Source organism: Pipistrellus kuhlii, unplaced genomic scaffold (genome assembly GCF_014108245.1).
Source record: "Pipistrellus kuhlii isolate mPipKuh1 unplaced genomic scaffold, mPipKuh1.p scaffold_m20_p_35, whole genome shotgun sequence".
Taxonomy (NCBI): Eukaryota; Metazoa; Chordata; class Mammalia; order Chiroptera; family Vespertilionidae; genus Pipistrellus; species Pipistrellus kuhlii.
Window position 1 is genome coordinate 1,219,543 of NW_023425535.1, and position 144,179 is coordinate 1,363,721.

General features: G+C 41.4%; 2 protein-coding genes across 20 annotated transcripts; both read right to left on the reverse strand.

The window, feature by feature from the left end:
* Positions 1 to 2,507: 2,507 nt before the first annotated feature.
* ZFAND4 (zinc finger AN1-type containing 4) lies at positions 2,508 to 86,047 on the reverse strand. Of its 7 annotated transcripts, XM_036461148.2 has the most exons (10): positions 85,947 to 86,047; positions 74,373 to 74,670; positions 52,101 to 52,176; positions 48,965 to 49,032; positions 41,703 to 41,889; positions 33,364 to 33,511; positions 18,949 to 20,103; positions 17,892 to 17,946; positions 4,562 to 4,679; positions 2,513 to 3,581 (listed from the first exon to the last, which is right to left on the reverse strand). In XM_036461148.2, the coding sequence occupies exons 2-10, from the start codon at positions 74,551 to 74,553 to the stop codon at positions 3,446 to 3,448; spliced, it is 2,124 nt and encodes a 707-aa protein (XP_036317041.1). In that variant the 5' UTR covers positions 74,554 to 74,670; positions 85,947 to 86,047; the 3' UTR covers positions 2,513 to 3,445. The 7 variants fall into 7 exon arrangements, with proteins under 7 accessions (XP_036317046.1, XP_045426632.1, XP_045426629.1 ...); XM_045570673.1 differs by lacking the exon at positions 85,947 to 86,047 and having other exon boundaries at positions 2,512 to 3,581; positions 74,373 to 74,615; XM_036461153.2 differs by lacking the exons at positions 52,101 to 52,176; positions 85,947 to 86,047 and having other exon boundaries at positions 2,508 to 3,581; positions 74,373 to 74,497.
* A 7,215-nt stretch (positions 86,048 to 93,262) lies between these two features.
* Positions 93,263 to 138,996, reverse strand: LOC118732100 (WASH complex subunit 2-like). Of its 13 annotated transcripts, none has more exons than XM_045570665.1 (32): positions 138,902 to 138,996; positions 138,635 to 138,757; positions 137,762 to 137,926; positions 131,614 to 131,676; positions 131,053 to 131,226; positions 128,622 to 128,715; positions 127,597 to 127,658; positions 126,417 to 126,464; positions 125,130 to 125,240; positions 124,270 to 124,351; positions 123,668 to 123,724; positions 119,746 to 119,864; positions 118,989 to 119,046; positions 117,594 to 117,653; positions 117,057 to 117,215; positions 114,539 to 114,666; positions 112,770 to 112,856; positions 110,943 to 111,044; positions 110,325 to 110,327; positions 110,081 to 110,209; positions 107,964 to 108,127; positions 106,151 to 106,253; positions 104,537 to 104,692; positions 102,730 to 102,909; positions 100,661 to 100,789; positions 100,453 to 100,533; positions 99,780 to 99,902; positions 98,773 to 98,835; positions 98,234 to 98,446; positions 95,565 to 96,155; positions 94,775 to 94,952; positions 93,263 to 93,595 (listed from the first exon to the last, which is right to left on the reverse strand). In XM_045570665.1, exons 2-32 carry the CDS (start codon positions 138,755 to 138,757, stop codon positions 93,459 to 93,461), a joined length of 3,942 nt encoding a protein of 1,313 aa, XP_045426621.1. In that variant the 5' UTR covers positions 138,902 to 138,996; the 3' UTR covers positions 93,263 to 93,458. The 13 variants fall into 13 exon arrangements, with proteins under 13 accessions (XP_045426621.1, XP_045426624.1, XP_036317031.1 ...); XM_045570668.1 differs by having other exon boundaries at positions 102,730 to 102,840; positions 123,668 to 123,736; XM_036461138.2 differs by having other exon boundaries at positions 123,668 to 123,736.
* Positions 138,997 to 144,179: the final 5,183 nt, after the last annotated feature.

Genomic DNA, 144,179 nt, shown 5'->3' on the forward strand with positions numbered 1-144,179 from the left:
CTTTTTGAAAAAATAATGACAGAAACTTCTCTACCTGGTGAAAGAAATAGACTTAAAAGTCTAGGAAGCACAGAGTCCCAATCAAGAGGAATCAAAAGAGGCCAACACCAAGACACATCATAATTAAAATGCCAAGGTTTAAAGATAAAATCTAAAAGCAGCAAGAGAAAAGAAGTTAGTAAGGAAGAGGAGGAGGAGGAAGAAGAAGAAGAAAAGGATAAAGAGGAGGAGGAGGATAAAAGAATATGAACAATAAAATGGCAATAATACGTATGTATCAATAATTGAATCTAGCCAAAACTGGTTTGGCTCAGTGGATAGAGTGTCGGCCTACGGACTGAAAGGTCCCAGGTTTGATTTCGGTCAGAGGCATGTGCCTTGGTTGTAGGCACATCCCCGGTGGGGGTGTGTGCAGAGGGCAGCTGATCTATGTTTCTAACTCTCTATCCCTCTTCCTTCATCTCTGTAAAAAATCAATAAAAAAATATTAAAAAAAAATAATTGAATCTAAAAATTAAAATAAATGAACAAGGAATCTAATGAACAAAATAAATGGATGAATAAAATAGAACCAGAGGCATGGAAACATTGGACATGGGACAGATTGATGAATCTCAGAAGAAGTGGGGGCAATGGGAAGAGATTAATTAACATATATGCATGTATGCATTACCTATGGACACAAACAATAGTGTAGTGATGGCCTGGGGTGAGGTGGGAACCAGGTGAAGTGGGACAATGGGGAGAAAACTGGGGACATCTGTAATATTCTCAACAATACAAATATTTTAAGTAAATAAAATCTCCAAACTATAATAAGCAATCTATAATGCAAAGTAATTCCGATCAAGTTACCAATGGCATATTTCACAGAACTAGAATATTCTAAAAATGTATATAAAACCATAAAAGATCCTGAATAGCCACAGATTCTTGAGAAAGAACAAAATCAGAGGAATCATATTCCTAATATCAAACTATACTACAAAGCTATGAAAATCAAAACAGCATTTTAACTGACATAAAAACAGACATAGAGATCTATGGAACAGAACAGAGAACCCAGAAGTATACCAATGCTTGTATGGTCAATTAAAATGTGACAAAAGGGCTGAAACCGGTTTGGCTCAGTGGATAGAGCGTTGGCCTGCGGACTGAAAGGTCCCGGGTTCGATTCCGGTCAAGGGCATGTACCTTGGTTGCGGGCACATCCCCGGTGGGGGGTGTGCAAGGGGCAGCTGGTCGATGATTCTCTCTCATCAATGTTTCTAACTCTCTATCTCTCTCTTACTCTCTGTGAAAAATCAATAAAATATATTAATAAATAAATAAATAAATAAATAAATAAAATGTGACAAAAGGGGGCAAGAACGTACAATGGGATAAAGACAGCCTAAATGGTGTTGGAAAACTGAACAGATAGTTGCAAATAAAGGAAACTAGACTACCTTCTTAATCCATTCAAAATGGATTAAAGGTTTAAATGTTAGACTCAAAACCACAAAAATTCTACAAGAAAATACAGGCATTAAAATCTCAGACATTTCTTATAGCAATGTTTTTTTCTAATATATCTTCTCTGACAAAGGTAATGATGGGAAAAATAAACAAATGGGACTACATCAAACTAAAAAGTTTTTGCACAGCAAAGGTAACCACCAACAGAATGAAAATGGAACCCACTTAATGGGAAAAATATTTTCCAATGATACATTTGATAAGAGGTTAATATCTAAAACTTATAAAGAACTTAACAAACAATACAATTTAAAAAATGGACATAAGACCTGGAAAGACACTTCTCCAAAGAGAAAGTACAGATGGCCAATACACATGAAAATATGCTCAAGGTCATTAATCACGAGAGAAATGCAAATTAGAACCACAATGAAATGTCTCCTCACATCTGTCAGAATGGCTACCTTCAGTAAATCAACAAGCAATAAAGGATGCAGTGAAAAGGGAATCCTAGTGCACTGTCAGTGGAAATGCAAATTGGTGCAGCCACTGTGGAAAACAGTATGCATTACCTCAAAATATAAAAGTGTAACTACCTATGACTCACTTAAAAAATATATGCACCCCTATGTTCACTGCAGCATTATTTACAGTTGCCAAGATTTGGAAGCAGTAGATGAGTGGCTAAAAAAGGTACAGCTGGAGTGGCTCAGTGGTTGAGCATCGACTTCTGAAGCGGAAGGTCACAATTCAATTCCCAGGGAGGTTACATGCCTGGGTTGTGTGATCAATCCCCTGTGGGGGGCATTCAGGAGGCGAGCTGATCAATGATTCTCTCTCATCATTGATGTTCCTATCTCTCTCTCCTTCTCCCTTCCTCTCTGAAATAAAAATATATATATTTAGTATATTTACATATTCAATCACAAAAAAGAAGAAAAATTTACCCTTTGAAGCTATGTTGATGGACCTGGAGAGTATTATGCTAAGTGAAATATGTCAGTCAGAGAAAGACAAGTACCATATGACCTCACTTATATGTGGAAACTAGTGAAAAAAACTGAAACAAAATAGAAACAGAGGCATGGATACATGGAACAGACTGACAGCTGTCAGAGAGGAAAGGTTTGGGGGACTGAGTGATAAAGGTGAAGAGATCAAGCAAAAAATAACTCAAAAATTATTTTAAATAATCAAACTCATAATAAAATTGAATATTTATTTTAATTTCTCCAACATATAAGAAAAACAAAGCAAGTTGTGAGATTTTGTTTTTCAAAAATTGAAAAGTTGGGATCTGTATTTAATGGCAACAAGTGGGACATCCATTTTAAAATTACCATTCAAAAAGTAGTACTTTAAGAAATATATATTATGATTAACATGATGTGTTTTATAGAATGGATACATATCTGAATGTCAATGTGAATATGGAAGAATTATATGTATTAAAAACACACTGGGAAACCAAATGTTCTTTTTTTTATAAAAAGTAGCTTGCAATAAAAAGGAACTTGCTAGTGAACTGAATAAACTTTCACACATGGGATTTTTCTTTTAAAAATCCCCACCCACCCCACCCCCACACACAAAAAGTGGTCTATTTTAATAGTGCCATTTCATGACAGGTCATTTCTGTACAATGTGGAAGACAGTTATGCAGTCAATGGTCACTTCATAAAGTGCGTCTTTTGAAGACTTGTCTAGTAAAATTGCAATATCAAATATATAAAGTACTTAACATAAGACATGCAACAACAAAGCTAACTCATTTAAAGTTTTTAAAACTACTTTTAAAACTTTTGATTCACCAAAAAATAGAGATGTCAAATACAGTAGCATTCTCATTCTCCAACAGTGTGCATTGTATGCTTTTGTTATTTGGTAAATCTTTTGGTATGGAACAAAATTAATGCAGTCTAACAATATTTCTTCTGGCTGTCACTGTAACACGATTCCTCAGGCAGACAGTTAGGCACAGAGCAAGTTAGATTTTTGGAAGTTTTGGTGCATTAACCACAGGATTTGCCTCCTGCAAGTATCTCCTCCCTGCACTCTTGTAATCATAGGTGCAGCCATGAGTTTCTGCATAGCGATGAGATGCACAGAAGTTGTTTCCACATCTAAAGCACAAGAAAGTTCACATGAATAGTCACATTTTCATCAGGGGCTCCTCTTTGGGAGATCAGAGCTTGACTTCAGGCAGCCAACAGGAGCCCTGTGGTTCTCTTGAGCAACTTCAGCAAGGGTGTTTCCCTTCCCCTCTGAACAAGCAAAAGCACCACCCCCAAAGGAACAAGTTAATTGTCTATAATTACGAGAGTTTATAATAAAGAATCCATGACGGAATGAAATAGGGTATAGACCTTTATGAAGTAGTAAAATCACAAAAATTGGTAAATAGTCCACTATTTATACCTGGGAGAACTATGAAGTTCTGAGAAATTTTTCTAATAAAAAAAATTAAATTATGTAAAAGCTAACTAATCCATGAATGGATTTAAAAATATATTTCTAGCAATAAGAATAAGCTGTTCCCATTTGAATAAAATATACTCTAAAAAGCAGCAGTTATTTTTAATATCTGGCCTCAACCTAAGGGCAGACACCATCCTTGAAGCATATTAATCTATGCTAATGAAAGAAATAATAATGGGCATGAAAAAATTTATTAATTTTTGTAAATATATTATTCAGCTGTAAATATATTCATGCTTTTGAAATAAAAGCATACCATATAATTGTTAAAATTTATACTACACTAATTTTAAATTTAGGCTTTTCTTACTAAGTTTAAAATAGAATATTAGAGGAGGGATTCTTCCAAGCTATATTAAAACAAAAAAAAATTAAATATATCTATTATAAAACAAAAAAAGTGTACTCTCCCATTGGTTTAAACCTCCTAATTTAAAGGGCAGGGCAGGATCTTGTGAGTTTGGAAATTCATGCTGCAGCCAATTAGGAGGAAAACTGAAGGCTGACATACGAACATCACCTTTATGATGTTCTGAATAACCAACTTCAAGAGCATTTTACATTGTATTCCCAAGTTGGGCTGTCACAAAGAAAGCAGCTCAACTTTTTCAGTTAGCCAACCTGCCTGCATTCGTAGCTAGTAGCCAGTCCAGTTTTCTTCCCACAAAGAAAACAATGTTTTGCTGTTTTCTTCTTTGTTTGAATAGGGGCTTGCACAGGTGGGAGAAGATGAGTACATTCTCCTGTGTAGAGAAAGCAAACCTTGATTAATATAGGCATAAAATTCTAAAAGTGAGATACTATTAAGCAAAACACAAGCAAACTTTTATTTCATAAAAATTAATTTGTGCTATTTTTATATCTAAAATTATTTACAGAATCTGCAAGTGAAGATGCAGTAGAACTGTTATATGTTTAAGATGTGGTAGGTTTTAACTAACTGTGACTCATATTTTTAGAATGTTTGTACACACCAACACATTAGTGATTATTTCTAAGGACAATAAACATATACAAAGTTCACTAAATTTTGACAGTGAATCAAGAAAAATCTCTGATTCAAAATCATTTTTATGAGGCCTCTGAAAAACAATGTAGTATGTAGTATAGTCAGCGTTTTTTTCACACCAAGAAGGAACAGCAGTCCCATGAAATTGATCTTTTACTCATAATTATGCCATAGAAATCAAGTTCATCAAGCAAGTTACTTATTCTTTCACAACTTCAATTTGTTCATTTTTAAGATACCAGAACATCTATTCTTCTCTCTAGACTTCTAAGTGTTTTAAGGTCAACTCAGTTCTAATATATAAAGAGCATTGTAGAAATTTTAAACATTATAATTACATAAAATATATTAGCATTAGTTACTAATATGGTTGATTTCACAGTACAACCTTCTCAAAAAATTTTACTGAATTCTGTACTATTGTAACAACTTGATTTTTCACCTTAAAAATAAGAACGTATCTGTTATAAGAAAGAATAAATCTATTTCTTTAATTACTAGTGGAATGCTTTTAGAACTGAGCAAATTTCCAACAAATCCCTCCTAAGTAGAGAGGCTCAAACTCACGTCCATAGTTGCTGCAACAATGCAAGTACATAGTGCTTGGTAGCACTCAAAGTTCAAGAAGCAGGAGGCAAAGAAAACCAAAATAAGGGGAAGGAATGAGAAGAAAAATTTCTGTCAATGGACGGGTACCTATTTTGTGTATGCTTCTGAGAAAGGTTTGGTAGGCCTGGGCTTAATGTTTATCTGGCAGCTAAACATCTCTAAAATTTTTTCAAGATTTCAAAAAAATTAGATTTACAAACACACCTTTTCTCACAACCTGGATTGGGTGCTGGGTGTACCAGCCCAACAAAATCACGTCTGCTCGATTACCAGTCTAAAATACATGCCCAGATCTTGCCCCAAACTGGAAACATTTGAAACAACTATCTGAATGATTGTAATAATGCTGGGCACCCACTCAGTTAGCATTCACTTTTTCAAGTGCACTTAAAGAACATTTCACATAGGTGATGGGACACTTTCTGCTTCTTAAATAAAAATAAGATACACATTTTCACGCACACAAAGGAAAGGCACATACCACTGGATATCCTGTATAAGCTCATCTAATGGCACTGATCCCTGAAATTCAGGTTTAAAATGGTCTTCCCTAAACGAAGTAAAAAAAATCTATTGATGATAGTTTAGTTCAGTGGAGTCATACTTTCATTTTTTTTTCTTTCATTAAGGGTGCTTAACTCAATGTTTCCCAAACTTTTTTCATTCAAGAACTCTTATGAATATACTAAGACAGAGAACATCATTGTGTCAGGAATGAAGCGGCACCAAAACATAAGTGCAATCTTCTATGAGAACAGTTTCCATATGCCTTTCCACCCACCGGAGAAAACCACTCTTTAGTCATTTAATCAAGGCTCATATATAAGTTTCATACAACAAATGGGGGGAGAGGGGGAGTCAAATTCCTTGGACTGGCACTCTAATATGTCCTAACTTTCCAAAGTCATTTATCACATCATCTCCTCTCTGGTGCACCAGACACCTTACAGGCACAGTCTCTTCTAAAGTGCTCTACTCTACTTTGCCAATCTAAGAAAACTGACTTATCCTGTAAGAAGAGATCAACCACCAACTCCTCCCGGAAGCTTTCTCTCAAGTGTGTGTTGTATAAATCTTTAAAAAGTCAATAAAGTAATGTCGATGTGAAGAATTGCTTTTGAGAAAACGATTAAATACATTTGGATTAACTCACTTGTCTGGCATTTCCAGGTCTAATATTTTACCTAGCACAATGATCCATAAAAAATTCACCCAACAGAAAATGCAGCCAACAAAATAATAGAGTAGTGCTCAAGATGCAAGTTTGGTAATCATCTGCCTAAAATGATAACTAAAGCAATAAAGAGGAATAAAATTTCCAAGGGAAACCCTATGGTGAAAAGCAAAAAGGACCAAAGAGGAACTTAGTAGGTCAATTAAATAAAACTTACACCAAAACTTTCATAGGTTCTTGTAGGTAATTCAGAATGACATTACTGAAAGGAAATGGCAGCAAATTACAGAGCTCTAGTTGTAGGAAGCAACAGAGTATATACCAGAGGGTTGGTAAAACAAGTACAACAGAAAAATGAGGTTAAAATAAAAATTTACAACAATGTGATAAATCAGAATGAGAGAGGAAAAAAGAGAGTTTGAGAAAGAGACAAAAAACAAAAACAAAAAACAACAACAACAAAATACCCATTTCAAGAAGGATGACCACAGCCTTGGCTGGAGTGAATGTTATTCTGTGCATAAATGTTGTGGGTTTAGTCCCTAGTCAGGGGGCCTACAGGAGGCAACCAATCGATGTATCTCTTTCACACATCTTTTTCTCTTTCTCCCTCTCCCTTCCTCTCTCTCTAAAAAATAAGTAAAAACCTATTTTTTAACAAAAAAAGGATGACCACAACAATCAGGATAAAAATACAAAGCATCCGCTGGATTTTGGTGATCTTTGGTAACCTCAGCAACAGCAGTTTCAGAGGAGCAGTGAGGAGAGCACTGAGGCCTGACTTAAGAGAGAAGAAATAAGTGAAACACAAAAGGCGAAGCTGTGGATTAGGACAGGACATGAATATGGATCAAGGAAAAATAAGTATAACGTTAAAAGTGAATATACTACAATAATCAAAACAGTGTGGTACTGGCATAGACAGTCATATAGATCAATGGAACACAATTAGAGAATCCAGAAATAAACCCTCACTTAAATAGTCAAATAGTTTTTGATAAGTGTGTCAATACCATTCAATAGGAAAAGAACAGTCTTTTTAATTTAACAAATGGTCTGGTAAAAGTGAATATATACATGGAAACAAGTAAAATTAGACCAATGCATTATAATATATGAAACATTTATTAAAAAATATAGCTAAGGAGATATATACTTGGAGAAACCAAGATGGCGGCATAGGGTAGATATCCGAATGCAGCCTACCACAACAAATTTGAATTTAGAACTGAAAAACAGGGGAAACATCACCCTGAAGCGCCGGACGGCTGGCTGAGAGGAGGCTCTACCATCTGGGAAGGAGAAAGAAGGCGCGCTGAACCTCAGGAACTGTGAAGGTGCGGAGAACTGTGCGTGCAAAAAGGCGGCCACAGAGTTCGCTGCCGGCTTGCTTGTGGAGTGTGGAGAGGGCGGGACGAGTTCGCTACCGGCTTACTCCCTGCGCACCGAGAGGGTGGACAGCTAATGTGTGGCTAGCTTTCTTGTTCGGAAGGAAAACAGAACCACCATATTGCTCTGATAGACGGCCACAGACAGGGAGAGGCCAGACTGTCAGGCAGTGGGCAGAGATCTTTCGGAGGTATGTGAAGCCAGAGGCCATTACTGCGGGACTCAGAAACCAGACCCTCGTAGGGAGGGGCTGAATAAAGATTGTCTGCACCACCCAAGACTCCGCCCCATCCAAGCGGAGCACAGAAGCCCTTTCAGTGGCTAGCTTCCTCGTTCGCTGCCAATAAGGACTCTCCTAGGGAGGGGCAGACAGGAATCTAAAGCTTGTCTGCAACCAATTGTACGGGATTCAACAAAGCTTGTCTGTGCCACCCCGAGACTCCGCCCCATTCAAGTGGAATACAGAAACCCTCCTAACTGAGACACTTCTGATCCTCATAGCCAATTGGCTTAGAGGTCAACGCTTCCCAGTGATACCAACAATAAGCAAGGCTTAACAACAAGACTGCACACACAGCCCACAAAGGGATACACCAAGACTGTCCACCTCAGGTAACTGGGAGGCTGACCCACTGAACCATATAGGACACCTTAGCACACAAAGCCACACTACCAACTCAGGAAAGCTGTGAAAATGCCGAGTCAAGGAAACAGTTCACAAACAAAAGAAATTGAGGAAAAGAAGTGACTGGACATAGAGCTCAAAACCACGCTTATAAGGTTTTTCAAGAACTTCCTAGAAAAGGTCAATAAGACCTATGAAGATATGAAAAGGGATCAACTAGAAATAATAAGGGATCAACAAGAAATAATAAAGGATCAACAAGAAATAAAGAATACATTGTCTGAAATAAAAAATATTATACAGAGTCCTAAAAACAGAATGGAGAGAGAGGATCCAAGATGGCTGCTCAGGTAGACACCTAACCACAGCAGCACACAACAATTTCAATGGAATACAACTAAAATGTAGAGTGGACATCGCCCAGTGCTACAGGTAATCGACTGACTGAAAATTCTACAACAAGAAGGAAAGAGAAAACCAGAAGGAAAATCAGAGGAGCTGAAAAAAAGCCTAAGGTACGGAGACATGCTGCGCGCCCGCACGCACGTGCGTGGAGATGAGGAGAGGGCTGGGTGCTGCCTGGCGTTCCCTAGCAGGAAGGAAATAAAACCCCCAGCCTGGGCTGAACCCCCGAACCGGCAATGCTGAGCCCCAGTTATGGGCCAGACCCTTGGGACCCAGGCTCCAGCAGGGGGAGAAGGGGCTGTGAGGCGGAATCCCAGGGGAGCAGCAAAAGGCAGGGCCCCCGGAGTCACGCGCACATTGCGCACAGAGGACTGAATGTTGACTCTGATGCTGGATTACCCTAGCGGGAAGAAACAAAGCCTCCGGCGGCGCTGAGCCTCAGTCCGGACTGCTCTGAACCCCAGTTCTAGGCCAATCCCTGGGGACCCAAGATCAAGCAGAGGGAGACGAGGCTGTGAGGTGGAGTCCTGGGAGAGCGGCAAAAGGCCGAGCTTCTGGAGTCTCGCACATTGCTTGCAAGGGAAGGAATGTTGACTCTGATGCGGGATTGCCCTGGAAGGAAGGAAACAGGAGCCCCGGCCTTGTTGGGCCCCAGTTTCGACTGCTCTGAACCCCAGTCCTAGGCCAAACCCTGGGGACCCAGGCTCAGGCAGGGGGAGATGGGGCTGTGAGGCGGAATCCCAGGGGAGCGGTGAAAAGCGGAGCTCCCAGAGTAGCGCACACTGCGTGCAGAGGACAGTCTGTTGACTCTGATCCTAGACTCCCCTAGCGGGAAGGAGAAAAAAAAGCTCCAGACTGGAGGAACGCGACAAGGAGCAGGAGCCCCTGCCGGACACCGGCCAGCCAGGCACCAGCAAGGAGCCGGGCGACAGGGCCCCCAGGGGGGGTGTGCCCCTGAGCCTTCGACCGCTGAGCACGGGCAATGGAGCCAAGGCCGGGGTCTGCTTCCTGGGCGGCGCCAACCCCAGCAACAGGCTGAAGCAGCGCAGGAGCCTGTGGAGAACAAAGGGGTGCCACAGGCCAACCTGCTGAGCTCCCAGGACAAGGAGGAAGAAACCAAAGAAGTTCTCAATGTGAAGAAATCAAGTGAGAGCAAAAGATAGTAAAATTACTTAAGAAAGAATACAAAGAAAATATTGAAAAATCAAAGACTAAGTCAGAACTCAACTCACCAGCCAACATTGCAACATAAATGCATTTAAAAAAAAAAAAAAAAAAAAGGACAGAATGTTGGAACAGCGGCGGCCAGGCTGGGAGCGGCCAGGCCCGGAGCAGCCGGGTCAGGTGCGGCCAGGCCCGGAGCAGTGGCTGCCAGGCTGGAAGCTGCCAGGCCCAGAGCGGCCGGGCCTGGAGCAGCCAGGCCCAGAGCAGCCGGGTTGGGTGCGGCCAGGCCCGGAGCAGCAGCAGCCAAGTCCAGAACAACTAGGTCAGGAGCGGCAGTGACCAGACCCAGAGCAGCTGGTTGTGGAATGAACCAGAGCAACAGAGCCCAGGCCCGGAGCAGCCAGGCCTGGAACAGCTCGCTCCTCGCCTGCCCCTTCCCCACGGCTGCCTCTCAGACATGGCTGGAATCTTTTATAGGAACTTGAGGGTCTGCTGAATCAAGTGATGAAGGCTTAGATCTGGATGTGTTGAGTTAGTATAGCGCTGGGGTGTTGATCTGTGAGTGCCTTGGGTGGGGTCTGGATGAGGCTGGTTGACCTATTTGGAAATGTCTTTTGTGTGAAGTGTATCATTGGGCATGTGGAGGTATTATTGATATGAGAAAATGCTAAGTAACTAATTTACTATCTGAAAAGGGATTTACTATCGGGGAAAGGGAGGGAGGAAGAGACTGAACATAAACTGTGCACCTATGGATGAGGACAATGGGGGAGGGGGAGGGGGCGGAGGGTGGGGTGGGAACCTGGTGGAGGAGGGAAGAAATGAGGAACCTTTGTAATAATATGAACAATAAAGATTGATTTAAAAAAAAAAAGGTCAAAAGTTAAAGACAAAGAAAGACTCTTAAAAGCAGCAAAAGAAAGACTGTTACCTACAAGGGAGATCACCTGATTTCCCAATATAAACTTTGCCAGAAGGGATTAACACAAAATATTCAATGTAAGAACCTACAACCAAGTTTACTCTCCCAAGCAAAGCTATCATTTAGAATTGGAGGATAGATAAAGAGCTTCCTAGACAAGGAAAAGTTAAGGAACTTCATTACCATCAAATTAGTATTATATGAAATGTTAAAGAAACTTCTAAAGAGAATCCAAATGATTTCATGTTAGGTGCAAAATACATTTACCTGCTCCAGGTAAAAACTGGATTTACATCTAATTATAAAACAATAAACCTGAATAATCAACTGAAGTCTTGCTGAACTGAAATATTATAACCAAGGATTTCCAAAAAAAAAAAGCCACATAGAGACTGGTAAGAAGCACGAAAACCCAAAGAGAGTTGGGTCCCAAAACTATGTATGACAGATGAGAAGCCAGAAGGTACATAGAGACATACAATGGAGAGACAAATGAAAGAGCAAGAGAAATCCCCAGAAAAGAAATTAAATTAAATGGAAACAACCAAGATATCAGATGCAGAGTCTAAAATAATGGTTATAAGGATGCTCAAGGATCTTAAGGGAAGAATGGATGATTTCAGTGAGAATTAAACAAAGAGAAGGTAAACATTAAAAAGAACATAGGAACCATAAAAACAGACAGAAATGAAAAATATAATATCTGAAATGAAAGATACATAAGATGGGATCAATAGCACTTAGGTGAAACAGAGAATCAAATCAGTGATTTAGAAGACAAGATAACAGTAAGCACCCAAGCAGAGCATCAAAAAAAAAATTACAAAAATGAGGAGAGTCTAAGGGACCTCTGGGACAACATTAAGGGTAACAACATCCGTGTTCTAGCTGTACCAGAAGGAGGAGAGGGTGAGCAAGTGATTGAAAACTTGTTTGAAGAAATAATGGCTGAAAATTTACCCAACCTAATGAAAGAAAAAGTCATACAAAGTTCAGGGAGCACAGTCTCCTAGACAAGATAAACAAAATCAGTCCTACACCAAGACACATCATTGGGATAGGGGCTTAATTAAAATGGCAAAGGTTAAAGACAAAGAGAGAATCTTAAAAGCAGCAAGGGAGAGACATTTAGTTACCTACAAGGGAGCTCCCATAAGGCTCTCAGCTGATTTCTCAACAGAAATACTTCAAACCTGAAAGGACAGGCATGAGATATTCAAAGTGATGAAAACCAATGATCTACAACCAAGACAACTCTATCCACCAAGGCAGTCTTTTAAAATTTAGACTCTGCATCTGATATCTTGGTTGTTTCCATTTAATTTAATTTCTTTTCTGGGGATTTCTCTTGCTCTTTCATTTGTCTCTCCATTGTATGTCTCTATGTACCTTCTGGCTTCTCATCTGTCATACATAGTTTTGGGACCCAACTCTCTTTGGGTTTTCGTGCTTCTTACCAGTCTCTATGTGGCTTTTTTTTTTGGAAATCCTTGGTTATAATATTTCAGTTCAGCAAGACTTCAGTTGATTATTCAGGTTTATTGTTTTATAATTAGATGTAAATCCAGTTTTTACCTGGAGCAGGTAAATGTATTTTGCACCTAACATGAAATCATTTGGATTCTCTTTAGAAGTTTCTTTAACATTTCATATAATACTAATTTGATGGTAATGAAGTTCCTTAACTTTTCCTTGTCTAGGAAGCTCTTTATCTATCCTCCAATTCTAAATGATAGCTTTGCTTGGGAGAAGAAATAAAAGAGCTTTTCAGACAAAAAAAAAGTAAATGAGTTCATTCTATTAAAACCATTATTGCTAACAATGTAAAAAAAAAGCCTGCTTTAAGAAGAAGAAAGAGATAGGGAAACATAGATATAAAGAATGAAATGACAATAAATAAGTACCTATCAATAATAATTTTAAAGGTAAATGAATTAAATGCTCCACTCAGAAGACATAGGGTAGCGAAATGGATAAGAAAATATGACTCATATATGTGCTGTGTACAAGAGACCCACCTCAAAGCAAGATACACAAAAACTGAAAGTGAAGTATTGGAAAACAATGTTCCGTGAAAATGGAAATAAAAAAAAAGCTAAGGTAGCAATACTTATGTCAGACAAAATAGGCTTCAAAACATGGCTATAACAAGAGGCAAAGATTGTCACTACCCATTACTAAAGGGTTTAAGCCCACAAGAAGCTATAACCCTTGTAAACATACATGCACCCAACATAGGAGCCCCTAAAGTATATAAAAATATTAGTTTTGAAACCATTAAAATCCTAGAAGAAAACATTGCAGTATAATCTTAGCAAAATTTTTTCTGGTATATTTTCCCAGGCAAGGGAAACAAAAGAAAAAAATAAACAAATGGGACTACATCAAACTAAAAGTTTTTGCATAGCAAATGGAACCATCAACAAATTAAACATACAACCCACTGAATGGTAGAACATATTCACCAATGATACATCTTATAGAAATTAATGTCCAAAAATTATTTTTTTCTTAATATTGAGGTTTTTTTTATTTTTTAATATATTTTTAGTGATTTCAGAGAGGAAGGGAGAGGGAGAGATAAAAACATCAATTATGAGAGAGTCATTTTTTCATCTGCCTCCTGCACACCCCCTACAGGGAATTTCTCCCTCAACCAGGCATGTGCCCTTGGCCAGAATCAAACCCAGAACCCTTCAGTCTGCAGTCTGATGCTCTGTCCACTGAGCCAAACTGGCTAGGGCTAATATCTAAAATTTATAAAGAATTCAGACAGTTCAGCACTCAAAAAACAAACAATCCAATTAAAAAGTGGGCAGAGGACCTGAATAGATGCTTCTCCAAAGAGGATATAGAAATGGCCAAGAGACATATAAAAAAATGTTCAACATCACTAATTACCAGAGAGATGCAAACTAAAATGACAATGAGATACCACCTCACACCTGTCAGAATGGCTACCATCAATAAGTTAACAAACAACAGTGTTGGTGAGGATGTGGAGAAAAGGGAACCCTAGTGCACTGCTGGTGGGAATGCAGACTGGTACAACCGCTGTGGAAAACATATGGAGGTGCCTCAAAAAAAAAAAAATTAAAAATGGAACTGCATTTGACCCAGTGATCCCACTTCTAGAAATATATCCTAAGAAACCTGAAACACCAGTCAGGAAGAATATATGCACCCCTATGTTCATAGCAGCATTATTTAAAACTAGAGGCCCAGTGCACAAAATTCATACATAGATAGGATCCCTTAGGCCTAGCTGGCGATCAAGGCCAATCAGGGCCTTCCTTCCCCTGGCTGCTGGTTGGGGCCTTCCTTTGTTCTATGCCACCCCCTGGTGGTCAGCACACGTCATAGCAAGTGGTTGAACTCCCAGTCAGTTGAACTCCCAAGGGGACAATTTGCATATTAGCCTTTTATTATATAAGATAACTATGATCTGGAAGCAGCCCAAGTGCCCATCAGTAGATGAACAGATAAAAAAGCTGTGGAATATTTACATAATGGAATACTACTTGACCATGGAAAAAAACCAATCTTACCTTTTGCAATGGCATAAATGACCTGGAGATTATTTTGCTAAGTAAAATAAGTCAGTCAGAGAAGGACAAATACCATATGATCTCACTCATATGTGGAATCTAATGAACAAAATAAGCTGACAAACAAAATAGAAACAGGCATGGATACACAGAACAGACTGACAGCTGTCAGAGGGGAGTGAGTTTGGATATGGATAAAAGAAGGTGAAGGGATTAAAAACTAAAATTTAAAAATCATACTATAGGACTTTACTTACAGTGGAATCTAAAGAACAAAATAAACAAACAAAATAGAAACAGACTCATAGATAAAGAGAACAGAGTATAGTTGCAAAGAGGATAGTGGGATTGGAATAGTTGATTAAGAAAATGAAGAGATTAAGAAGTACAAATTGGGCCCTGGCTAGTGTGGCTCAGTTGGTTGGAGCATAATCCCGTACACTGAAAGGCTGTGGATTTAATTCCAGTTGTGAGTTTGGTCCCGTTTGGGTCACATATGGGAGGCAACCAGTCCATGTTTCTTTCTTTCTCTCCCCCTTACCCTCTCTCTAAAATCAATATGATGTTCTCGGGTGAGGATTAAGAAAAAAAGTAGAAATTGGTAGTTATAGAATAGTCAGAGGGTTATAAATTACAGCAGAGTCAATAATATTGTAATAACTCTGTATGGGGCCAAATGGATACTTGAAATATCAGGACAACCACTTTGTAAAATATGTGGTTATCTAAGCACTTTGCTGGATACCTGAAACTAATATAGAATAATACTGAATGTAAACTGTTATTAAAATTATTTTAATTTTAAAAATTATTTAAAAGAAGTACAGCCCTAGCCAGTTTGGCTCAGTGGATAGAGTGTCAGCCTGCAGACTGAAGGGTCCCAGTTTCAATTCTGGTCAAGAACACATGCCCAGGTTGCAGGCTCAGTTCCCAGTAGAGGGCATGCAGGAGGCAGCCAATCAATGATTCTCTCTCATCATTGATGTTTCTATCTCTCTCTTCCCTCTTCCTTCCTCTCCAAAATCAATAAAAATATTTATTAAAACAAAATAAATAAAAGAGATACAAATTGGTAGTTACAAAATAGTCATATCATTGTAACTATAGAATAGGGAATATAATCAATAATATTGAATAATTATTTATGGTGTAAAATGGATACTAGATTTATCAGGTAGTCACTTTGTAAACTACATACATGTTTAATAACTATGTTGTACACCTGAATAACTTGTATGTTAACTATAATTTAAAAATAAGAAAAGTATTTACAAAAAAGAAAGAAAACAGTATGGTGGTTCCTCAAAAAAATTAAACACAGAATTACCATAAGATCCAGCAATTCTACATATATGCTCAAAAGAATTGAAAGCAGGGTCTCAAAAGGATATCTGTATACCCATGTTCATAACAGCATTTTCATAATAGCTAAAATGTGAACTCAACACAAGTGTCCACCCACAGATGCACAGATAAGCAAAATGTTTTATGTATTTACAGGGAATATTCTTTAGCCTTAAAAAGTATGGAGATTCTGACACATGCTATGACATGGATGAACCTTGACATTATGCTAAGTGAAGTAAGCCAGATACAAAATAACTACCATGTATAATTTCACTTAGATGCAGTAGGTAGGGGAGTTAAAATTATAGAAACAGAAAATAGAATGGTGGTTTCCAGGGGCTTGGGAAGGGGGTAAATGAAGTAGTATTTAATGAGTTCAGTGTTTCAACTTTTCAAGATAAAAAAAAATTCTTTTTTTATATATATATTTTATTGATTTTTCACAGAGAAGAAGAGAGAGGGATAGAGAGTTAGAAACATCAATGAGAGAGAATCATGAATCAACTGCCTCTTGCACACCCCATACTGGGGATGTGCCCGCAACCAAGGTACATGCCCTTGACCGGAATCAAACCTGGGACCTTTCAGTCCGCAGGCTGATGCTCTATCCACTGAGCCAAACCGGTTTCCGTAAGATAATAAGAATTCTTGAGGTAGACGGTGGCAAGGGTTGCCCAACAATGTGAATGTACTTACCGCCACTAAATTACACAGTTAACATGACTAAAACAGTAAATCTTGTCATGTGCGCTTTACCACAATAAAAAATTCTAAAAAAAGACTTTAAGACCTTGGGTTTTATATAGTGAAAGGGAACCCTAAGGATCTCTTTAAAAACATAAAACTCTCTTTGGCCAGTGTTGCACAGTGGCTGGAAAATTTGCCCTCACTTAGGCCTCAATCAAGGGTGAGTACTTGGGTTGCAGGTTTAATCCCTGGCCCCAATCAAAGCATCTTCAGGAGGCAACCAATCTCTTTCTTTCTTTCTTTCTTTCTCTCTCTCTTCCCCCCTTCCTTCCTCCCGCCCTTCCACTCTCTCTAAAAAAATTAATGTAAAAAATATCCTCAGGTGAGATTAGCAAAAAGAAAAAAAAAAGACATAAACCTTACTTATCAACCATAATATACAAACTATCCTTTGGAACCTTGGAGCTATAAGGGTGGTATGTCTTTGTAATGAGTTCCTATCCCTAGTCTGAGTATTAAAACACAAGCGACGAGGACAGTATCAGCTGCCTTGGAAAGAGGATGGTTGGGGAGCCTTTAAGGTGTTAGTGGTTCACTGGGGTGCTAATGCTATAGTCAGGCCTGCTACTGTTCCTTGGAAAGAGCTGGTCCTAGAAATGGTCCTTTTCTTTTATCTGGTTCATCAAAAGGAACTCTTATACCAACCTTGGTAACGGATCATGGTAACGTTAAGAAACGACTTCCTAGGGGACTTTGTCAGAACCCACCTGGCAGCCCAGAGTGGCTCCGAAGTGGCCAGTGCCTGGGAGCAGTGGAAACCACACGCTAACTCTTCACTCATCTTTTCACATGGACCATATATCTTCCCAGGCTCAGACATCTAAACTTTATTTTAGTTTTATTTGTCAAATACATCCCACAGTCAGTTCTCACAGTCATTTCCTTAAGTGGAACAAGTTTGGGAAGAGTTTACTCTGCATACTACAGATTAGGTTCTTAGCATTTTTTGAAATTCAACAATATGCATAATGACGATTATTAGTCTTACATTATTTTTAAAATTATCTACAGCTTACCTACTCTTTTACCTGCTGCTGCATTATTTCCATTCATTCCAATACCACGGGCAGACTACAATTAAAACAGAAAACATCTATGGTGTGAATTAATGGAGAACAGAATTAAAGATCACCAAGCATGGAATACTTGTACTTTATTACAAAAATGTTGTTGGATTTTCATTTAAAATTATCTGACTGAATTCTGATTCTCACATCCAGCAATATTGTACTAATTACTTATGTTTAAAAGAGTATAATGTAATGGCTCAAATAAAAGTTCTCATTTGGAGAAAAATTAATAAAAACAGCATTTAAAAATACAGTATCTCCCCCCTCCCCCACATCCATGGTTTTGCTTGCCAGTTTCAGTTACCTAAAGTTAACCAATATTTAGTCTGAAAATATTAAATGGAAAATTCCAGAAATAAACAATTCATAAATTTTAAATTGCATGAGTAGCAGAAATCTCACTCTATCCTACCCAGGATGTGAACCATCATTTTATCCAGAAAATCCAAACTCAGTTGATCTCATGTGGGCATTATATCATCTCACATTATCACAACAAGAAGAAGGGTGAGCCCGATACAGTAAAATACTTTAAGGGAGAGAAAAATCATGTTCACATGACTTTTATTATGGTATATTGCTATAATTGTTCTATTTTATTAGTCATTGTTGTTAATATTGTTATGCATAATTCATAAATTAAACTTTATCACAAATATGCATGTACAGGAAAAACATAGTCTATATGAGTTTGGTATTATCATAGTTTCAGATATCCACTGCAGGCATTGAAACAAATCCCCCACACCTTGGTGGGGGAGGGGGAGGAACTACTGTAATAAGTTGTCCACACAAAATTATTTTCAAGTTACAGTTTGCAATTTAGGACTAAAAAATTATTTAAAAATCACCTATCACAAAGATTTTCTACAAAGTAGATAAAGAAACTATTAAAAGAAGTCAACCATAGGCCTCCTTATTTATGTAAATAAAAAATAAACTTTAAATATGTTGAGTCATTACAAGGACAACTACTAGAATATATTAAAAAGCATATACTTACTAGATAAAAATCTGTAGATTCTAACTGGGGAGAACTTTTCCTAATGCATTCTTCCTGAAAATGCTGGAGGTTTGTAGACAGCCCAATTCCAGAGGTCCTAAGCCTACCCACCCCACGCGTGCTCTGTACTCCGTCTCTGCTTGCGCTCCGGGCCAGCGAAGCAAGAAAACCTATATTATTTACACAACCGACAGGCTCTTTGGAAGCCTTGTTAGCCATTTCTGTGATATCCCGAGCCTCAACTTTAGAAATAATATCAGATCTTTTCCCAGGTGAATCAACTTTTACCGCTCGAAAGCGAGTAGTCCTAGAGAAAGAAGAGTCCGTTATATTTCGAACATCCAATGACCGGAGCACATTCTGTGAAGCAGAGGACTGGAGATTCCGAGACTCGAAACATTTCGACTGTCTCTGTGGCTTCACCAGGGAATGATGGAGTGACATGGGTGTAGAACAGTGAAGAGGTGACAGGAGTCTGCTCTTGTGAGGACTTAATTCACGGTTGTTGAGAACTGTAGTCTCTACTGATTCACCGCTCAACATTTTTGCAACGTGTTTAAGATGCTGCTCTGTAGCTTTCAACCCTTTGTCAGGATTGACCTTCCGTGTGCTTTCTAAGCCACTGCTCTGTTCATCAATATTTCCTTCTGAAAGCAAAGGAAACGAACCCACTTCGGGTAGAAGTGATTTTTCAGTTACACACTCTTCAGAAGCTGGAAATAAAACAGTGTCATCCGCATTATTAGGTGATAAATTTCCTGAAAAGTGCTTTGTCCGCCTCGGTAGGGATGGTCCAAGAGGGAGCACAGAGTCAGCAAACTCTTTGTCATTTTCCAGCTCCACATGGGTTATCTGAGGTGACAGTTTTGTGCTACCATTGGAATGAGGCTGCGTGTTACTCTCCCAGTTAGCATCTTCCTTCAGGAAATCACCAGTTATGGATGATACGGGTCTATCAGCAGGGGGCAGGGCTGTCAAACTTGAAATTGCATTGCTGGATGTTTCAGGCAGACAGGCATTCCCAGGAGAAGGTAAACAAGACTGCCCAATGTGGGGGAGAACTCGTAACAATCTGTGCCGAGTAGCTGCCGTGGAACTACTAGAAGATCGAGGAGTTACAGGTGGGCGAGGTTTTACCTTGACAGCTTTCTTAGGCTAAAAGAAAAGAGTGAATATGTAATTCCTTTACATGAATTCATTGTACTAGCCATTTATATAATTCATTTCATGTGCCCATTAATAGAAATTAAAGAAGGAAGGAGATGCGATTTGCTGTAAAACATTGGCATTTTGATTACCTTAATTTAAAATATTAAAATATTAAGCTATGGTGGAAAAGAATTTTGCTATCTTCATTAAGTATAATTTTCTGAGAATAATTTCATTTTCTCACTTCTAATTATCATACTTTTGCTATAAAGAAACATCATTGATTATATTAGATACTAGAGGCCCAGTGCACAAAATTGTGCACTCAGGGGGCCTCAGCCCAGCCTGTGCCCTCTCACAGTCTGGGAGCCCTTGAGGGATGACTGACTGATGGCTTAGGCCTGCTCCCCCATTCATCCTTAGCACTGTCACGGAAGTGGGAGAGGCTCCCACCACCGCTGCTGCACTTGCCAGCTGTGAGCCTGGCTCAGGGCTTCTGGCTGAGTGGTGCTCCCCCTGTGGGAATGCACTGACCACCAGGGGGCAGCTCCTGCGTTGAGCATCTGCCCTCTGGTGGTCAGAGCATGTCATAGCGACCGGTCGTTCCACCATTTGGTTAATTTGTATATTAGCCTTTTATTATATTAAATGACACTGCTGACCTACTTTAGATCCCAAACAGCTCTTACTAGTAAGATGAGTAAGTGGTTGGTAAGGTAGGTATTGCAGAAAAGAGTTAACAGGACTAAACTGCTATCCTTGAAAAGCCCTGTTGCAATTTTGGTTCTTGGCTGGTTCTGGGAACGTGTATTGAAGATGGTTCCCACCACCCTGGATGATAAGAGTGGCTCATTGTGCTTAACCAGTTTGTGAAAACAATATGGTTTATGGCAAACACCAGCTTTTCTTCTGGGAGTGATTTGGGAGTATGCAAGGCAGAGGGTATCTACATAAACAGCCTCTAATAAAACACCTGAGCACAGAATCTCTAATGTGCCTCCCTAGTAGACAACATTCTACATGTGCTGCCAAAACCGACTGAAAGAGGAATTAAGTGCATCCTCTGAGACTCCACCAGTAAAGGATCTGGAAAGCTTGTGCCTGGTTTCCCTTTTCCCTTTGCCGCTTTTGCTTTGTACCCTTTCCCTGTAATAAATCTTAGCCATGAATACAACTATATGCTAGTCTTATGAGTCTTCCCAGCAAACCATTCAACCTGGGAGTGTCTATGAGTCCCTGATACAGTAGGTTTTAGATTTCAATAAAAGTATCACAACAATTCACAATGTTATGGAAAAAGTTGAAAATTAAAGATGATATTAGTATCCGGATGGAGTGGAATACCTGATGACATACCAATACTTCCATCCTAGAAATTCAAGAAAGGCTGGATACCATGAGGCAAGAAATAAGGAGCTAAAAATCCACCCCGCCCCCCCAAAAAAATGTTGGAAAGATATGCTGGCTCCTATAGCTACTTTTATCCTAGGGCCATTGTCTTGCAAATTTGCACTTCTATACTCAGCACAAATATTCTTCAAAAATGGTGTGGCTCAAATGGTTGGAATGTGATACCAAAAGGTTGTGGGTTCGATTCCTGGTCAGAAAGGCACATACTTAGGTTGCACATAGGAAGGCAACAGATTGATGTTTCTTATATCAATTTTCTCTCTCTCTCTCTCTCTCTCTCTCCCTCCCTCCCTCCCTCCCTCCCTCCCTCCCTCCCTCCTCCTCCTCCTCCTCCTCTCTGTAAAATCAATAAGCATGTACTTGGGTAAGTAATAGAAATAAATAAATAAATAAATAAATAAATAAATAAATAAATACAGGTGTTGACTTCAGGGCTGTAGAGATCAATGGTGCTTGCCTAAATCTGAATTTCTCCATGAATTCTTAAAAAAAAAAAACAAAAAAAAAAACTATACAGATCAACAACATAAGCAAATAAAATCACCCATAAACCATACCTTCATCAAAACTAAAAGATAGACAAAATTAATTTAAAATTACCTGTAAGTAGGAAAATACTCAAATCCAGGAAACTCATCTACAAAGCCTATGCCTATGGTGAGAGTGTGGAACAAGACAAAACAGAAGAAAGGAGGGAGGAGGGAAAAACAGGTGTAGATAAACTAGAGCCACTGGAACAAATACAAAATAAACCCAAAAAGAGAAAATTCCACTTCATTATGAAAAATGCTGAAAGCAGCAGGTCTAATATCTAGGGTACTAAAACGCAGGCTACCACGAGGAAATAAAAAGAAAGTGACTTAAAATGTTCAAGACCTGAGGAGACAGCTTTAAGAAGGCACTTCTGAAGGAATTAGGGGTGAGTGGAAAGGAAAAGGCACCCATTTAGCACTTGGCAGTGAAGGTAAAGAAGGCAGCAGGAAGTGACAGAAAGAATCCCATACACACAAAAGGGCATCACCAAATCGTCAACACAGCAACCCCACCTTTCAGTAAACAGTGCCATTGGTTTAAAACACGCATTTCACTTCGCAGAGAGAAGAGGGTGAACTGAAATCTGCCGTTTACTTTGCCACACGAAATCCTCACTTTGGGCCCTAGCTGGGCAGCTCAGTTGTTTGGCGCATCATTTGGTCCATCAAAAGGTTGCGGGTTCGATTCCCAGTCAGGGCATATACCTGAAATGCGGGTTTGATCCCCCATCCAGGCGTGTCGAGAGGAAACCAGGCCATGTTTCTCACGCTGATGTTTGTTTTTTTTTCTCTCTCTCTCTCTAAAAATCAGTAACTGGGAGAACCAAGATGGCAGCGTAGATAAAGGCGTGTACTCGCCGCCTCCCACAACCACATCAAAATTACAACTAAAATACAGAATAACCATCATTCAGAGCTGCCTGAAAGCTGGCTGAGTGGAAGTCCTACGACTTGAGAGACCGGTAGGAGGGCGGAGGCTGGAACGGGCTGGTCTGACGCACGCTTTCCTCATTGGAGGGGTATCTTCGCTGCGGAGGCTGCCATGACGAGCAAGGGGGCTCAGCCCCACACTGGAGCTCCACCGCAGGATTCCAGAGCTGGGAAGAGAAGTCCCCTAACTCTGAGCTGTAAAAACCAGTGGGATTGTGGCTGAGTGACATGGAGGCTTCTGGAGAACCAGGTGTTTCTCTTAAAGGGCCGGCGCACAAACTTACTTGATCTCCCTGAGCTACAGCACCAGGCAGTTTTGGGGTCCCAGACACATACGGGGAGGAAACAGAGTGTCAGGTATCAGGGCAGGAACTCAGGGACAGCTTTCTCCCAGAAGAGTGTGCTCACAGGGGTCATTGTTCCTGTGCTGGGACCTCCCTGTTGCAGGGCTGACCAGCAGCCATATATGAGCCTTCATCAGCCAAGCTCACACTTTTGCTCCATCCTGGTGATTCCCTGAGACCCCACCCCATCTAATTTGCATCCCCATCCAAGCAATTTGCAGCAGCTTTTCCATGTGAATGGCCCATCCTGGTTCAGGCTTCCCTTTGCTGAAACAAGCTACAGTTGGGTCAGCATGCCCCAAAACCAGCAATAAAAGGCCCAAAACTCAGCACTAGCACCTGCTTGCCTTGATTCACAGCTGGGTCCTGCCTGGCACTTCCAAACCCAATACAAATAGCAAGCATCTGCAAATCTCTCGGTAGCACCTGTCCGGTTTCCTCAGGCAGTGGCTGGCTTTGGACCTCCCTGCAGGCCCTAGAGCCAGTGCGTCCTGGCTTCAGACCATAACAGAGTACAACTTTGCACATCCATGAGTGACACTCAAGAGGTAGACTCAGTGAGCAACCACCTACAGAACTAAAGAAAGAAACTGACACAAACACAATGACAGTAGGGCACCCAAATATCCCATTGACAGTTATGAATATACCAGTAGCATCCAAACAACAATCAATAAGGAAATATTGGTCTTAAATGACACATTAGACCAAAAGAATATAATTGACATATACAGAGCCTTTCATCCCACACACCAGTTACACATTCTTTTCCAGTGCAAATGGACAGTCTTGAGGATGTACAGTATTCTGCAACACAAAAAGCAACCTCATCGCTGAAACTGGTTTGGCTCAGTGGATAGAGCATTGGTCTGCAGACTGAAAGGTCCCAGGTTCGATTCTGGTCAAGGGCATGTACCTTGGTTGCGGACACATCCCCAGTAGGGGGTGTACAAGAGGCAGCTAATCAATGATTCTCTCTCACTGATGTTTCTAACTCTCTATCCCTCTCTCTTCCTTGTATGCATGCATATAAGCCTAACCAATGGACACAGACAACAGGGGGTGAGGGCATGTGTGTGTGGGAGGGGGGTGTTGAGGGAGTAATGGGAGGATAAGGACACATGTAACACATTAATCAGTAAAGAAAAAAAAATATGAAAAAAAAGAGTCATGAGTTCAATTCCTGGTCAAGGTTACATACGTGGGTTGCAAGTTCAATCCCCACTCTAGTCAGGATACATGCGGGTGGCAGCCAATTGATGTTTCTCTCTCACATCAATGTTTCTCTCTCTCTCTCTCTCTCTCTCCACCTCACTCTCCCCCCTTCACCCCCTGCTCCCTCTCTTTCTCTCTAAAACTCAATAGAAAAATGTATCTTCCGGTGAGAATTAAGAAAACAAATAAGGTGAGATCAAATGATACACACACAACTGAGGATGACAACACGACTTTTGGGGTGCAGCAAAAGTGGTGTAAAAGGCAAATTTATATCATTGCAGGTTTATCTTAAAAAAAACAAGAAAAATTCCAAATAAACAACCTAACATTATATTAAAAAAAAAAAAAAAAGTAAAAGAGGAACAAAAAGCAACCCAAAGCCAGTAGAAGAAAGGAAATAATAAAATTAGAGCAGAATTAAATAGAGACCAAAAAGACAATATAAAATATTAATGTAACAAGTAACTGGTTCATTAAAAATATTAATAAAATTGACAAATTTCTGGCTAGACTCACTAAGGAAAAAAGAGAAAATACTCTAATAGGCAAAATCAGAAATACAAAATAAGTTATGGACTCCACAGATATACAAAAGATCATACAGAATACCATAAAAGATTATATGCCACCAAATTCAATAATCTAGAAGAAATGCACAGTTTCTTAAAAATATGTAACCAAGAACTGGAGTCAAGAACTAACATAAGAGTTGAAACAAAGTAAAAAATGATTTTTAAAGGTTATATTTTCCACAAAAGTAAAAATAAAGCCATTTTTAAAATGGGGGAAAAAAGTAAAATAAGTACATGATTTTAACTTAGTAAGTGGAGTCAAAAGATATCTTTCAGAGATTGAAAATAAAAAAAGATTAAATAAGGAAAGGCAGATCAAGGCCATGATAAGTGATATTAATATAAAGATGAACAATAGAAAAGGAAACAAAAGTCTTCTGAAGGACCAAAAAGTACACACACACATACATATCCATACATACTAAAAAACAAGACCATAAATAAACTATAAATATAACAAAATAATAAGACATTGAGACCAAATATAAAAGTCACACCAATAAATGTCAAAGTGATTAATTAAGTTATCTATCTTTTAAAATTTAAAATTGGTTCACAATTCCGAAACCAGTTTGGCTCAGAGGATAGAACATCGGCCTGCGGACTGAAAGGTCCCAGATTCGATTCCAATTGAGGGCATGTACCTTGGTTGCGGGCATATACCCAGTAGGGGGTGTGGTGTGCAAGAGGCAGCTGATCAATGATTCTCTCTCATTGATGTTTCTCTCTCATCGATGTTTCTAACTCTCTACCCCTCTCTCTTCCTCTCTGTAAAAAATCAATAAAATATATTTTTTTAAAAGTACGTTATAAAATAATAATAATAAAAATAATTAAAATAAAATTGGTTCACAAGCAAAAACCAATTCCATACTTTATGGAAAACACATACCTAAAACAAAGTATCTCAAAAGTTAATGGAGACCTAGCTGGTTTGGCTCAGTGGATAGAGTGTTGGCTTGTGGACTGAAGGGTTCTGGGTTCGACTCCAGTCAAAAGCACATTCCTGGGTTGTGGGTTCGATCCCAATAGGGATCTCTATTATCATTGATGTGTCTAGCTTTCTCCCTCTCCCTTCCTCTCTGAAATCAGTATGTGTGTGTGTGTGTGTGTGTGTGTGTGTGTGTGTGTATATATATATATATATATATATATATTTTTTTTTTTTTTTTTTTTTAAGAATACATGAAGCGCACAGAACCCCAAACAAGAGAAATCCAAAGAAGACCACACTAAGACACATCATAATTAAAATGCCAAGGGCAAAAGACAAAGAGAATCTTGAAAGCAGCAAAAGAAAAACAGTTACCTACAAGGGAGTACCCATACGACTGTCAGCTGATTTCTAAACAGAAACTATGCAGGCCAGATGGGAGTGGCAAGAAATATTCAAAGTGATGAATAGCAAGAACCTACAACCAAGATTACTCTACCCAGCAAAGCTATCATTCAGAATTGAAGGTCAGATAAAGAGCTTCATGACAAGAAAAAGCTAAAGGAGTTCATCACCACCAAACCAGGATTACATGAAATGATGAAGGGTATTCTTTAAGAAGAGGAAGAAGAAGGAAAAGGTAAAGGTAAAAACTATGAACAACAAAGAGACATCAAACACATTCCTACCAACAAGTGAATCTAAAAATCAAGTGAATAAAAAATCTGAGGAACAAAATGGACTGGTGAATACAATAGAATCAGGACATAGAAAGGGAATGGACTGACAATTCTCAGGGGGAAGGGGGTCTGAGGAGTGCAGGAAGAGATTGGACAAACATCTTACACCTATGGATGAAGTCAGTAGTCACGGGTAAGGGGGTGGGGTGGGGAATTGGGGCGGGGGGGGCGGGGGGAGAGGAACACCTGTAATAATCTGAACAATAAAGATGTATTATATAAAAAATAAAAGAGAAAATATCAAGTCAGATTGCAAATTTTCTTTTAAAAATATAATTCAAGTACTACAAATTGATATTTGTGCTCCCTGTTATGTTACACTGACCTCTGTAATATTCTGCCAAAAATGTTTAACCTGCATCTAATTACAATGAAACAATCAAATTCAAATTGAAGATATTCTATAAAACAACTGTTCTATACTCTTCAAAAATATTTGTTATGAATGTTCAAAAAACACTAAGAAACAATTCTGTAGAAACATTACAACTAAATGTAATCCCATATTGGAAACAGAACAAAAATCAAAAAACAAAACAAAATATTATCAAGTACATTACTGAGACATGGAAAAATATGAATACAGATAACATAATGTATAGCAACAAAAGTTACTTATATAACTAGAGTGGTTATGTAGGAGAAGGTCCTTGTTCTTGGAAGATATATTCTATATAATAAAGAGGTAATATACAAGTTGACCATCACTCCAATACAAAACATGGCCGTCCCCATGTGGTCAAAGATGGCCATCCCATGTGGACACAGATGGCCACCACAAGATGGCCAGCAGGGGAGGGCAGTTGTAGGTGATCAGGCCAACTAGCACATGAAAAGATGCTCAATATCACTAACCATTAGAAAAATTCAAATCAAAACTACAATGAAATATCAAATATTTCATACTGATTAGGATGGCTACTAAAATAACAAAAAAATAAGTATTGGTATATATCCAAAAGAATTGAAAGTGAGATATCAAGGACATCTACTAGTATATACCCATGTTCATAACATTTTTTACAACAGCCAAAAGGCAGAAACATACACACACACACACTAGAGGCCCCATGCATGGCTTGCCTTGGCTCTCGAAGCCTCGGCTTCATCTGGAAGGTCATTTGACCAGCTGGTCTAATTAGCACATTATGCTTTTATTATTATAAATACAATGGAATACACAACCTTAAAAATTATGGAAATTGTGACATCTCTCTCTATATATATAAAAGCCTAAGCAACTGAACGACCAGTTGAAGGTCACTAAGACGTGCACTGACTACCAGGGGGAAGACACTCAGTGCAGGAGCTGTCCCGTGGTGCTCCCACAGCGGGAGCACCACGCAGCTGGCTGACAGGCTCCAAATGCTGGGGTCACGGCTGTTGAACGCAGCTGTGGCGACACGAGCCACGAGCCTCTCCTGCCTGCGCGGTGGCGGCGGCGGCAGGCAGCAGCGGCAGGCGCAGTGGGGCTGGGATGAGCCAGAGTGGCACGGCACCTGGCCAGGGCTTGGGCTCCTGCCTGGCTGCCTGCGGCTTTGCGCACTACTACATGCCTCAGGGGATGTTGGACTGCCGGTTTCAGCCTAGGCCTGCGGGGATCGGGCCGAAGCCGGCAGTCCAACATCCCCTGAGAGATCCTGAAATGCGGGAGAGCACAGGCCAGGCTCTCACTGGTGCACGAATCCGTGCCTGCAGTATGCTATAACCTGGATGGATCTTGAGGATAAGGCTGAGTGAAATAAGTCAGTTACAAAAAAACAACACTATATAATTCCACTTACATGAGGCATCTACAGAGTCAAATTCATAGAAACAGTAGAATTGTGGTTGTCAGAGGCTGGGGATGTAGAGAAATAGGAAGTTGTTTAATGAACGTAGTTTCCGTTTGAACGATGAAAAAGTTCTAGAGATTGGTTGTGCAACAGTGTGAATGTACATAACACTACTCAACAGCATGTAGACTTAGAAATGATTAAGACGGCATATTTAACGTTATGTGTATTTTAGCACAAGGAAAATTTAAAAAAAATTTAAATGTTAATTATAGAATCTAGGTGGTAGATAAACGGGTTATCACTAAAATTCTTTCAACTTTGCTGTATACTGAGAAGAAAAAAAAAAGGAAAATTACAAACCAACTTCTCTGGTGAACGAAAATCCTATATAAAATAATAGCAAACTAAATCTAAAGACACAAAAAGGGAAAATCCTCAGCTCATTCTAAGACTATAAGAATGATTTCATACTTTTGGATTTCTTCTGACTTATTATTTATAAATCTGTTAATCTAAAATATTAGACTATCCAGATATCTTTTTGTTATTGACTCCTAATTTTATTTTGTTGTAGTACAAGAGGATTTTGCTAAATGAAATAAGCAAGACAGAGAAAGACAAATACCATATGATCTCACTTATATGTGGAATCTAGTGAACAAAATAAACTGATGAGCAAAACAGAAACAGGGGCATGGATACATGGAACAGACTGGCAGCTGTCACAGGGGAGGTGGGCGGGGAATAAATGAAAGAAGGTGAAGAAATTAGCTAAAGAACTCAGAGACCCAGATAATGGTGTGGTGATGGCCAGAGGGAAGGGGTGGAGGTGAAGGAAAAAATGAGGGAAACATGTAATAGTGTCAGCAATAAAAATAAAGTTAAAAAGGAAGCATTCTTTTCAAAATATTGGACCTTATTTGTTAGCATGTGTACAGTTTATCTTAGTAAATGCTCTGTGTGCCCTTTTTAAGAATGTGTATTCTGCTTTTGTTACCAGTAGGTGGAGTATTCTCTAAATGTCAGTTGGGACAAGGAGGTATTGTCAAGCCTTTTTGTGTCCTTTCTGATTGTTTATCTTTTCTATCCGTTTTCTGGGAGTGGAAATGTAGAAATCTTCTATAATAATAAAAGCATAATATGCTAATTAGACTGGACAGCCAAATGACCTTCCAGACATAGTTCTGGACAACTTTCCGGACGAAGCCCGGGCTCTGAGAGCCGAGGCAGCCGCCAGGTCTGCGAGGGCCAAGCTCCTTGCACGGATTTCGTGCATTGGGCCTCAGTATTCTAATATAACTATGAATTTGTCTGTTTATCTTTGTAGCTTTAGCTTAATATATTCTGAAGTTTAGTTGTTAGGTACATAAACATTTAGGATTATGGGAAATTTTTCTTCAACCTACTTCATATTATATTTTAAAAAAGGTTTTGTTTCAAATGGATTGTAAATCTGAGAAAGGAACAATCATAGAGCTTTTGAAGAAAAACACAAGGCATGTCTTCAAGACCTTGTGGAAGGTAAAGACTTTATTAAAAGGCTATGAAAATAGATAATCATAAAAGGAAAACTGGTAAGTTAGCATACATTAAAATAAAGAATACCTACTAAAAGAATGAGAAAGAGCAAACTGTGTATAAATAACACTTCTGACAAAAACCTTATATCCATAGTAACAAAATGCCTATAAAAAGCAATAAGTAAAGGTAGATGACCCAATCTAGAAAATGAGCAAAAGGCCGAAACCGGTTTGGCTCAGTGGTAGAGCATCGGTCTGCAGACTGAAAGGTCCCAGGTTCGATTCTGGTCAGGGGCATGTACGTTGGTTGTAGGCACATCCCCGGAAGGGAGTGTGCAAGAGGCAGCTGGTCGATGTTCTTCTCTCATCGATGTTTCTAGCTCTCTCTCTCTCTTCCTTCTTCTCTGTAAAAAATCAATAAAATAAAATAAAAATAAAAAAAATGAGCAAAAGACTTTAACAGTTATTGACAAGTCAAGAATTTTTTTAAAATATGATACATTTATATAACGGTTGGTATAAAAGTCAATATCTTAATGGCCAATAAGCATATGAAAAACTTAACATTGTTCCTCATCAGAGAAATGTAAATAAAAATCACTACACACGCACCATAGTGGTTAAAATGGAAAAGACTGACAATAGCAAGTGGTAAGGATATGGTACAAACTAGAACTCTAGTGCTGCTGATGGGCATGTCAATTGATTCAGACACTTGGCAAAATGGTTTGGCACAGAAACTAAAGTTACATATATACCTACCCCATGACTATAAGACAATTCCTAGGCACATGCCCCAAAGAAGAGTGAGTATGTCCACCAAAGACATGTATAAGAATGTTCAAAAGCAGCTTTATTGTTGAAAAGCCAAAAACTAGAAACAACCCAAACGCCTGTCAAAAGGAGAAGAAACAATCATAAGTATAGTCTTCCAGTGGAATAGTATACAGCAGTAAAAAAGATTGAACTCGTGCATACAACAACACGATGGGTTGTAAAACTATTATGGGTTGAGCATAAAAAACAAGGCCAAAAAAAGGAGAAGAGGGAACATATTATTTCACTTATACAAAGTTCAAAACTAGGCAGAACTAATTTATGGTGACAAATAGAAATGGTAGGTTATAAGGAAAATTAGAGAGGAAGGTCCATTTTAATTTTAGTTGTTCCTACATGAGTTTATATTAATGTAAAAATTCATCTAGCTGTACATTAAACATTTGTGAATTTTATTGTATGTACATATAATAGTTCAATAAAGATAATGGGACAAGCTATTGATAGAGTGAAAAGCCAAGTAACAGAAGGGTGATTATCCTATTTAATAAAGAGGGAATATACAAATTGACCATCACGCCATAACAAGATGGCTGCATCCATAGTAGAGGCGGGGATCCCATAACACAAGATGGCTGTGTCTACAGGGGCCGAGTCCCCCTAATGAGCCTTAATGAGCAATCAGCAGGGACCTAAGGCTGTGTGATGCTGGGCCGGGTCAGGGGATCTGAGGCTGTGCCCCTGCTTGGCAGGACTTAACAGGGGACCTTAGGCCACACCCCTGCCCCAGCACCAGACTGGGGGACCTCAGGCAGCACACCCCCCACCATGCAGGGCTTGACAGGGGACCTCAGGCTGCAACCCCTGACCCAGCACTGGGCCAAGGGGACATGGGGCCACACCTCCCGCCCGGTGGGATTTGACAGGGACTTCAGGCCACACCCTGCCCACACCCCTGCCACATGTCCCCTGGCCTGCCACCAGAAAAGGGGACCTGAGGTCACACCTCACGCTCCAGCGTCAGGCCATGGGACCTGGGGCCATGCCCCCTGCCTGGCAGGGCTTTACAGGGGACCGCAGGCCATACCTCTGCCCAGCAGGTCTTGACGTGAGACCTCTGGGCTACCCCCCACCCGGCGGGGCTTGACGGGGGTGGGGCCGGCCGGATTTGGATCTAGCCCAATGGGGAGGGGGGCGGGTGGGCCTGGGTCTCGCGAGATTTCGAGGTGCATGTGGGTGGGTGGGGACTTGACTCTGGTTCCCATGGCATGCCCCAGACAGGAGGAAGATTTTCATATACATTTTACTAATTTTCTTTCATCTCTGACACTTCTATTATAGAGAAAGGGCAAATAGCAATATTAAAATATCTCCTCTAATTAATTTCCTTTTAATGTGCATAAATTTCATGCACCGGATGACTAGTGTATACACACACACACACACACACACACACACATATGTGTATACATATATAAATATATACATATATATAATACGTATATATAAACATACACATATATTATATTTGAGACAAAGGACTTATATCTAGAATACATGGCCTGAGGTCTCCCCCCCAAAAAAATCAATAAGCAGCCTTAGCTAATTTGGCTAAGTGGAAAGAGCATCGGCCCTTGGATTGAGGAGTCCTGTGTTTGATTGCAGTCAAGGGCATGTACCTTGGTTGCAGGCTCAATGCCCTGCCCTAGTCAGGGCCTATGTGGGAAGCAACCAATCGATGTCTCTCTCATATCGATGTTTCTCTGCCTCTTGTCCCCCCCACCCCCCACTTCCATTCCACTTTCTTTCTTAAAAAAAAAAAAAATCAATGGGAAAATATCCTTGGGTGAGGATTAACAACAAAAAAAATCATTAAGCAAAAAACATACAACTTAATAGAAAATTGGTAATATGTGAAAAGGCAGCTTGCAAAAAAGGATATGGAAATACTCAATAAACATATGAAGGAAGCTCCACCTCATTAGTCCAAGTAGTGCGGATTAAAACTGTGATATGATGACTCTACACAAATAAAAGATGACCATACAAACACTAGTAAGAATGCATGAAAACTGCAAGTCTCACTCATTATGGGACAAAATGTTAATCGGTGCAATTACTTTGGAATCACACTGGAAAACTGACAATATCTAGTGAAGATGACCATAGGCATAGTCTTTGTCAATGCCCAAAGATGTCCATAATAAGTAAATATAAATGCAGCATTAAAAGTAATTGTAAGATTAAGATGAGGCTATCTATTATTATCCTCAGCTTCAGAACTATGGCAATTTAAAATCATTAATTTAAGTGCAATATAATCACATTAAATTTGTTGCTAGTCTATACAAAACAATTCATCACTTTTAACATCTCAATAAATTACTGAGGCCAAAAACTTGAGATGAATAATACTTTATAAATAATCTTTCACAATTCCCAGCAGACATCACTACGAGAGCCTGCAGGGATAACTAGAGAAAGGCCTGGCCAAGTGCCGGCAGCTTCACCTTTTTGCTGAGATTCATGTTCTCCATCTTAGCCTTCAGCAGCTTCATCTTGTTCATCGTTATTGAGTTTTCAATTATCTGTTGCCCAGAAGGAGAAGGCTCAATTTCTTCATCCTCATCAGTATACAAATTATACACGGAACCACCACTGCAAAGAAAACGATAATTACCGTTGTTATGTGCCGATACATGCCCAATGACTAAAAATACTCAATGTGCCATAGAAACTATAGACGCTGCTAATGACAAAGCAGCAAATCCATCTTGTCAATGTAAATTTAAGGCAAATGTATTTTTTAAAATGGAGTTTAGGAGAAAAAAGTTAATGGGGCTAAGTATCACGATCTAGCCTTACTGAAAACTGTAGGACAGCTGAGCTCTTCTGAGGTCGATATAGCATAAGGGAAGGTCTTTTCGGCTCTACCATTCCCACAGGAGCGAACTCCACAGGAATGACCTGGTTTATTCTATCAGCCAAGGCCAGCAATTCTGCAACCCAGACTACAAGCTGGTCAAATTCCCATTAACCAGAATGAAAAAGAAATTGACACAGAGAAGTAGTCCTGATTTTTATTCATCCTGAGAGGATTCTTAGTTAAAAGTTAAAAAAAAAAAAAAAAAGGAACTCATACAGAGGTGTCATCCGGTCATCCGAACAGTTTCTTAAAGAACAACAACAACAAAATGCAGATAACTTAAGATTTTTCTCTTTGTGTTTAGAATAGCATACATTTTAAATGAAAAAGACACCCCAAATTATTAAACATGTAAAACATTTCAATTATTGATTAATCATCATGACATTTGTTCATATCTTAACATAATTATTATTTGGGATCCCTTTTCTTTGACTACACAATGCAATGGCATTTATCACACTATCTTCATATTTATATTTACATATCCATCCCTCTTACTCCACCATATGTACAGTTGAAAGCAGTTGCTAGGCTTTTTCATCTCCTAGTCTTAGCACCTGGCACAATGCTTGACACATATTCAAAAAATGTTTGTTGAACTGAACACAAACACTATTGAAATTCAGACTTTTCTTCTTTAAATTTTTTTAAATCCTCATTCAAGGATATGATTTTTCGAGAGCGAGCAGGAGGGAGGAAGGGTAAGAGAGAGGGAGGGTAAGAGGGAGGAAGAAAAGGAGAGAGGGAGGGAAGAAGGGAGGGCGGGAAGGGAAGGAGGGAAGGAAGAAGGGAGGGAGGGAGGGAGGGAGGGTGGGAGAGAGGGAGAGGGAGGGAGGGAGGGAGGGAGGGAGGGAGGGAGGGAGAGAGAGAGAGAGAGAGAGAGAGAGAGAGAGAGAGAGAGAGAGGGAGATTCTTTTCCTCTTGTACACTCCCGACTGAGGATCAAACCTGCAACCTAGATATGTGTCCTGACGGGGAATCAAACCTGCAGCTTTCTGGTGTAAGGAATGACACCCCAGCCAACTGAGCCACACCAGCGAGGGAGAAATTTAGCTTTTTCAACAATGAGAAAATTAGTAAATGTTTGAAAGAAACCCACAAGTTCACCATGTTTGAAGAATGACTCAAGTTTTAAATGGAACAGAAAAAAATGTGTTACTCACTGTGGCTTGTTTACTTATAGGAAATCTAATGTGTCTGTGCTAAAGAATCTGAGGGTTAATAAGATTTCCTATTCTATTTGGCTATAAGAATGAAAACTATTTGGATAGCTATGATAAGGCATATTCTATAGCCCTTCCTAAACACATACTACTCCTACACAAAGGCAAAGAAGAGGGTGAATAACCCGCTCCTAAACTTTATATGGTGAAAGAGATGACATTATGAAACTGAGGGCTGGTTCCAGGCACAGCCGGCGTGACTATTAGAAGGAAGAACGCAGGAATTAATCCCATCACCAGCTCAGCTCCTAGTATGTGCCTTGTGACCACTGTCTCTACCTATCGTAGATCCTCCTACCACATGGAAATCGACACAAGAGGCACAACTCTAAATTTACTAAATGCCTATTTACTAAATGCCTATTCTGCCAGGTACCCTTCACATATTTTTATAATATTCACAAAAAACTATATAAGATTATATTATATCACACTGTATAAATAAAACTGCAGTTGAGAGAGGTTAGGTAATAAATGGTGGACCTAGGATTCGAACTTCTCTCTGCCTGGTTTCAAAGGCAACTCCTTCTACTATTTCCTGTTGCTTCCCAGGCACCAAACAACAGGACCCAGAAAAGGAACAGAACTGGTAGTATGAGAAGGCTCTTGTCTTGAGGTTAACTCTACCTGAGATGGAGGCCTGAGTGAAGATTTCTGCCACTTCCCCCTTAGAGGTGGAAGGAAGGACTCAGTCTGCTCTGCTCTGGGTTCCCCTGAAATAATTGAACTTTAAGGCCTTCTCTATTATAGCCTGAGCTATTTTAGCTTCAACTTACCCATATTGGATATTGAAAGAAGTTTATGACTCAACCTTACTAAAAAAATTTTAAAAATTAAAAACTGGTCCTTTACTCTTTATGTGCACATAAAAAAAGTACAATTATGATAAGTATTTCATTGGATACATTTTAGAGAATCAGAAACACTTAGATTCACCTAATATTTTTAAAATAATCACATTTTTGTGTGTGTTTTTCCCTCACAAAGCCTAGATTCATGAGATCAGTTAGAAGTCAATCATAATTTTTTCTAGTTGGAAAAATATACACTAGGATAACATAGTAATTTATAAATTTAATCTAAAAATATTCTTCTTTATATTAAACTAAAGGCCTGGTGCACAAAATTCATGCATGGCGGTGGAGGGGGGGCTGTCACTCAGCCCAGCCTGCACCCTCTCCAATCTTGGACATCCCTCTCACAATCTAGGACTGCGGGCTCCTAACCACTCGCCTGCCTGCCTGATTGCCCCTAACTACTCTGCCTGCCAGCCTGATAGCCCCCTAACTACTCCCCTGCCAGCATGGTTATTTCCAACTGCCCTGTCTTGCCAGCCTGATTGTATCCAACTGCCTTCCCCTATGGGGCAGAGGGGACTGGGGGACTCTGGCTGGATGAAATGGGCCTGAGTAAATGGGGAAACTGAGGTTGGATGAGGCAGGGCTGAGGGGACTGGATGTCACAATCTTGTTGCTGTGGGCATCACCATCTTGTGAGGTTGTGGCAGTCAATTAGCATATTCCCTCTTTATTGGCTGCGGGCACCATCATCTTGTGAGGGCATGATGGTCAATTAGCATTTTCCTTCTTTATTAGATAGGATATTCTAAATATTTTCTTGAATTTCTAAACATTTTCTTTTTTAACAGAAGAAAATCAAGTTTAATATATTCACATAGGGCATTCACTTGGGAATATAAATTCACTCAATATTTCCTTGAATGCTTATATTTAACCTTTTCTGTATCTTTTTGTTGTTAATCCTCCTCACCTGAGGATATTTTTTCATTGATTTTTGAGAAAGAGAGAAAGACAGAGAGAAACACTGATGTGAGAAAAACACATCGATTGGTTGCCTCCTGCACAAGCCCTGATCAGGGTCCGGGCCAAGGAGGAACCTGCAACCAAGGTATGTGCCTTTGACCAGAATCGAACCCGTGACCCTTCAGTCCACTGGCCAATGCTCTACCCACTGAGTCAAATCAGGCTAATTTTCTATATCTTTTAATCTAATATTATGATTAAAGAATAAGAGATGAGCAAATGTAATATTTATTTCAAGGTGAATATGATTCATTATGAAGCTAAGTCCTTATATGACTTTCACAGAAAAGGTCTTGCAATGCCTCCCTCTATTTCATCATACTTAGAAAAGCAGGAAGGTAACATGATTAACTAAAAAGATTTGAGACTAAAAATGATACTAGGTTTTATACTAGAATGAATCAAATTCTCTGTTTCTTCTCAGAGCAGGAGTCAGCAAACGATAGCCACAGGCCAAATTCAGTCCACCACTTATTTTGTATGCCCTGTGAGCCAATAGTGGTCTTCACAACTTTAAAGAGTTGAAAAACACTCAAAATAATATTTTATAACATGTAAAAATTGTATGAAATTTTAATTTGTATCCATAAATGAAGTTATGTTGGAACACAACCATATCATTTTATCACATACTACATGTGGCTGATTTTGCACTACACTGGCAGAGTTAAAAAACCACAACAGAAGTGTATGGGGCTCTCATTGCTTTGCACTGTGGCTTGGCACACTACAAATCCCAGTGGCATAGTCATAATTCAATAGTGTCTGGAGTGCCATGTGCATAAACGTTTGTGGGTTTGATCCCAGGTCAGGACAACTGATATTTCTCTCACCTCTCTCTCTCTCTCTCTCTCTCTCTCTCTCTCTCTCTCTCTCTCTCTCTCTCACACACACACACACACACACAGTACTCAATTATTATTCTTATATTCTAAATTTTGTCAGTAAAAATATGAAATTTTTTAATCTCTCTAGTTATATAAGTATCTATAATTGATTTTATCTCTTAGCCAAGAAATCCTAAAATAATTACTATCTTGCCTTTTACAGAAAAGTTTGCTGCCCCTTGCTGTAGAATAAGCAAGATAAATTTCCTTCAAGATACGACCAGAAAGTTCCCCTTTCTTATCCATTCTATTTCTTCACCAATTCTGGTAAGTGAATAGAAAGGAAAAGAGAAATTAAAAATTACCTTCAGAGGAACAATAATACAATTTTAATTGAAATTCATAACAACTTTGGGTCTAAAACACAGTAGAAGTTGACTGAGAAAAAAATGAAGTAAAGAAGAAAATGCCTTTTTTCAAGCAAAGAGAAATAGTTGTGTAAAAGCATGGCAAAATGAAAGACCTGAAAAATTGCTAATGAGAGGCAGTAAAGGCCTTTACATCTTAAGTGGAGAGCTGAGATCCTCTCCTTTAGGAAAGGAGCGCCAAAAGAGAATGTTCTTAAGAAAACCAAAACAACAGTGAGCCAGCACACACAGACCAGTGCAATGAGATTCTATTCTTGGCCAATAAGAGACGCGGGATCAAGGCTGCAGCTCTCATTGTTCCCTCTTCTCAACTTCAAGCCCAAATGTTTGTGCCATGTTTGTAGTGCTAACCAGACCTTGACACGTTAGAATCAACAGTCAACACTCATTTGTTACAGTCTGTTCTCTGTGGTCACAAAGGAGTCTAATCTTTCTTACCCACAGCACTCTGTGGTGACCAGAATCTTAATGTAAGCCCCATGATTTCTGATCCCTGATGCTCACACCTGTACACTCTTCAACCCTTCCTTGAACATGGGCATGACCTATGATTTACATCTAGCCAACAGATTAAATGAAAAATAAAAGGATTTTGCAGATGTAAATTAGGTCCTAAATCAGTTGATTTTGAGTTCATCAAAAGAGAGCTGTAGGCAGCCTCTAGCCAATAGCCAGCAAAACAAACAAAAACAGGCCCTCAGGAACTGAATTATGACAACATTGTGACTTGTTGAAACTTGAAAGCAGATTCTCTCCCCCAGTCAAGCCTCCAGCGAAGAGTGCACTTTTGCCAAAACCATGATTGCAGCTTGTGGAACCCTGAGCAGAGCCCCAAGCTAAACTGTGCCAGGACTCCAGAAACCTCAGAAACTGTTCTCCAGACAAGTTATCTTTTCCATGAATGGTTTGCACTAGCTTTTCATGTTGTGGATTAAATTTAGTTACCTGTAATACTGCTCCTTCTCTGTTTGGCAAACTCCAACTCCTCTTTTACAGCTGCTTCTTTTCAGAGGTTGTCCCTAACTCCCCTCCTTTCAAGCAAAGTGAAGCCCCGCTCAACTGGTTTTCCAGAGATGCTGATATCCTTTTATAACAATTGCCACCAGTATATTATAGGTACTATTTATAGCAGACTGCATGTTCCAGGAGGGAGGAATAATCATCTTTGTAACCTAGTGCCTAGTGTACAAACATGCTACAAAAAGTTCAGTAAATGTTTAGTGACTTAAGTGAAAGGCAGTAAAAAATCATAAAAAGACAAAGTGCACAAAAACCTATAGGTTACCTACTCTGATTTCTAAATGTTTTGCCTAACTACCTATCTTTAGGTTGTATCCTTCTAATTTTATAAGTAACTAGAGGCCCAGTGCACAAAATTTGTGCACAGGGGCAGGGAGATGTCCCTCAGCTCAGGCTGCACTCTCTCCAATCTGGGACCCTTTGAGAGATGTCTGACTGCCTGCTCAGGCCCAATCCCGATAGCTGGCTCCCAACTGCTCGCCTGCCTGCCTTCTTGATTGCCCCTAACCACTTCTGCCTGCCAGCCTGATCACCCTCTAACCACTCCCCTGCCAGCCTGATTGATGTCTAACTGCTCCCCTGCCAGTCTATTCGACCCTACCTGCCCTCCCCTGCAGGCCTGGTAACCCCCAACTTCCCTCCCTTGAAGGCCTGGTCCCTCCCAACTGCCCTCTCCTGCTAGCTATCTTGTGGTGGCCTTCTTATGTCCACATGGGGGCAGGATCTTTGACCACATGGGGGCAGCCATCTTGTGTGTTGGAGTGATGGGCAATCTGAATATTACTCTTTTATTAGATAGGATAGAGGCCTGGTGCATGGGTGGGGACTAAGATAAAATACATAAAATGTCATTATAGATCAATTTTATTAGATAGGATAGAGGCCTGGTGCATGGGTGGGGACCAGCTGGTTTGCCTTGAAGGGTGTTCCGGATCAGGGTGGGGGTTCCCTTGGGGCATGGGGCAGCCTGGGCGAGGGGCCTTGTGCTGGTTTGAAGGCCAGCCATGCCCCACCCCCTCAGTGATCCAAACGGAGGCCCTGGTATCTGGGAATTATTTATCTTCTACAATTGAAACTGTAGCTTGGAGTAGAGCCAAGCCTTCTGCTCACTCTGTGGCCGCAGTCATTTCTGTTGGAATTTATTTACCTCCTAAATTGAAACTTTGTAGCCTTAAGTAGAGGCCTGGACCAGCAAGGGCAGGGGGAAACCCAAGCCTCCCTCCTGCTCTCCGTGGCCTCAGCCATCTTGGTTGGGTTTATTTGCATATTTTCTCCTGATTGGCTGGTGGATGGGGCTTGTAGGTATAGTGTAGGTATAATATGGTCAATTTTCATATTACTCTTTTATTAGATAGGATATTAGAGGCCCAGTATATGAAATTCGTGGAAGGGGTCTTTCCTCAGCCCAGCCTGCACCCTCTCCAATCTGGGACCCCTCAGGGGATGTCCAACAGCTAGTTTAAGATAGCCCTCTCACAATCCAGGACCACTGGCTCCTAACTGCTTACCTGCCTACCTGCCTGCCTGCCTACCTGATCACTCCTAACTGTCCCCCTGCTGGCCTAGTCACCCCCAACTGCTCCCCCCGACACTGGCCTGGTCACACCTAACTGCCCGTCCCCTCCCCCCAGCCTGGTTACCCCCCTGCATGCCTGGTCACCCCAACTGCCCCCCGCTGGCCTTGTTGCCTCTTACTGCCACGCCTGCCAGCCTGGTCGTCCCCAACTGCCCCCCATGCTGACCTGGTCACCCCTTACTGTCACCCCACACAGCCTGCTGTTTGGTCATTTGGTCGCCCCTCACTAACCCCCCTGCTAAACTATTCGCCCCACACAGCCTGTTCAGTCATTCATTTGGTTGCAATGGTTGCGTAGACTTTTATATATACAGATAACTCTCCCCCGCCCCTTAATAGAGTAGAAAAACAAGACTGGAGAGTAAGATTTATACACCTTTAAGCAGTAGAGTTAAATTTAGAAAAAAGCTACCAATTTTAGATTTAACCCTTTCTATTATAGTAACACACTATTATAACAAGACTATAACAGTGACTAGTAAGCATCTTAAAGTTTCATAATGTTACAGAAATAAATCTTTTGTATGAAAAATCTTATTCCATAAAGAAATTTCAGCCCTGGCTGGTATGGCTCAGTTAGTTGAGCATTATCCAGTGCACCAAAGGGTTGCTGGTTCAATTCCCAGTCAGCACACATACCCAGGTTGGGGTGTATATGGGAGGCAGTCAATCGATGTATCTCTCTTACATTGATCTCTCTCTCTCTCTCTCTCTCTCTCTCTCTCTCTCTCTCTTTTCTCTTTTCCTCCTCCTTCTCCTCTCTCCTCTCCTCTCATCTCTCTCTAAAATCAATAAAAACATATTTTTTAAAAATTTCAATTTTAAAAATTACTAAGTATTAATCAATTTCAGAATCACATGCTAGGGCCACAGGAATAGAGGAGGATGCATGAAATTTAGTCAGTCTTATGAATATAATAAGATTATTTTGACAAAACAAGGTAAACATAAAGGTTTAAGGAGTGTATTGTATGATGTATCCTTTTCTAAGTGAGACATGCAAATGAAAACCTGTTTATTTACCTTAAGGATTCAGATAATGGTGTTAAAGTGCCATCTCCCCTATCTACTACACGAAAGAAATTCAATTGCTCTCCTTCTCGGTATACCAAAAATGTAACTTGTTTGTTGTAGGAGGTCTTCTCCCAGACCTCATCTTGACTGGAATCCATGTACTCAGCCATCTCCCTAAGTGGGTCTTCCATAGGAACTACAAATGGAAAAATTGATAAACAAGCTTTCAATTTCTATCAAGTTTTATGCATCTTGGTACAGTGACAGGACATAATATTATGAACTTGAACAACAACCTTGTGCATACAATATATTATATATAATATTCTTCAAAAAGTTTCTGGTCTTTTATAGTTAATACAGCACTCCCTATGTTGTATTAATATGAAATAAATGAAATGCATTATTGCGTTGTTAGGTACAAAGATACATAAGGTTTTTCCTATACTGCTAGTCTGTATAGTTGCTGACTCTATGACATAATTGATCTCACTTGACACCTCTGCTTCCTATATTTTCTAATATTGATTCCAACAATCAACAATTAAAAGCAATATAAATCCCATTTACTTTATATTAAAAAATAAGCACACACATAATTAGAAGACATATTAGAAGTGAGAAGCAATTGAATCCTTCTTCTTTCTGGTTTTATATAGAGGCTGAGTCCTCTTAGAACTGTTTTTTGTGTTTGTTTTTTTTTTAAAGTATTTTATTGAGTTTTTACAGAGAGGAAGAGAGAGGAATAGAAAGCTAGAAACATCGATGAGAGAGAAACATCAATCAGCTGCCTCTTGCACACCCCCTACTGGGGATGTGCCCGCAATCAAGGTACATGCCCTTGACTGGAATTGAACCTGGGACCTTTCAGTCCGCAGGCCAACGCTTTACCCACTGAGCCAAACCAATTTCGGCTTAGAGCCGTTTCTTGATGTGCAGTCAGGTAATTAAAAGTACACAGTAATTCAGAAACAAAGGGGCCACTTAAGTACTGAAACTGCAATGTGTATAATGATCAGAATGTTGTTTGTTAAAAGCGTCTTCCCAGGAGCCGAGTTATTCTGGGATAGAACACATCCATGTGCCCAGTCAGAGCACAGGACTGGGGCAAAGTCCTCACTACTGACGGGCATTACAAGTCAAAGATGTCCCCGGGTTTGAATGATATTACAACCTGCTCTTGTGCACAGCAGCCACAGTCCTTCTGCTCCTGGGAATTGGCCTGAAGAGATTGCTGGCTCTTGGGGTGAATGTTCTAAAAGCCCTAACTCCACACTTGGGTGTTTAAGTAATGGTTACAGGAAATAAAATAGTTCCCAAAGACATTCTCACAAGTTGAAGAAACATTTGCTCTTTCCTAAAAGAAGCAATAATTTCTCAAACTCCATAACTCCATAACTCTCATTCAAGTAGCTTACTTGTTACCAGAATCACACTGCTGCACTATTTTAAAAAATTGTAAGTAAAGTTGAGCTCTGAAAGTAACAAGGTAAAAACATTAAAGATGTTTTCATATCCTAAATTCAATACCACCACTAAAACTCAAAAATTTTAGAAATATAATAGGATTTAGTTTATTTCATAAAAATGTTTGGGGCCCAGCCAGTGTGGCTGTGGTTGAACATCGACCTATGAACCAGAAGGTCACAATTTGATTCCCAGTCAGAACAAATGCATAAATATTAAAAGACATTTTAAAAACAAGTTCTTGCCAGTTTTAAGTTAATGATATCCACATTATATTCATGAGAAATAAAAACCTATGCTATTGTCATTACTTAACGCCACATGGAAACCTTACTTAAATCAATATAATGTGCCTTTCTTAGGGAAGCACTGGATTTAATATGTTTATACACATATGTATATGTATGTACACACATTTTCATAACAGAAAAATGATTTAGATTTCATCAGGCATAAAACTTGTACATACACTGAGTGGCCAGATTATTATGATCTCTGAATGCATAATAATCTGGCCACTTAATGTTTATCCTATATAATAAAATAATATGCAAATTAACCATCACTTCGATACACCCACAAGCCATGCCACACACAATAAGGAGTGAATAAGCAAATAAACCCAACCAAGATGGCTAAGGCCACAGAGAGCAGGAGGGAGGCTCGGGTTTCCCTGGCAATGGAGGAAGCCAAGCTTTCCGCCTGCCCTTGCTGGCCCAGGCCTCCACTTAAGGCTACAAAGTTTCAATTATAGAAGGTAAACAAATCCAAACAGAAATGGTGGCAGCCACAAAGCGAGCAGAAAGCATGGCTCTGCTCAAGGCTACAAAGTTTCAATTGTAGAAGATAAATAAATCCCAGATACCAGGGCCTCCGTTTGGGTCACTGGGGGGGTATGGCTGGCCTGCAAACCAGCACAGGCTCCTCATCCAGGCTGCCCCATGCCCCAAGGGAACCCCCACCCTGATCTGGGACACACTTCAGGGCAAACCAGCTGGCCCCCACCCATGCACCAGGCCTCTATCCTATCTAATAAAAGAGTAATATTCAGATTGCCCATCACTCCAACACACAAGATGGCTGCCCCCATGTGGTCAAAGATCCTGCCCCCATGTGGACATAAGATGGCCACCACAAGATGGCCAGTAGGAGAGGGCAGTTGGGGGTGACCAGGCCTGCAAGAGAGGGCAGTTGTGGGTGATTAGGCTAGCAGGGGAGGGCATTTGGGGGTGACTAGGCCTGCAGGGGAGAGCAGTTAGGGGTGACCAGGCCTGCAGGGGATAGTAGTTAGGGGCAAATTGGCTGGCAGGGGAGACGTTAGGCATCAATCAGGCTGGCAAGGAAGTGGTTAGGGGATGATCAGGCTGGCAGGCAGAAGCATTATGGGCAATCAGGAAGGCAGGCGATCAGTTGGGAGCCAGCAGTCCTGGATTGTGAGAGGGATGTCTGACTGCCCATTTAGAAGTGGGCAGTCGGACATCCCTCAAGGGGTCCCAGATTAGAGAGGGTGCAGGCTAGGCTGAGCGACACCCCCCAACACACATTAATTTCATGCACCAGGCCTCTAGTCCTATATGATAAAAGGCTAATATGCAAACTGTCCCCTTGACCAGGAGTTCGACCAGCAGGCAGGCTGGCCAACTGCCCATGTCCCCTCCCCCTGGCCAGGCTGGCTGGACCCCACCCATGCACAAATTCATGCACTGGGCCTCAAAAAATAAATAAATAAATAAATATAAATATATATATATATATATATATATATATATATATATATATAATATTTTGAGTGGGTAGATTATTATGCATTCAGAGATCATAATAATCTGGTCACTCAATGTATAGTTTAAGATAAATTTTAGTTTTAGAAAGGAAAGTATTTTCTTTTTCTTTTTTTTGACTTAAAATAATTTTTAAGTGTAAGCTTTACATACTTTTTCATCTGACAAATGAGAATAAATCAATCCTTGAGATCTTTGATCATTACTGTGAAAGGGCAGGGCGGGGCGAGGATGAGCTCCCAACTCCGCCCCGTAGGGCGGAGTTATCCCTAGCCCTCAAAACGCCTGGACCGGGAGAAATTCGCTCTCTTCCGCCATGCTGCCGGCATGAGTGGGGGAGCACATGCTAGCATGGTGAAGGCTCTCTTGCTTATTGCATCGGACTTGGCTCCCTGGTGGTCCTTGGGGATCACGAAGTCTGGGCATAACAACTGCTTATTCTTAACACATATAATACAGTTAGCCTGCCATATTCTAGGCATCTAGTTACTGCAATTAACTTTTCCTAATTCAATTTATACTTTGAACTTTTAAAGCTGGCAAGTCAAATATATTTGGCATTTCTTAGATTAATAACATTACATTTTTAATACATCCTGCTTATTTAGGGTAAAGTTTCAGCAACACATTTTTTTTTCAGCATTCAAATGCAAATGAACACATTCTTTAGCTGAAGACTCCCAGCCATTCACCACCATTCACGGCCATTCACCACCATTCACGTAAACTTGTTACCATTACCATCTAGTTTCCGCCTCATGGCTGGGAATTTCAAAAGCTGCTTACAATGTCTTGGGAAACCAGTTTTAATTTATCTCCCAGTTATCTCCACCACGTTTAAAGCTCATTCTGTACACAGAAAAGTTTTAAGCACAGCCCAAAACTATGCGCACTCGTTTTGAACTGGCCTTTCTCTTTACTGAGCATAGAGATTCGCCCTTGAGCTCTTCTCCGTTACAGGATGTCGCCGCGCCAGATGCCTCCATGCCGGCCCAGGCCTCTTGGGCCCAGGCCCCCTGAGTGAGGCTGCTTCTGCCGCAGCCCCAGCCACGCTACTCAGGCGGCCCCCGAGGAGAAAGCGCGGGTCGCCCCAGCGGCTTCCCGGCTCCGCCTCCCCTTCTCCAGGCAGCCAGCAAATTAACCCATGTGCCTACTCCCTGAGCGAGGCCACCACTGCCCCGCCGCGCCCCGACGCACAGACTGAGCCCCGCGGGAGCCCCCGCTCCAACCCAACGCCGCCAGGGGGCCCCGCACCACCACGCCGGCCACACTTCGCCGGCTCCATCCTGGGGCGCCATGTCGCCCGCAAATACCAAATTCAGACCTGGGAAAGGCTCACTTTCCGCAGGTGAGGCAAGGGCTCATGCCACTCACCTCGTCCTGGGAGAGGCTTATCCCTCTCCCCATCAGGGTCCCTCTCGGGCCCTCCCGGGAGGTCAGAACGTCTTCTGATCCTCCTGCCCGTGGCCTTCATGGTGCGTCCACCAGGCGTCTTCGGGCACCAATTCCATGAGGGGTTTTATGTCCCTCCAGAGCGCGCACACACCTAGCGCGGCCAGTCAGGCTCTCCGGATCGGGTCCCCTAATGGTCCTGTCTGGGGATTCCGGATGAATTCCCCCATCTGTTATGCCCAGACTTCGTGATCCCCAAGGACCACCAGGGAGCCGAGTCCGATGCAATAAGCAAAAGAGCCTTCACCATGCTAGCAATGGGCTCCTCCCACTCACGCCGGCAGCATGGCGGAAGAGCAAGGAAAGTATTTTCTATGCTGTTTTAAAATGGTTGATTAAAAAATTTTTTAAAGCTAAATATTACTTACTGGAACTCAAATAATACAAATACTTTCTAAATCATAAGTTTTAAATAAGATTAAATAGCCAAAAAACATGTTTTCTCAAATCCATATAGAGAAGTTTTAGATCTGGGCTCACAAAGATTTTAATGATGTAAGGTAGATAACATCAAGCTTTTAATTTTAAAAATGTTGATAAAGGCAAAATTATTAAAAATTTAATTTAAAATATTAAAAATAGATAATTTCTAAAGTGCTGATTATTCAATTTATAAATAAGGCACAAAATGTTGAGGGGAAAAAGGTATTACAAAGCTTCAATTATCAAAGGGTAGTAATGCAGTTCATTTTAAATATTTTAAGTTTTTAAATTACATATATTTTTAATTCAGAATCAATAGCACTTACATGCCTCATCATAAACATAAAATAAGTTTAGTCCTAGTAAAAAAGAAATAGGTGTTCTGATTAAAATCCTAGTGTACACAAATAACCAACTTTCAAAAATATGGTACAATGGAGTTCACATGTCATTAAACACTGCATAATTCTATCTTACAATAATGACCAAGAAATGCTTTAGGGTCTAGTACTACCCTCAGAATCAGTATTATAGACATCAACTTATGTCACATATCAGAATTTCATGTTAATAGACAGCTCCTGATATTAGGAATGCTAATTTATCAGCTCTAACATTATTTTCATCTTTTCTAGCTTATCCAAAATAGTTAAACAGAAAAAAGAACATATCTTTCAAAATCCTCTTGAGATTTTGAGAGATGATAGGAACAAGATGATAAAGCTTTATTTTTTAACTAAAATTTGAAGCATGGAGATAAAATTTGACCTGTAGAAGAAATAAACCAGCAGTAGATTCAATACCTAATTCTGTTTTCAGGTTAAAGAAGGCTCAAACAACTATGAAGTCCTTCCCCAAAATGAAGACTGCTCTAAGCAGGCTAAGGGAGCCCCTCTCTGTGGTGTTCATGTGGCATGCCTGAATCGGGGACCAATGTAAACACTCCCAATTCTTTCCATGCTCAGATCTTCCTCATTAATCAAGTCTCTGCTCACATCATCTTCTCCCAGGGCCCTTCTCCAATCACCTCCTCTCACCCAGCCTCCACAGACTCTATCATACTACCCTGTTTCCTCCTAAAATGACATCCACACTTTACCTGCTTATTGTGGGGACCTTCATGAATTAAAGACATTTTCTCCCATAAAATATTGCACTGAACACCTAGATGCTCAAAATGTATTTGATGAATGAATGAATGAATGAATGAATTCCCAAGGACTGTCCATATTCTGAAAAAGTATTCAACAGGGCCATGATAGTATCTATGACACCCAAATACATCATAGACAAGGCTAAGAGATATTCAGGAAGTTTCTACAAATATCATCAGCCCAGGCCTGCCTGGTGTGGCTTAGTGATTGAGTGTTGACCTATGAACCAGGAAGTCACAGTTTGATTCCCCATCAGGGCACAGGCCTGGGTTGCAGGCTCGGTCTCCAGTAGGGGGCATGCAGGAGGCAGCCAATCAATGATTCTCATCATTGATGTTGTATATCTTTCTCCCTTCCTCTCTGAAATCAATAAAAAAAATATATTAAAAAAAATAAGACATTACCTCAGGGATTAAGGAATCAGTGGATAAAAACAAGCAACAAGCCTGGAATGAACCTAATCACAATAACATCATATTTGTATTATGCCATTCCATTTCCCTTCCCTATATTGATGAGGTTTATTTTTACTTATTTGTTTTTTAAATATATTTTTATTTATTTCAGAGAGGCAGGGAGGGAGGGAAGGGAGAGAGAGAGAAACATCAATGATGAGAAAGAATCATCGATCGGCCTCCTCCTGCACCCCTTTTTCCCCCACTGGGGATCCAGCCTGCAACCCGGGCACATGCTCTTAACTGGAATCCAACTCGGGACCCTTCAGTCCATAGGCCAATGCTCTATCCACTGAGCCAAACCAGCTAGGGCGATGAGGTTTATTTTTAAATCTTTCTGAATGGAATCATGAATCATTAGACTTTCTGATATATGAGCTCCTGCCAGTGTTGATTTAGGCTTTAAATAACAATGCCTATGGTTCTTCTAAAACCCAAGAGCAGAACGAGAACCTTACTACAAAACATAAAAATATGGACTGGCTTAAATATTGTTATTGTGAAAGTGCTTAATATACATAATTATAACATATGCCTACCTCTTCTAGTATTTATAGGTCCACCACGCATAGCCAGTACCAGCTTCAAGGTACAGCCTTCTGAAATGCTGTGGATAATTAATACAAAAATAAACTACAATCATCAAAATACACTCAGTGTTAAATATGTACATAATTATTGCTGCTTTACCAGGCATAGTGCCTGTCCTCTAAAAATAGATATAGCAATGAGCATAAATATAAAATGTTAACTTATTTACTTTTTAAATAATAAAAAAGTGAAGAAGTTTTCATAATCATTAAATATGACTTTAAACCTCAGAATAAATGTACTGGAAAGGATCTGTGACCATGTGGTTTAACATCTTCATTTTACATGTAAGGAAAAAGAGGCCCTAAGAAAAAGAGATTCTTATTCAAAACCCAAAGAATTAAAAAATAGCAGATATATTTAGTAAAATAGGAACCAGAAAATCTACAAGGCCTCCCAATGCTCTTCCAGCTATTGCATATTGCCTCTGGCCTTTTTGCTCTTTTCTTAAGAGTAAAGATTTATGTGAGAAATGGGAGGAAAACAAGGCAAAATGTCAGACAGAATATCTGCAATCACTGGTATGCACAATCTCACTTAGTAATGGAAGAAGGTCTTAATGAAAAATGAAAGAACTGGTGAAGAGCAATACTCTCTCACTCAATACTTGTGAAAATGGAAAGAAAAGGAATCTAGTCAGGTGAGAATTGGGTCAATATTCAAAGAAAGAACCAAAAAATGCAAGATCAGAAGAGAAAGATCTAAAAAGGAAGAAGATTAATAGCTTAGAGTGAATAATGAAAAAGTAAAACAAAATTTCAAAGGACAACAATAAGGTTGTTGTCTTTTTCTAATTGAATGTATTGGGGTGACATCAGTTCCTCAAACCAAAAAGGTTTCATATGTACAACTCAATAAAACATCATCTGCAATATTGGCAAGTTGGATCCAACAATATATTAAAAATATCATACACCATGATCAAGTGGGATTTATTTTGGGAATGCAAGGCTAGTAAAATATCCACAAATCAGTAAATGTGATACATCCCCTAAACAAATTGAAAGATAAATATCACATGATCATATATATCAATAGATGTAGAAAAAACATCTGACAAAAAGTTTTTGATAAAAACTCTCAGGAAAGTGGGAATAGAGGAAGCATACCTCAACATAATAAAAGCCATATATGACAAACCTACAGCCAACATAATACTCAATGGTCAACAACTAAAAGCTTTTCCCTTAAGAAAAGGAACAAGATAAGAATATTCACTTTCCCCACTCTTATTGAACATAATATTGGAAGTCCTTGCAACAGCAATCAGACAAGAAGAGATAAAAGGCATCCAAATTGGAAAGGAGGAAGTAAAATTCTCACAGATGACACTATATTGTACATATAAAATCCTAAAGATTCCACCAGGAGAAACTACTGGACTTAATAAATGAATTCGGCAAGGTAGCAGGATACAAAATCAACATCTAGAAATCAATGGCATTTTTAAATACCAATAATGAACTCTCAGAAAGAAAAAGAAAAAAAAACTAAAAAGGAATCCTATTTACTATTACAACAACAACAACATATGTACTACTATGTGTAATGTTTCAAACAATAAAAAAAGAAAAAAATTAAGCTATTGTTGTACCAAATAATGAAAATGACATAGAATCTTAAAAAAGAAAAGAAAAATAGTCATCAGAGAAATGCAAATTAAAACCACAATGAGATATCAACTGTTAGAATGGCTATCATCAAAAAATCAACAAGCAAGTGCTGACAAGGATGCACAGAAAAGGGAACACTAGTTCATTGCTGGTGGAAATGCAGACTGGTACAGCTACTATGGAAAGCACTATAGTTTCCTCGAAAAATTAAAAATGGAACCTCTGTTTGACCCAGTGATCCCACTTCTGGGAATATTATATTCTAAAAAATCGTGAAACATAAATCAGAAAGGATATATGCACCCTATGTCCATAGCAGTGCTATTTACAATAGCTAAGATTTTTTAACAGCCTAAGGCCCATCAGCAGATGAGTGGATAAAAAAGCTGTGAAACATTTACACCATGGAATACTATGCAGCTATAAAAAAGAGGGATCTCTTACCCTTTGGGACAGCATGGAGGACCTGGAAAATATTATGCTAAGTAAAATAAGCCAGTCAGAGAAAGACAAATATCACATGATTTCACTTATTTGTAGACTCCAATGAACAAAATGAATTGACCAATAAAAGAAGACTTGAGCCGAAACCGGTTTGGCTCAGTGGTAGAGCGTCGGTCTGCGGACTGAAAGGTCCCAGGTTCGATTCTGGTCAAGGGCATGTGCCTTGGTTGCGGGCACATCCCCAGTGGGGGGGTGGTGGGGGTGTGCAGGAGGCAGCTGGTCGATGATGTTTCTCTTTCATCGACGTTTCTGGCTCTCTCTCTCTCTCCCTTCCTCTCTGTAAAAAATCAATAAAATATGTTAAAAAAAAAAAAAAGACTTGAAGCATAGAGGTATGAAGCAGACTGACATATCTTGAGGTGGGGTTGGGGGAACAAGAAGCGATAAACCAAAGAACTTATATACTTACACGCATAGCCTATGGACATGGGCAATAGGGTGGAAAAGACTTGGGTGGGGCTGAGAGGAGGAGGTAAAGGAGGAGGTAAATGGGAGACATTTACCTCAACAACAAACATACATTAAATAATAATAATTGGCAAAAAAACACACCACATTTTCTGCAAACTGCATTGTGTATCCATCACTCCAAGCAAAGTCTCTTCCTGTCCCCATTTTCTCTCCTTTGCTCACCTCCACTTACCCCCCATTGCTCCTTTCCCTCTGTCACCATACTGTTGTCTGTGTCTATATGATATGTATGTAAGTTTTTTTGGCTAATCGCTTCATCTTCTTTCATCCAGTGCCCACTTCCCCTCCCCTCTGACAGCTGTCAGTCTGTTCCCCGTTTCCATACTCCTGTTTCTGTTTTGTTCAACAGCCTATTTAGTTCAGGATTTACACTGAAATCTAGGAAACAGAACTATTCAAAAGAAGAGACATGATCCAGATTCAGAAGAAAAACTGGTACTATATGAAGTCACAATACTGAGCATCTATAAAACAATTAATATGCAATTACACTCACTTGTAATCATTCAAGCAATAATCATCTTCAAGTTCCACGTTATTCCAAATTAAGTGCTGCTGACAGATTGGAATACCTTAGGGAAAGGTTATAAAAAATGGTTTAAAATGCAATAGAATCTTCTTAAAAGTGTGATACAAAACTATGTATGAAATGAAAATAATAACAATAATAAGAAATTAAACACATTCTATATTAAATGCTGAGTGCTTAGCTGAAATTTACAGAATCACAGGTAAAAGACATAGCTAAACGTGGATGTGGTCCAATCCACTCACTTTAGAAAAGAACAGTATGTTTCAGGAACTCTCTGACCTTGAAACTGGAAGACAGTTCTAAACGCTGTAAAGTACAGTCCTCATTCAGGGTTATATGCAAGGTTAAAAGTGTGAGTGGGAATGGGTAAAATCAGTTAAAATGTACAAATTCCCAGCCATAAAGTAAGTCATGGGGATGTAATGTATGACACGGGGACTAGAATTAATAGTATTGTGTTGTATAGCTAAAAGTTGCTAAGAGAGATCTTAAAAGTTTTCATCACAGGAAGAAACACTTCTGCCCTGGCCAGGTAGCTGAGTTGGTTAGAGTGCTGTCACAATGTGCCACGGTTGCAGGTTTGATCCTTAGGGCACATACAGAAATTAACCAATGAATGCATAAATAAGGGCAAGGACAATGTGATGCTTCCCTTCCCCCATTCCTCTCTCTAAAAATCAACTAATAAAAATTTTAATTAAACTTTTGTAAGAAGAAACTTTTGTAAGTTTATGCTGATGGATATTAACTAGGCTTATTGTGGAGATCATTTTGCAATACATACAAATATTAAATAACTAGAGGCCTGGTGCACGAAATTCATGCACTCAGGGGAGGGGAGGTCCCTCAGCCCGGCCTGCACTGTCTCGCAGTCCAGGAGCCCTTGGGGGATGTCTAACTAACGGCTTAGACCCGCTCCCCACTGGCAGTGACATCCTCAGCTCTGCCCCAGAGGCAGGAGACGCTCCTGCACTGCCACTGCGCTCGCCAACTGTGAGCCTGGCTCAGGGCTCCTGGCTGAGCAGTGCTCCCCTGTTGGAGTGCACTGACCACCGGGGGCAGCTCGTGCATTGAGCACATCATAGCCACCGGTTGGGTTGATTTGCTCATTAGCCTTTTATTATATAGGATGATTATATAGGATTACGTGGTACACCTGAAACTCATATATATCAATAATAGCTAAATAAAAAATAGCAAGAGACAGGAAGGGGGTGGCCAAATAGGAAGGTCTTTCTTGCACATCCTCCCAGGGCCAGACTAGAAATACAGCTAAAGTAGGGAACGTTCACCTGGAATTACCAACTGAGGTCCAGCTGAGAAGGCTCCCATCAAGGAAGGACAGAAAACACCTGGAAGAGCAAGGTCATGAGAAAGACTGACCCAGCCTTCACAGGCAGCAGGCCAAGAGGGAGGTGGGACTTCACAGCTACGGAAAGGTTTTTCCCCTGAGAAGATGGAGGCCTAGGACCCAGACTGGACACCTCATCCTAAAGCACTAGAACGAGATCAGTGGCCCACGTAATACCCAGCTATGAAAGGCAGCAGGGCCACTGGCCACCAGGGAGTGTGGAGCCCGTCAGACATACAGCTGCAGGTTTTTTGTTTGTTTGTTTGTTTGTTTTTAAACCAGAGCACAAGATTTTCACTTTTAGTAACTTACCCCACGCTTCAGTGGAGGGAGAGTGGTGTGAACTGAAGGTGCCTGAGGAGAGGCTGGGGTAGAAAACACTGGGGGAGGCATGGAGAAGAGGTGGCTGGGAGACCTGCATTTGGTTGCAGCCCCACAAACTAAAATGGCCCATTCCAGTAGCCACAGCTCAGGAAAAGGAAAAAACACCACCCTCGGCGATACATTCAGCCTCACCCTCAGGAGCCCTGCCTGTCACACCCTGCATCAGGAAACATCAGTCACTGAGGAGGGGGGAGGTAACCATCCCACTAACCCAAAAACCTGACTGGTGCTTGCCCATCATAGGAGAGCTGATAAAAACTCCAGGTTTCCAGCTGATCCCACTGGTTTGCATATGAGGATCTCTGAGCAGCTGAGGGCAGAGTAAGATTCTGCGTGACGCTCCTTCCTAATTCTCTCTTCTTTTGTGGTGCATTAGTTGTTGTTGTAGGTGGATTGTGTATGTTTTTATTTTGTTTCTTATTTTGTCGTTGTTGTTTTGTTCTGCCAGCACCTGCACAACAGCTCACACAACTTGGACAGGGCTGAGCCTACACAGCCAGCCTGAGAAGAGACTCCTCCCAATTATAATGGAGAGCACAAATAACTCCCAACCAAGGACATTCCTGGGTCACCCAGCTTGGGGTATCTAAGAGACTGCACCACTGGGCCCCACAAAACACTTACTTATGAGGCAATCCCATTAAGTCTGAGAGGCATAGCAATTTGCTCTATTACACAGAAACAAATACAAAAGGAGAGAAGTAATGGAGAGGTAAAAAACAATAACCTCCAAATGAAATAAAAGGAGGAAACTCCAGAAACAGAGCTAAATGAAATGGAAGCAAGCAATTTATCAGATATAGAGTACAAATTAATGGTTATAAGAATCCTCAATGAACTTAGTGAGAATTTGAAGAAACTTAGTGGGAACTACAACAGCATAAAACAAGAATAGAAACCAGAAATAATCAGCTGATAATTAAGAATAACATATCTGACATCAAGAATACACTGGAAGGAAACAATAGTAGATTAGATAAGGCAGATCGAATCGGTGACTTGGAAGACAATGTAAAACAAAACAAAAAAAAAACAAATAAACAAAAAAAAACCCCACCCAATTAGATCAGCAAAAAAGAAAAAAAGAATTGAAAAGCAGGAAGATAGTTTAAGGGAACTTGGGGACAACATGAAATGTAACAACATTTGCATCATAGGGGTGCCAGAAGGAGAGGAAAGTGAGCAAGGAATGGAGAGCCCATGTAAAGAAATGACAGAAAACTTTCCTACCCTGATAGAGGAAAAAGTCACACAAGTTCAGGAAGCAGAGAGAGTTCTAATCAAGATGAACCTAAAGAGACCTACTCCAAGACACATCGTAATAAAAATGTCAAACATTAGAGACAAAGAAAGAATCTTAAAGGCCATAACAGAGATAGAAAGTTACCAAGAAGGTTACTTTAGAATAACATTAGAATGTCAGCTGATTTTTCAGAAGAAACACTTCAGGCCAGAAGGGATTGACTTGAAGTATTCAAAGTAATGAAAAACAAGGACCTGAACCCAAGACTACCCTATGCAGCAAGGCTGTCATTTAAAATTGAAGGAGAAATAAAGAGCTTCCCAGACAAAAAAAAAAAAAAAAAAAAAAAAAAAAAAAAAAAAAAAAAAAAAAAAAAAAAAAAAAAAAAAAAAGGCTAAAGGAGTATATACCACTAAACCAGGATTGCAGGAAATTCTAAAGAGAGTCTTTTAAGAGGAAGAAGAAATTGAGAGAGAGGAACATAAGTATAAAGAAAAAAAGTAACATTAAATAAGAACCTATCAATAATAACTTTAAATGTAAATGCATTAAATGTTCCAATCAAAAGACAATGAGTAGCTGATTGAATAAAAACATGACCCATATACATGCTATCTACAAGAGACCCACCTCAATACAAAAGATTCACACAGACTGAAAGTAAAGGAATGGAAAAATTTTTTTCCATGCAAATGGAAAAGAAAGAAAAAAGCAGGAATAACAATATTTATACTTGGCAAAATAAACTTCAAAGCAAAGGCCATAAAAAGAGACAAAGAAGGCCACTCCATGATACAAAGGGATTGACACAACAAGAGAATATAACCCTAGTAAACATATATATATATATATATATATATATATATATATATATATATATATATATGAAAGCCTAAATGAAGCAATCAAATGACCAAATAACCAAATGATTGGTCAACCAGTTGCTATAATGCACACTGACCACCAGGGGGCAGATGTTCAATACAGGAGCTACCCCCTGGTTGTCAATGTGTTCCCATAGCAGGAGCCACTAAGTTGACTGACGGGTGCCAGACAAAGGGCTCATGGCTGGCTGCCACAGCCTGGAGACCACAGCAGAGTAGCCTGCCAAGTGGCAGTGGCAGCAGGTGCAGCGGGGCGGGGATGAGCAGGAGCAGAAGGCAGAAACGGCGTCGGACTGCCAGATTCTCCCTGATCCACACAGGCTACGTTGAGGGACACCACCACAGATGCACAAATCCATGCACCAGGCCACTAGTCCTATATAATAAAGATGTAATATGCAAGTTGACAATCACTCCAACACACAAGACAGCTGTCCCCATGTGGTCAAAGATGGCAGCCCCCATGTGGACACAAGATGACCAGTAGGGGAAGGCAGTTAGGGTGACTGGGCCGGCAGAGGAGGGCAACTGGGAGTGACCAGGCCTCTAGATGAGGACAGTTGGGGGGGACCCAGGCCTGCTGGGGTAGGCAGTTGGGGGGGACCAGGCCTACAGGGAAGGACAGTCTACAAGAGACCCACCTCAGTACAAAAGATTCACACAGACTGAAAGTAAAAGGATGGAAAAATTTGGGGGGGGGCACCATGCCTGCAGGGAAGGACAGTTGTGGGGAACTGGGCCTGCAGGGGAGGGCAGCTGGGGGTGACTAGGCCTGCAGAGGAGGGCAGTTGGGGCTACCAGGCCTGCAGGGTAGGACAGTTAGGAGAGACCAAGACTACAGAGGAGGGCAGTTGAGGGCAACCAGGCTGGCAGGGAAGGGCAGTTAGGGGCAATCAGGCAAACAGGGGAGCAGTTAGGCGTCAATCAGGCTGGCAAGGAAGTGGTTAGCGGGTGATCAGGCTGGCAGGCTGAAGTGGTTAGGGGCAATCAGGCAAGTGATCGGTTGGGAGCCCGTAGTCCTGGATTGTGAGAGGGGTCCTAGATTGGAGGGGGTGCAGGCTGAGCTGAGGGACACACCCTCCCATGCACAAATTTCATGCACCGGGCCTATAGTCTATATAGTAAAAGGGTAAGATGCTAATTAGACTGGGAGACTTTCTAGATAAAGCCACAGGGCGGGGCCAAGGCAGAGGAAGGTTAGGGGCAATCAGGGCAGCAGTGGGGGGAGTTGGGGGCAAGCAGGCTAGCAGGGTGGGGGAAGTTGGGGACAATCAGGTTGGCAGGAGGGAAGTTGGGGGTGAGCAGGCCAGCAGGGGAGGAGGTGAGGGCGAGAAGGCCAGAAGCAGGGGAAGTTGGGACAATCAGTCCAACGGGGGGAGGGAGATAGTAGGGAGCGAGCAGGCCAGTAGGGGCTGTTGGGGGAGAGCTGGCAGGTGGGGGGAGCAGTTGGGGGTGAGCAGGCCAGCGGGGGCGGGGGGGCAGTTTGGGGCAATCAGGCAGGCAGGTGAGCAGTTAGGAGCCAGTGGTCCTGGATAGCAAGAGATGTACACCTGCCCTATGGCATCAGGCCTAAGCTGGCAGTCAGATATCCCCTGAGGGGTCCCAGTTTGGAGAGGGTGCAAGCTGGGTGAGGACACACACACACACACACCGTGTACAAATTTCATGCACCAAGCCACTTGTATATATATAAATCATTTAGTTTACTGTCCTTAGGAGTTAGTATTCTAAAAATCTGTTCCCAGAGTAACATGTCCACATGGAATGATAACTGCTTATATTTTAATTTATTTAGTAATTAAGGCGCCATCTTTCACATTTCTTGTGAATGGAAATGTCAGTAACTTTGACAAAGGAAAGCAGAAAATATAATTTCCAATAAAAAACATTAATATATTAGAAAATTTCTTTTACTTCAGTGTTTGTCTGTGATTATAGTTACAATTGTATATTAACATGCTTTTTTTTTTCTGTAGAGCTTGAACACTAATTTCAAAATAACTCAGACTTAAAGGGGAAAAAAGTATATTATAAATAATTTTCAATGCTAAAAATAATAGTTTGAATGATATTTTCTTTACATTTCTGTGATGTTAAAGGAAGATTAAGGTAGATCCCACACTTTAGCATAATTATCCTTTTTTTTGGGGGGCGGGGGGGAGAGGTGGAAGCCAAACTGCACATCTGAATGCCCAAAGAATATTTCACTACATTAGCCAGAGAATGAGCATTATATACATAGACAGCATTTAATGAAAATCTTTTTCAAACATGTAATATACTGCCTTCTCTAATTACTTTTTATTATGATATTATAAAATAAGTTCACTAGAATAACAACAGTAAGATCTATTTGCAAATACACTGGCATTCATATATCGATATTATCACAACTTTATTTATAATAATGAATAATTGGATAGGTAAGAAATATCTCTTAATAGAAGACTGGGTGAGTAAATTCTGACAAATATATATTAAAGTGCCATCTATTTGTTAAACACACGCACACACAAATGTTTTAAAAGGAAATATACCCCAAGGGTTACGAACAGATCCTATAGTTCTAGAGGCTGGAAAGTCCAAGACTGAGGTCTAGCAAAGTAGATTTCATTGTGAGGCCTCTTATCTTGGCCTGTAGGCAGCTGACATTTTCCTGTGTGCTCACATGACTTCTTCCCAGGTATACACACAGAGAAGGGGAGCTTTCTTGTGTGTCTTCTCATAAGGGCACTAATCCCATCAAGAGGGGGCCCATCACCATTACCTCATCTAATCCTAATAATTACTCAAGCAAGTTGCTTTGTCTTTTTTAGAGTTTTCATACAGATACGTTTGTGATTGACAACATGTTCATATCTGCATTTAGAAAATAAACCAGAATCAGTAGGATTTATGGATAACTAAAGACAATGCTAAAACATAGTTCCCATCTCCCAATATCTCCTCCCAAAACAATACAGAAGAGAAATGATACAAAGAAACCATGCCTTTGGCCCTTATAACTTAAAGTCAGCTAATGTTCAAATTTCAAAATAACTGGAAATAAAAAGGGGCAATTGCCCATTCTCAGTGCAGGATGTCTCATGCTCCTGCCCCTGCAGGCTTCACTGAGAAAAATTTTGGAGAAGAGAGAGAGAAGCAAGTGACATTATATAAGTTCAACATAAAACCATCACAAAGAAGAAGAAGGCCATTTTAAGTCCAAAAAGTCTACAAAAGGAATTTAGGTAGATTAGACACTGGCTTCAAGGAAGGGACGTTAAAGACAAGCAAATCAAGGAGCGTGGGAAAGGGTTGTGGGACAGGGGGTGAGAGAGAGAGAGAGAGAGAGAGAGAGAGAGAGAGAGAGAGAGAGAGAGAGAGAGAGGATTCTTAAGTAATCCAGCAGTCAAGGGGAAAAAGAATAAGGGATAAAAACTCAAGAGTCCTAAAAGACAAAAGGTCTTTAGTACTCACAACTCCCCCAATCACCACAAAACATAAAACATCTCCTAAAATATCTGCACACTGCTCTACTAATAGGGAGAGCACCATTAAACAGAATCTGTAAAACACCCAATACCACAAAAATCAACAAGATAAAAATTAACAAACCCATACAGAATTAACAGTAAAAATTAGCAAACAAAATGCCCCCACCCCTATCAACCAAGATAAATTTTACCCCTCCCCCACAAAAAATAGCTGTGAAGGAGAACACTATAAGGCCACATCCAAAACTTATTCAAGCATTTGAAGATATTTAAGAAAATACTTTGAATCAGAAATTCAAAAATAAAGACTAGAGCCCTAGGCAGTGTGGCTCAGTGGTTGGAGTGTCACCCTGTACACCAAAAGGCTTCAGTATCAATTTGCGGTCAGGACCATAACCAGGTTGTGGGATTGATCTCTGATCAGCTATGTGCAGGAGGCAACTGATTGATGTTTCTCTCTCACATCAAGGTTCATTTTTTCTCTCTCCTTTCCTCTCTATAAAATCAATTTTTAAAATATAATTTTTAACAGAAAATGTCCACACAGACACAAAAATAGAGAGAAATAAAAATAGAGCTGACTAAACTTAGAAAAGAAATGAAGGAAAAAATAAAATTACCTAAAAAATAAGAATAAATTACAAGAGACAATCAATTCAAATACATATTTAATAAGGGGCAAGGCAGAAAAACAACCAAGAGAATGAAAATTACATAAAGAAGAGAGAAGGATCAGAGAAAAAATAGTGGAAATAAAAGGCCAAGAAGGAATAATATTCATATTATCAAAATCCCTGGAAAAGAAAAACAAACATCGAAACAGAACTAATATTTAAAACCATAACCCTGGAAAACTTCCAGAAGTAGAAAAAGACCAAAGACTTGAATTTACAGGTTGAAAGGATCTACTATATACATGGGGAAAGTCACCTGGAGCTCCTTGATTTTGATGATAAAGATAAAAATCCTCAACAGTGAATTCCTCAACAGTTACACACACACACACACACAATCACTTATAAGAAAAACAAATTACACTGAACTCAATAACAAAAAGAATCTGATTTTAAATTGAGCAAAGGACTTGAATAGACATTTCTCTAAAGAAGACATACAGATGGCCAATAAGCATATGAAAATCCTAGAGGCCCAATGCATGCAATTCATGCACAGGTGGGGTCTCTAGGTCTGGCAAGTGATCATGGCCTATCAGGGCCATCCTGCCTAGTCCCAATTGGGACATAGGCAAAGTCTCTTCAAGTTCAAGAAGATAGAAATCATATCAAGCATCTTCTCAGATCATAGTGGCATAAAACTGGAAATTCACTACAATAAAAATAATCCAAAGAAATCAAACACATGGAGACTAAACAGCATGTTATTAAACAAGGACTGGGTTACCAGAGAAATCAAGGAAGAAATTAAAAACATCCTTGAAACAAATGACAAGGAAAACACAAAAATCCAAAATCTATGGGACACAGCAAAAGCAGTTTTGAGAGGGAAGTTCATATTCCTACAAGCCTATTGCAAAAAACAAGAAAAAATGGTAACAGATGATCTAACTCTACAACTCAAAGAATTAGAAAAAGAGCAACAAGAAAAGCCCAGTGTACGCAGAAGGAAGGAAATAACAAAAATCAGAGCAGAGATAAATGACATAGAGACCAAAGAACAATACATAAGATCAACAAAACCAAGAGCTGGTTCTTTGAAAGGATAAACAGATAGATGAATCTCTAGCCAGGCTAACCAAGAAACAAAGAGAGAGGACTCAAATAAACAAAATCAGAAATGAAAGAGGTGAAATAACAACAGACCCCGCCGAAATACAAAGGATTGTTATAAAATACTACGAACAACTCTATTCCAACAAACTGAACAACCTGGAGGAAATGGACATATTCCTAGAAAAATACAACCTTCCAAAACTCAATCAGGAAGAATCTAAAAATCTCAATACAGTAGTGACTTGGGAAGAAATTGAAACAGTCATCAAAAAGCTTCCAGCAAACAAAAGCCCAGGACCAGATGGCTTCACAGGAGAGTTTTACCAAACATTCAAGGAAGAACTAAAACCTATCCTTCTCAGACTATTCCAAAAAATTCAAGAGGAAGGAACACTTCCAAACTCCTTCTATGAAGCCAGCATCACCCTAATACCAAAACCAGATAAAGACAACTCAATGAAAGAGAATTACAGGCCAATATCCCTCATGAACATAGATGCCAAAATCCTCAACAAAATTCTAGCAAATCTGCTCCAGCAGAACATCACAAAGATCATACACCATTACCAAGTAGGATTTATTCCAGGAATGCAAGAATGGTACAATATCCACAAATCAATAAATGTGATAGATCACATAAACAAAATGAAAGATAAAAATCATATAGTCATATCAATTGATGCAGAAAAAGGATTTGATAAAATCCAACACCCTTTCCTGATAAAAACTCTCAACAAGGTGGGAGTCCAAGGATCATACTTAAACATAATAAAAGCTATATATGATAAATCCACAGTCAACATCATACTCAATGGGCAAAAACTAAAACCATTCCCTCTAAGAACAGGAACAAGACAGGGATGCCCACTCTCGTCACTCCTGTTTGACATAGTAGTGGAAGTACTAGCCATTGAAATTAGACAAGAAGAGGAAATAAAAGGCATCCAAATTGGAAAAGAAGAAGTTATCCTTATTTGCAGATGACATGATATTGTACATAAAAACCCCAAAAGATTCCATTAAAAAACTAAGTGACTTAATAAATGAATTTGGCAATGTAGCAGGATACAAAATTAACGCCAAGAAATCCATGGCATTTCTATACACCAACAGTGAAATTACAGAAACAGAGACTAAAAAAGCAATTCCATTTACCATCGCACCAAAAAAATTAAGATACCTTGGAATAAAATTTAACTAAGGAAGTAAAGGATCTATATATGGAAAACTACATGACACTGAAAAAAGAGATAGAGGAAAATGTAAACAGATGGAAGAACATACCATGTTCATGGATTGGTAGAATCAACATCATCAAAATGCCCATACTTCCTAAAGCAATGTATAGGTTCAATGCACTCCCCATTAAAATACCAACGGCATATTTCACTGACCTAGAAAGAACTCTCCAAAAGTTCATTTGGAACAATAAAAGACCCCGAATAGCCACAGCAATCCTGAGAAAGAAGAGTAAAGTAGGAGGGATCTCGATACCAGACTTCAAGTTGTATTACAAAGCCACTGTTCTCAAAACAGCCTGGTACTGGCACAAGAACAGACATATAGATCAATGGAATCGAATCGAGAACCCAGATATCAACCCAAATCACTATGCTCAATTAATATTTGACAAAGGAGGCACGAATATACAATGGAGTCAAGAAAGTCTCTTCAATAAATGGTGTTGGGAAAATTGGACAGATACATGCAAAACAATGAAACTAGATCACCAACTTACACCATATACAAAAATAAACTCAAAATGGATACAGGACTTAAACATCAGACGGGAAACCATAAAAATACTGGAAGCATCCACAGGCAGCAAAACCTCAGACATATGCCAAAAGAATTTCTTCACTGATACTGCCCCTAGGGCAATGGAAGCTAAAGAGAAAATAAACAAATGGGACTACATCAAAATAAAAAACTTTTTTACAGCAAAAGAAACCATCAAGAAAACAACAAGAAAGCCCACTGTGTGGGAGGACATATTTGCAAATGTTACCACTGATAAAGGTTTAATCTCCAACATCTACAGACAGTTTATACAACTAAATAAAAGAAAGATGAATGATCCAATTAAAAAATGGGCAATGGACCTAAATAGAATATTTTCAAAAGAAGACAGAAGCAAGGCCAAAAGGCACATGAAAACATGCTCAAAGTCACTAATTATCCAAGAGATGCAAATCAAAACAACAATGCAGTACCATCTCACACCTGTCAGAATGGCCAACATCAACAAATCAACAAACGACAAGTATTGGCGAGGTTGCGGAGAAAAAGGAACCCTCGTGCACTGCTGGTGAGAATGCAGAGTGGTGCAACCACTGTGGAGAACAGTGTGGAGTTTCCTCAAAAAGCTGAAAATGGAACTCCCATTTGACCCAGTAATCCCCTCCTAGGAATATATCCCATGAAACTAGAAACACTAATCAGAAAGTATATATGCACCCCTATGTTCATAGGAGCACAATCTACAAAAGCTAGAATTTGGAAACAACCTAGGTGCCCTTCAGCAGATGATTGGATCCAAAAACTATGGTACATCTACACAATGGAATACTATGCTGCCATAAAAAAAGAAGAAATTCTCATCATTTGCAGCAACCTGGATGGAATTGGAGAACATCGTGCTGAATAAAATAAGCCAGTCAATGAAAGAGAAACACCACATGACCTCACTCATTTATGGATAATAAAGAACATTATAAACTGATGAACCAAAAGATAGATATAGAGACAGTAAAGCAACAAGCAGACTGTCAAATTACAGCAGGGAGGGTAGGGAGATCTGGGGGAGTTAATAGATCAACCTAAGGACATATAAGTACAACAAATGGACACAAAACTCCGGGGAGGGAGGATATGTATAGGAGGGGGGAGCAATGTTAAAATATGTACACAGATAATTTAATAAAATGTAAAAAAAAAAAAAAACCTTAGAGAGATGATTAATGGCAGAAATGAGGCATGAAAAATATAAGATTAACCTGGAATATTTTGTAGTATCATGCAAGCAAAACAAGGATATGCCTAAAAAATAATGGGGACATTTCAAAAGGACATATGAACCAACTTGAAGGTACTCCCAATAGTTAAATTTGTGACAATTTTAGCAATAAAATAACAATGGTCATATAGCATAATCCATAGAATAAAATAATTATTCATAAGCCCATGCTGATATAAATAACTGGATAAATAAGTAATAAGGGCTAATGGGCAGCATTTCCTTACAGTAGAATGCCAATAAATGAAGAATGGAAGTAGAAAAATCATCACCAGGAAAATACTACAATAACAATTGTTCCTGGCAAAGTCATCAATACTAAAATTATTGGCCAAAATGATAAGAACAAGATCAAGGTAGGCCTCACAAGATATTTATAAATTAGTAGATATTGAACAGAAAATAATTAGAAGAAATACTTTAATATTGTTATTTGTCCTTTCTCCGGCTACCTCTGGGCTCCCAAGTGCTGAGACAGCAAGGCAGCAACTCCATTCCCCACCCCCGCCCAGCTCCCAGCTTCACTCCCCACTGCCTCTACCCCTCCACTGCTGCTGCCTTCCACTGCAGCTGCCACTGGTTGCCCTTGCAATTTAATCAGCGAGCGATACAGCCTCCACCAGGCAACAAGTGGCTCACACCTGCCTTGGCCTGGTGCTGCCCACTTACCTGCTCCACCATCCCACCCTAGTCCCGCTCTCATAGGGGTTCATGGGGGCCTGCAGCACCTCCACTGCCACCTGCTGCCAGCGCCATGTCACCAAAGCCTGTCATGTTCCGCGCTGCCCCCTAGTGGTCATCATACATCATAGCAAGCAGCAGAACTCTCAGTGAAGGGGACAATTTGCATATTAGGCTTTTATCATATAGGATTACAAAGATAAAAATAGTATCTTTACACTGGAGAAATCTGTCCAATACCAATTTAGTTATACAATCAAAGTCACCAATTAAACTCTATTTGCCAAATCCAATGGTCAATTCTCTTCCTCCTGGGCTTATCAAAGCAACTGATCACTCCCTCCTCCTAAAAACATTTTATTCCTAAGATACCACACTTTTGGTTTTGTTACCTCTTTAGCCACTCTCTCTGTTTCCCCCTGGCTGTTCAACCTCAACTCCCTGACTTCTTAATTTTGAAGTACCCTAGGACCTCTTTTCTTTTTTAATGTAGACCAAGCATGTCAAACTCACAGCCCACGGGACATATGCAGTGCACAATAAATATTTTTGCAACCCAGACAATATAACAGTATGTAAGAAATGTTTTCATAAAAATTTTGTAACTTAATGTTTACAATATCCTATTATACATAACTAGAGGCCCAGTGCATGAATTTGTGCGAGGATTGGGCTGAAAATTTCAGTCCAACGCCACCTGCAGCTTCTACCTGCCACTCACGCTCATCCTGGTCCCACTGTGCCTGCCATCGGCTTGCACCCAATCAGTCCTGATCAGGAGAGGCTTGTGCTGCCACAGCAGCGCTCACCAGCCATGAAGCTTTGTCTGGCACCCTCCAAAAGGGAGTGGCCTGATGGACTGGGATGAAACTGGCTCTCCAACATCCCCCGAGGGGTCCTAGATTGCGAAGGCATATTCCTGGCTGAGGGACCCCCCTGGTGCACGGTTGTGCCGGCGAGGGTCCACGAGAGGCCTCCAGGGCATGTTTAGCCCATCTCGCTCAGTCCAGATCCACCAGACCCCAGGTGCAAGCTAAACTACTGGTTGGAATATCTGCCTCCTGGTGGTCAGTACACGTCATAGCGAGGGGTTTAGCAGCCTTAGCATATCATTAGCATAGTATGCTTTGATTGGTTATTTGGTTGTTCTGCCATTTTGTCTATTTGCCTATTGCCCTTTTATTAAATAGGATTATTAATGAACTATAACATTTGCTAATGACTAATTACTATAATCGTGTTGCATTCATTTCCCTTACACACCTTATGCACAGGTGTACCATTTCTCTCCACTAACACTAGCATTGAATATTTTAGCAGCCGATTACTACATCATTAGTCTTGTACCGACTTGCTTGGTGTGCACAACAGGAAATAATTCACTTTTGGAGAACATGAAAAATAGGTTTATTTATGTTACACTTATTAATTTGTGTATTCGGTGTCTGATAAGTTAATGTTTAAGAAAAAGTATTAATTTTATTTATTTATTTTTATTTTTTATTTTTTACAGAGAGGAAGGGAGAGGGATAAAGAGTTAGAAACATCAATCAGCTGCCTCCTGCACACTTCCTACTGGGGATGTGCCACAACCAAGGTACACGGACTGACACTCTATCCACTGAGCCAAACCGGTTAGGGCAAATTTCTATTAAAATGTTCTATTATTTTATGTTATTGATTACTCATTTATTTCAGCTCTTTGTATTCAGCATCTCTCTATCAAAATAAACCTACGTTTCTATGAAAATAGCAGCTTTTGTTTTTTTGTGACCATCTGACCATTTGATAGTCCAACCGGTAGCTATGACACACACTGACCACCAGGGGCAGACACTCAATGCAGGAGTTGCCAAGCTGGGGTAACTTGGCAGCTGAGGTTCTCAGGTGACATACCCAGAACCAGAGAGGAGGGAGTTCGATTCCAGGGTGCATCACCTGAGAACTGCCCTCTCACAATCCAGGACCCCTCAGAGTATGTCGGATAACTGGTTTTGGCCCTATCCCTGCAGGCCAGCCTGAGGGACCCCACCAGTGCACAAATCCATGTTCCAGACTCTAGTAATAAATAAGAGAGTATAAGATTGTCATAGGTAAAGCTAAACAAAGAGATCAAAAGAGCAGTGTATAAAAAATGTTATACATGACAGATATGAAATTACTTTAGTGAGGAAAGACTAGACTAATTCAGTAACTGGTTGTAGCCTCCTAAAGAACATAATGACTGTCACTGTCCATGGACTGTTAAAAGTTACAAGAAAACATGGAGAATAAGAAGAAAGGAAGTTTGGAGGGGTATGAGGATGAGGAATGGAAACAGGAATTGCAATCAACTGACCACTAGTGGTAGGTGCTATGGACTGAACTGTGTCCCTCCCAAATTTATATGTTGAGACTTTAATTCCCAATTGTGATAGTATTTGGAAATAGCCTTTGGGAGGTAACTGGGTTTAGATGAAGTCATGAGGGTGAGGACCTCATGGTGGAATCAGTGCCCTTTAGGAAGAGACACCAGAGTGTTCTCTTTTCCTCCCTCTCCTCTCCCTCGCTCTACCTGTCTCCCAGTTGAGGATCCAGTGAGAAGGTGGCCGTCTACAGGTCAGGAAAGCCCTCACCTGAACCTGACCATGACAGCCCAAGCAGACTGAGTCAATAGGCATTTTTATATATTACCTCATTTAATTTCCCAATAACTGTATTTCTAATTATATAACCTAGGATTCAACTGTATAATAACTACAAAGCTATTTGTTTTACCCTGCCATTACCCCTCCTACAGAGGATAAGAAGTTAATCAGAAGATCAGACACCAGGATTCTTGATTTAGAAATCAAAAATTCCAACCCTCCTCATCCTTCTACACTTTTCAACTTAAATGGTGCTGAAAGGCAATGACAGTTACTACCTTTATAAGCAAATTCCAGCTGACTCAAAAAGCAAAACTCCATTTAGTGTTACATGGAGGAATTTAACATTCTAATCAAAACTGGATTTTAACAACTGTAACAAAAATACCATTTATTTCAGGAATCTGTAAAGTATAAAGAAGACTCTAATTTTACATAAAGTAATTTATGATACTTTACACAAATATACAAACCACAAAAGAGATATTGTACAATATTCAGTAACCCTGCTATAATGAGAAAACTTCAAATGTGTGTAAGTGTAAGCCAAAAATGCTTCTCAGAAAAGTACTTTTTTTTTTTAAATGGCTCTTTTATACACCAATAATGAATTCTCAGAAAGAGAAACTAAACAATCCCATTTACCATTGCAACAAAAAAAATTAAGATACTTAGGAATAAACTTAACCAAAAAAGCAAAAGACCTATACTCAGAAAACTATAAGACATTGAAAAAAGATATAAGAAGCTATAAATAAGTGGAAGAATACACCGAATTCATGAATTGGTAGAATCAACATCATTAAAATGCCTATATTACCCAAAGCAATCTACAGATTTAATACAATACCTATTAAAATACCAAAGGTATATTTTACAGCGCTAGAGCAAATACTGCAAAAATTTATATGGAATAAAAAAAGACCCCAAATAGCTGCAGCAATTTTGAGGGGGGAAAAACACAAAGTTGGAGAAATTCAATAACAGATTTCAAGTTATACAAAGCCACTGTAATCAAAACAGCTTGGTTCTGGCACAAGAACAGGCATATAGATCAATGGAACAGAACAGAGAACACAGAAATCCACCCAAGTCATTATGCTCAATTAATATTTGACAAAGGAGGCAAAAGCATACAATGGAGTCAAAACAGTCTCTTTAATAAATGGTGTTGGGAAAATTGGAAAGATACATGCAAAAAAAAAAAAAAAGAAAGAAAGAAAAGAAAAAAGAAAGAAATTAGACCACCAACTTATACCATACACAAGAATAAACTCAAAATTGATAAAAGACTTAAATGTAAACTGTGAAACCATTTAAATCCTAGAAGAAACCATTGGCAGCAAAATCTCAGACATCTCTTATAGCAATATGTTTACAGATAAATCTCCTAAGGCAAAGGAAACTAAGGAGAAAATAAACAAATAGAACTACATCAAAACAAAAAGCTTCTGCATAGAAAAAGAAACCATCAACAAAATGAAAAGAGAGCCCACTGTATGGGAGAACATATTTGGCAGTGATACATTTGATATAGGTTTCATATCCAAAATATATAAGGAACTCATACAACTTAAGAAAAGGAAGACAAACAATCCAACTAAAAAATGGGCAAAGGATCTAAATAGACACTTCTCCAAAGAGAACATATAGAGGACATATGAAAAAAATGCTCAGTCACTCATCATCAGAGAGATGCAAATTAAAACGACAATGAGGTATTACCTCACATTTGTCATAATGTCTTCTATCAACAAATCAACAAACGACAAGTGCAGGCAAGAATGTGGAGAAAAGAAAATGCTAGTACACTGCTGGGGAGAATGCAGACTGGTGAAACTATTATGGAAAACAGTAAGAAATTTCCTTAATAGAATTACCATATGATCAGAAATTCCATTTCTGGAAATATATATATATATATATATATATATATATATATATATATATATATATATATATGGAGTTTCCTCAAGAAATTAAATATGGAACTGCCATTTAACTCAGTGATCTGACTTCTGGAATATTTCCTAAGAAACCAGAAGCACCAATGAAGAAGAATGTATGCACCCCTATGTTCATAGCAGCAAAATCTTCAATAGCTAAGATCTAGAAACAGCCCAAGTGCCCATCAGTAGATGGTGGATAAAAGAGATGTGGTACATTTACATCATGGAATATTATGTAAAAAAGAAAACTCTTACCCTTTAAGACAGCCTGGAGGGACCTGGAGAGTATGATGCTAAGTGAAATAAGCCAGGCAGAGAAAGGTAAGTATCACATGATCACACTCATATGTGCAATCTAAGTAACAAAATAAACTGATGGACAGAGTGGATTCAGAGACTTAGAAGCATGGACCAGAGGGCAGAATCTCAGAGGGAAGGTGTGGGAGGGCAGGTGTTTGGGAGGTAATCAACCAAAAACCTTGTATGCATATATGCATAGCCCATGGACACAGATAATAGGGTGCTGAAAGCCTGGGATAGGAGAGGTGTGGCAGGGGAGAGGGTGGGCAGGAAGGGGTCAATGGGGGGGAAAGAGGGCATATGTAATACTTTCAACAATAAAGAATTGTAAAAATAAATAATTCTTTAAAAGTTTTCTCAAAGGAAACTTAATTACTATATCCCATTAAAAGTAACTGTAAACTCCCACTGCATGGGAAAACATATTTGCCAATGTTATCTCCAATTAGGGTATAATCTCCAGAATTTATAGGGAACTCATACAACTTAACAAAAGGAAGCTAAACAACCCAATCAAAAAATGGGCAAAGGACCTAAATAGACACTTTTCAAAAGAAGACATGCAGAAGGCCAAGAGACTCGTAAAAACATGCTCAAAATCACTAATCATCTGAAAGATGCAAATCAAAACTACAATGAGAGGGAACCAAGATGGCGGCAAAGGTAAACAACTAATCTGCCGCCTCACACAACAATTTCAAAACTACAACTAAAAAACAAAACGTCTATCACCCAGAACCATGGGAAAGCTGGCTGAATGGAAGTCTTACAACTAGAAGAGAAAGGAGCACAAGCACTGAAAAACTGAAAAGCTGAGGTACGGAGGCACGCAAATCGGGCTGTTGGCAGGCGACTGGGCCAGCGGCTTTTTCAACCCGAAGGGAAACAAGCTCCCGATCACTTTGAAATCCAGTTTCTGGAGTCACATGGGGGACCCAGACGCCTACAGGGAGAAGCTGGTCTGTCGGCCATCGGGTCCGAAAGTGAGGGCGACTTTTTTGCAGAGGTGCGCACAGCAAACATTGTTTATTGCGCCGGAGCGCAGGGATATGAGGACTTGGAAACGTGGAAAGGCAGAGACGGCTGACGGCAGCCATCACTGTTTGCCACGCTCCAGCCTAGTGATGCCCTGAGACCCTACCCTATCCTAAGGCCCCACACATTCTACAAACCCACCTAGGCTCCACATAGCGGCTTTTGCATATAAATGGCCTGCCCTGTGGCAGCTTAACGAAATAAACTGCAGCTCCATTCAGACTGCTCCAAAACCACCAAATCAAAAGCAAAGAGGAGAAAACTGTAGTTCCTGCTGTAGCTCCTGCTGGGTGGTCTCAGACAGTAGCTGACCTGCACCCCATTGGAGATCCAGAAGCTAGTGTATCTAGTGGTCGGTGTGAAATGACACCAGATTTCAACTACTCTCACAAGGGACACATTCAAGAGGCAGACTCAGTGAGCACCAGAGCCCTACTTGAACAAGTCCTGTCCCATAAACATGTCTCCAGCACAGCAATTCTTCCATTATAGACACAGTGGGTCCTCACAGCCAATTGGCCTAGAGGTCAATTCCTCCCAGTGACACCAACAACAATCCAGACTTAACTACAACAAGGGTGCACACACAGTCCACAAAGGGGTTCACCAAGAGTGTCCACATCAAGTAACTAGGAGGCTGACCCATTGAACCATATAGGACACCCAGCACACAAAGCCACCCTACCAACTCAGGGAAGCAGCGAAAATGGGGAGACAAGGAAACAGATCGCAAACAAAAGAAATGGAGAACAAATTACTGGACATAGAGTTCAAAATCACAGTTATAAGGTTTTTCAAGAATTTCCTAGAAAAGGCCAATAAATTTAATGAGACCTCAAGGATACAAAAAAGGACCAACTAGAAATTAAACATATACTAACTGAAATAAAAAAAAAATATACAAAGACGCAACAGCAGAGGAACGCAAGAATCAAGTCAAAGATTTGGAATACAAAGAGGCAAAGAACACTCTTCTGGAGAAGCAAGAGAAGAGAATCCAGAAAGTTGAAGATAGTCCCCGTCCCCTACCCCAGAGCTACGGGCTCACAGGGAAAACTATTCCATCTTACAAAGAAAAGAGGATCTTATCTGAGGCCTGAAAAACCCATAAGAGTGGAGACCACATAATAGCTCTGAGGCCCCAATCGGCGCAAACACGTGGATTCAAGGGAGTTCTTCAATCACCCACAGAAAGTGCCTTTTGTGTTGTACCTGGTAGTGTTGTATTTTGTGCCTTTAAATCAATGCAGGAGAAAGAGAACTACATAACCAGACAACCTGAAAAGAGAGACCATGGGGAGACAAAGAAAATCCCGCACATGAAAGAAAAGCAGGCATCACCAGAAAAGAAAGTAAACAAATTAGAGGCAAGTAACCTACCAAAGCAAGAATTCAGAGTAATGATCATAAGATGGCTAAAAAAAAAATGGAAGACAAATTTGACAATATGAGTAAGAACCAAGAGAAAATGAAGAAGAACCAAGAGGAAATGAAGATGAACCAAGAAGAAATGAAAAAATGACATCACTACTGTAAAGAACTAAATAGAAAGCATCAAAAGTAGACTAGAAAAAGCAGAGGACCGAATCAGTGAGCTAGAAGACAAGATGGAAAAAAATACCCAATTAGAGCAGCTTCTAGAAAAAAATTAAGAAGCAGAAAGTTGAAGATAGTTTAAGAAGCCTCTGGGATAACTTCAAGCATACCAACATCAGAATTATGGGGGTGCCAGAAGAAAAGAGAGAGCAAGACACTGAAAACCTACTTGAAGAAATAATGACCAAAAACTTCCCCCACCTGGTGAAAGAATTAGACTTACAAGTCCAGGAAGCACATAGAACCCCAAACAAAAGGAATTCAAAGAGGACCACATCAAGACATCATAATTAGAATGCCAAGGGCAAAAGACAAAGAGAGAATCTTACAAGCAGCAAGAGAAAAACAATTAGTTACCTACAAGGGAGCACTCATATGGTTATCAGCTGATTTCTTAACAGAAACTATGCAGGCCACAAGGGAGTGGCAAGAATTTTTCAAAGTGATGAATAGCGAGAACCTACAACCAAGATTACTCTTCCCAGAAAAGTTATCATTCACAATTGAAGGGCAAATAAAGAGCTTCACAGATTAGAAAAAGCTAAAGGAGTTCATCACCACCAAACCAGTATTATATGAAATGCTAAAAGGTGTTCTATAAAAGGAGGAAAAAGAAGAAAAAAGTAAAGATAAAAATTATGAACAACAAATACATATCTATCAACAAGTGAATCTAAAAGTCAAGTGAATTAAAAATCTGAGGAACAGAATAAACTGGTGAATATAATAGAATCAGAGACATAAAATGGGAGTGGATTGATAATTCTCAGGGAGAAAGGGGTGTCTGAGAAACAACTGTAATAATCTGAACAATAAAGATTAAATTTAAAAAAAACTACAATGAGATACCATCTCACACCTGTCACAGCTATCATCAACAAATCAACAAATCAACAAATGACAAGTGCTGGGAAGGATGTAGAAAAAAAAGGAACCTTCGTGCACTGCTGGTGGGAATACAGACTGGTGCAGCCACTGTGGAAAACGTATGGAGTTTCCTCAAAAAGTTAAAAATGGAATTCCCATTTAACCCAGTAATCCCACTTCTAGGAATATATCCAAAGAAATCATAAACACCAACCAGAAAGGACATATGCACCCCTATATTAATAGCAGCACAATTTACAACAGCTAAAATTTGGCAATAGCCTAAGTGTCCATCAGCAGATGAATGGATTAAAAAACTGTGGTACATCTACACAATGGAATACTATGCTGCTGTAAAAAAAAGAAGGAACTTTTATCATTTGCAACAGCATGGATGGATCTGGAGAGCATTATGCTAAATAAAATAAGCCAGTCTGAGAAAGATAAATATCACATGATCTCACTCATTTGTGGAATATAATGAACAACATAAAATGATGAACAAAAATAGATCCAGAGACAAAGAAACACCAAATGGACTGTCAAACCTCAGAGGGAAGGCAGGGGAGGGAAGAGGCAGAGGGGTTAGGGATCAACCAAAGGACTTGTATGCATGCATATTAGCATAACCAATGGTATGGACACTGGGGCAGTGGGGGCTTGTCCTGGGGGTGGGAGTGGCCAGGGATAGGTCAATGGAGGGAGGAAAGGAGACATATGTAATACTTTAAACAATAAAAAAGTAACTGTAAGGTAGTTATGGCAGAATTTGCATGTCATCATAACTTGTTGAAAAACTATTTTTAAAATATTATTTCACACTACTAACATAATACTATGGATTTGCTTAAAAACAAACAAAAAACCTCTGGACAGAAGGAGACTGAGGTGGAGGGATGCAGAAATGGTAATAAGATAGCTCATGAGTTGATAACTGTTCAAGTTGAGTAAGGAATATATGGAAGTTCATTTCCTATACTTTCTAACTCCATGTATGTTTGATATTTTCTCTGTAAGGAAAGTTAAAGTTATTTATACACTCTTGATGAACAAATATAATCCTCATATCCTAAAAATTAAAAAAAAAAGATGGATACCTTCCAATCTTTGAATTTTTGCTTTCACAGAAATAACAGCTTCCAATGGTGACACTCTCAGTTCAAAACATGTTCCAGTCAATGTTTCAATGAAGAGCTCCATGGTATAGAAAAGAAGTTTGTAGTAAAATGGTCCCACATTATCTTCATTGAAGAATGGAGGATCTTTTCTGTTATCCATTACTTTGACTTTGCTAAATCCTTTGGAATATGTAGTAGGCAACTATATTCCAGTTCTAGCCAAATCAGCTTTGAACATTGGTAATGTATATCATTGTTCATGTTTTGAGTTTAGTACCTAAAAAACAAGAATTGTTTAAGAAGCCTATCTGAAAATCTCATTTCTCCATAAACATTTTCTGAACAACTATGGCCCAATCTTCCATACCCCAGAATTAATTTCAGTGATTAATTTGTCTAATCCTAAACCTTTGCCTCTGAAATCACTCCCACTCCATTAGACTACAAGATCATTTTTTAAAAGGTATATTTGCAATAATTTTCTGTGTCTTGCTAGAGCTCAGCACAGTTACTTACAAATATTTTATTAATGAGATTTAAACCAACAAATTCAACACATACGTATACATGTGTAGTACTTGGAAATTTCATGTATATCCTTTACTAAAATATATAAATTATGTTTTCTAACCCATACAAAGCCTAACTTTAACCACTATACATTTGAATCACACTAAATAAAAGAAATAGCAATCATTTGAATAGTTTCCTTAAAAATAGGAATCACTAAATGATCAATGAGGATTTGGATTTACAACGTATCTATCAATATAGCATTGAGATAGTTAATATTGATAATAGACATTAAACATAATCTCTACACACAAACATACAATGACTAATAAATACGAGAGGCAAACACAACCAACAGAAGTACTAAGATAAATGACCAGTGTATAATGAAAAGAATATGAATAATCAAGTAAATTGCTATTAATCAGCAAAAACTTTGTACAGGAAGGGGGTCCTGAACTTAAACTAGACAATAGATGAAATACATCTTCCTGGAAAGGTAGGCAGATCTTATAAAAGCTTTCCCTAGATATAATTTACATTCCATAGAATTCACCTAAAGTCTAAAACGTACTAGTTTTTAGTATGTTCACAGACTTGTACAACCATCATAATCCTTGTTAGAACTTTTTTTTTTAATATATTTTTATTGATTTTTTACAGAGAGAAAGGGAGAGAGATAGAGAGCTAGAAACACCAATGAGAGAGAAACATCGACCAGCTGCCTCTTGCACACCCCCTACTGGGGATGTGCCCGCAACCAATGTACATGCTCCTGACCGGAATCGAACCTTGGACCTTTCAATCCGCAGACCGACGCTCTACCACTGAGCCAAACCGGTTTCAGCCCTTGTTAGAACTTTTTATCACCTAGGAGAAGAACTCAGTACTCTTTAGACATCACTCCCAAATTCTCCTTTCCCTCTGGCAAGTACTAATCTACTTTCTGTCCCTATAATTTTGCCTATTCTGGACATTCATATAAATAGAATAATACACATAATGTTTTCAAAGTTCATCCATGTTTTAGGATGTATCAGTACTTCATTCTTTTTTTAAAAATTGATGAATAAATAGTTTACCTACTCATCAGTTAATGGGCATTTGGGTTATGTCTAATTTTTGGCTGTTATGAATAATGCTATGAGAACACTCAATTACAAGTTTTGTGTGGACATGTTTTCCTTTTTCTTCCATAGCTATATCTAAGTAGATTACTGGGTTCTGTGATAACTCCACATTTAGTAGTTTGTGGTGCTATCAAACTGTTTTAAAAGGTTTTAAAGTTTTGAACCATTTTACATTCCAACCTACAATGAGTGAGGATGCTGATTCCCTACATGCTTGCCAATACTTTTATTGTATTTTTTATTAAAGCCATACTAATTGTATCAAGTAGTATCTCATTGTTGTTGTGACTTGCCTTTCTCTAATAACTGATGTTAAGCATCATCTCATTTGCTTATTGGCTATTTCTATACCTTCTTTACAGAAATGTCTACTCAGAAAGTCTATTCAGATCCTTTGTCCACTTTTAACTGGGTTGTCTTTTTTGTTATTGAGTTGTAAGGATTTTTTATGTTTTCTAAATAGAAGTCTCTTAACAGATATATGATTCACTAAAATTTTAAGAGTTGTCTTTTAACTATCTTGGTGGTTAAATAATTTTTTTTATTTTAATAAAGTTCAATTTGGCTATTTTTCTTTTGCTGTTTGTGCTTTGGGTATCATATTTTAAAAGCTTTGCCTAATCCAAGGTAATCAAGTTTTACTTTACAGCGAACCCTTGAACAACACAGATTTGAACTGTGCAAGTTCACTTATAGGCAGAGAGATTTGTGACAATTTAAAAAACTCATACACAAGCTGTGGTGCCTTGAAATATTGAAAAAAGAGAAAAAGTTTGGTATGACTGTAAAAAATATATGTAGAAACTAGTTTATTTTGTAATTTACTGCCACAAAATATATACAAATCTATTTTATAGTTAAAATTTATCAAAACTTAAGCACACACACCAGACCATACAAACCATTCAATTGAGAGAGAAAAATGTAAATATATATTAAATCAGAACTGCATAAAATAAAATTAACTGTAGTACATACTGTACTATAATAATTTTGTAGTTACCTCCTACTGCTATCAGCAGTGTTGTGAGAATCTGCTCAAAATACCATGTGATAGTAATCATCACCATGTAAGCAGCTAGTCTCCCGTAAATTGTATATTTGCAATTAAAAGTGATCTCTCAAGGATCTCACATATTTTTCATCATGGTCAGTATAATAACATAATAACCTTGCATAACATCATAAGACACATACTAAGTGCCACTAGTGATTCTAGAAGTGCTTCCAAGAAGTAGAGGGAAGTCGTATTACAAGAAAAAGCTGCTGCTGAAGTTGCTCACCATTTCAAGATAAATGAATCCAATATGAGGACCGATGTGGGGGAAAAAGGGGAGGGGGGATGAAATCTGTGAACCCGCTGCTGTGGTTACAACCATCAGGCACAAAAACCTTGCACTTTTTGTGAAATACCTTTGTATTGAAAATGTAGCTTTAATGTACAAGAAAGACGTACCTATAGACTCCATTTGAGACTTAAAGCAAAAGGAAGGTGAAGGATCTAAAGCTGGAGAACTTAATGGCAGAAAAGGATGGTTTGGCCGAGACCGGTTTGGCTCAGTGGATAGAGCGTCGGCTTGGGGACTGAAGGGACCTGGGTTCGATTCCGGTCAAGGGCATGTACCTTGGTTGTAGACATATCACCATGGGGGGTGTGCAGGAGGCAGCTGATCGATGACTCTCTCTCATTGATGCTTCTAGCTTTCTATCTCTCTCCCTTCCTCTCTGTACAAAATCAATAAAATATATATATTTTTTAAAAGGATGGTTTGATAATTTTAGAAAGAGGTTTGATTTTTAAAATGTCAAGATAATAGAAGGAGCTGCCGCTAACCAAGAAGCACCAGACCAGTTCCCAGATGCCATTAAGTTATTGAGAACAAAAAAGAAAATCAGTGAAGAGAACGGGTGTCTACCTCACAGGTTTTTAATGCAGACAACGGTGTCCTAGTCTACGGGGGTGGGCTGAGGGGATGCCAAAAAAGGGATGAAAAACCATCACCAGGATTTAAGAAAGGAAAGGATAAGCTAACTCCACTGCTGAGTGCAAATGCAATAGGGCTTATAATCAGGACTGCCTTATCTATAAAGCTGCTCAGCCCTGAGCCTGAGGGAAAAGATAAACACCAGCGTCCAGTGTTTTGGTTGTGCACCAGACAGCCTGGATGAGAACCCGTGAGCTGGATTGGTTCCATCTATGCTTTCCCTGAAGATAGCACCTTGCTAGTAAGAGACTGCCTTTAAAGTTCTTTTGGTGTTGCCCACTGACTCGGACTACACAGACTTCATAAGTTCAACATCAAAGTGGCCCAGCCAATGTGGCTCAGTGGTTGAACATCCATCTATGAACCAGGAGATCATAGTTCAATTCCCGGTCTGGGCACATAGCTGGGTTGTGGGCTCAGTTCCCGCTGGGGGGAGTGCAGGAGGCAGCTAATTGATGATTCTCATCAAAGACATTTCCATCTCTCTCTCCCTCTCCCTCCCTCTCTGAAGTAAATTAAAAATATTCTTAATACTTAAAAAATAAAGATTTTCAACAAAGTTTTATGCTTTTAGAGTAAAAGTTTTGAATTTTTTTAAAAAGTACTTATTCCGAAAAATTTTATCCTTTTGAAATTATTGAAATAAAATTTAGTTTCACTTTCAAATTGTTCATTACTAGTGTATAGAAATAAAATTGCTTTTAATATATTGGTTGTGTACACTGCAACCTTCCTGAAAACTTTTATTAGTTCTAAAAGTATTTTTAGTGGATTCCTTAGGGTTTTCTATATACAAGATCATGTGACCTGCAGAGATATTCTTCCCTTCCAATCTGATGGCTATTTCCTTTTCTTACCTAATTGCCCTAACAAGAATCTCCAACACAAAGTTGAAAATAAATGGTGGGATAGTGATGGTAAAATAAATTAATTAAAATAAATAAAAATAAAAAAGCTAAGGGCCGAAACCGGTTTGGCTCAATGGATAGAGCATCGGCTTGGGGACTGAAGGGACCCGGGTTCGATTCCGGTCAAGGGCATGTACCTTGATTGCGGGCATATCCTCAGTGGGGGGAGAGGGGGGTGCAAGAGGCAGCTAATTGATGACTCTCTCATCGATGTTTCTAGCTCTCTCTCTCTCTCTCCCTTCCTCTCTGTACAAAAACAATAATATATATATATATATATATATATATATATATATATATATATATATATTTTTTTTTTTTTTTTTTTTTTTTTTTTTAAAGAAGCTAAGGGTTGAGAGCAGACATTCTTGTCTTATTCCTGATTGCAGGAAGAAAGCATTCAGTCTTTCATAAGATATGACTTTAGCTATGAAATTTTCACAGATTACTTTTATCAGGTGTTTAGGTAATTGTTCTTTTTAACCATGAGGTGTGTTAGGTTTTGACAAATGTTTTCCTTTCCGGTCTACTGAGATGATCATGTAGATTTTGTCTCTTATTCTATAAGTATTACACTGATGTTGAACAAACCTTATATTCCTAGGATAAGTTCTATGTGTATATGGTGTATAATCCTTTACATACAGAGGTAGACAAAAGTGATTAATAATAAATAATACAAGAATAAATAATACAAGAATAAATTTGTATTTCACATACACCAACCAGTTCCATCTCTGCCCCTCTCACCAGTCTTCACCTGGCTGCTATTTTTTTAAATCTTTAATGTTGAATATTACAGATGTCCCCTTTTTTCCCACCATTGCCCCCTTCCACCCAGTTCCCACTCTGCCCTGGCCCTCACCACACTATTGTCTGTGTCTATAGATAATGCATATCTATATTAATAAAAGCTTTGAGGGTGATCAGGCCAGCAGGGGAGGGCAGTTGGGGGCAATCAGGCCGGCAGGGGAGTGGTTAGAGGGTGATCAGGCTGGCCGGCAGAAGTGGTTAGGGGCAATCAGGCAGGCAGACAGATGAGTGGTTAAGAGCCAGCAGTCCCGGATTGTGAGAGGAATGTCCAACTGCCGGTTTAGATTGGAGAGTGTGCAGGGGTCTAGATTGGAGAGAGTGCAGGCCAGGCTGAAGGACCCCACCCCCCACCCCCGATGCATGGATTTCATGCACTGGGCTACTAGTATGCATATAAAATCTTTGGTTAATCTCTTCCCACTCTCCCCACCCCTCTTCCTTCTGAGATTCCACGTTTCCATGGCTCTGATTCTATTTTATTCATCAGTTTATTTTGTTCATTAGATTTCTTGTTCATTTAGTTTGATTTTTAGACTGAATTGCTGATAGATAAGTATTTATTGCCATTTTATTGATCCTATTTTTGTCTTTCCTCCCCCTCTTTTTCCCCTCCTCCTCCTCCTTTTTCACCTTCTTAAAGAATACCCTTCAACATTTCATGTAATGCTGGTTTGGTGGTAATAAACTCTTTTAGCTTTTTCTTATCTGTGAAGCTTTTATCTGACCTTCAATTCTAAATGAGAGCTTTGCTGGGTAGAGTAATCTTGATTATAGATCCTTACTACTTATCACTTTGAATATTTCTTGACACTTCCTTCTGGCCTGCAAAGTTTCTGTTGAGAAATCAGCTAACAGTCATATGGGTGCTCCCTTATAGGTAACCAACTGCTTTTCTCTTGCTGCTTTTAAGATCCTTTCTTTTCTTTTACCCTTGGCATTTTGATTATTATGTGTCTTGGTGTGGTCCTCTTTGGGTTCTGCTTGTATGGAACTCTCTGTGCTTCCTAGACTTGTAAGTCTAGTTCTTTCACCAGGTGGGGGAAAGTTTTGTCATTATTTCTTTAAATAGGTTTTCAATATCTTTTTCTCTCTTTCTCTTATCCTTTCTGGAACCCCTGTAATGCGAATGTCGGTATGCTTGAAGTTGTCCCAGAGGCTCCTTACACTATCTTCATATTTTTGAATTATCTTTTCTTTTTGCTCTTCTGATTGGATGTTTTTTGCTTCTTCATATTACAGATCTTTCATTTCCTCTACTCTACTATTGAATCCCTTTAATTTATTCTTTATTTTAGCTAGTGTATGTTTAATTTCTGGCTGGTCCTTCTTTCATGTCTTTGATGTTCTCATTAAGATCCTTGAAAGTCTCACTAAGTCCCTTAAAACTCTCATTAAGTCCCTTGAGGCTCTCGTTAAGATCCTTGAGTAACCTTATAACCATTGTTTTTAACTCTGTATCTAGTAGTTTTCTTGCTTCCATTTCTTTCATTTGCAACGTTTGTCTCCGTACTTTGGCTGCTTCCTTATGTTTGTTTCTATGTATTAGGTAGAATTGTTTCCTGGAATTAGTAGTGGTCCTGGGTAGTAGGTGTCCTATAGGGCCCAGTGGCTCAGTCTCCCCAGTTACCTGGGCTGGGCACTCTAGGTTTGCTGCACCCATGTGGGCTGTGTGCACAGTCTTGTTATAGTTGAGCCTTGATTGCTGTTGTCGTCACTGGGAGGAACTGACTGTGAAGACCAGCTGTGTCTATAATGGAAGAGCTGCTATGCAAGAGATACCCTATAGAGCAGGACTTGCTTCTGGTACTCACTGAGTCTGTCCCGTGAGTGTGTCACTGTGGATGGGTAGAGCTGTAATCTGGTATCTTTTGAAGCTGTCCACTGTGTGCACTGGCTCAGGGGCCTCCTGGGAGGTGCAAAGTCAGCCACTGCCTGGGGCCACTCAGCAGGAGCTACCAAGAGATCTGCAGATGGCTGCTACTTTCTCACTAGGATTTGCTCAGGTGAGGCCCTGCTGTGAAGCAAGACAGCCTGGTAAATGGGTTTAGGGCACGTTGACTCCAGCTGCTGCTTATTTAAAAAGATTTTAGCGAAGTCTGGAGCCTTATCAAGTAAGGTCATTCATGTGGAAAAGCAACTGCAGCTTGGATGGAGTTGCAAATTGGATGAGAATTTGCATTGGATTCCCTCCACTCAGGGAATCACCAGGGTGGAGTGGACAATGTAGGCTATGATGATGAAAACTCAGATATGGCTGCCAGTCAGTTCTGGGACAGAAAGGTTCCAGCACAGGAACAATAACCCTTGGTAGCACCCGTCTAGGAAAAAGCTTCCCCCGATTTGTGCCTTGATGCCAGGCAGTCCAGTTCCTCCCCGTATGTCCCTGGATTCCCCCAAAGCTGAGTTCAGGAGCTCAGGGTAAGCAGAAACTTGTAAGTTTGTGCACTGGCCCTTTAAGAGGAACACCTGGGACTCCAGCAGTCTCCATGTCACTCAGCCACAATCCCTGCTGATTTATTCAGCCTGAGGTTATTAGGACTTCCGAGGACTGGAGGTATGGTGTGGGGCTGGGGACCCCTGCTTCTCACAGAAGGCCTTGAAGATAACCCGCCCAATTAAAAAACTACTACACATGGGTGTCGGACCAGCCCGTCCACACTTCTGCCCCTCCTACCAATCTCAATGTGCTTTCTTATTTACTTCTCTAGTTGTAGGACTTCTACTCAGCCATATTTCAGGTAGTTCAGAATGACGGTAGTTCTATATTTAGTTGTAATTTTGATGTGGTTGTGGGAGGCTGCAAATACAGTTACCTCTCAGCCATATTTACCAGAAGCTTGATATAATTTTCTCTATGTGCCTTTGTCTGATTTTGTTACCAAAGTGATATTGGCATCAGAGAATAAGTTGGGAAATATTTCCTAGAGGTGGATAAATGTTTTAAACTGTTCACTCATGTTATCTAAATGCATTATTTGAAAATTCCAATAAATACTTATTGAGATATCAATTATGTACCCACCACTAGGTATACAATGCTGGTATTTCTTTTTAATAAACCTTTTTTTAAAAATTCACATCCCCGCCAAAACCAGTTTGGCTCAGTGGATAGAGCGTCGGCCTGCAGACTGAAAGGTCCCGGGTTCGATTCCGGTCAAGGACATGTACTTGGTTGCGGGCACATCCCCAGTAGGGGGTGTGCAAGAGGCAGCTAATCGATGATTCTCTCTCACTGATGTTTCTGATTCTCTATCCCTCTCTCTTCCTCTCTGTAAAAAAAAAAAATCAATAAAATATATTTTAAAAAATCCACATCCCCTTTGGTATAATATATATTAAGATCTATATTTTACATCTTCCTTATCCATTCATTAATTAACGGATGTCTAGGTCATTAGTAATGCTGAAAGGACATGGGGCGCATACACATCTTCTTGAGTTAGTATTTTTTGTATTCTTTGGATAAATACCCAGAAGTAGAATTGCTGGATCATATGGAGCCTCTATTTTTTTATTTTTGAGAAATCTTTGTACTGTTTTCCATAGTGGCTGCACTAATTTACAATCCTACCAAGAATGTATGTGAGTTCCCTTTTTCCCACATCTTAACCAGCACTTATTTGTTGATTTAATGATAACAGCCATTCTGACAGGTGTGAGGTGCTGTGCTAATAATACTGCTGATGATAGTAGAGAAAGATTATTGCTTTTAAATACAAGCCAAATAAATGGCTTTATTGCTCAGGTTTTATTTCTTACATCTTTCATACACTGAAATGCCTAAAAAAAATTTACTTTGTATGAAGCTAACCTCTTACCCTTATTTCTCCTCATCAACTTCTTTTTTAATATTTTAGATAACATGTGGATTCTTAACAGCATACTTATCATGATGTATTACATAAGAAATGTACTTTAGAACTAGCCATAGCTCTTCCCCCAAAGTCAATAGTATTCCTACCGATATGGTAGCAGCTCTAACAACAGAAGTCAGGGATCAGGAATGCTGAAACGAATGTTACAGAAATAATGGGATGGGTGACCAGTGCCTGACCAAGGAATTTTGAGACAGAAGATATCAGGAGTATACCACAATACCCGTCCACAGCAATACCCTGAATGTAATAATGAACAAGCTGGGGATGGGAGAAAAGACAGATTTGGGAGTCCACCTACCAGGAGAATCAATAAAGTATGGGCTAAAAGAAAAACAGCAACCTAGTACAGCATTAATTGTGCTGGAACAACCAACATAATTTTGGGCCCTAATCAATGGAGTAAAATCAATATCCAAAAAGAAGCAAGGTTGGTAACCAAATTAAAAACGGAAATGTATGTCTCAAGAGGATATATGTCTCCTCAGCAGTAGAAATCACTGTAACAGAGGACAGTTTTAGGCCATTAAATCTTATTAAACTGACTGGAGGACTACAGGATGGTAGAGGGTCAACAGGCCGAAGACTCAGCCATTGTTAAAAGCAGAGCCCATGGCAGTTTCTTAAAGTGCCGGATGGTCATGCTCAACTGAGCCTATTACGGAACCCTATGATGTTGGAAAGCAAAGGGCAATGAAGACTCACAGGATGAGAAATGATGCAAGAACAAGAAGGTAAAAAAAAAAAGTTCTTCCAGAATTTTTACCAATAATTTAAAAAACAGACTTAGCTATTAAGTAATGGAATCAGCCGAAACCTGTTTGGCTCCGTGGTAGAGCGTCGGTCTGTGGACTGAAAGGTCCCAGGTTCGATTCCAATCAAGGACATGTACATTGGTTGCGGGCACATCCCCAGTAGGAGTGTGCAAGAGGCAGCTGGTCGATGCTTCTCTCTCATAAACATTTCTATCTCTTTATCTCTCTCCCTTCCTCTCTGTAAAAAATCAATATGTTTTTTTTAAATGACTTATTAAAAAGAGTAATGGAATCAGCCCTGCCTGCGGTCAGTGGTTGAGTGTCGACCAATGAACCAGACCCTCACCTTTCCTGGTCAGGGCACATGCCCTGATTGTGGGCTCCATCCCCACTAGGAGGCATGCAGGAAGCAGCAGATCAATGATTCAAAATTGATGTTTCTCTCTCATCTCTTCCTCTCTGAAATCAATAAAAAAGTATATTTTTAAAAGTGTAATAAAAAAAACAATTCTAAATCAATTCCCAAAACAATTCTCATTCCTAATTTTAAAAAAATATTTTAAAGAATTTTAAATAAGCTTTTATTGATTTTAGCGAGAGAAGAAGGGAGGAGAAAGAGAGAAACATCTATGAGGGAAACATCCACCAGCTGCCTCCTCCATACCCCTACTAGGAATCCAGGCATGTGTCCTCTGACCTCTTAGTACATAGGTCATGCTCAACCACTGAGCCACACTGGATGGGCTGAAAAAGTCCTTAAAAAATACAACCAAAGAGCCCTAGCTGGTTTTGCTCAGTGGACAGAGCATCAGCCTGTTCGGGGTTCCATTAGGGTCAAGACCACACGCCAGGGTTGCAGGCTTGTTGCCCAGGAGGGGGCATGCAGGAGGCAGCCGATCAATGATTCTCACTCAACATGGATGTTTCTATTTCTCTCTCTCTCTCTTCCTCTCTGAAATCAATAAAGATATATATCTTTTAAAAAAAATACAACCTAAGCCAGGTAAGGCAACAATAGCGCCAAATAAGCAATCTGAGTGACTAGGAATCAGCTTTATCCCGTCCTAAAGAATATTAGTAAACTTTTCCTCCAACGTCAAGAGATCCGGATGATATGCAGTCATTACAAATGGTGACTATTGATGAGCTGCTTTTACTAACCCTAAGTGTTCAATACAAGCTTATTGAAAGTAATCATCGGCCTCCGCCTCGCATCCGTCCCCTGCACTCAGCGGCGGTGGTTCCCGGGGCACTGGGAGCCCGGGAGCCCGGACCGGAGCGGAGTCACCTGCGCAGCCAGCTCCGCCCGGAGAGCTGGTCCCAGCGGCGCCGAGGACAGCGAGCGGCTCCTCAGTGGCGCCGCCCGGCGGGAGGGACAGGAGCGGCTCCTCAGGCTGGCGCCGCCCGGCGGGAGGGACAGAGGAGGCTGTGACGGCGGAGACGCGGGCGCCGGGCTCCGGCAGCAGCGCAGGGGCGGCCGCCTGCGCCGCGCCCGGAGGCCGCGCAGCTCTAGGGCCCCGGCTCAGCGGCCCGCGGCCCGGGGCGCCCTCCCCATCCGGCCCGCTCGCCCTCACCGGCTGTCTGTCGGGTGCGCTCGCTCGGTGCCTGCCGCCCGCACTGCGAGCTCCGCCGCCGGCCGCGCCCCGCCCCGCCCCTTTGTGACACCCGCCCAATCGCTCGCCGCTGCTCAAGCCGCCCTCCAATCAGGCGTGGCCGCAGGCGCCGGCGGTTGCTGGGGCAACGGCTTTTCTTTGGATTCGGAGGCGGCCGTCGGTTGGGAGTGGCCCGGATGTTGACCCTTTATTACTAAAGTAGACACCTGCCTAGCGTCCGGGGCGCCTGGCGACCGCGCACAGGCTGCCGGGAGCCTCTGGCTGGCTGGGGAGTCCCAGGCCACGGTGCGGGCCGTTTCAGAGCCCAGCGCCTCCAGCGTCCCTGCCTGCCTTGAAAATGCGCATTGTACATTTGCTCCCCTCATAATCCTGCAAAGTTAGTACTGAAAACGCTTGACAAAAGATCAAATAAAAGCTAAGAAAGGGAAACAATTTGCCTGCATTTAAACAGCTCTGAGTGGAGAGTCAGATTTAAATCTAAATCTCATGAAGATCCAAACTTGGGGATGGAGAGGGGTCAATAGGGGAAAAACACACACAAAGGGGACATCTGTAATACTTCCAACAATAAAGTTTGTTTGTTTTTTTAATCCAAACCTGTTCCACCATTCTACACTGTTTCCAGATTTTAGCATTTTCTGTAAAACTAGAGGCCCAGTGCATGAAATTCGTGCAGGGGGGGGGGGGGGGGGCGTGACCCCCAGCCCAGCCTGCACCCTCTCCAATCTGGGATCCCTCAAGGGATGTTTGACTGCCCATTTAGGCCTGATTCCCCTTAGACACCCCTGTCACAATCCCAACCACTCACCTGCCTACCTGCCTGATTGCCCCTAACCACATCTGCCTGTCAGCCTAATCACCCCCTAACCACTCCTCTGCCAGCCTGATTGATGTCTGACGGCTCCCTGGTCAGACTGATTACCCTTAACTGCCCTCCCCTGCCATCCTGGTCACCCCTAACTGCCCTCCCCTGCCAGTCTGGTTGCCCTGTCCTCCCCTGCAGGCCTGGTCACCCCCACCTGCCCTCCCCTGCTGGCCTGGTCATCCCTAACTGCCCTACCTTTCCAGCCTGGTTGCCCCTAACCGTCCTACCCTGCCAGCCTAGTCTCCCTCAACTGCACTCCCCTGCAGGCCTGGTCTCCCTCAACTGCCCTCCTGTGCAGGCCTCTCCCCCCACGCCCCCCCAATCAACTGCCCTCCCCTGCAGGCCTGTCCCCCACCCCAACTGTCCTCCCCTGCAGGCCTGGCCCCTTCTAACAACTGCCCTCCATTGCAGGCCTGGTCCCCCCAAAACTGCCCTCTCCTGCAGAACTGGTCCCCCCAACTGCCCTCCTCTAATTGCTCGGTCACCCCTAACTGCCCTTCCTGCTTGCCTGATCACCCCCAACTGCCCTCCCCTGCAGGCCTGGGTGCTCCCCCAACTGCCCTCCCTTGCTGGCCTGGTCACCCCAACTGCCCTCTCTGCTGGCCTGGTCACCCCTAACTGCCCACAATTGCCCTTCCCTGCAGGCCATCTTGTGGCAGCCATCTTGTGTCCAAATGGGGCAGCCATCTTTGACCACATGGAAATGGCCATCTTGTCTTGGAGTCAATTTGCATATTACTCTTTTATTAGATAGGATGAGGACGTTACCTACCCGAGTTATGGAGACTGAATAAAATAAGAAATGCTCACCACATGGCCAATAAATATAAGTTCCCTCCCCTTTCAAACTCCTCAAAATAGCAATTTGCCTATTTTTAACTGTATTTCTAACTTTCCTGAATTCTCTGGAATCAATCGTAAGGACAGATCAAATTTGTTTAGTCCCAAAGAAAACCATGTTTAACAAATGCTTACAAAATCAACCACCACAGTGAGCTCAGACTCGGAGCAGGAAACTATGTATACAAATAACCTAAGGGACAGAACGTTGTTGTTTTATCAGATAATTGCATGGACTACTCTTCTCAGTTGCTAGTCGAAGTGGGACTCTTAAGGCAACTCTGGAATAAGAATTTCCAGCTGCCCCCACGTAAGGATGAGATGTGGCAGAAAGTTTTATTTGTATGGAATTATATCGCTCATGTTCCAAAGTCCCTTTTCCTCTAAACCAGTCCTGGAATATATGCAAGTAGGAGCCAGCAGAGCCAGGGTCCAGTTTCAGTTCCATGGTGGAGCTGAGCCGGGTGTAGTGTCAGGCTAGTCACAGTCAATGTGTGTGGGGTGCACATGGCTGTGGGCCGTGTGGGGAGCCCAAGTCAGGAGTCAGACCCCAAGAGCAAGGAGCAGGCAAGAGCGAAAGAGCCCCTTTAATTAGGAGCTGAAATATCAAACCTTCCTGCACTTGCAGTGGCCACTCCTACAGTCCTACTCTAGCCAATGCCCTATTCCCAGGTATGACAGACAGGCAGCACCTTAGACTTTATTGGGCATGCCTGTAATATTTGGCCTTTCCAGTTAAGTACAATATCATGCACAAAAGGATCAGAGACCGGGTCAGGTGCGGCCAGGCCCGGAGCAACAGCAGCCAAGTCCAGAGCAACTAGGTCGGGAGCGGCAGTGACCAGACCCAGAGCAGCTGGTTGTGGAAAGAACCAGAGCAACAGATGCCAGGCCCGGAGCAGCCAGGCCCGGAACAGCTCGCTCCTCGCCTGCCCCTGCCCCACAGCTGCCTCTCAGACATGGCTGGAAACTTTTGCGGGAACTTGAGGGTCTGCTGAATGAAGTGATGAAGGCTTAGATCTGGATGTGTTGAGTTGTTGTAGCGCTGGGGTGTTGATCTGTGAGTGCCTTGGGTGGGGCCTGGATGAGGCTGGTCTAGTAATAATTAATGTTGTTTTTAAACATTCGTTTAAAATCTTGCTTGGCGTTGGCTTGTATTGACATAACCTTCAAACACGTGGTATCTACAGAACGTGTGAAGTGCAATTAACAAGTTTTGCTTGAAAAAGTTTGTGTTTGGTTTGGTTTTTGTTGCAAAACTAGGGCTAAGAAGATGGCGGATGAAGAGCATATTCGGCACTGCATGCTTTACAAGTTCCAATTAGGAAGAAAAGCAAGTGAGGCTGCAAAAAACATCTGTAGTGCTCTTGGTCAAGATGCAGTTAGCGCCAGAAAATGCCAGCGTTGGTTTGAGAAATTTCGCGAGGGAAATTTTTCGTTAGATGGCAAGAGTGGTCGAGGCCGTGTGTCCAATTTTGATCAAGAAGCTCTTCAAGCTCTTTTGGTGCAAAATCCTCAAATTACCCAACAAGAGCTTGCGACAACTTTAAATTGTTCACAAAAAACAATTTCCAATCAATTGCGTGCACTTGGCAAAGTCCAAAAGTTTGGAAAATGGGTTCCTCATGAGTTGACCGACAACAACCGTAATCAAAGAGTCATAATTTGCAGTTCGCTCCTCTCTCGTCAAAACCATTTGCCATTTTTAGAGCAAATTGTTACGGAGATGAAGAATGGGTGATGTATGTTAATTTGAAAAGGCGGCCTCAATGGTTGGACAAAAATGAGGCTCCGCAGCCCACGCCAAAACCTGACTTGCATGCGAAAAAAGTGATGTTGTGTGTTTGGTGGAATTTTAAAGGAATTCTTCATTATGAACTTTTACCATCTAACCAAACCATTACAAATGCAGTGTATAGTGCCCAATTGGAAAGGTTAGCCCAAGCTTTAGGAGAAAAAGAACCCGCGCTGATTAATTGGAAGGGCGTAATTCTTCACCGCGATAACGCACGACCGCATACTGCAAGAATCACTGCTGAAAAACTGCGCCAGTTGGAATGGGAAGTTCTCCCTCAACCTGCATATTTTCCTGATATTGCCCCTTCCGATTACCATTTGTTTCGTTCTTTGCAAAACTTTCTTCTTGGAAAAAAATTTAATAATGAAAAATGCCTCAAAAATGCATTGCATCAAAATCACAAAATCACAATTTTTTGCATCAAAATCACAAGAATTTTACAACAGAGGGATTAAAATGCTTCCTGAGCGTTGGGCACAAGTAGTAGAAAACAACGGCAACTATATTGTTGATTAAATTTTGTTGTATTGTTTAAATAAATTCGATTTAAAAAAGTATTAATTATTTGCTCTTGGAATTTTAATTATGATGCTTTTCTTCCTAATTGGAACTCGTAAAGCATGCAGTGCCGAATATGCTCTTCATCCGCCATTTTCTTAGCCCTAGTTCTGCAACAAAATGACATTAATTATTACTAGACCTAATATTTGGAAATGTCTTTTGTGTAAAGTGTATCATTGGGCATGTGGAGGTATTATTGATATGAGAAAATGCTAGGTAACTGATTTACTATCTGAAAAGGGATTTACTCTCGGGGAAAGGGAGGGAGGAAGAGACTGAACATAAACTGTGCACCTATGGGACAGTTGGCTGCGCTGCGGGATTGCCCTGACAGGAAGGAGACTGGGGCTCCAGACTGCTGTGAATGCCACCTCCAACTCCACTTCCAACTGAACTGAACCCCAATACTGGGCTCATTGTGGGAGAGCATAGACTGTTTGGCAGCAGGCAAAAATCGAGGGCACCTTTCTCTCAGAGGCGCAGGCATCGAGCACTGAAGGACCCGCATAGGGCGGGGCTGATGGAAGCCAAAGCTGCAGGCTCCACCCTGAAACCCCGTCCCATCTGTAACTGCGAAATGAGACAACAAAATAGATCACAAACGAAAGAAATGGAGGACAAAAAGCGTCTCGATATAGAGTTCAAATCTACGCTTATAAGGTTTTTCAAGAATTTCCTAGAAAAGATGGATAAGGCCTATGAGGATATGAAAAGAGATCAACTAGAATTAATAAGGAGTCAACAAGAAATGATAAGGGATCAACAAGAAATAAAGAATACATTGTCTGAAATAAAAAATATTTTACAGAGTCCTAAAAACAGAAGGGAAGATCGCAAGAATCAAGTCAAAGACTTGGAACATAAAGAGCCAGAAGACACTCCTCCACAGAAGCTAGAAGGCAAGAGAATCCAGAAAATTGAAGATAATGTAAGAAACCTCTGGGACAATTTCAAGCGAACCAACATCAGAATTATGGGGGTCCCAGAAGATGAGAGAGAGCAAGATATCAAAAACATACTGAAAGAAATAGTGACAGAAAACTTCCCCCACCTGGTGAAAGAATTAAGACTTACAAGTCCAGGAAGCGCACAGAACTCCAAACAAAAGGAATCCAAAGAGGACCACACCGAGACACATCATAATTAAAATTCCAAGAGCAAAAGACAAAGAGAGAATATTAAAAGCAGCAAGAGCAAAGCAAGTAGTTACCTATAAAGGAACACCTATATGATTGTCAGCTGACTTCTCAACAGAAACCATGCAGGCCAGACGGGAATGGCAAGAAATATTCAAGGTGATGAATAGTAAGAACCTACAGCCAAAGATAATCTATCCAGCAAAGCTCTCACTCAGAATCAAAGGTCAGATAAAGAGCTTCACAAATAAAAAAAAGCTAAAGGAGTTCATCACCGCCAAACCAGAATTATATGAATTGCTGAAGGGGGTTCTTTCAGAAGAGAAAGTAAACAAAGATAAAAATTATGAACAACAAATACTTAACTATCAACAAGTGAATCTAAAAACCAAGGAAATTAAAAAAATCTGATGAACAATATTAACTGTTGAATAGAATCGAATCAGAGGTATGGAAGGGGAGTGAACTGACGATTCTTGGGGAAAAGGGGAGAGGGGGGCGTGGGAAGAGACTGAACATAAATTGTGCACCTATGGATGAGGACAATGGGGAGAGGGGAAAGGGCAGAGGGTGGGGTGGGAACCTGGTGGAGGAGAGCAATGGTGGGGGGGGGGGGAAGGAACATTTGTAATAATATGAACAATAAAAACTTATTAAAAAAAAACCAAAAAACTGTGCACCTATGGATGAGGACAATGGGCAATGGGGGATGGGGAGGGGGCAGAGGGTAGGGTGGGAACCTGGTGGAGGGGGGAAGAAATGAGGAATCTTTGTAATAATATGAACAATAAAGATTAAAAAAAAAAAAAAGTATCAGAGAAAAGGAATAGGCAACTAGTAAGCACCTCTCCTGTCATAGGGTAAGCAGAGTAAGGCCAACAGCTGATCTGCGGCAGCTGAACAAAATCCTTGGCTATGAGATGGGCAACTCCCAGTGCAATCTTACAAATGGGCACGGAAGAAGTTAGTGGTTTCAGGATTGGTGAAGCCAATCTTGCCTACAAGATTGTGCCATTCATACAGGTTGACTTCTGAGCACCAAGATGACACAGCATAGGAAAACACAGACTGGGAGGGACAGACATCAATGTGGCCAGTAGCTACACTGGGCAGCAGTTACAGGACATTCCCTTAAGTGCTGCTCTGGAGACTGGAATTCCTACCCTTAGCACTTCTCCCTGCAACTACCTAGGTTCATTCTGCCTTTGACAAAATAATACAAAGTTCCAAGGAATGGAAATGAAAATAAGGATCAGCTAATGATTTCTGAAAAAGGCAAGATAGACGACATCTTAGGCTTTGTTGGGCATTCAGCCTTTGTCACAACCACTCTGGCATTATAGTCAAATTAACAAATTAATTAACCAATGCTTACAAAATCGCGAGTTCAACTGCTCGCTCTGATGTGCGCTGACCATCAGGGGGTGGCACAGAACAAAGGAAGGCCCCAGCCAGCAGCCAGAAGGAAGACCCCAGTCGCAGCCAGAAGATGTGGATCAGCCCTGATCACCAGCCAGGCTTAGGGACCCTACCTGTGCACAAATCTCATACACTGGGCCTCTAGAATGTAAATAAATGGTATAGTTGTATTCCACTGAAGCTTTATTTTCAAAAACAGAGAGTGAAGGGCCATAGTCTGTCAAACCTTCCCTTAGAGGACTTGTAGAGGTATTAAAGGAAACCTCTCTCCTATTGCAGGCTCATGGAGTAGATAATCTCTCATCCCCTTCCTCTACCATCTGCCCAGGCTCTAAGATAGGGCTCCCATCCATGTAGGAAGACTCCTGGTCATCAGTCTGGCTTTTGCTTGTCACCTCTGGGATTCCTTGCCCACTCATGAAAGGCACAAATAGGTTTCTTCCCTAATATTATGGCTATACCAAAGCTAATTTTATATATATATATATGTATTTTTTTTTTTTTAAAAGCCTAAGTGACCAAACGACTGGTCTACCTTCTGTGGCTCTGAATGGCCCCGATTGCTGGCCAGGCTGAGGGAGACCCACCGTGAACAAATTCGTGCACCCAGCCTCCAGTATTAAATAAAGTTTTAAAAGAACAAACAAACAAAAATAAACACTGTGAAACCTTTGTTTTTGTTTCTGCAGTATTAATTAAAACCAGTGCAGAAAAATACAAAGTGCATTTGGTAAGAGGTGAGTACACTATTTCAGTATTTGCTTCTGTTAATTCAGTTAAGACAAAAAATGTGTAAGACAGAATTATTAACTCAAGGATGTAGCTGAAGAGTGAGATGGCAATCTCTGAATGCTCTACTGGCCTCCAAAGGCATTCAAAGGATCGTCAAATATGTTGGCCACCTTCTGTTCAGATCTTGGTTCAGGTGCTGCCTGTGAAGAGCGACTTTTTGGTTTGGCTGGCTTAGCCTGGACGCCAGAGAAGATATCATCTTTAAAAAGAAAGAAAAAGAATTGCTAAATAGGCAAAAAAGAAAAGAAAAACACAAACAAAAAAAGAAAACTACACAAATCACAAGTCTCAAGTCTGATAACAGAATGGGTTACCAAAAAAACGCTACAATAGAGCTAAGCCTTTTAGATTCTGGTCCTACTACTAATTAAGTTTTATGATCACATACAGGTCACAGGTTCTCTCTGAACACTATTTTCTCAGCTCTGAAGGTATATTTTTATTTTGGAAAAATGTAAGTATTCAAATCTCTAACAGTATCAGAAAGATTACAGCCTAGCTCTTAATAATGGCTATCTCTAGATTTGTTTTCCAATGATTACATTTTCTGACTAGTATTCATCTATTACAAGAGGTATGCATCACTTCTTGTGTAAATATAAGTCTCTTCTGCACCTCATGTGATTGGAAGTAGGTGGAGATGGAACTCACAGCTTGCTTGGGAAGAGACCCAGTCTGGCACTTCAGCACCAGCTTTCTACCAGTTAACCTCAAGGTTTCGGCCTGGGAGAGAGAGTGGGAGGAGGGGGAACTGTATATCTGGCCTCAGCCCAAGTTCAATTACCAACACCAAGTCATTACATTTAGGGTTATGAGGCATTTGGCTTGCCCATTAATAAAGTAAATGTTACACCATGGACAGAAATGAGCATATTTACAAACACAGATCTTTGATGAGATGTAACGTCTGAGTTATAACCTACTTTCCTATCTAGTCCTGTGTTCCTGCATTGCCCCTCTGGACACTCATGCTCACTCTCCACCTGGAACTCTGAGTCAACCAACTGCATAATGCCACGGCAGCAGCCTCTGTCAGCCTCACATGTGGTGGATAATGCTGATCCTCCTTTCTGAGCATCAGTGTGCAGATTGCTCACAGCTCACTGGCAGTGGGCATAATAAAAGTTAAATTGCACTTAAGATCAAATTCTGGGATCCTTCAAATCCTTGATGTCCATGATACCTGAAAGCTATTTCACCATTTACCTATCCATCCTCAGCCTAATCCAGATTTACACAGTAAACCAAAGGAACCCCACTGGGGAAAATTTTCCAGGAAAAGGCCAAAATAAAGGTAGCAAGAAATACCAAGTCATTGAATGGTAATAATCTCTATGTCATTATTGTGTATATATGTGGTGTAGAAAACCCAACTTACCCATGTCATCATCAAATATAGACTTAGTTTCCACTTTCTTTTTGGACTTTTCTTTTGGTTTTACAGTTAGGTCAGCAAAGATATCAATGTTATCATCGAACAAGTTGGGTTCAAATGTCCTTTCCTTCTCTCTTGTTTTTTGTAAGGGTTTAATTGCTTCTGTAGCAAATATATCATCCTTGTTAAGGTAAAAAAACAAGCAAAACAATATTAAATCATGAACTTTTTACTACAATAAAAACACTCCACAGAGAGGCCTTCTCTACCAGGCCTATCTGAAGGAGAGGGCTCCCCCTATCCATCACTCTTCCCACTGCCCTAAGCTGTTTTCTACATGACACTTACTGTTGCCCTGTCCCAATTCCCCTCCCTGGGAGCTCTGAGTGATGCTCAATGCACACCTGCCCAGAGTGCCACTGGGGGCCTCACAGTCTGTACTCAGTCATCAGCTAGGACCTGCTTCCCAAGAACCAGGTTCAACACTCAAACCGCACCAATGCTGCCTTACCCAGGCCACAGAGTGGCATGCCAAGGAAGCTGGCTGATAAAAACCAAGATCTATCTCAATGGTTATGGCCAACCAGCAATTACCAAATACATGAAACAAAACAAAAAACCATTTCTGACTAAGTTTCAGAGTTATTAATAAGGGAACCTAATTATAATCACTAAGCAAGTAGATACTGGGTAGAAACAAACAAACTTTATGTAATCTATAGCTCAAATGAGCCAACTGGTATTTTCCTTCATCTAGAACCAGGCATGGAAACATACTGTTATATCCTATTACCTCAAAAATATCTGGAGCTTTTGAGACGGCAGCTTGCTGACCACTGGGTTTTGACTTGTTCCTCTTGCCTTTCTGATCTGCAAAGAGAGAGTCCTCGCCTTCCAGGAGAGGGAAGGGACTGGCTTCCTTGGCTGGCTTTGGTTTAACAGACCGGAAGAGGTCGTCATCACTGCCTGCCTCAGCCAGAGCAGCACACACAGGGCTCTTTTCTCCGCTCCCTGCCTTCGCCTTGGCTTTTTTTCTTCCTGTGGGCTGAGCTTCAGTGGCCTTGGAAAAGATATCTTCAGAATCAAAAAGGTCACTTCCAAGAGGCTGACCTGGAGATGTCCCAGAGGGGCTTCTGTCCACTCCAGGCACCAGACCACCTGTCCAAGTCAAAGTGGCAGCTGCCACGGCCTCCTCAGAGCGATCTTCTCCACCAGCCGCCCTGGGCTGTGGCTGATAGCCCGCTGGGGGAACGGCCCCCTCTGACAACTGTGCAATGGATCCTCCGGGGACACCCGTGTCCTCAGCCTCACTGGATTCCTGGGCAGCCAGCCGTCGAGCTGCACGGGTCTGCGGCCTGCGCTTCCCTCTTACTTTGACCCGGCTCTGCAAGGACAAAAGACCACATGTTGATCTAGTGATTTAAAAAAGAAAAAAAAGTGTCCAACGCTAACACGGCAAATAATCAGCAACTCTACCTCAATCGAGATATTATCTAAGATACAGAAGAGATTATTAAGATTTCCAGAAGTCTTATAGCTCTTAATACTCCAAAATTAAGTCATTTTCATCCTTCACTATTCCCCATTTTTCAGTCTTTTGAAGGCAATTTCTATTCTATACAAAAGGCTTCATCTGCCATTGAAATCCGAACAGAAAAGTTGGTGGACATAGTTCCTATTCAGCCTGTGGATTTATTTCAAAACAAGAAAGAAAAGGAGAATTTCTGTCACTAACCTTTCCTATGGACTAAACTAAAATCACACTACAAGAGCAGAAAGATACAAAAAATATAAGGTGTTCTTTTCTTCAAATTAACAAAAAGTAAATTCAACTGGTAAATATATTTTAAAAAGTGGCTTACCAGTTGGAGAAAGGTGAGTCTTACATGATCTCACTCATTTGTGAAATATAATGAACAGTAAACTGATGAATAAAAATAGATCCAGAGACATAGAAGCATCAAACAGACTGGCAAACCACAGAAGAAAGGCAAGGGGAAAGGGGGGTAAAGACATCAACCAAAGGACCTGTCTGCATGCATATAAGCATAACCAATGGACACAGCTAATGGGGGGAGAGGGGGGGGTGAGAGCAGGTTGAGAGAGGTCAATGGGGGATAAAGGAGATATATGTAATACTTTCAAAAATAAGAATTAAAAAAAAAAAATGTGGTTTACAATTAGTGATTCTCATCACTGATATTTCTCTCTCTCCAACAACAGAAATACATATATATATATATATATATATATATATATATATATATATATATATATATATTTAAAAGTGGCTTAAAGAGATCAACCAAAGAACTTGTATGCATATATGAACATAGACAATAGGGTGGTGGGGCCCTGTGGTAAGGGTCAGGCTATAAGGTGTCAATGGGAGAAAAAGGGGAATATATGTAATATGTTCAACAATAAATATTTTTTAAAAGTGGCTTAGAAATCAGAACTCTTAATATAACCTTAAAATATTAATCAGTTATGATAACAATGGCAGTATTTGTGATCTTTTCCAAAATATACAATCAACTCATTTGAGACTGTATAAGCTACTTTGGGCAAAGTAAGTACTTGACTGTGTTTGCCTATTTCAATGAAATTTAACAAATGATTTGAAGAAGTAGCCATTTAAACTTAACCAAAAAGAAAGCTAAACAAAAGGATTTTCTTTTTCACAGGAAAACCGGTTTGGAAATACCTGAAAAGAATGTATCTACCTGGGTTATCCAGGTACTGTCACTTACTCAGAGATCAGCTAAGGCCTTCTGGAGAAGAAAGAAGACTAGATAGAAAAAAAGAGACCAACTCAAATGGAAGCAAAACCTCAGAGAGCACAATCCACCCAGCAAAGTCTCAGCCCCGGGGAGCGTGCGGCGGGCTGCACGAGCTGGGGAGCCCCGAGGAGAGAGCTTGGGACACGAGGCGAAAGAGAAAAAGCAGTCAAGTCTGAGCAGAGCTGTCCAAGAGGGCGCAGCCCCAGCGGACGGCAGCTGGGAGGGGCATGGGGGAGTGTGTTCAGAGAACGGTGCCTGGAGTGACGGGAGTGTAGGCAGGCAGTGTGAGGTGAGTGGTGGGGAAACTGGAAGCTCCAGTTAGCACAGACTAGAAAAGCTTTACTTCCATCCAAGGAGCTCTCATGTCCTCCTCTGGGCAGTGAGAGCCAGCAGAGGAGGGACAGTCTGCTCCATGCTTAGACCTCTGGCAGCAATGCAAGAACAGGAGGGAGGTAGCAGATTTCGCTGTGGCTACTGAGCAGAATGTAATGCGACAAATGCGGCAGTAGAAAAGTGGATGCAGAATTAGGGAGGTGGAAGGAGGACAGAGGCTGAAGGAAGGATGAGGTGACTCTTCCAAATGGAAAATCGGCCTACTGTGTGTAACTGATGAACTAGAAAGAAACACACAAGCTGTTTGGCTAAGAAAAAAGCAAGCAAGCACAGGCAGCGTCATCACCTTGTTCGCACTGTGTAAGGTGTCGGCCTGAGCTGGAACATCAAAACTCACGCCGGCCTCCCCACAACCAGGAAGAGTGGGGGTAGTTTCCAGACTCTGTATCCTCCCAGGTTCAGACGAAGGAAAAGCCAATTCTGGCAAAACAGAATGCGTTCCAGAGATCTGGGGAGCCGCTGCAGGCAGCAGGGCTGCTGGGTTAATTGCTAAATTTGCCTAAAGAAGAAAAATAAAACTTACTCATATGTTTTCTTATACACAGCAGTCCATTACTATCACTGTGACACACGGCAAGAGAATCAAGTGTACGTAACAAATAATACAGAGGAGAAATGCAAATCCCCAATCAAGTCAGGATTAAACAGAACAGGATACACCTGGCCCAGCACGGGCCAAAGCAGCTGGTACAGAGCAGACACAGAAGCGGTGACTGGAGGGCGGGGAGCAGGTAACACCTGCAGCAGCTGACAAAAGTGAAAAACCAAGAAAGTGCACAGATGCCACAGGGTGGGCGATGAAGAGTCTGGACAAGTTATAATTACTTGTATTTTCGAGATCCGAGGGGATGGCTCTTTGGTTTTAAGTGGAGCTGGACCTGGTGAGTCCTGTGTGAAATTAAGGTCAGTTAAAAATCTATTTGGGGAATAGAAAGAACAGTGCCTCTTGGATTAGGTTTCTGCTGTGAAGAAATCTGCGCTGGAGCTAAGCCACCGCTCTCTGTAACTCCCCAATGGGAAGGGCATTCCGATCCCTCCTGGGGCCCCACATCTCACTAGCATCACTTCCACTATACCCGTCATCCATGTAGTGCCAGGCTGTCAGACTACAAGGAGCAAAGGGAGACAGATAATGAATACGATGCATGAGAACCAGAGCATCCAAACCTGACCAATTGGCAAAATTACATGCTAGTTATCCCACACAAAGATGACACAGCACACAGACATCACCCACAGCCTGAGGCGCTGCTTCTGGGAGCAAAAGAGGCTGAGACCTGGGAGGAGGCACTGGAGCTGTGCTAGTTCTTGTTTCACAGCTCAGCACGCTGAGGCCTCAGCAGACACCCAGGGACAGGGTGAGCCAGAAGCAGAACTCCCCTTTCAGTCCTGGCCTCTTCCCAGGAGGCCCCCCATAGGGAAGATGGCTGAGGACAGAGACCTAACAGCAAAGACCTCACAGGAGGTAGCATGAGGAGGAACCAAGAAACTGGATGCAGCATATATTTTATTCAAATGTAATTCTACTCTAAGGTAGCCCAAAGGGAGAAATGGGGGTCCTCCTGGGGAAAAGATTCTTCACCCCACCTTAACTCCATCTTAGACTAGAATCTACAAAAATAACAATGGTAAGTATGGGTTCATGGACTGGACTATGTATGAAGAGAGAGATGAGCAAGGATGAAAAAATACAATAAAGAGCGAGCAGTGGTCTTAGGTGCTACTTCCTCCCTAAGTAAGAGCACTCGGCACCCCTTGGCTCAGTGGAATGAAGTCCATCTGGACTGGGATGCAAACAAGAGCTCCACGTCCTTAAAGCGATCGGTTCTAACCTGAGCGGTTTCCGGTTTCCACAGTCTTTTTTCTTTGATACCTTGAGTGGATTCAGGATGTTTCTGATTCTTGAAAGAGGAAACAGGGTGATCCTTTTTCACTACCCTCTTCTTTTCTGATACCTTAAAATGAAAAGGAATACTAGAAGTCTGCCAAGCAGCTTAGTCATTTGAAAGAAAAGTCATAATGCAATAGAAAAATGTGGCTTCTTTTCTCAAATGAAAGCTGAACTAACTCAAAGGTAGCATTTCAGAAACAGCATTTTAAAGACTGTGACTTTCTCAGGAGTCCTCTCTGTGATAAAAAGAAGAGAGTACTTACAATGCATCTACTGGGACAGGGGCAAATGACAGATATAGGCTAGCACTCAGATTTAAAGCTTTGCATCTAAAAAGCATGAATATTTAGTAACTGTATTGTATGCACTGACCTTTCAACAAACTTAAAAATCAAACAAATTGTAATAAAAGAGCCTGGGTTAGTTAGCGATTTCATGTTAGCTAGGGAACAGGGGATGGGGACAATACCAACACTCTCATCAGCACCTCATTTTCATACATTTATTACGAAGACCCACAATTCTCTGAGTCTTTTCTTAATCCTGTAACTAGACATTCATTCCCTTTCTCAGAAGCTCCCGCACACCCCGGTATTGAGAAAAAAGGCTGGTACCAGAGGCTGGGACTTGGCAGAACTGAAAAGGTCATCATCTTCATCATCCCCGAAGAGGCTCCCAACACTTGGCTCTGACAACTAGAACAGACGAAACTCAAATTCAATGTCCAAACCAAAACAGCTCACAAAGAGAGCTGGGTGAGCCGCTGAGATAGCACCCCATACAATAGCACAGCCATGGAGAGCAGAACCCGCTGGCACTGACCCTGGTGCTCTTGGTGCCGGAGAAGAGATCCACATCGGGGTCGTTGTCCTTCTGCAGCTTGTGGCTGAAAAGCAGCTCTTCGTCCTGGAAGACACCTGTGCTCTTGGGGTGGGCATCAGGGTCAGGACTCTGGGGAAAGAGGGGAGAGGGTGTGTGTTTAGGCTTCTAAGGGTTTCTCTCCATGAAATCACACACAACTACAGAAATGGAACAACAAAGATACCTCCTGTGGGTCTGTTTACAATAGCTAAAGGCTGAACACAGCCTCAGTGTCAATCAAAAAGGGAATGACAATTCACATAATGGAATACTATGCAGCTACCAAAAATAGTTGAGAATATGTAAATACAGATAACAGATACGTAATCTGTAAAGATCCTCTTTCAACTTTTGTGCAGTATCTGAACTTCTTGCATAAAAAACAATCTATTAGTTCCATAATGAGAAGAGTTTTAGGGGAGAAAACACAAAATTTAAATAAGTTCTCTCCATCTCATTGCCAAAGGGAAGAAGAGACAGCAGCTGACTTAAAACCAGAAACCACACAGAGTGGTCAAGCACATACACCTAAGCTGTGAGTATCTTAGTCCAAAGTCCTGGCACAGGTATAACCAGCCAACCTGACCCTATGCCCAACCACCTCCTAGCCCACCGCCTACAGACTCCAAACAAGTTCTTTTTGTTTGCTGGGATGTCTGGCATTGAAAGTTACTATGTCCATTATTTGGTTTGCCATTATAATGCCCCAGATTCTAAAATCCTCCCCTATTTTTTTTTACTATCACATCCACAAATTAAAAAAAACAACAACAACAAAAAAACCTCACTCCTGACAAACTGAAGCCGGTTTGGCTCAGTGGTAGAGCATCGGTCTGTGGACTGAAAGGTCCCAGGTTCGATTCCGGTCAAGGGCATGTACATTGGTTGCGGGCACATCCCCGGTAGGGGTTGTGCAAGAGGCAGCTGGTCGATGTTTCTCTCTCATCAACGTTTCTAGCTCTCTATCTCTCTCCCTTCCTCTCTGTAAAAAATCAATAAAATACAAAATTGTCACATGAAAAATTAACTAATAAGGCCTGCCTGGTTTGACCAGTGGTTAGAGCACTGGCCTATAGACTACATGGTCCGGATTCAATTCCAGGTCTGGGGCATATCCTGGGTCAGGGCATATGCAGGAGGCAACCAATGAATGTATCTCTCTCACATCGATTTTCTCTTTCTCACTTAATCCTCCCTCCCTTCCACACTCTCTAAAAATCAATGGAAACAAAAGATACACCCATGGGTGAGGATTAACTGCCCCCAAAAGTTTTTGTTGTTTAAAGTTAGTAATTAGCCAAAACCGGTTTGGCTCAGTGGCAGAGCATCGGTCTGCGGACTGAAAGGTCCCAGGTTCGATTCCGGTCAAGGGCATGTACCTGAGTTGCGGGCACATCCCCAGTAGGGAGTGTGCAAGAGGCAGCTGGTTGATATTTCTCATCGACATTTCTAGCTCTCTATATCTCTCCCTTCCTCTCTGTAAAAAAATCAACAAAATATATTTTTAAAAAATAAAATAAAATAAAGTTAGTAATTATTATTATTGACTACACATAAAACCCGTGTAACACAGAAATTAAGGCTACAATTTTCATAACTTAAAAAAAAATCACAGTCCAAAATCAGAGACTAGAAATATGGTGCCCTACTCGGTTAGGCTCAGTGGATAGAGCATTGGCCCGCAGACTGAAGGGTCCTGGGTTCGATTCAAGTCAAGGGCATGTACCTTGGTTGCTGGTTTCATCCTGTCTCTTGTCTGGGGCCGTGTGGGAGACAACCAATCGAAGTGTCTCTCACATCCATGTTTCTCTCTCCCTTTCACTTCCACTCTCTCTAAAAAATCAATGGAAAAATATTCTTAGGTAAGAAAAATCAATAAAATATTTTAAAAATATATAGTAGAAGTACTGGTGAGGATGTGGAAAACCTGGAACCCTCAATTCTTCAGCAACTCACATGACAGGCTTGATACCATGAAATAAGGTTCTTCTATCCTTCCAAAGCCTTGAGCCTTTGCTGCTTCTGCTCACCTTCCCTACTTCTTTCTTTAGAGACTGGATGCCACACTGATCTTCTAGTTTATCCTCTTCCTCGTCAAATAAGCTAAGAACAGTTTTGGTTCTACTTTTGGTTCCTTTGTCCTGGGACGATGAAGAAAATAAATCAGAATGCGTGACTGCTTCCTTAGTAGATAGACTCAAAGGCCCTTCCTGAAAAATGGAAACAATAAGGAAAAATATAAGTAAGACTTGGAAATGCAAATTCTATTCTGGGCCTTCCCAGCCACACTGACGTGTTCCAGGGCACTGCAGCTCATCACATCTACTCCCAGGTAATAAAACATTGAGGCCAATTCTCAACCAGCTGCTCCAATGAAGAGTCTTGTGCAGATAATTTATAGCCAAAGATAATTTTTTCAATCATTTAAAAACCCGGGTTCCTCATTCCTACCAAGAGATATATGCCAGATTACCCTGATCCACATAGGTTGCTCAAGAGCTATTAATAACTTCTAAGTCATAGAGCTAACACAAATACCAACCATTAGGAGTGGATCATGTATTTCCTAATATTTACCTAACACACAAGTCTCAAGGAGAAACCTAACTGATAAAATTAGACAGTTAAATTATAGAAGACTCACAGTGTGTGCAATTAGAAGAATCTCTAAAAGAATGCTAAAATCAGCATTTATTCTATTCATTCAACAAGTACCACATTTCAGGTAAGTTCCCGTTGGTCATAAGAACCATTATGACTATACGAACATGCCTTTTACTGTGTGGTGCATCCTAGTTTCAGAGTGGTTCAACTGTGAAAGATTATGCTTCTTTGAAGAAATGTGTAATTTGTAAAGTGACTACTATGTGCAAGGTAATACGCTAAGTACTGCAGATGTAACGGTGAACAAAACAAACCTGGCCCCAATACCCAAGGAGTTCATACGCAAGCAAGGGGACAGCAGTAAACAAGCAGTTAGAGCTGCAGTGCGGAGTGGGCTGTGACTAGAGTAGCTCAGGGGCTGCGGGTCAGAGAAGGCCCCACGGAAACCACAGAAGAGAAGTTAACGGATGACGCGGGCCCTGCTGCAGCCCAGGAGCCTCCGGAGGAAACGTGTGCGCACGTTCCTCACACAGGCCCTGGAGGAAGACTAGATCTGTGAGTTGAGCACAAAGAGGATAGGAAAGTTAGAAAAAAGGGAAAGGCACACGGAGACTGTTGGCACTGCAGATTTCCAGCTACAGCCAGCAGCTATCCACAGGCCTCTCCTGCAGGAAATGACAGGTCCAGAAAAAGGAAGCTCATGTTTTAGAAGAAAAACAAATTTCACTTTAATTCACAACCAAAATCAACTTAATGGGAAAAAAGACAGAGTAAACTAAAACCTTCTTAAGACAATCATTTGGAGTACAGGTGGGGACTGGAAGGGAACCTGGGACAACGGAAAAGAGAACAAGTCAGAAAGGGCAGACATGCAGAGAGGAAGCCAGCATGAAACATAAGACGGAAGAACACCCTGGAGGGAGAAAGGCAGAGTGAACGCCGGCACAGCACGACAGGGCACATGGCCACGGGCACACCCTGTGTGAATGCGTGCCTGGAGGAGTCCGAATGCCGAGCAACGGTGAAGGGCTCCTGAAGGCTGGGACCAGAGATTTGCTGCTTCATACTTTCCCGTGCTTTTTCACACTTTTGACCAATGGGCCATTTATTTTCTGTAGTAGGAAAATGTAAGGGCATTGTGTGTGTGTGTGTGTGTGTGTGTGTGTGTGTGTGTGTGTGTGTATTACAAGAACATAAAACAAACTATTGGAATATACAAGAAAAAAAGTCCACCTTTTCTGACTCCTCAACCATAGGAGTGCTCCCAAATTCTGACACCTCTTTGGCACTCTCAACCTTCTTGTCCACAGGCTTCTCTCCAAGTTGTACTTCCTTCTTTTCTGCATCGCTGAACAGCGAAGGTGGGACCTCAGGAACAGTCTCTTTTTTCTACCAAAAGATGAGAAAATGACATCCTCATGAAAAATAGTATCAACAGAAACACTTGGAGTGGAGCTACCATCCCACCTTGCACATCTTACTCCTCATACCTGGGGACGGTGTGTGTGTGTGTGTGGGGGGGGGGGAGAAACTGGGCAAAATGACCTTTGGGTGGGCCTACAGCAGCAGGGAATCCCAAACAACTATTTGCAAAATTAACAAGAAAGCAGAGATTACAACTAGGACTGATCGGTCAGACACTTAGCATATTACACTTTAGTTATATAGGATCATTTTGAAGAAGAAGGGAGAGATAGAAACATCTATGATGAAAGACATTCATTGATTAGCTGCCTCCTGCATGCCCCCCACTGGGGATTGAGCCTACAACCCAGGAATGTGCCCCTGATCAGAAATTGAACCGTGACCTCCTGGTTCATAGGTCAATGCTCAACCATTGAGCAACATCAGCTGAGCAAATATATTGGTTTTAAACTTGCCTAAAGATAAGCTGACCATCTTTGTCATAGTTTAATTTTCTTGATAGGTTTACAAGTCAGTCACATTTACCTTACTTTAAAATATTCTAAGATTTCTAAACAAAAAAATATTTTAAATATTGTGTCTAAAGGTGATTATATTTCATAAATGGTAAAAGTCATGCAGATAGTTCAGCTACTTACATGTGTATCCTTGACCTTTGTCTTATTTAATAATTCTAATACTACAGGTTTTACATTTCCAGATCCTTCCAAATTCATTAGATTATTGCTCATTTATCTGGGGTATAAGTTACTATTTATAATTTAAAAAAAAAAAATCACTCAGATCTCCCGACTCTTTTAACCATGGAGCCACCAGAAGTCCTATTTAGGGCGCTGCAAGCACAGGCGATGCGAGGAAGGATTGTGAGCACTGGAAGCACCGCAGAGCCCCCGCCAGGACCCCAGCACGCTCTCCGATGCTGAACACTCTGGCAAAGCTGTGCAGCCTCACCCAGTGGGAAAGCGGTAGGAAAGAGTTCCTCATTCGTTAACTGGCAAGTGTCTGGTCTGGGAGCTTTCATAGGACACGTTAACATTTATTCTATGTCTGAAAACACAAAGAATTATTTCCAGACAAAAGAGACACCATCCTCTTCTGGAGTATTCTGGGACAGGATTAGAGTGTCTCTCCCCTCTCCCCCCCCTCCCCCCACTCTCACACACACACACACCCTGTAAACACCAAGATCTACACTGACACGGCATGGGCTGCTTGCCACGAGGAATCCTTCTCTCCAAGCTTTGCACATACGTGCACTTGATCTGCAATACACCACTGAGCAGAGACCTCTTCCTGAAATTCCGCAATGGGCCTCCATTAGACTCAGCCTCCAGGTCAGGTTTCAGGAACTGCGTCAGGGAAGGGTCACTACTTATGTCACATCGCTTCGAGGCTATTTCCCGAACTAAGAGGCTAAGATACCGTTGTTGCAGGAGGAATGGATGTGGGAGGAGAGCCAAACAGGGAGCTTCCACTGTCAGCGTCGTCTTCAAAGAGGAGTGATGCTCTCTGAGTCTTCTTTTGGCTACACAAACAGACAAAAAGGAAATGTGATGTTTAAAAAATGCAGTACCCTTTCTGAGCCACACCTATAGAAACCCACCTGCCACTAAAACATCTGAGCCCGTTACAGAGCTTACACAGCTGAAACTAACAGGAAAAGCTGAAGGAGGGGCAGTTTGTAAACCAGCAGCCTCTGTCCCTCATCCTCACGTGCAAGGTCCAGGGGGGTTATCCTGTCCCTTTTCAATGATTTTTCCCTCAGTGCAGTCAGTGCACTTGCACTGGCTGTGAGCTTTGCCAAGTCGCACACACTCGGCACTCACAAACGGAGCATCCTCTCTCACACCCCCCAGGGCACAGGAGCCAGCCCAGGAGGCCCATTCCCCGAGTGCTCAGGAGGCACTGTCAGAAGATGGCAGGGCCAGGGCTTCCTTTGGGCTGTGACCCGAGGCCTGGTGCCCTCTGCCCATTCAACCCTGTTTTTCCAAGCACCTTTCTGCCCTCCCATACCTTCTCTTCAAACCCGAAACTCATCCTATTCCATCTCTTCCATTTCACACTCCATCACATCACCATTCACCCATCTCCTACCCCGGGCTGGGCGGCAATACCGACATGCAGCCACAGCTCTCCACACACCTTCCTTAGCCTGTCTTCACCTATCTCCTCGCCTGTGGTTCTGGCCTGGCCCCTAGAGAAGGCCAAAGGTAAGTGTCTGCCAGAACAATACTGATCAGGACCTTTTAAGGATAAGAAATGTAAAGGTGGAGGCTTAGCACTGGACACAGAGAACCCAGAATAAAAAGGGTTCCAACTGGTAAAGGGTAAGTTCCAGTTTCCACTATGTGATAAGCAACTGTCCAACTAGCATATTAGAGAATTACATACCAAATGAGAGCTTTAAATTCAATTTTAGCTAGATAAAAATAAGTCATTTCAGTAAATTGCTCACCATTTCCATATACATACATTAGAACATAATTAGCATATACTCCTGTAAGGATATTACAATCTTGCTTAGTTAGTTTATGAACAAGGTACAATCTGTGTAGTTTATTTATTAGTTTAGTATTGATGTCTGCCTACATGTTTTAAATAAAACCTAAAGATCACTGATTAGAAAACACAACTAACCAAATGGTGAGCATATGCACTTCAGTAAAGGACAGTTAAAATTAAATCCATATCTTGAAGAAGTTTTAAAACAAAGAACCAGCTGGCCATTGTGGCTCGGTGGTTGAGCATTGACCTATGAACCAGAAGGTCTCAGTTCAATTCCAGTCAGGGCACACGCCCAGGTTGTGGGCTACATCCCCAGTGGGAGGTAATACAAACTAAGGAACCAGCAACGGCTGTGACTCAGCTCAGCTCTGAGAGAACCATCCTCCTAACAGTTCAGTGCTGGCCCGATTCCTATCCAAATGACAAACTTAAGTAACCTTGACCAAACTACATTTTTTGGTATATCCCAGAGCTTAAACCCCTAATTAACTAAGAAAAACAGTATTTTAAGGTTAACAAAATGATAGGTAGAAGAAATTAAGGATCCATCAGGGAAAAAAAAAAATCCGCAGTATGGAAGAATACCTTGCAAGGGAAAAGCAGAGACATCCTCATTTGACTGCCAGGGAATGAAGGATTAGCAGTCACCCGGCAACTGGCAGCCTGCACATCCAATACCTTACTTGTTACCACAGGCTCGGATTACATGACTTTGCACAACAACTCTCACCTGTCCTTAGCAATAGCAAACAGATCATCTTCGTCGTCTTCCTCAAAGAGACTGGTCTTTTTCACAGCCTCCTGGACCCGGCTGGGCTCCGAGTTCCTAAGTTCGCCTTTAGACCTGTCGTCAGAAGCTGAGTTGGTCTGTGAATCAGTAACATTCCACTGGTCCTTAAAATATAAAATATGTATTAAAACCAGTGGCAATGGTGTCTAAGGAACCTGGGAAATAAAATTTACATTCATTAGACTAAGTTGTATTTAAACTAAGTATTGCAGTAAGTGTGTCACACCTGAAGAAAGTTCACGTCCAAGACTTTTCCTTGAACGCCAATTTAGACAGCTGGGGCCTTTGACTTCACAGACCTGCTCATGCCCTCCTCCTCTCCTGCCTGCCATGATGCTTCTCCTCTCTAAGGTTCTGCTCTGTGTTGGGAAAGGAACACTTTAGAGGACCAACATTAATTAAAGAGGAGGATGAAGATGCCCAGGGAACTGCTTCACATGTTATGGTTTGAGACATGTTCCTCTAGAGCAGGGGCTACAAGCTAGACTCTCTGACAGAGCTTTAGAAAATTCCAGTAACCTCTACACCTCCAAACCAATTAGGTCAGAATCTAGAATCCAGAGTTCCCCCAAGATTCCTACAGGCAGGTACTGTTGAGTACCACTGTTCTAGAACACTGGTTATCTTTACTCTGCAAGTAATATTGCTTCCACTCTTAGCTAATATTTTCATTTTCCACTGTGGTAAATTCCACTAATGTTTGGCCATTACTACAGGGAAACGACTAACAATGCAAAAAAAAATAAATAAATAAAAAAAAGAAAGAAAGAAAGAAAAAAGAAAATCCATCATAAACTCTTACGTTTGAGAAAAAGCAAATTATGTTGTGTCAACTTTAAGTTGCTTTCAATAAAAACAATAACATCTATGATTCAGCTACCTACATCATACCCTAACTTGCCTATGTTAAAATAAAGAAGAGCAATTATTATAATACAGGAAGATTTTTAATGCTCAGGGGTTCTAATCCTATATAATAAAAGGCTAATATGCAAACAGACTGAACGGGGGAACAACTGAACAACCGGTCGCTATGAAGTTTGCTGACCACCAGGGGGTGTGCAGGAAACATGGTGGGCATCAGCAGTGATGGGATGGTGGAGTTGAGCAGGGGCGCCAGACCAAGGTGGGGCGCTAACTGCTGTCATCAGGTTGAGCTCTGGTGGTTACTGAAAATTCTTTCTCCTGCCCAGCACTTGCACCTGCTGCTGGCCCTGGCACCACCCCAATCTCTTGGTGCCATCAGTAGGTGCAAGTGGCGGCTGCTGGTCCCGATCGCCCCTGAGGGCTTCTCTACCTCCCCCAGCTTGTGAAGGATGATCAGGGCAGCTGCTGCCACTCGCACCTGCTGCTGGCACCGGCCCCAATCGCTCTGTGCCATCAGTGGGTGCAAGCGGGGCTGGCGTCATCAGTGCATAGGAGCAGCGGTGGTGGGAGCAGGGCTGCCAGCAGACCAGGGACCACAGGCCACAGTGGGAGGGACTTGGAGGGGTAGGGGGTGATGCACAGAGGATGGGCTGAGACCCACCCCTTTGCTTACCGCAGCCTTGTAACCCACAGTTCCTTTCAAGGTGCACGAATTCATGCACTGGTCCCCTAGTATCATTATATTTAAAGTCTTTTTCTGTCCTGCTAAATCTGAACAGAGGCTAAACAATATTCACTACTGGTTTTGCTAGTATGTATCTAGGTAGTGAATGGAAATGTTGTTAAGACTCTAATAAAAAAGGAATTAAACTTGCATAGGATGTTCTTACCATGTCTAGATGCATGTTCTTGATTAATGAAACATAGGGATCATGTAATAAGATAAGGCCTCATTCATTTGAATTAGCATTATTATTATTTGAGGGCCATACTTACTTTATTTCTAACCCTTTTTAAAAAGATGCCCTTTAGTTTAATATATTGGACTAAATATCTTTCTTCAAGTGCTGTGAACAGTCTCTAGTGGCTGAACTTCCCTAGACATAAAGCAGGTGGAGAAAGAAAACGCTCAGGACAGCCCAACTCTTACTCCTGCATTGCCCTCTCCTGCGGGGAGACTTCTCACCCACCTCCTCGTCGCTGCTGAACAGCAAAGCAGATGCTTTCTTTTTGGGGGGGTCAGAGAGTTTTGCTTTCTCTTGGCTCGGAGTTGGTAGAGATGATGCTTGCTTCTTGGCAACTGTAGCCCCAAAAAGATCCTAGAAAAACAAATGGCAGAAGAGTATGACAACTTACACATGTACAACAAAAAGCTTATGATGTTCTCATGTCAAATTGTTAGAGAATACATCTCTGGTCAGGCACCAAATAGACATCCTCCTAAAATTGTCACAAAAGAGACACTTTGGGCGGGGGAATCACAAAATTCTTGTAAACCCCACTTGTCTCACATATAAGCCTACAACCAGTCTGTAATAGTCTCTCAGTTACTCTCCGTCCACAAAAGGAAACATTCCACGGAACCCTGGGCGGACACCTGGGAGGGGGCCTTAGAGGGAGTGGCGGGAGGCAAGGTCACAAACAGGAGAACACGTGGCCACTCCCGGCAGGCAGGCCCTCTGGCTTCTGAGGCGGCCGTGGCCGCACCTGCCGGGAGAGCAGGACAGCGCCTGACAGCGAGCAATCCGCACCTTCCTTTCTATGAGTTACAAACTGGAGCAATGGATAAAAGCAGAGAAACACGGAGCTTTCTCCACTCTTTTACACACGCCTGGGACAGAAGGAACGAACGACTGCGGTTTCTGGTTAATTTTAAAGAGAGAATACAAACCTAAGAAGTAGTTTACTAAATAAAACCACTGACCCACAAAGAGCTGACTCATAGATTCAAAGGCTCTTGATCTACTGACAGAACCCCTGGCCATAAAGCTTCATCAGGAACAGTTTCCTAATAATAAAAAAAACTTGATTATCTTGTGTTGCAACGTTTACCTCTTCATCTTCATCATCAAAGAGCGAGACTGATGTGGGGAGTTTGGTCGGCAGGAGAGATGCATCTTTTGACTTGCTCACGTTTTGAGAAGAAAACAAGTCCTGTTGGATCAAGATGAAAGTTCCCGGTAAACAAGATGGACAGTTTGAAAGCGCTGGTTACATATGGAACATGAAGGACTATGCCCCCGCGGCTGCAGCGGTCCAGGCCTTTGTCAGACAGGAGCTCACTGAGCCTGTCCTGGAGGAACACGCGTCCAGTCTGCCCCGCCCCGCACGCAGCACGAACGCCTGGCTGCGAAGAGGAAGAGGCCACGCAACTCCAGGCGCCTCGCTGGGCCAGGGTTTAGGGGAACCCCACTCGCTTTGGCTTGGCCTCCCACAGGGACAACGTTAGGCAAGGGGAAAGTTCCCATCCATCTCCTGTCCTGCTAAAAGTAAGAATGACTTCCTTTTTCTGTTCAAAGAGTCAGATGGACTGAACAGATTCCATAATGGGAACAGAAGCCAGGTTCCAAATTACTCTATCTATGACTGTTTTATTTAGTAACAAATAAGAGCCTAATATTTGCTACTCTAATAAACGTATATTATTTATTTATTTTAAGTAAGTACGTATTCAATTTTTATTTTTAAATGTTTGGTATTTTATTTCAACTATAGTGTATGTTGCAAACTATTAAAAAATCTGATAGATTTGGATAAAATTTCAAAATGTTAACCTGTAATGCAGAGAAAGATCTGAGCTGCATGAATTTAACACAAAACAGAACAACTGTTCCTTCGAGAAGAAAGTTCAATACACAAGGGTTAGACAATTAAACGGGACAAGAACGTAAGTTTCTGAGACCTTTCCAGACAGACTTCCCGTTATGGAATCAGTGTGCACTCCTCCAACACAGGCCTGAGAGCTCGCTAACTGAGAAGAGCGCGTCTCCGACAGCGGTTCTCGCCCGGGCCCCGGCGCCCCAGGTCTGCTTAGGGAGAAGAGGCCTCACAGGGTGAGCCTCCTAGCCTCTGACACACTGGCAGGATTCACTTAAGGAAAGGGCTCTGTTGCTTTTGAAATAAACCAAAACAAAAACCAAAAGCAAATTTCAACATCCTGGCTTTGGACCCGGGACTAACATCTTCCTCGGGGTTGGACAAAGCGCTTTCCCATTTCCTCACACACGTGGGCGGGCGCAGGAGTAAAGAATCCACCTGAGACAGAGGCAGGAGTAAAGAATCCACCTCTCTGGTCCAAGGCCCATCTTCTGTTTTATTTCTGTCTCACATCCTGGCAGGACCCAGTAAAAACAATCTACAACGCTGCACATGGACACAGCGTTCAGTGGTGGTTTTAAAAAACTGCCTGGCCCTAGCCGGTTTGGCTCAGGGGATAGAGCGTCGCGTGTGATCTGAAGGGTCCCGGGTTCAATTCCAGACAAGGGCATATGCCTTGTGGGGAGGGTGTGGGGAGCAGCTGATTAATGATTCTCTCTCATCATTGATGTTTCCATCTCTCTCTCTCCCTCTCCCTTCCTCTCTGAAATCAATAAAAATATATTTAAAAAATAATAAAACTAAAAACTGTCTGGCTCTGGCTGATGGCTCAGTTGGTTGCAGTGCTGTCCCATACACCAAAAAGGTTGTGTGTTTGATTCCCAGTCAGGACACATACTTAAATTGAAGATCCCTAGTTGGGATTTGTAAGAGATTAATTTCAAAGAAAGATCTAAGGAATATAATAAAAAGTCTTGTACCTCTCCTGAGAAAAATGACTCAGAAATAGTTTCAAATGTGATATCCACCGACTAATTCCCAGAACTAAAAATAATTCCTTACCTCAGTATCTTCCTCATCTGAAAATAAACCTTTTTGAGTCTTTGTTTCTGACGAGAGTTTAAGGTTTTTGTTGGAAGGCAGGGTAACCTTTGTTGGGGAAAAAGTTGAGAGTTAACAAACAAGATGCCTGGAAATGAGAGTGTATTCCATCATTCATTCAGAAAATGTACCGCGTCTCTGCTAGAATAAAGCAGCTTGGGATTATACCAAGTTCATACAATTAACTCAAAATGAGAAGTGTCATGAGAAAGAATTTCCAAACTGGTTAAGTTAGGAAAGAGGAAAGAAACAATTCCTTGATAAACTAAATTTCTCAGGACAGACAAAGCCTAGACATGGGATATGTCTACTACCCTGTTTCCTCGAAAATAAGACAGTGTCTTATATTAATTTTTTCTCCCAAAGTTGCGCTAGGTCTTATTTTCGGAGGATGTCTTATTTTCGGGAAAACACGGTAGTAGGCACAGCAAGGACATTCCCGGCAGAGTCCATGTGAGAGAAGCAGCGGGCACAGCTGGAGGATCGGAGAGGAGGCTGCCCACCTCACAAGCACACATGGACGGGCACCGCAGGAGCCAGCTTAGGAAGGGCCACCCTAGGAGCATGCCAGGTTCTGAATGCTGGGACCTAGGTGGTCGCCAGGGGGAAGGTCAGGGTTTCACAGCAAAGACATGGCACGGGATGTGCTTTAGAGAGGTCATGGAGTGCAGAGCAGCAAAGGGAAGGGGAAGCAGCCAGAGGAGCTTAAAGACTGAGAGGGATGCATCCCACTGGCCAAACGTAAGTCAATAATATAACATATGAGCATCAAAAACAGCTATGATGCTCATAGATTATAATACACCCATGGTCCTATAGTGATACTAAAAAAGCAGGAAAGGAGGAGAAAATGCTCTTCTCTTCAGAAGAATGCCAGCCAACAAAAGTAGGAGAAATGCAAGAATTAGAAAAACATTATTTTGTACTCCCTAACATGACTGGTTCAGGTAAAAGATCATTAGTGTAGCCCTGGCTGGTATGCTCAGTGGTTAGTGTCAACCCATGCACCAAAGGGTTGAAGTTTGATTTCCAATCAAGGGTAGGTAATTAGATTGCAGGTTCGATGCTGGCCCCAGCCAGGCATGTGCAGGAGGTAACCAATCCATGTGTCTTATCGATGTTTTTCTCTTTCTCCCCCTTCTTCCCTCCCTTCCACTTTCTCTAAAACTCAATGGAAAAAATATCCTTGGGTGAGGATTTAAGTCCTATCCAATAAAAGGGTAATATGCAAATTACCCATCACTCTGTCACAAAGATGGTGATGCCCATAGTCACAAGATGGCGGCCTTCAGTCCTCCCAACCCGCTGGGGTGAAGAGGAAGGGGCGGCTGCTTAAAGTAGGCAGCTCATGCTGCCTGGCGGAATGCTTGCTTCATTGCCACGGTGACAAGGCAAACATTCGGCTCCTGGACACAGGTGGGCCTCTGGGCCACAGACACACTCTGGGCAACAGGCACGGACCGGCCAGGCCCTGCAGAGAGCTACTGGCGCACAGATTCGTGCACAGGGCTACTAGTAAAAAAATAAAAAAGATCAACTGATGTCAAAACAACTGGTAAGTGAAAATCCTAACAACTGCTGAATCTTGGTGACAGATCTTTGGGTATTCATTGTACTCTTTCTGAAGTTCACTGTAAATGTGAAAGAAACAATATTCCCCTCTGGGTCCCTATAAATTAACAAGATGTCCCAAATCAACACTGCTATGTGCAGCCTTCCCTCTTGCTCACCTTTTCTTCCACTCTTGCTTTATTTTCATCTGTCTGATTCACAGTAGCTTCTGGCAAACTCACTGCTTGCTCCTTGAACAGATCTCCTTCCTCCTCATCAAAGATGTTGGCAGTGGATTTGATTTTGTCTTTAAAATATATCACAGCACAAAATTACAGTAAGGTAAAATATCCCATCACGAAATTCACAGATTAAAAATTTTTCCCTCACAAAGAATACATTTAGGAAGTATGTTATTTCTTTATTATGAAGAAATATTAAGAGGACTAGATTGGAATTTTTCAAAAAACAGAACAGCAGCTCAAATGAAACACAGGACAGACAGTTTAACTATGAGGTTTACACACTGATCCTAGCAACAGCAGCCAATGCTTACTTACAGTAGCTTGGACTGACATAGAAGGTAAACTGAGACCTACAGGAAGATCATTTAAAAGTCTATCACTCTAGTCCTGGACAGTGTGGCTCAGCTGGTTGAGTGTTGTCCCATGCACCGAAAGGCTGCTTGTTTAAATTCCGGTCAGGGCACATGCCTGGGTGGCAGGCTTGATCCCCAGTAGGGTATGTGCAGGAGGCAGCCGACACATGTTCCTCTCTCCCTCTCCCTTTCTCTATAAAATCAATAAAAACATTTTTTTAATTCCCCTATTAAAAAAAAGTCAATCACTCTAGGAAGCTGAGAAATGAAGGTTAGCTCTTGCTTTTAAAAAATCAAATTATATAAAAGCAAATACTGAAGTCTTCCCCATAACTCTACCTTCCCACCCAAACACAATAGCCATTGAAAGTAGGGTATATTATGCTTCTATTTCTCGCAAAGGAAATACTAATGTATTAACTCTAGGCATTCACAAATGAGGCTAAAAATGATAGCATAATTTGAACAACACAGCTTACAACTTGCATTTTTCAATTAACGTTCTTTGAGTATCTTTCCTTGTCAACATACATAGACCTCATTCTTTTTAGCAGGTACATGAAACTCCACTGAATGGAAGGACCATATTCACCCTACTGATGAGTATTTGGGTGGTTTCCAGCCTCACTCCCATAAGCACTGCTGCACTGAATGAGCTGCATGTGGCTGAATGAGGGCACTGACTCATCAATGGTCCAGGACAGCAGCAGCTGACCAAGAAAGAGGATTAACTTATTGGTGATTCCACATCAGTTCTCAATGACATCCACTACAGCAAGCATGTCAAACTCGCAGCCCAGCCAATATAACAGTATGTAAGAAACATTTTAATAAAAATTTCCTAACTTAATTTTTACAATATTCTGTTATACATAATTATTAATAAACTACAACGTTCACTAATGACTGATTACTATAATCATATTGCATTCATTTCCCTTATACGCCTTACATGTAGGCACATCATTTCTCTCCACTAATACTAGCAGTGAATATTTTAGCAGCCAATTGCCACATCATTAGTCTCATACTGACTTGTTTGGTGTGTGCAACAGGAAGTCATTCGCTTTCGGAGAACAAGAAAAATAGGTTTATTTGCATTACGCTTATTAATTTGTGCAGTTATTCAGTGTCTGGTAAGTTAATGTTCAAGAAAAAATATTAACTTTTATTAAAATGTTCTATTATTTTATGTTAATAATCACTCATTTATTTCAGCCCTTTGTATTCATCATGTCTCTATAGAAATAAACCTATGTTTCTATGAAAAGTGAAGCTTTTGTTTTCTTGTGGCCACATAAACTTAAACCTTATTTGGCTCGTGTTCGCCTTGAGTCTGACATGCTTGCTGTACAGTGAGAGACCGCCCTTGGCACGAGGAACTACTGCCTGCATTCACTGCCATTTCAGGTGGCCTCGATCTTTCTACAATAAAAAAGAATTATTTCTCTCACTTTCTGCTTCTACCCTTACCTTCCACACCTCCCACTGAAAAGGGAGTTAGAGCAACTCATAGACCAGCAATCTCTGCACCAGGGAGCTGCTTAGAAGTGCAGAATCGCAAACCCCATCCCACAACCCTGAATCAGAACCTGCATTATGATGACACACTCAGATCACCTGCACATTAAAGACCCGATTTAGAGGAATGATTTCATGAACATGCGGCTTAAATTGGAGGGGAGAAGCCAGGAAGAGAGCTGCAGTGGCCACGGGGCTGGAGAGCCTGTCATACAGGAGAAGTCAAGGTTACATAGGCTTTTGGGAGCAAAGGGAGAAGTGGGAAATAAACAGCTAGCTTGGCACTCTGTTCGGAGTTTACTAAGGACTGCTGAAGAAAGTGTGATCCCGAAGGTGAGGACTAAAATTCTAAGGAATATTCCTAGCAAGTAGTTTTCAAAGTGGAAAAGATTGGTTCATAAAATAGAGACCTCCAAGGCTGTAACCACAAAAGCGGAGATGAAACAACTCTCCGACAGGATTGCTGGGGACGGGTTCTGATCCTACAAGAACTAGAACTATGAACTGGAGGAACTTCACGCTTTTTTAGGTCAATATTATTTTCCTGGCAAAATCCAGAAACAGGCTGGAACAAGCACCTGTCTTGGCGGGTTTGCTACAGGACGCTGCAAAAAAGTCATCGTCGTCGTCCTCATCAAAGAGGCCAGTGGCTGGGAGGTTCAGGCGCTTCCCCGGAGCGGGCTGCTTGGGCTCCTGCGGTGGCGAAGCAGACGCTGCACCCAACACGCCGGTGTCCCCTGTGGGAGAAACAAGAAAGCCGGCTGTGAGCCAGTGTGGGCGGGCCTTCTGACCCTCCAGAAAACCACCCTCCACCACCAAGACCTTTTCGTTTCAGCGCACCCGCTAAATGCAGGAGCAGGACCCAATAACTTCCATCCTTTTCTGCAACGATGTCCCATAATGCAGAACCACCCGGTCACTCAAACATAAACAGATCCAGGATCACTGACTTCTAAGAGGATAGGAGCGAGCCCCAGTGAATGAGCTCTTTCTGTGAGCGGCTCCATGCCTCCTGAAGCTCCTCCCACTCCCAGCCTGCCCTCAGAAAACGGCAATTTTAAACGTGACAAAATAATTCTTATGTCGTTTCTAAAAAACAAACCCTACAATGATACCTAAAAATACAGAAACTGCTCCAGCTGGAATTTTCTTTCCGGGTTTGGAGGATGAAGACACTAAAATGAGAAAGAATGAGATAACCATTTCAATAAAGGAAGTAACTTTCCTTGTTAAATGCACCTTCCTAGAATATGTACAACACAATAAGTAGCTACTAGAAGGCCCATTAAAGCTAACTTTTCCAAAGAGGCATGTTAAAATTCCTTAGTATCTTCTCTACTGACGACTACGTTCCCGGTACTAACGCATTCTCAGCGGTAACTGCCATGGGAATCACTGGGACTGGCAGACGGGGCTGGCTGAGAGGCCAAGGACATGCAGAGCAGTGGGGGCGGGCAGGGCAGGGCAAGCGGCTCCTCCACATGCCCTCCACCCATTCCTGTTTGTGAGCATGAACAAGGAAAAAAAGCAACAAGTCTAGACATCAGAGAAAAAATGAAGACAACACCAGGAACTAAGGAAAGAGGCAAGTCACCGATGCCACGTGGAGAGCAGGAGCGACGACAATCAAGGCAGATTCGTAGCAAACCTCAAACCCAACAACTTGTGGCCTGAGGAGACCAAGTTACTTAAAACAACTAGCTCCCAGCCCCTAAGAACTACCACAGAGCTAAAGGAATACAGGTTGTACGTTTTAAAATGTTTTTGTGCACTTTTTAGAAAGTCCAGATTATAATGCACACTCGGCGAGAGAATTACTGATCTCAATTTCCACTTAGAATTTTAGGAATGTTTCTTTGAATTAAGTTGATTAAGTTAAAATATCCTCAATACTGAGGGAGATTCATAAAATCAAACAGGAAAATACTCAAGAGGTAAAATTGTGACGTGGGTTTACAGATGGTACTCTGTTTTTCCTAAGGCAAGAATTAGTGCAAATAAACTACTTTCAACTAGACCAGTGGTCGGCAGACTGCGGCTCGTGAGCCACATGTGGCTGGTGAGCCGAGGTTTGCCGCTCTGTTGACAAATGAGTTTGCCAACCACCGGGATAGGGGCCTAATCACAAGGAACAACAGCCTGTAATTACTGGAATGGAGAGTCTCTAGACTAGGGGTGTCGAACTCAATCAGAGAAAGGGCCAAAATCTAAAATCCAGCCTAAATCGCGGGCCGAATGGTTTACTGAACAGTCATGAACTGTCATTGTGATGGAAACGCAGCGGAGCGCAGTGATGACAGTGCGGTGCGGGCCACATTGCAAGGCCTGGCGGGACGGATTTGGCCCGAGGGCCTTGTGTTTGACACATGTGCTCTAGACCAAGACGAACACAGGTTTCTTGCCTAACGAAGCGGCAGGTTTGGGAGCACCGCCAGGCTCCCGCCTCCTAACGGAAGTGAGCAGCTTTGGAAATCTTACAAAGAAGCACAGGAGCCTCAGCCCAAGCTCACCTTCGTTAGCAGCAGCTCCAGCCTCTTGTCTCCGAGGGGCTTCCACGAAGAGGTCGCTCTGGTTGTAACAGGGATACAACAGAGTTCAAAAGAGCAGTGGCATTTGAGGTTTTCTAAAGAAAAGTACCTTGTCAAGTTTAAAGATACATATATACTGTTTTGCCAGAAAAATCAGTTCCAAAGTGAAGATCATGGCAAAATCAGACCTTAAATAAGTTAGGTCTGTCCAGGAATTAGTTACAAATATGGAAGAAGAATAGAGAGAGATAAGCCTTCGCCGATTTGGCTCAGTGGACAAAGCTTCGGCCTGAGGACTGAAGGGTCCTGGGTTTCATTCTGATCAAGGGCACGTGCCAAGGTTGTGCTCGATCCCCAGGAGGGGTCGTGCAGGAGGCAGCCGATGAATGATTCTCTCTCATCATTGGTTTTTTTATCTCTCTCTTCTCCCTTCCTCTCTGAAATCAATAAAAATATAAATAAATAGATAAAATATGTAAGTAAATTTTTTTTAAATAACAGAGATAAGAAACAACTGCCGATCAAGTAAATTGTTCACTATTAACACTCTCCCATCCTCTCCCCACCTAACAAAGGGCACCAGAATAAAACCTTTCTCTTGTGGTTCTTAGTCCAAAATCTCCCCAAATATAAAAGTAGAAGCAACTTCCAACTAAGAAGCCATCTTTTCCCCTCAAGGAACCAAGGGTATTTCTTGCACGACACAGCTACGGAGAGCTTCCGACTAGCAAGGACTCACCTCCTCATCCTCATCATCGAAAAGCCCCTTCCCTCCGCTGAACAGGCCCCCTCTAGAGCCGAATGGCGAGAAGTCCTCGTCGGTCAGCTTGGGGGGTGTGAACAAGTTATCTTCTTCATCTGCAAACAGAGAGGAGGCTTCGCAGGGAGAGTGTAAGCCTGGGTTGGAACTCAAATTCCAGAGGTCAGCCTTTACAACTTCTCCGAGAGAGCATGAAGTTTACCTAACCACATATAGCAAGGGGTACTTGAATGCCAGCAGTTTGAGAAATTTCAAACAAAAACTCATTAAACAGGCCACTAGATCCATTCCATGCTCTCTGGGTTCCCACCTCAAGTCTGTAAACTTCTGGAGCAGGTAAGTTCTGTACTTGATCCTCTTCATCTACATTTACTTCTTCTGTAAGAAGTAAATCATTCAATTGCTATTCAATACCCATCCTACCAAGAATTTGAGGGAGGAGGGCAGATTATACACCAACACATTACTGTTTAATATGAAAGAGCCTCATATATTCTTTGTTTAAAAAATGCTTGAGTTCCCTTGTTTTTATACTTCTAAATAATTCCAGAAAGACAGCTACAAATTCTAGCAAACCCAATCTTCATAGCATTTTTCCTCCCCATCAATCTCCTCCAAAAGCATGCTTTTGCATGCTCTAAAAACACAAATGGAGAAAAAGACCACATTTGTTAAGCATTTAAAGTGCACTTCATGAATTATGTGACATTCCTAAGTTAAGAGAAAAGAAAAACAAAAAACACAACAGAATTGGGTGATATTAGAAAATGGCAGCATGAGAGGTCTCCTTAATTTCTCCCCTTAAGAGTTCCAACAATTTGACCAGCAAAGGATTCCTTGTTTAACGCACAAATACATCTGAGAGATCATACATGAAAACTTCTAAAGGTGAGCAAATGGGAGCAAATCAAGAAGGTGGGAAGAGAAGAGACCTAAGGTGATGCCAAAGACACAGCCCAGAGCTCACAGCCCTGAGGTCTCCGTAGGACTCAGCCCAAAAAGAGGAAGAAGAATCAGGTTGCCACTGGCACTCCCTTCAGCCAGGAGGGGCAGACACGGTGAGCTCTCCGCAGGAGCTGCAGCTGAACACAGTGGCGTGGCAGGAGTGAAGCACCGAGGCTGTCCTGGCTGTCTGGCAATCAAGGTAAGAAACCAAGCCGTGGAGCCTGGCTGCCTCTCTTTGCCCTCCCAGAGCTGGCAGCAGGCCCAGAAGAAGCTGTAGAAGTGAGTGTCTGGCTGCAGAGAACACTGTCTGCAAACCAGAGAACCTGAACTACAGAAACATGTTTCCCCTTAGCAACAGGTACACTCTGCGACTCACCAGTGCCAGGTGCAGATACACAGGGGGGCTGCTGAGGTCTGCCAGTCACCATTACAGGACAGCAAAGCAACAAGGGCAACAGCAGCTTCCCTAGCTCACCCTACCCGCACCCAGCGCAGCTGCACTGCTGGCAGCATCTGGGAACAGGGCACAGCACAGGGATTTCACCCACCATATTCCTTCATGGGATTGGTCCCCTGAGACCCAGGCAATCTGAACACAGATGACACCCATCTTCCCAGGAAACACAGGACATCTTCCACCACCCCAAGGAAGCCCACCTGTGCACGTATTTGGGCACCAGACCTTTAGTAAATTATATTTAAAAAACCGTAGGTACTAAACTTCTGGACCTTGGTCGTAAAGAAGATATTACAAATTTGTCCCCAAAGGCAAAGGAAATAAAGGCAAAAGCTTCTGCATAGCAAAGAAAACTGTTAACCAAACAGAAAGACAATCAAGTGGGAGAAGTTATTTACAAACAGCAGCTCTGACAAGAAGTCAATATCCAAAATACAGGCATAGGCAAAATTAGGTTTACAGGTGTGAGTAAGCAATTTATTCTTGCATTACTTATTAATTACTATTATTTTCTATATGAACAACTATAAGACTACTTTTTCCCATCCCTGTATATAAAAAACTCATAAAATTCAACACTAAACAAACAGACAAGCCAATTATAAAACAAGGCAGAGGATAACCAACAGGTTAATTAAAAAAATGTTCAACCTCTTTAGCTATTAGGGAAATGCATATCAAAATTATGAAAGCTCTGGCTAATTAGCTCAGGGTTAGAGTGTTGGCCTGCAGACCAAAGCATGTTGAGTTCAATTCACAGTCAAGGGCAAGTACTTTGGTTGCAGGTTCAATACCCAGTCCTGGTTGGGGCACCAGAGGGAGGCACCAGTCAATGTGTATCTCTCACAACACTCTGTCTGCCTGCCTGTCTCTCTTTCCCCCCACCTCCTCCTCCTCCTCTCTCCCTCTCTTTCACTCTCTCAAAAAACCAATGGAAAAAAAAATATCCTTAGGTGAGGATTTTACTTTTTTTAAAATACATTTTATTGATTTTTTACAGAGAGGAAGGGCGAGGGATAGAGAGTTAGAAACATCGATGAAAGAGAAACATCGATCAGCTGCCTCCTGCACACTCCCTACTGGGGATGTGCCTGCAACCAAGGTACATGGAATCGAACCTGGTACCCTTGAGTCTGCAGGCCGACGCTGTATCCACCAAGACAAACCAGTTAGGGCCTCATGTGAGGATTTTATTTTATTTTTTTATTTTTTATTTTTTTAAAATATATTTTATTGATTTTGTACAGAGAGGAAGGGAGAGAGATAGACAGTTAGAAACATCGATGAGAGAGAGTCACCGATCAGCTGCCTCTTGCACACCCCTACTGGGGATATGCCCGCAACAAAGGTACATGCCCTTGACCGGAATTGAACCCGAGACCCTTCAGTCCCCAAGCCGACGCTCTATCCATTGAGCCAAACCGGTCTCGGCTCATGTGAGGATTTTAAAAAACACACTACAATGAGGTACTATTTCACACCTGGTAGAATGGCTATTATCAACAAGACAAGTAATAACAAGTATTGGAGAGGTTGTGGGGGGAAAAAAGGAATGCTCATTGAGTGCTGGTGGGAATGCAAACTGCCACAGCCATTCTGAAAAGCAATGTGGAGGCTCCTCAAAAAGTTAAGAATAGTGTTACCATATGACCTAGCAACCCCTCTTCTTGGTATCTACCAGAAAAAACTTGAAAACATCCTATCCTATATAATAAAGAGCTAACCTGCAAATTGTCCCCTAGACTGGGAGTTCAACCAGGGGGCAGGGCCAGCCTGCCAACTGCCCACGGCCCCGCCTTATGGCCAGCCCCATTTCTGATCGCCCCTCCCCACCCTGATGGGGGCGGGGCTGGCCAGCCAACCCCACATGTCCCCTCCCAACAGCTGGCCAGACCCCATCTGTGCACAAATTTGTGCATCAAGCCTCCAGTTAATTCATAAAGATACATGTACTCCTATATTCAAGGTAGCATTATCCATGGTGGGCAAGACATGGAAACAACTGACGTGTTCTTCAACAGACAACTGGATGTGTTACGTATGTGTTACGTATATATTACTCAGCCATAAGAAAAGATGAAATATTGCCTTTTGCAACAACATAGATGAATCTTGAGAATATCATGCTAAGCAAAGCGAGTCACAGAAAAGTTAAGAACCATATGATTTCACTCATATGTAAGATATAAAACTGAAAGCAACAAATGAAAAAAAAAAACAAACCCAAAACTCATAGACAACAATATGGTGGCTACTGCAGGAAAGGGGGTTGGGGGTAGAAAGGTAAAGGGAGTCATATATATGGTGATGGAGATGTGACTTTGGGTGGTGAACACACAATGCAATATTACAGATAATGCACCATAAGATTATACACTTGAGACCTGTATAACCTTCTTAACCAACTTCATCGCAATAAATTTAATTCAAAAAGATAAAATAAAGAGGACCCTGAAAAGCCACAGGCAAAAAATAAATGAATTGAGAGAAAATGCCTACCATCTGAGGGAGGTCTTCTTTCCTTCTTCTCTTTCAGTGTCTTCTGAGGTTTTGCTTCTGTAGATAATGAAGAATGTCACGTTTTAACCACACTCCATCTATGCTTAGTATCTACCTATTGATTTTGTACACATGTATCTGTCATCCTCATGACTCCTAAGCTCAGAGCAAGCCATTCAACTTCATACATCCACTCCATCTGACCACTTCAGGCAGTGCCTGACAAAGGTGCCTCTTTTTAAGACAAAAGCCTCAACTTACACATTAGGGTCACAAGCATAACAAGCCTGCACCTGCCGAAAGAACTGTCCTGACCTATTCCCACCCTGTTCAATCGCTAGAATGCACTGGGGCCCATACTTCTCTGAGGTATCCATTGATCCCCTGAAATCGCATATACAACATTCTATAAATGTGTATGTGTGCATTTGGGGTGGGGGCCCACTGTGTTTAGTTATCAAAGATGATAAACCAAAAAAGAATAAGTACAATGTAAGTCTCCTGTGTTTTAGTAAACCTAAACAGAAATCTCTGCCCTCAGAGAGGTTTCTGTACTTCCCACCACCACTGTGCTAACTCATCTCAAAGGGGGAGAGGAGCACCTCTTTGTTCCTCCTCCATCTGGCTTGCAGCACCCACTTTGATCCGAGCAGCCAGCTCATCAGCGAAGGACGTGGGTCTTTTCTACGGCAGAAGAGACCCAAATAATCACTTTTTGTAACAAACTAGTACAGTTTACTTTTGAATATTTAACCAGATTTTTAAAATAATGGCAAAGAAATTGAAATGCTGAGAAAATTGAATTTAAACAGATGCACTCTAGGAGATGAACACACAATAGTGTACAGATAATATGTTGTGGAATTGTGCACCTCAAAGCTGTGTAGTTTTGTTAACCATGGGCACCCCAATAAATTCAATAAAAAGAAAAGTGATAGGGTAGTGAAGGCCTTGGGTAGGGGGGCAGGGGCAGGCTGGAGGGGATCAATGACGGGAAGAGGGGACATGTGTAATACTTTAACAATAAAGATAAAAAATAAAGAAAAATAAACGTATGAACCCTGTACAGATCTCCTGAGATGGGTGTTCCATGAAGTCCTTGGGGTGGGGGAAAAAGAGTAGTAGGATGTGCCTTGGTTGCGGGCACATCCCCAATAGGGGGTGTGCAAGAGGCAGCTGGTCGATGTTTCTCTCTTATCTTTGTTTTTAACTCTCTATCCTTCTCCCTTCCTCTCTGTAAAAAATCAATAAAATATATTAAAAAAAGAAAAAAAGAAAGAAAGAAACAGAAAGTGATACTGGCTAGGTAACCTGAGATGCTCAACCAGTGTTTTTAAAAGTATAATTGAAAATACAAATATGATGTGAAATAAGATGGTTACAAATATAAACACAATACAAGGAATTAGGCTTAGGTACTTCTTCTAAACCTTGACAAGAGATAGTGACCATATTTTCTTACAGGTCTAGGGTTCTCTTCAATGTCCTCAATGTCTTCCTCCTCCTTTTCAGAGTCGGCGAAAATGTCACAGCCATCGTCATCCTCTTCTTCATCACTCATTTGTGCAGTGTGCTAAGAGTAAAAACCACCAGATAGAACTGTTAGATAAGGTCACCGAACTGAAAAAGAAATACTGCTACTTAGCTTTCAGGCAAAACTATAAGTTCATGAAATGCAGCAAAAACTATGAAGCAGTGCACGTGCTAGAACAAATTAATACACATTTATTTTTAGCACAAGAACATAATAGTAACAAGAGATATTAAAAATACCCATTACTAGAGAAATGATAAAACTAAGTATCATCCCATCTTAATAAGAATACTAAAGGCGTCAGAGAGCGGACGTCTGGCCTGTGAATGGGAATCACTGTCACGTACGACTAACGAGCGATTTAAAAAGAAGTGATGCTGAGAAGGGTAAGAAGACTTATGTTCAGAAGTGCGCCCAGTACCATACTGTGAAGGGAGGCAAGCACAGGACTGGGCCTCTTTGGGCGTAGATTTTCTTACATGGACACCAACAAGACACAGGGATCACCTGGGGGAGGCTACACGGATGGGAGTGTTTGGAGAATCCCAAGAGGTACATCCCTGGAACAAAAGCGCTCTTCGCTGGCATTAAGAGGAGGGCAGAAAGGGCAGGTAGAGATTACCTCAATAAGCTGTCATGAGGAACAGCTGGCCACGACCTTGTTTATTACAAAGGTCTCATGACTTTTTGTGTACCATATTTAAATTGATCTCATGCATGAATGGCTAATAGAGCATTTCTTTCGGGCAGTCCTGATTTAAATAAGACTGGCTTGTGGTTAAATGAAGATGGTCAGCTTTTTGAGCTCTGGTGATAATTTTGCTTCAGCAAGCCCTCTCTGTCCTCCCTTCTAAAAATAATTGGATTGGATTCCTAATGTTCAACTTTTCACAGAGGTGGCGAGTGCCATCTCAGAACCTGTAGGAGACTGGCTTGTATTTAGATTGACATGACTGGTTGTATTAATATGTTTAAATTCCGAGGAAAGCCCCTTACTGTCTCTTAGAAAAGTTAAGATAAAACTATAAAGTAAAATTATAAAGTATATATTGTATATGTAGAAGTACCTAAAAACATGAAATGCTTGAAGAAAAATTAGTTGTAAATATGAATAAATCCTTATTTTATCATAAGTCAATCAAAAGTAATTTTAGTACCTAGTTAGTATGCTTCAATTAACTTCTAAAAGTACAATCACTTTAATATGAGCCTTACCTGGATTTGGTCATTGTCACTGTGATTGGCAAAATCTTCCTCCGACTCCTTTGGGGGAAAAGGCTTTGCTGTTAATAGGTTTTACTCAGAAGCACAGAAGGCATTTCGGGTCTGTCTTTGGGGCCCCTCAACACTGAGTCTCTAATGATTCTGGTCCCTGAGCATCAGGTTTACAGGAGGCGGATAGCTGGCAATATCACCCAGGGCTGTTCCAGGCAACATGTAATTTCTTTGTGATTAATTAAAACATCTCTAACAATGTGCTCATGTCCATCCGCACTACCCACTGGATTTAGAATAAGAGTTGCATATTTAATTAACTAAATTATCCAAAATTGGTTTGTGTTATTTTACTTTTTATACTCCATTCTCCAGATTCCCTTCTAAACAGGATACCTGCTTCCTCAAGCCCAAGAAGGGAAATATCAGTGTTTGCCACCAGCAATTAAGTAAGACTTGCATTGACGGCTGAAGGCAGTTATGGTGAGGTTATTTTAAAAAGCTCATTTCCCACTGTTAGATGTTGTGTTTGAAGGGCTGGCTGAGGGAGGGCAGGGGAAGAGGATGAGAAAAAGAGAGAAGTATATGCATACAATACTGTCTCCTTTTAGAAATCTATGCTCAAACATCTCTAACCTTTGCAATAACGAATATTCTGTCTAAAGGAACAAAGCCAGATATAACAATGGTCAAGGTCCACAGGCCCTGAGGCCCTAAGGCAGAGTCAGGTTACAGTTGGGATACAAAGACACTAGTGGCAAAACACAACTAACACTAATGGATTACTCTGGTCCAGAAGGTTTTATAATAAGGTTTCAATAGTGTACATTTTTCCTAAAATTATTCAAAGGCAGAACTTACTCAAAGACTGTATGTCAGAAAGAGATCCCACCAAAATATCTAAGCTGCCCTCTCAAAATGTATTAGTATAAAGAGGATTTGGTGGGGAAGTGAAGGGAGAGAAATGGTAAAAGGGATTAAAGCAGTTTTCCTTATTTTTGTTCACAAGACAAAAACGAAATCCAATCCCACGGAAAAAACTTCACAATATGGCTTCTCTCACTGTTGAAAGATTGATGAAGACATATTGCTAATTCACAGACATGTTATTTACTCAGCCTGCTAAACACACCCTGAGTTCCCTGCCAATGCCGACCCGGACACACTGAACAGCCCTTACCTCTTCTTCATTCTCTTCTTCGCTGTCCACAACGCTGCCACGATCGCTGCCTACCGAACCTTCTGTTTAGAAGAAAGATAAGGTTATCAAAAATATACATAAGAAAATGTGCTTAGTTTATCCTCAAAATCACAAGCCACCATATAGAAGTGCTTACAGAAATGCTTACAAAACTAGCTATACCATTAACTGGAATTAAAAGTATCTTATAGTGAGGAATTAAATACTTACATAGCCTCAAAGTACCTCCCCACAAGATACTTATTAATTATTTAAAAAGTTATGAAAAATAAAAAGATGTCATGGTTATAAAAAGCAAAAGCAAAACTTTTTTTTTTTTTTTCAATTAAATGCAGTGAGCAACCCTGGATCCAAATCAGAGGAAAGAAGTGACATAAAGGACACGATGGGGACAACTAGCAAAACCTGAACATGATCAAGGATCAGCTAATAGTATTATGTCCAGTAAAATTTCCTGACTTTGCTCATGATAGTGTGGCTGCATAAGAGAATGTCCTTGTTCTTAGAAAATATGCACAGAAATATTTAGAAGTGACCGACCGATAATGTCTGCTTGCTGTCTCTCAAACAGGTTCAGAAAAAAATAGTATGTATATACATAAAGAAAGGCAAAACAAAGGTGGCAAAATGTTAACTGGTAGCCGAAACAGGTTTGGCTCAGTGGATAGAGCGTCAGCCTGTGGACTGAAAGGTCCCAGGTTGGATTCCGATCAAGGGTATGTAAATTGATTGCGGGCACATCCCTGGTGGGGGGTGTGCAGGAGGCAGCTAGTCAATGTTTCTCTCTCATCGATGTTTCTAACTATCCCTTTCCCTTTTTCTCTGTAAAAAAAAAAAAAAAAATCAATAAAATATATTTTTCAAAAATGTTAACAATTCGTAAAACTGTAATATGTGAGAGTTCTTGGTACTATTTTTATAACATTAATGTAAAGTTTGAAATTATTTTAAAATAAAATGATATAAATGTTAAAAGTAACTAAAATATTTGGTGCAAAGAATACCTTCACTGGATAGTTCTCCAAGACCTACATCTTCTTGCTCCATGAACAGCTTTGACCCAATTAAATAAGGTAAAGGACGATCAATGTACAGATCCTATGAAAAATAATAAAAAATAAGCCGTTAAAGCCCTGACCCGTTGCTCAGTGATTAGAGCATCATCCTAAGCACTGAAGGATCATGGGTTTGATGCCCGGTCAAAGGTATGTACCTGGGTTGCAGATTCAATCCCTAGCTCTGGTTGGGGTGTGTGTGGAGGCAACCAATCGATGTGCCTCTCTCACATTAATGTTTCTCTCCTTTCCACCCTCTCTCAAAATAAATAAATAAATAAAAACAATCAATGAAAAAATATCAATGGGTGAGGATTAACAACAACAAAAAAAGCAGCATTGGTAAGCAAAAATCAATCTTTTATATTTTTATTGATTTCAAAGGGGAAGGGAGAGGAAGAGAGAGAAACATCAATGATGAAGGAGAATCCTTGATCAGCTGCTCCTTGCATGCCCCCTGGTGGGGACTGAGCCTGCAACCCAAGCATGTGCCCTTGACACTCCAGTCTGCAGGTCAACGGTCTATCCACTGTGCCAAACCAATCAATCAATCTTGAGAATCCTCAAAAAGAGTCCTACATCTAGAGAGAAGCACACTGAGGAAATAACCCAAATGGTTTTCTATGATCACTACAGGCCCAGGGCACGAATTTGTGCACCAGTGGGGTCCCTCAGCCTTTCCTGCAGGATCAGGCCAAAACCAGCTCTTGAACATCCCCCAAGGGGTCCTGGATTGCCAGAGGGCACAGGCCAGGCCGGGGACCCCCACCGGTGCACTGCAGGGGCTGGGAGATTGGCCAGCCAGGGAGGGATCGTGGAGGGCTCCAGGCATGTCCGGCACATCTCACTCAGTCCTGATGGGCCAGACACCAGCAGCAAGCTAACCTACAGGTCAGTGTCTGCCCCCCGGCCCCGGTAAAGTGTCTTTACCTTTGAACATATATCTAAGATGGATATGAACCTACCTGGAGGGGTGGGAGGGACTTAAAAACAAAGTAATAACATCCCCCGGGTATTATTCACACTGTGTAACTTAGAAAAGTGAAGCTGGTAAAATAAGACCAGATGATAAAACATCAGAATGAAATGAAGGAGACAGTGTACATGATAGTATATGCTGGAGACCCACCCATCACACACACACATTAAACATTTAAGGACAAGACGGCACTCCACCCCTAGGACAACCTCCCATCGCCACGGCAGGAGGAAAAGCTGACTTCTCCTGAGGAGCATGGCCCTTGGCCATGATACCTCTTCCCTGGAAAGACCTGGGATGAGGGAGGGAGAATACTTCTGATGCTTCACACAACAAAAAGTTCGGGAAAGTTAATGTAAAGGGTAACGATACAACAGCAATCAATTCTGTGTAAAGAAAAGAAAGTGATAATTAGGCCCTAGCCAGTTTGGCTCAGTGGAGGGAGCATCAGCCTGTGGACTGAAAGGTCCCAGGTTCAATTCTGGTAAAGGGCACGTGCCCGGGTTGGGGTTTAATCCCCACCAGGGGAGTGCAGAAGGCAGTCGATCAATGATTCTCTCTCATCAATGATGTTTCTCTCTCTCTCTCTGCCTCTCCCTTCTTCTCTGAAATTAAAAATTAAAATAAAAAGAAAGAAAGTGATAATTGGATAAACTGCTCGCTGACTTAGGAGGCCTTCCCAAGTCCTCCTGTGTGGGGACGTGGGACTAAGAGTGTGGCGAGGAATACATTTCCCAGAGTCCACTGCTAACTTCCAAATCCCAACAGTAAGAACGCAGGGATCAGCCTGAACTGGTATGACACTAAGCTCAAACTGAAAGAGAAAAGCGCAGCTACATGAATGACAAGAGTTTCCTTTTGCAGCATTTCAATTCGTAAGACACTTTCATGTCACAAGGACTCTCAAAAGCAATTTAGCAACTTTTTTGTTTACTTGAGCCATTCTGATATTGCCCAATTGTCTACTTTGACAATCTGAGAGAAAGTAATAGCAAAGCAATAAATATCTATTGGGCTAATAGCCTGTTCATGAACGTGCAGTTTTATTCCTAATAGCCATTCTCATTCTCATTCTTCAAAACACAATTTAAATCTCTTCTTTACCCGAACTTTCTGAGCATAGAAATCAATTCTCTCAGGGCACTTATGATGGTGTCTCCTCTCGCCCACAGCCTGGTAATGCCGTAATAAGCATCCTGCGAGAAGGAACCATGCCTGAGACTTCGTACCCCTAACGTGGCGTGCTGCCTCGTACACAGGTAAGTAGGTGCTCAATCAACGCTCTTGTGAGGAAGTTGTTCTGACAGAGTTGATACGAGAATGCTGAGCCACAAGCTCACTTGCTCGAGTGTCCAAAACACAACAGGTGCAACAATAAGCATTTGAACTGCATGTCTGTACCTTTGGTTCGAGGATCAGTTCCAGCCGCTCATTAGCGTCATCTTCTTCGGAGTCTGAGTTTCCTGCTTTAATATCTAGTTGCTCAAATGCACTGTCCAATACTTGTAAACCGTAGTTCACAGCCTCCCGAACTTTAGGAATCAGATCCACTTCTTTCTGTTCCTTGGTCTTCTCCTACAAAAAAATACCGTTCAGCATGGATTTTCAATATATTGATTCCACCGTAATAAAACACTACAAATGTTCTCTAAAGCCTTGACTCATGCTCAAAACAAAACAAAACAAAAAAAACACCTTCATTCAAAATCTAAAATATTTACTAACTGGCCCTTTACAGAAAATCTCTGCTGAACTGGGCGCCATTCTTACGCTGGAATGCTGGAACTTGACTAAGTATTTTTTACATACTAAATTTCTGGAGTAAAAGACTTCAGTTGTTGGGCTGATAGGAGCAGCCTTCCCCATTTCCCCAATATCCACCCCCCACTGGCCACCTTACAAGTCTCCTCTACTTCCATCTCTCAGCTAATAACTCCGCAGGAGAGCGACTCATGCAGGTACCTGTTCTGCTTTTTCTGCCTCAGCCTTGACAACCGGCTCCTCCACTTCTTCATCGTAGACACGCTGAACATGGAAGCAAGTTCATTTTTAAATGGTTAAAACATTATTTGGAATAAATCACAATGAAAGAATTCAACATGCAATAAAAAGGATAAATTCAATAAAGACAAAGAAAACATTGTCTTTAAATGGCTGAAGCTACTAGTCAGGGACAAAAAAAAGCAAAGATTAATAGTCCATTCACCTAAACTAAATTTTAAGAAAAGATACAACTAGCCAACTGAAACCAAGTTCAATGTCATTGTTGACCAGAGTCACAAAAACCCCAATATGCCAGTTTTCACAAATTTTTGCTTAACCTAACACTTGGTGTTGACAGAGCAATGAATCAGGTAACTCAAATGTGAGGCTACTAAGAATGTCAACTGGCAGACATTGGATGCTTATTTAAAACAAGGAAAAACTAGATAACATGAGCTTTAATATTTTGAGAAATAGAAATGGCAAAGGTAAAAGTTATTGTCTTTCTGTTGCTTCAAGTAGCTGTTTATATGAAAACAGACAAGCCATGCTGCCCACAAATGAGCTGCCTGCAGGCTAGGCATGTGACTGGCCCATGGGCATGGACACAAAGGCCACTCCCAAAAGAGCCATCACTCCAGCACCTCACTGCAACTTCCTGTTATTTTTACAGCACTTGTCATTTTATAAATTCCCAAAGTACAAGTGTTACAAAGTGGGGTGATGAAGTGTTCTGGAATTAGATACTGGTAACAGTTACAAAACTTTGTGAATTTCTGGAGTAAAAGACTTCAGTTGTTGGGCTGATAGGAGCAGCCTTCACTCTTGCACTCTTATTAAAAAGGTGAATTTCATGGAATGTGAATTGTATCTCAATTAAAATGTCAATATACAGATACATGGAGCCCAACCAGTGTGGCTCAATGGTTGAGCATTAACCTGTGAACCAGGAGGTCACAGTTCAATTCAGTCATAGAACATGCCAGGTTGTGGGCTCTATCCCCAGTAAGGGGTTTGTAAGAGGCAGCCAATCAATGGTTCTCTTTAGTTATTGATGTTTCTCACCCTTGGAATAACCAGCTTAAATGTGGTGTGTGCTCTTCGGTTGCCTGTGGCTCTTACACAAATGCGTACAGACATCTGAACATATTCAGAGCTCTCCCGTCCTTCCTTGTTTTAAATAAGCATCCACTCGGACTATACTTAGTTCTCTGCCCCACTTTTTCACTTATGTTCACATAAGCCACTTTCTGGGTCAATGCACATAGATGTGACTCCATCTTCGTAATATCTGCATAATATTCTATGGTATGAATTCAACAGCTCCCTATTGGTGAACATTAAGGTTTCAAGTTTTTGCTTTTGTAAACAAACTGCTGTAAACATATGCACACATACATTCCTAGACCCTTTTATTTCTATACGTTTTCTAAAATAGGTTTGCCAAGTTCAAGGACAAAACTGTTTTTTAATCTTAGTAGCTCCTTCCAAAGTACTATCTACAAATCTGTGATAACTCACACTACCTAATGTTTTAGTGCTCATTTCCCAAACCTTTTCCAGCAGATATTATCTGTTTTTAAAAAAAATATATATTTTACTGATCTTTCACAGAGAGTGAGAGGGATAGAGTTAGAAACATCAATCAGCTGCCTCCTGCGCACTGCCGACTGGGGATGTGCCCGCAACCAAGGCACATGCCCTTGACCAGAATTGAACCCGGAACCCTTCAGTCCCCAGGCTGACATTCCATCCAGTGAGCCAAAACATCCAGGGCATGTTATCTGTCTTTTTAAGATATCTGCCAAGCCCAGCTAGTGTGGCTCAGTGGATGAGTGTCCACCTAGGAACCAAGAGGTCATAGTTCCATTCCCAGGGCTCGATCCTAAGTAGCAGGCCTACAGGAGGCAGCCAACTGAAGATGTTTCTCTCTCTCTATCCCTCTCCCTTCCTTTCTCTAAAATCAATAAAAAGATGTTTCTCTCTCTAAAATCAATAAAAAGATATTAAAAGAAAAAAGATATCTGTCAATCTGATAAGACAACATTGTTTTTAAATGTCCGGATCAATTTTCAAACACCAAATTTGTAATGCTAAGCAACTCCAATCAGAATACTAATAGGATTTTCTGTGGAAAAAGATAATTCTCAAATTCACATAGCAGAGTAAAAGCTAAGGATAATCATGAAAATTCTGAATCAAAAAAGCCATGAGGCCCTAGCCAGTTTGGTTCAGTGGACAGAGCAACAGCCTGCGGACCAAAGGGTCCTGGGCTCCATTCTGGTCCAGGGCACGTACCTTGGTTTCAGGCTCCTCCCTGGCCCAGGCCCTGGTCAGGGTGTGTGCAGAAGGAAACCAACCTATGTGTTTCTCTCACAACGATATTTCTCTCTTTCCCTCTCTTTTCCACTCTCTCTAAAAATCAATGGAAAAATATCCTCGGGTGAGGATAAAAAAAAGAAAAAGAAAAAAGTCATAGGGACTTGCCCTAAGAAGACATAAAATCTATGGTATTTAAGATTGTGATACTGGCCTATACATATAAACATAATAAAAGACAGAGGCCACAATTACATGTACATCTGATTTTATTTTCACATAAATACATATGCACACACATACATTAATAGACATCAATCAGTGATGTCAACCACATAGGAAAAAAAAAACAAGATGAGCGGGACAGGTCTGGCTCAGTAGATAGAGCATCGGCCTGCAGACTGAAAGGTCCCGGGTTCGATTCTGGACAAGGGCATGTATCTTGGTTGCAGGCACATCCCCAGTACGGGGTGTGCAAGAGGCGGCTGATCCATGATTCTCTCTCATCAATGTTTCTAACTCTCTATCCCTCTCTCTTCCTCTCTGTGAAAAATTAATAAAATATATTTTAAAAAAACACACAAAAAAACAAGATGAGATCCCTACCTCATACTACATGTATGCATTCATACACATTCACACATATGTATTTTCCAGGTAAGAACAAAAAGGCAGATAGAAAAGCCCTCACCTAAAATGTTTAGAGTTAGGGAAAAATGGGAAGTCGGTGCCTTTGAACCAAATATGAAAAAACATTAAAACATGTTAATGCAGCCCTGACCAGTTAGGCTCAGTGGATAGAACATCGGCCTGCAGACTGAAAGGTCCCAGGTTCGATTCTGGTTTGCGAGCACATCCCCGGTAGGAGGTGTGCAGGAGGCAGCTGATCGATGTTTCTCTCTCATCGATGTTTCTAACTCACTATCCCTCTCTCTTCCTCCCTGTAAAAAATCAATAAAATATAAATTTAAAAAACCTATTTATGCAGGATGGTGCATATAGTTAGCATCTGTGGTTATCTGTTCTTTTCTAGGCATATGAAGCACTTCACTGAAAATTTTGATTTTGAAGAATTGTGAAATAAATTATGATCTATTTTTCTGTAATAGAATAAGAAAAGTAAAATTAAGTTCACAAAACCCCTACAGATATGTTAAAATGCTTATAATAAATTAGCATTAAGAAAAATGAAGGTTGCAAACACACACACACACACATGCACGCACAAGGTAATCTAGAAAAGCTTAAAGTTAAAAAGTAGAAATAAATATGCCATATGTTCCATGGTTTGTTCACTGGAGTGGCAAAATTACAGTTGATTTTTTTAGTTACTTTTTTAAACTTTAATATTTTTTAGTTATGCCAATCTCTTCTACAACGAGTGTTCATTACTTTTATAACAAGAAAAAAAACTTAACGGCCAATGTCTGCATGGGAAATAAATTTGGAATATATACCAAGGCTCTGCTCTAGCTGACAAAGATGCAGATGCTTCTTCAGTTTTCATATCTTTTTTCTAATTGTTCTATAAAGATCAGAAAATTGGGAATTTTCACACACAGAAACAAAAAATAAATTTTGAAATTGATATTTTAGAGGGGAAGGGAGAGAGAAAGAAACATCGATCTGTTGCCTCCTGTACTTGACAAACTGGGTATGTGTCCTGACCAAGAATCAAACCCACCACCTTCTAGTGCACTGCACAACTCTCTAATCAAATAAGCTACGCCAGCCCCAGCAAGTAATTCTTAAAATTGAAACTTTAAGACATGGCAGCTTCAGCCGAAACCGGTTTGGCTCAGTGGTAGAGCGTCGGTCTGCGGACTGAAGGGTCCAGGGTTCGATTCCGGTCAGGGGCATGTACGTTGGTTGCGGGCACGTCCCCAGTGGGGGGTGTGCAAAAGGCAGCTGGTCGATGTTTCTCTCTCATAGACGTTTCTAGCTCTCTAGCTCTCTCCCTTTCCATAAAAAATATATATATATCAATAAAATATATTAAAAAAAAAAAGACATGGCAGCTTCAGAATACAAATCGTGAGAACATTTTCCCTAAAAGGGTGAGGTTCATGCTGAAGTCGAACAGCACCATCATCCTACCCTTTTCCTGCCATTAAAAGCTACCTCCCAAGACATCAACAGCTGCAGCTGAACGCCACACATGGCATCTCAGAAACCAGCCAGCAAACACAGAAAACCCAGGGGAAATTTTAGAGTAACCAGGACTGTACACCTCTGGTCACCAGGCACAGCAGATAACCAATGCTACTGCCTCCCTTCATCCTCCCGGGTGGAGCTCACAGGCTCATGTGTGTCTTGATCATTTCCAAATCAGTTAGTCGTACCCAAATTTTAAAATATCTTGGGTATTTCCACTCAGAGGATTTCTTCCTCATTTGGGGAGACCTGGTTAAAGGTGAAGATGGGGAACTGGAGGAAAAATTTCTGAACAGACTATACACAGAGCTATATATATGTGTGTTCTCTCATTCACTTAAATATTCACTGAGTCCCTACATATCACACCTGTGCTAGGCCCAAGGAATAAAACATTTCCCAAAAATATGGGGCTTAATTCAGTAGAGGAATTGCATATCAGTAAGTTAAAATTATAATCTTGGGAAATACTACTAAAGAAGTCATTGACTAACCAAAAAAAAAAAAAAAAAAAAAAGTTATTAACTAGGTCAATTAATGTTTCAGGAAAAAATTCTTAAATTAACAAACTAGTAATTAAGAATTGTGTTCCTTTCTGGTAACACACTGAAGCATTTAATTAGCATTTCTCCTCCTTTGGAGTTGTCCCTGGAGCCTTTACTAACAGTACTGATTTCTCCTGCCCTACAAAGGCCTAAATGCTCTTCAGTTTCACTAATTCCATAATGCAGCCTGCAATCTTGTCCCTGCCAAAGTTTAATACTAAAACCCAAGACTTTGAATATCTTTCTAATAAAGCAAGAAATCAAATGGCACCATCACGCAAACTAGAGTTATGTCAGTATTTGAGGAAACTATATAAAGAGCCAAGTCACTGCCAAATATATTATCAGCCTATAGATACTTTTATCGGTACTCTCAACATCATCATGCTCTGCTATGAATGAAAAGAACATGTATCACACTCATTAGAGGGGTCTGGGAAGCAGTTAAATTTGGCGGTGCCAACAGTCACATCCAGAGACAATCTGGGTGCAGACTGAAAAGGGAAGACAAGGAACCAAGAGTAATGGGTAGATGGATGGGAACCCAAGAAGTGAACAGTAATACAGAACTATTACACACACAAAATCTTCAAAAACAAAAACCTAGCACTTAACAGAAACTCAATAAACATACAGATAAAATTACACCTGGTGTACAGCTCAGTAATCTGTTTAGGGTTGATTCTGTGTCATAAGTTCAGCCATCGTAACAAAATGCTAGTTGAAAATATTCCAAGTGATCACATGCTTGCCTTTAATATAATTTATCTGAACATAATGGAACGTTCTGTAACCATAGTCACATGCTGGTGACCCAGACAAATCTTTACAGAATGTCAAAATAAGGCTTGAGTGCCACACCATTCAGCACAACTGCTGACTACTCTCAAAACTAAAAAGGGATGAAAAGGCTAGAATACGAGGAAATTTTATAATTAAATATTTTAAAAGCTTAAAAATTTTTATTAATTTGTTAAGACATTCATCCTAGAGAAAGAAGCTTAAAGTACCAAAGCCATCACTTGCCTCAAATTTTAGGAAACTAGTAATAGATCTCTTGCTACTCCAGAAAGCATTATTTACAAGTCTGACATAGCTAAGTGACTCACATTCTCAATGAACTGGGTATTGGACAGCATAAGGAAGTCATTGAAGACATTATGCAGGCGACAATCTGTGGCTTTCGTTTCCCGGATTAGCCCATCCACTTGTTTCTTGATTTCATGGGTCCTAGAGATAGTCTGCTGTGAAAATTCCTGCAGAAACTGGAGTAACTATTTAAAACATAAACGTACAGAGTATCAATATTATATGCATCTATTTTTTGTCTCAAAATAAAAATCCCCGTTCCTTTCACGTGTGTGTGCACGCGCGCTGGAATGTACCAGGGATGCTGGTTTTGTGGGGCGAAGGCAAAGGGGCATGGAAGAACACTTAGAAAGCGCATCAAGCCAATGGCGAGTAGTGGGCACTCGCTACTTCTTTTCTGTAGGAATTTTAAGTCCTCTTTGGTTGTCATTTCACAGGAATTACAGACAATGGGTAAAATAACGAATCACTACTTTTTTTAAAAGTCCTATTCATATGCGACTTTGAAGTCACAGTTCTTAACTTGAAGAAGCCCTCAAGGATAACCTCACGCCCAGCGCCCCACGGCCCCGGGTCCAGCCAGGAGCGGCCTCCCTGGTGCCACAGCAACGCCGCGGGCAGGGATGGGCACCTGCCTCTCAGCTCGAGAAGCCCGAGCCCGGCTAAGTCCGCGGGGCAGCGCGAAGGGCTACGGCCCCGGGCCCTCTCCCTGACGCCCGGGCCCTGCTGGGGGGGGGGGGGGGGGAACACGGGTTTTACTAAGACCGGGGCAGCGGGGCGGACTGGGTGGAGGGAGAATCGGGGTCCGGCCCTCCCGCTCGCAGGCCGGGCGTCCCCCCACCCCCGGCGGCCTCCCTCCCGCGGTCCCTCCCGGCCCGGGGCCCGCCTCTCACGCCCGCGTCGGCCGCCAGCGACCAGGTCTGGCAGCTCCTGCGGATCTCCTCCACCGACCAGGGCCGCTGCCACGCGGGCTCGGGCTCGGGCGCCGGCTCCGGCGCGGGCGCCGTCGGGTCCATCTGCGGAAGGACAGGCGGAGGCTGAGCGCGGGCGGCGGCGACCCGGCCCCCCCGGCTCCCCGACCCCCCGGCCCCCCAGTCCCCCGGCCCCCCGGCCCCCCGGCCCCCCGGCCCCCCGGCCCGACCAGCCGCGGCCGCCCTCACCGTCCCCGCAGTGCAGACCGCGTCCACCCCGGCCCGCCGGTCCCGGAAGCCGAGCCCCCAGCCTTGCCCCTCCGCACGTGACCATGGCTGGCTGCACGTGACCGGACCCTCACGTGACTGGACTGCGGCGCCGGAAGGAAGCTAGAGGCGCCGCTGGAGGGGTCCTTAGGCGGCTGGTAGCTGGGTTGGGATCGGGAGTCGGGGTGGGGGGGCCAGGAGTTGGGGTCGGGGGCCGGGGCCCCGGGCGAGCTCTTGGGCGGGCGGGCCCAGGCGGCGCGGACCCCACGCTCCCAGGAGGCGGTGTGGAGCCGGGGCCGCGGCCGCAGACGGGGTTGCGGGCAGAGGGAGGCGCCCCCTTGCGGGTCAGCGCACAGGCGCTCAGGCAATGGGGAATAGCCCATCTTTCTGACCACCGCCCGCCTTTTGATGGCCTGCTGGGTTTCAGCTCACTGCGCAGGACCTACTAAAATCCTTTGTTAGGTCTGATCAAGTAATGGGATGGATATCCCCTCCCCTGGGAAACTGACCTTTAGGTCATCTCCACGCGGTAAACCCTTTCGCTTGGACCACCTTCCATTTGCTGAGATTAGTAATCCTCCTCCGGACTTGCCCTGGATCCCCACCGCCCAGCTGAAAAAGCCTGCCGAGTCCTTTAAAATCAGACTCCTCGTACCTGGGTGCTCCGGCCATTTGGGGACTCGGCCCATCGGGTTCCCAGATGATCTAATGAATTCATTTTTTTTTTTTTTTTATTTTTTTTTTTTTTTTACCACTTTCGGCCTGTGTGCACCTCTTTCAGTGACCCGAACACTTTACTCTCTGGGCATTGCACTCAGATTCAAGTCCAGTCTAATCATATGGTAGACAAAACCCTTATATTCTGATCCCTGCCTGCGAATGCATCTTCACCTCTGATCTGGCCATCCTTCCTCACACTTATTTGCCGTTCTCTTGGCTGAGTCCTTCCAGTGACAGACAGAAAGAGGGAGAGAGTGCAACATTGATTGGCTGCCTCCAGGATCAAGCCTGCTACCTGGGCATGTGCCCTGCACCAGGAGATGCCCAACCAACGGAGCCACACAGGCCACGACTAACTTTATCAACTCACTTTTAAAGATAAAGATCCCAACATCTCTCCATTCCTGTGTGCCCGGTGGCCAGTAATTTAACCTCGAGTGTTTTTTCCTCAGTAAAAATTACGATATTTGCTCAATAGCTAGCATGGTGCCTGTCATTTGGTGACCATTTAAACAATAGTAGTCAATCATGAGAGGACAGAAGAAATGGTTAATGCAGAAAAGAGAAGCTGTAGGCCGGGGGGAGCAGGAAGAGTTAGGTTTTGTTGATTTTACTGGCTACAGTCCACTCTGCTGGTGTCCTTGGTTCCTTGCTTATCTGAACTATGCTGGCAGAACACAGTGGATCTTCCTCTGCCCTGTTCTCTTCTCCTTAACCCTTCCAATACACATAAAGACTGAGCCTGGCAAGGGTGGGATTACTGGGTACTTCTTGGGTGGTGGTAGAATATTCAGTAAGGTAACTTTAAGATATAATATCTTTAATGTTACAACTAATTTAAAAAGAAATTCTGGCTGTTTGTTTCTTAGGAATCATTAAAAGACTGAGGATTCAAAGAATAAAGAATACTGGGTAGAAGGTCTAAATGGTTATGCATTTTTAAAAGGACATAAAAAGATTTCTATTTCAATAGAAGGGTTAACTCCTGACTCCATCTTGTACTATGTCCTCCATTTTGTATAACTATGTCACTATGTAACTGGACCCTAGCCCTCACCCAACCAATCAGGGTCAGCCAAAGCAGTGACCTCACCACCCCTATAAATCCTTTGTTCTAGCGAAACCCACACTCTCCCTCTCCACTGCATCGGTGTACGTGAGATTGAGCTCGGGCTAGTTCGAAATAAAAAGGCTCCTTGTTTTTGCATCAGACTCGGCTCCCTGGTGGTCTTTGTGGATCACGAAATCTGAACATAACAAATCATACACACAAAAAAGAAGAGAAACTTTGCCATTTGCAACAAGAATAGACCAGAATTGTATTATGCAAAATGAAAGAAGTCCAAGAGAAAAAAAGACAAATATTTATGAACAAATGAACCAATAATAACAAAACAGAAACAAACTCATAAATACAAAGAACAAACTGGTAGTGCCAGATGGGATGAGCTTGGAGGTTGGTGAGATAGGTGAAAGGGACTAAACTGTGTGAAATGCCAGTTATAAAATAAGTCACAGGGATGTAATGTACAGCAAAGGGAATATAGTCAATAATGTCGTAATAGCTGTGTATAGTGACAGATACTAGGCTTATAGTGGTGATCACTTTCTAAGGCATATACGTGTCTCATCACTAAGTTGTACACCTGAAACAATACAATATTGTATGTCAACTATATTTAAAAAAATAAGTTTTTATAAAACATAGATGTTGCCACCTCTCCTGTGCTCTTTGTCCACCTCTTGGACTTTTTTGTTCTCACTTGTTATCTCTGAAGACTTCTCTGATTACCCCAAGTAAAGTTTGTGCCCCTCAGTTATTTTCTATACATTTGTAAAAATATTCATCATGAAGTATTACATTGTATTGTAATTTTTATATAGGTCTCTCCTTTGATAATAGCTAAAATTTATGAAGTGCTCAGCATTTATCGAACACCTTAATACATATTAATTTAATTCTCACAATGACTTCATGAAGTAGGCACCATTTTTCCCGTGTTATAGTTGAGAAAACTGAAGCATGGGGAAGTAAAGCAAATTACGGATTAGAAAACCAGTAAAGAATCAGAATAGGGAACCAACACAATTGACCACTATTTTACACTATGGTTAGATTTATACTGTGCTCTACATAATTGATTGCTTAGGTCCGTTGCTAGGTGAAATTTTTTTTTACTTCTTTTAATATAGAGTTCAGTGATGCAGAGTCAGTCCCAGGAACTGTGTCAGGATGTAACAACCATTTGTACTTTAGCCGAGTTCAAAAGTTCAGTTTTACCTGGAACGAGAAGGGTTTAGTTCAGCTTCCTATTTAGATTGCTCTTTCCACTGTATCAACTCCATATTGCCATTTTAAAGTGTTTTTATTTATTTCAGAAAGAGGAAGTGAGGGGGGGGGGGCTAGAAATATCAATGATGAGAGAGAGTAACTGATCAGCTGCCTTCTGTCCCATACTGGGGATCAAGCCCCGAACCCTGGCATGCACCCTAATGGGGAATCCAATAGTGACTTCCTGGTTCATGGGTTGATCTCAACCACTGAGCACACCAGCTGGGCCACATTACTATTTTTTTACATTTTCTCTTTTTCATTGAGATTCTTTTTAGAAAGCATCAATGATTACTCATTGGAAAGAATCGTAGCTCCAACCATTAAAAAAGCAACACATGTCCTAGCTGGTAATGCTCAGTGGATAGAGCATCAGCCTGTGGACTGAAAGGTCCCAGGTTCAATCCTGTTCAGGGGCATAAGCCCAGGTTGTGGGTTCAATCCCCAGTGGTGGGTGTGCAGGAGGCATCCAATCAATGATTCTCATCATTGATGTTTCTCTCTCCCTTTTACTTTCTCTCTGAAATCAATCTATACTAATAAAAGGATAATATTCTAATTAGACTGGACATCTTCCAGATGTCCTTCCTGATAAAACCACGGTGGCAAGGGAAGAGGCAGTTAGGGGGCAATCAGGTCCGCAGGCAGAGGTGGTTAGGGGCATTCCACTGCCAGGGAATTTTCCTAGTTTCTCACTAACCTGCCTCAGTAGCACAGGTGCTGCCATTAGGGGCTGAAATTGTTTTAATGCTGCTAACTTACAGCAGCCAGCCAAACGATTGCTTCTGTTTTCCTCTATGTCTGCCTTTAAATGGCCAGGGATTTTTGTGATCACTAGGGATTTAGATTAGGGGTGTCGAACTCAATTAGAGAAGGGGCCAAAATCTAAAATCCAGCCTAAATTGCGGGCCGAATGGTTTACTGAACAGTCATAAACTGTCATTGTGATGGAAACGCAGAGAGTGCAGTGATGACAGCGCGGTGCGGGCCACATTGCAAGGCCTGGCGGGACGGATTTGGCCCGCGGGCCTTGTGTTTGACACATGTGATTTAGATAATTGAATAGCATCTGAGAGCTCTAAAATGTAAGAACAGGCCCTGGCTGGTGGCTCAGTTGGTTGGAGCATCACATCATGCACCAAATGTTGCAGGGTTGATTCCTGCTCAGGACACATACCAGGTGGCAGCCCATCTCTTTTCTCTTCTCTTCTCTTCTCTTCTCTTCTCTTCTCTTCTCTTCTCTTCTCTTCTCTCTCTCTCTCTCTCTCTCTCTCTCTCTCTCTCTCTCTCTCTCTCTCTCCTCCCCACTTCCTAACTTCCTACCTCTGAAATCTATAAGCATATCCTCAGGTGAGTATTAAGAAAAGCACACACAAAGTATAAGAACTGTGGGTTTTTTATTTTATTTTATCTTTTATCTAGAAGAGGTCAGGAATCCTTTCTATTTCCCTAGCATACCATAGGCATACCTGCTGTCCGTCCGTATAAATGTTAGCCACTTACCTTGGACCAAACTGCAAGCTCCAATTAGTGCACAGAGCTTTTCTTTTGAGCAGAAGTTGCCTGAGGCATTGGACTGTCCTCAATGGTTTATTTAAAGAGATAATTACACAATCTGCTTGATAGTGGCCTTTCTCATCTTTTAGGTAAGATCCATAAGTAAACTAAACTAATTCAGCCTTTTTAAGAAGTATTTCCTTTAAGTCAATTTGAGAAATTAGGAGTAGGTGTGTTAATGTCAGGCAGTCTTGAGGGGTTTCTCAAGGACACAGGGAGGGGAGTAGCAGGGTTCAGATCATTACAGTGAGCAATAGTCACATTAGGTGACAGGAGACAATAAAGAAGTTTGCAGGAAGGAGGTCAGGCTGCTATCAGAGAAGTGCTGATTATCATGAGAGCTAAGTAGGGCTTCCCTTTAGGGAAATAACCAACCTCTAAAAAACATCAAAAAGGACATGAATTTGGTGCAAAACACCTGGCTTTCCAACCAACTCAGGCAGTTTCTTTAGCAATAAAACAAATAATATCTTTACCTCAAATAAGAAAGCTATTTATGAAAATGTAAACCTTTAAAAGATTGAAATATTGGTATAGATACATTGAGTTTGCATCAAAGCAAAATCAGAGAAAACATGATTTTTTAAAAGTACAAGATTATGACATAAAATCTGGAGGATCATCTCTTGATTAAAGCCAACTGCAAACGTA

What these genes read in the sequence shown, in the direction of transcription:
- ZFAND4 (XM_045570673.1), bottom strand. Translation starts at nt 74,553, where the DNA reads ATGGATAACAGAAAAGATCCTCCATTCTTCAATGAAGATAATGTGGGA. An exon ending in ACCTATAAATACTAGAAGAG is followed by an intron (nt 41,890 to 48,964) that starts GTAGGCATATGT and finishes TTCCATTTGTAG; the next exon opens with TTCCTATGGAAGACCCACTT. An exon ending in AATCTACAGATTTTTATCTA is followed by an intron (nt 17,947 to 18,948) that starts GTAAGTATATGC and finishes TTTTAATTGTAG; the next exon opens with TCTGCCCGTGGTATTGGAAT.
- LOC118732100 (XM_036461138.2), bottom strand. Translation starts at nt 138,757, where the DNA reads ATGGACCCGACGGCGCCCGCGCCGGAGCCGGCGCCCGAGCCCGAGCCC. An exon ending in GATGGAGGAGGAACAAAGAG is followed by an intron (nt 123,737 to 124,269) that starts GTGCTCCTCTCC and finishes CGTGACATTCTT; the next exon opens with CATTATCTACAGAAGCAAAA. An exon ending in CCATTCCTCCTGCAACAACG is followed by an intron (nt 104,693 to 106,150) that starts GTATCTTAGCCT and finishes ATCTTTTGGTAG; the next exon opens with AAAAAAGAGACTGTTCCTGA.